The 141,868-nt window shown below is 37.4% G+C and overlaps 10 protein-coding genes across 25 annotated transcripts in view; 4 read left to right on the top strand and 6 right to left on the bottom strand.

Moving 5' to 3' along the window:
* Nucleotides 1-5,765, bottom strand: part of LOC136280577 (uncharacterized) — a 14,542-nt gene extending 8,777 nt beyond the window's left edge. Inside the window, exons 1-2 of the mRNA XM_066166069.1 lie at nt 5,685-5,765; nt 168-1,449 (exon numbers count right to left, since the gene is read on the bottom strand). Coding sequence (XP_066022166.1) covers nt 168-1,449; nt 5,685-5,765 — 1,363 coding nt within the window. The remainder of the gene's footprint in view (nt 1-167; nt 1,450-5,684) is intronic.
* A 12,666-nt stretch (nt 5,766-18,431) lies between these two features.
* LOC136281035 (uncharacterized) lies at nt 18,432-32,581 on the bottom strand. Of its 7 annotated transcripts, XM_066167237.1 has the most exons (13): nt 32,042-32,273; nt 27,922-29,149; nt 27,459-27,539; nt 26,141-26,587; nt 24,834-24,950; nt 23,931-24,323; nt 23,411-23,623; nt 22,706-22,808; nt 22,191-22,324; nt 21,587-21,698; nt 21,226-21,296; nt 20,221-20,290; nt 18,957-19,496 (listed from the first exon to the last, which is right to left on the bottom strand). In XM_066167237.1, exons 1-12 carry the CDS (start codon nt 32,045-32,047, stop codon nt 20,259-20,261), a joined length of 2,937 nt encoding a protein of 978 aa, XP_066023334.1. In that variant the 5' UTR covers nt 32,048-32,273; the 3' UTR covers nt 18,957-19,496; nt 20,221-20,258. The 7 variants fall into 7 exon arrangements, 6 of the variants coding, with proteins under 6 accessions (XP_066023331.1, XP_066023332.1, XP_066023325.1 ...); XM_066167234.1 differs by adding an exon at nt 32,419-32,581 and having other exon boundaries at nt 18,432-21,296; nt 32,042-32,105; XR_010717531.1 differs by having other exon boundaries at nt 18,435-19,496; nt 20,221-21,296.
* A 1,289-nt stretch (nt 32,582-33,870) lies between these two features.
* On the bottom strand, nt 33,871-44,577 carry LOC131798982 (SH3 domain-binding protein 2-like). Of its 6 annotated transcripts, none has more exons than XM_066159972.1 (13): nt 44,362-44,577; nt 44,208-44,261; nt 42,585-42,829; nt 41,989-42,088; nt 41,583-41,697; nt 40,695-40,756; nt 39,944-40,404; nt 39,261-39,357; nt 37,980-38,022; nt 36,367-36,422; nt 35,855-35,918; nt 35,386-35,442; nt 33,871-35,255 (listed from the first exon to the last, which is right to left on the bottom strand). In XM_066159972.1, the coding sequence occupies exons 3-13, from the start codon at nt 42,787-42,789 to the stop codon at nt 35,136-35,138; spliced, it is 1,380 nt and encodes a 459-aa protein (XP_066016069.1). In that variant the 5' UTR covers nt 42,790-42,829; nt 44,208-44,261; nt 44,362-44,577; the 3' UTR covers nt 33,871-35,135. The 6 variants fall into 6 exon arrangements, with proteins under 6 accessions (XP_066016069.1, XP_066016079.1, XP_066016084.1 ...); XM_066159982.1 differs by having other exon boundaries at nt 44,208-44,279; nt 44,383-44,577; XM_066159987.1 differs by having other exon boundaries at nt 44,383-44,577.
* Nucleotides 44,578-48,213: 3,636 nt separating this feature from the next.
* LOC131799018 (kinesin-like protein KIF15-B) lies at nt 48,214-79,718 on the top strand. Of its 3 annotated transcripts, none has more exons than XM_059116680.2 (22): nt 48,214-48,401; nt 50,458-50,591; nt 50,986-51,063; nt 51,288-51,375; nt 51,756-51,853; nt 52,520-52,622; nt 52,965-53,088; nt 53,298-53,356; nt 53,600-53,715; nt 53,919-53,992; nt 55,657-55,755; nt 56,634-56,748; nt 56,990-57,094; nt 60,844-60,895; nt 67,075-67,172; nt 67,639-67,884; nt 68,283-68,400; nt 70,078-70,239; nt 72,372-72,443; nt 73,364-73,525; nt 74,189-77,327; nt 77,899-79,718. In XM_059116680.2, exons 1-22 carry the CDS (start codon nt 48,380-48,382, stop codon nt 78,455-78,457), a joined length of 5,823 nt encoding a protein of 1,940 aa, XP_058972663.2. In that variant the 5' UTR covers nt 48,214-48,379; the 3' UTR covers nt 78,458-79,718. The 3 variants fall into 3 exon arrangements, with proteins under 3 accessions (XP_058972663.2, XP_058972665.2, XP_058972664.2); XM_059116682.2 differs by having other exon boundaries at nt 74,117-77,327; XM_059116681.2 differs by lacking the exons at nt 48,214-48,401; nt 50,458-50,591; nt 50,986-51,063; ... (9 more) ...; nt 56,990-57,094; nt 60,844-60,895 and adding an exon at nt 64,992-65,234 and having other exon boundaries at nt 74,117-77,327.
* A 799-nt stretch (nt 79,719-80,517) lies between these two features.
* On the bottom strand, nt 80,518-85,525 carry LOC131799082 (uncharacterized). Its single transcript, XM_059116754.2, has 7 exons — nt 85,380-85,525; nt 84,509-84,598; nt 83,650-83,782; nt 83,052-83,436; nt 82,231-82,439; nt 81,484-81,885; nt 80,518-80,795 (listed from the first exon to the last, which is right to left on the bottom strand). The coding sequence occupies exons 2-7, from the start codon at nt 84,554-84,556 to the stop codon at nt 80,518-80,520; spliced, it is 1,455 nt and encodes a 484-aa protein (XP_058972737.2). The 5' UTR covers nt 84,557-84,598; nt 85,380-85,525.
* A 2,361-nt stretch (nt 85,526-87,886) lies between these two features.
* On the bottom strand, nt 87,887-117,721 carry LOC131799053 (Fanconi anemia group I protein). Of its 2 annotated transcripts, none has more exons than XM_059116722.2 (49): nt 117,550-117,721; nt 116,570-116,740; nt 116,002-116,037; nt 115,544-115,629; nt 114,934-115,001; nt 114,086-114,152; nt 112,567-112,608; nt 112,239-112,292; nt 111,803-111,872; nt 111,637-111,722; nt 110,908-111,031; nt 110,321-110,410; nt 109,922-110,000; nt 109,369-109,426; nt 108,862-108,944; nt 108,266-108,345; nt 107,729-107,816; nt 107,344-107,402; nt 106,893-106,964; nt 106,705-106,775; nt 106,328-106,388; nt 105,834-105,969; nt 105,140-105,195; nt 104,219-104,287; nt 103,995-104,096; nt 103,801-103,879; nt 103,401-103,492; nt 103,112-103,195; nt 102,338-102,375; nt 102,014-102,099; nt 99,499-99,589; nt 99,067-99,166; nt 98,128-98,207; nt 97,413-97,476; nt 96,625-96,727; nt 96,197-96,279; nt 95,598-95,720; nt 94,614-94,665; nt 94,390-94,466; nt 93,718-93,768; nt 93,311-93,379; nt 92,889-92,988; nt 92,228-92,376; nt 91,816-91,860; nt 91,509-91,565; nt 90,336-90,494; nt 89,810-89,905; nt 89,163-89,300; nt 87,887-88,832 (listed from the first exon to the last, which is right to left on the bottom strand). In XM_059116722.2, exons 1-49 carry the CDS (start codon nt 117,631-117,633, stop codon nt 88,695-88,697), a joined length of 4,146 nt encoding a protein of 1,381 aa, XP_058972705.2. In that variant the 5' UTR covers nt 117,634-117,721; the 3' UTR covers nt 87,887-88,694. The 2 variants fall into 2 exon arrangements, with proteins under 2 accessions (XP_058972705.2, XP_066019823.1); XM_066163726.1 differs by having other exon boundaries at nt 92,324-92,376.
* A 125-nt stretch (nt 117,722-117,846) lies between these two features.
* Nucleotides 117,847-123,307, top strand: LOC131799037 (lysosomal thioesterase PPT2-A-like). Its single transcript, XM_059116704.2, has 8 exons — nt 117,847-118,154; nt 118,731-118,826; nt 119,440-119,494; nt 119,933-119,988; nt 120,212-120,301; nt 120,929-121,022; nt 121,269-121,323; nt 122,098-123,307. The coding sequence occupies exons 1-8, from the start codon at nt 117,854-117,856 to the stop codon at nt 122,239-122,241; spliced, it is 891 nt and encodes a 296-aa protein (XP_058972687.2). The 5' UTR covers nt 117,847-117,853; the 3' UTR covers nt 122,242-123,307.
* A 131-nt stretch (nt 123,308-123,438) lies between these two features.
* Nucleotides 123,439-126,847, bottom strand: LOC136279730 (uncharacterized protein C6orf163 homolog). The gene is made up of 4 exons (XM_066163737.1): nt 126,717-126,847; nt 125,396-125,583; nt 124,767-125,039; nt 123,439-124,410 (listed from the first exon to the last, which is right to left on the bottom strand). Exons 1-4 carry the CDS (start codon nt 126,817-126,819, stop codon nt 124,060-124,062), a joined length of 915 nt encoding a protein of 304 aa, XP_066019834.1. The 5' UTR covers nt 126,820-126,847; the 3' UTR covers nt 123,439-124,059.
* A 70-nt stretch (nt 126,848-126,917) lies between these two features.
* LOC131799051 (exosome complex component CSL4-like) lies at nt 126,918-130,247 on the top strand. Its single transcript, XM_059116719.2, has 4 exons — nt 126,918-127,138; nt 128,055-128,129; nt 129,014-129,266; nt 129,775-130,247. The coding sequence occupies exons 1-4, from the start codon at nt 126,983-126,985 to the stop codon at nt 129,870-129,872; spliced, it is 582 nt and encodes a 193-aa protein (XP_058972702.2). The 5' UTR covers nt 126,918-126,982; the 3' UTR covers nt 129,873-130,247.
* A 131-nt stretch (nt 130,248-130,378) lies between these two features.
* Nucleotides 130,379-139,227, top strand: LOC131798981 (cation channel sperm-associated auxiliary subunit beta-like). Of its 2 annotated transcripts, XM_066163729.1 has the most exons (6): nt 130,379-131,054; nt 131,127-131,432; nt 131,967-132,211; nt 132,681-132,998; nt 133,460-133,597; nt 134,408-139,227. In XM_066163729.1, exons 1-6 carry the CDS (start codon nt 130,787-130,789, stop codon nt 136,667-136,669), a joined length of 3,537 nt encoding a protein of 1,178 aa, XP_066019826.1. In that variant the 5' UTR covers nt 130,379-130,786; the 3' UTR covers nt 136,670-139,227. The 2 variants fall into 2 exon arrangements, with proteins under 2 accessions (XP_066019826.1, XP_058972626.2); XM_059116643.2 differs by having other exon boundaries at nt 130,379-131,432.
* Nucleotides 139,228-141,868: the final 2,641 nt, after the last annotated feature.

Here is a 141,868-nt window from a genome sequence, read left to right as displayed (position 1 = left end):
TTTTTAGGTAAAGGAGAAAGATGCTTTAAAGTTAACTAAAATATTAATAGCTATTTGGTGCCACTGTAATCTAGAAAAGCTTCGATGGTTTGGTCCTTTAGCTTGTGCAAAAAATCTGAGGAAAACAAAACTCACTTTAGCGACAGACGAAAGAAAAACTGAAAAACCAATTCGGAGGCTTATGACTATAGTGCGACGGAAAGCTTTTTGGTATACCATACCTTTATGGACGATGCTGATCATTCTGCCAATGAGAGATTCACACTGTTTTTTCCAACTGTACTCTTCCTGGTAGAAGTCTCGTAGTGTTTCACACTCTTTACGTCGACTGCTTCTGTCGTTGTTGCAGACACCCTCAATTGCGTTAGCCCACTGATCTTGATCGTCTGAATCAACCACAAAATGCCGGCCGAATGGTACTTTCATCAAAGCTTCTCCAAATCCTGATTTTCTACTTACAAGAGTAGGCAGACCAGCTGACAAGGCCTCAAGACCCGTTAGCCCAAAGCCTTCAGTTCTCGAGGGCATGACCACAAGGTCTGCTTCGCAAAATACCTTTTTCAAATCTTCCCGGCTATCCGAAAACGGTCGCACCCTAAGCTGATTGGGAGGGATATCAAAATCGAGGAAACGTTTTTGTGTCTCTTCGAGTTTGTCCTTCGCGGCACCAACAAATAACAGAATACAACGACTTAGCTTTGCCACAGCTCGAGCTGCTATGTCGAATCCTTTTAATTTAAAGTCCTCCGAATCTCCACGACCAAAACACAAGACTTTACAAACTTCTCGTTTGTCTAAATCTTGCTTTAATTCAGAGAATTCTGCTAGAATTCCAGGAGTAAATTCGAAGAAACATTGCTCTTTCTTACATGAGGCGAGATAAGAATGAAACGCTTTGCACAATTTGGGGCCAACCGGTACAACGAAGTCAGCTAGTTTGCAAAGTTCTACCTCTGTTTCATGCTTTTTCTGAGCATTTGAAATTGGATTAGCATACTCTTTATATATCCCTAGTTCCTCAGGGTCTGTATGGACAACCTGAATCCATTTACACTCGTGGGACTCCCTAATAATTTGTGCCTGATGGCCGAGTTTAACACCATGTCCAACCACTACGTCGATTTGCAAATCCTTCGGTGGAAAGTTGAGCCATTCCAGTTCATCTAAGCCGGGCCGCCTTGTTGCCTTTATAAGTTCTATTCTGTGAATATGAGCAGCTGTCTTGTCCTCGTCATTGCAGCTTGGAACAAAGTAACTGACCTTAACTCTTGGGTCCTTTGCGATGTTGATTGCCAATTCCCTGTTTAAGGTGGAGAGGCCTCCTTTGCTTGATCCCCATTCTGATGCCAGGAAAGTAACTCTAAGACTTCTTGGTAATGAGCATTGTCTGCTGTTATTGTTGTTGTCCTCTTCATTTAAAATATGTCCAGAGTTTGATAATTTTTCGTCCTTGAAATAGAATAAAAGCTGTCAAAAATATTTCACTTGACTTCCTTCATATCAGTGGCCTGGTTTCAAAGGATGTCTACTTTATAAGACCCAGGGGGCTAAGCAGTTGCTTAACAAACATTTCCTTTGTAAATACAAAATTACATTATATGTAAAATTGTTGTTGAATATTTTGACTCCTGCAATATAAAAACCCTGATCAATCATTTACCATGTTCTTTGTTTTATTATTATGAAGACCAAATAAAAATAAATGTCTCTCTAGCCTAGCAATCTGTAATTAATCTCTATACTACAAAAGCATTTTGCATTCTTGTCTCCCTGTTTTGAGTGACAATGTGTCATGCATGGTTGAAGAGGTAAGACTTTGAGCAGAAATCGGCGAAAATTTCTCTTCGCCGATATTAACTGAGGACTCCAGCAACGATTCTGCCTCAGGAAAAAGGGGCTTTTTAGTAATCCAGAACAAATCGCCTATCAAAAACCCCGTCGTTGAACTGTTGTTTAAAGTAGCAGATGAATTAACCAAATTAATTCTAATTTACAAAGAAACCACAGGGCGTACTAAGACAATTAAGAGCATGATAACGGTAAACAATGCAACACCACAAGAGACGATTGCAATCAAAATTTTCCCTAAACCAATGTTGCAGAGGCTCGAACAACTCTTACGCTTCGCTCGTGCTCTCCAAACTTCCTGCGTGCATCCATAACTCGACTTACGCACAAAAAAGAACAAGAGATTATAAATTCTTGGCGAGAACCAGTTCTTTAATTGACTTTATATAACTCTGCATGTCGAGAGGTCTTAGGAAAAACTAATCCTCGCACATGCGAACGAGAGAAATCGAAATCTAACATGACCGCCTTTCTGGTTGTTTTGTTACACAGGTCGGTTTCTAAAGCATTATCTAGGTTAGATCCAAATGACCCGCGCCCTGCAACAATTCCTTAAATTATGTATCAAGCAATGAGTTTTGGAATTAGTTATTCAGCTTCGGCCGTCAGCTTCGTCACACCTGAATTAACCACGAGTCAGTAGTCGGGTTCTGTTCAGGAACAGATGTACTAGCAACACGGAAAGGCAAACAAGGAGTTAATGAAGCCCGGTTGCAGATTGTGGTTAGGCTTCATTTCTACGCAAACGGTTCCGACTAAAAGATTCGACAATGACAGGTAATGATTAACAGCCTTAGCTTAAGTACAAGTCAGTGATACATAAATCCAAAAGATTTTTATATCTTACAAAGTGGCCAGTAAGAAGATATTTTGACATTTTCATCTAACAGAGTCTACTTAAAAGTGGTAAAACAACATCTACTGTCAACATCGAATATTCTTACCTCCATTGTTTGTTGTGTACCCTATGCGTGTTCCTTGATCTGAAATGTTTATGAATCTATAAATAGCCGACGTCATCAGAGTGGGGACTGGTAATGAATCAACCAAAGGAGGGGAATGGGGCCAGATGCAATGGGGGCCTCAGGAATTTAAGTTAATTTAAGTCTAAGGCTTTTCCTTCGCCCCTTTCTGTGTAACTATTGAAGGTGGCGTTGTGTCCACTCTTAGGAGATGATGACCTAACTACATTGACGCGTACGTTGTCTCTTTGATTTTCCCATAGACTGACATAGGAGAACAGTCCACGGCACAGCGAAACATGTGCAATAATTTTTGGTGGAGTACAATCCTGTCAAAACGGCAAGGATGAAGGATTGAAAATAATGGTGAGAGAAAAGATTCACACCGAATGTACGCGTTTCCTTGTAGGTAAGTTAATTATTACCTCACATCGATAACAATGCAAAATCTACGATAAAGAATTTTTGCACTCTCCCTCCCTCCCCCACCTCTGCTTTCAGAGCTCGAGGTTTCCATTAGGTCGAAACAAGTTTGTACCGGGTCCAAGAACAAACATTTTAGCAGAAAATACGTCTATGAATCAGGAAAAGTCTCTTTCTACTTTTTTGATTCCCTAACACTTTCCATGGGGACAGCTAGAAGGAAAGCGTAGCATTATACATTATTTGGCAAAGCAAAGTTCTTGTAGTATTTGATGGCATGGATACGTACTTTTGCACCACCCACGTTAATAGAATGAAATTAAGCCATCGCAAATATAATTTTTAAGATCTGATGCGCAAAAAACAAAGCAGAGATCATCAAATTCGTGGAAGTTGTAACAGGCGCGTAAGTGTTTGTAATAACAAACTGGGTGGGAGAAAAAACTAAATGTTGTAACAATGAATTGTTTGTTTTCTTTTTCGAAAATTCATAAAAATCTTTCCTTTTTTTTCCGATAGGAATCTTGGTCGCGATACAGCCCTCCTCGTTCATCTGATGCGTGGGTCTGAGGTTCCAGCTTGGCCGTAGCTTTTGATCTTGGCATTATAAGTTCATAGTATAATTATTCAATAGTCATTTGAGTGCCCTTCACTTTGTTTTTCCTCGCCGGCTCCTTACGAGCTTTTAACATTCTTCCTTAACTTCACTTTGAAATTATAACAGTCGAAATTAAAGCCTATGGTCTTTTACTCTCCCATTAACCACACCTCTTCAAAGAAAACTAAACAGAAACAACACCGCATGGTCATTTTGTCATATTTTTTACTCTTGCTTTTCCGTCATATCCTAATGTACGATTATGAATGAGAATGAATTCACTAGACATTCATAACAGTCCACAGCACAGGTAACAGAGGGACGTAGAGGAGATATCAAATGGAAAATACAGCTTTACTTCAATACTTCAAAAAAAATCTAAAATAGAGCTGATTGTTACAATATAGGAAAACTTAAAACATTTTTCTCTGATTACGCAAAGTAATTATATATTAGTTACGAATTCACTTTCAAAAGAGTCCAGAAGAATGGTCATAGAATACCTTGTGAAGACAAAAAAAAAATGATCAGAAAATAAGCGATGTGTGATTTTATTTACCCCGGTAAATGGTCCAAAAATTTGACGCGGTTAAATTTCAAGGAAAATTGTTCAAAAGTTAATCAACAGTTGGCATCAACCATCTGTATGCATCAATGCAAAACTCATGTGACTAATGTCACATGTCAGTGACTAATGTCACATGTCAGTGACTAATCTATCGACATCATACCATGCATCAGAAAGACAACTTCATATTAGGGCGGGGAGGGTGAATGGGGAGACGGTAGTGCTTTGAAATATTTCAAAGTTCTTTGGATTAAGAGAAGCTGAGTTTGGAGGACTTCAGATTATAATCAAAGCCCCAAATCAATAAGCATTCACTTATTATGCAGTATTTCGACAATCCTTCGATCTGGCTATGCTTGCGACTAACACGTATCTCGTGGCAGAATGAAACCTAGGCTTAATGCCGACAATTCGAGGGTATGTCACACAAAACAAAACAAAACAAAAGGGTATTGAACGTTACGCAAATCACAACTGATTTGTATATGTAATAGGACTACATGCTGTCCTATTTGGAAAGAATTGATGAAAAAAATTCTTAGGAAAGCCAAAATTGGACGAGGCCGTAGGCTTAAATAGGACAGCTTGTTAATTGTTAACTTAAAGTTCTCAGTGAAACTGTCCAAAATTAATCCTTAATTGGACAGTGTCGGTTATTAAAGGAACAGCTGCGCTGAAAATATTGGAATAACTGACCAGCTATATAATGAAGGGTGAGATTCCCTGACTTTTCCATTTTTTGACCATTTCCTGACCTGTGGCAACCATGTAAAGTAAAATAAAATCTGTACCAGAGCCAAGTGGCCCATCCAGCCGGAGCTTATCCGGGTTTCGGGTTTCCCTCACATGAAGCGACCAGAAACAAAACCAAGGTCAACCCCCAAAACGGAGCATGACAAACCATGACGTCGGGCTCTCGTTTGACATAAAATTAATTTTGTCATGTTTAACGGTTCTCTTCAAGTACGATGGAAATAACCATCACTGTCTTGGAAAGGTTTCCTTGCAGAGTAAGAATAGTGTAATGCTAAGAAATAGTTTATCAGACAAAAATGTTCGAATAATAAAAAGAAAGATTTAAAGCATCGTCAAAAACATTAAATGGCCGTTGGCAACTAAAATAGATGTAAATCGAGACCCCACAATGTACTTTTTTCTTGCAGTTTGCGACACGATAAATAACATTTTTGTCAAAAGGAAACAGATTGAAGATCAGCTCTATAATTGAGACGCCGGAAAAATTTATTTACGAACCTAAACTATGAGGCAAAGATGAATAACGTACCTCAATCAAACGTGTCATTTCAACTGCCCTGTTATATCTCTGCCCAAAATTTCGCCTCAATAACTCCTTGAAAACCCCCATCTTGAGTACAGGCGAAGAACAGTATCTGTTCACTAATTTCCAGGATAATTATTGATAAATATGGTCAATTAACAGCGAGCATTTCGAATTGGGTGCTAAAATCTTCAATATCCGTAATGGTCGTCATGTTGTGACGTCACATGGTTATCAGTTCGATAACCATCCCTCACTGCTGATAGACTATTTACTTTAAGACTCATGGCAAGCATATTTTAGCCATGTTTACGACTTTATTTCCTTACCCATCTGATGTCTGGGTGTTTTGTACCCTGGCAGGCTCTTGAAAAATGATCAGCATCCTTCTTTATCTACCTCTTTGTGCGCACAACGATAACCTTATGAATTTCACTCTCCCATCCACCACATGTCTTTAAAGATAACTGAACAAGAATTACAATGGATCAACACTTTTAACTATTAATGTTACCCGTTACGTCCAATTAAATAGCTATGAGCAAGATTACATTTTAGTGTGTACTATACATTCAACTCAGCCTAATTGTTTAGGTTGCAGAGGAGGATACAGGAGATATTGTACAGAAAATATTGTTTCCGGTCAGAGGGGTTTACTTCGTGACTGAACCCATTTTCCGAGGAAAATCGACAAATGATGCTACTTTCTGTGGGTCATACATATCGGCGATAACTAAGCATGACCTTAATAATGCATGGCTTGGATAAATATTTGATGTTTGTGAAGAAACTATTGCGAAATTTCCAACACACAATAATTATATTTGAAATATCTACTGTTAGAGCGGTTTATTGTCATAATAAAACCCCTTTCAGTGCATCAAGACCTTGAAAGTATTCAAAGCTTTTTAAACGCTTTCATAGTATTGTGTATTGTCTTATGGGCTTTGTCGCGAATTTGACCGTCAACAAACCATTAATTGATTACTTTTTTTCTTTCCGTGAAGAAGCGCGCTTGCTTGAAGAAGCGCGCTTGCTTGAAGAAGCGCGCTTGCTTGAAGAAGCGGCTGGGCAGCCTTGAAAGGTTCTAATATAGACTTTTATTCAGATTGTTGTGGGAATCACTGTGCAAATTGCCTATGTATACAATTAAACAAACTTTGTCTCCGTCCCAAAACATCTTTGAAAGCGTCTTTGAAATTCGCGCTCAGTTGACATCAATTGTTCTCTTGTTTTCATGAATGCCCTTATTATGCTAATGACGGGTTTTAAAACTGACGCGCGTGCCACTAGCAATTGACAACAATCATTTCGCTCTCGTCATTGGAAAAGAGTTATCTGAAAATAGTCATCGGAAAAGATCGGTTTAAAGTTGTTTAAAGTCTTAAAACGTTTTCGAAGTTCAAAGAAGACAAGCCGCAAGCAAACTTCCCCTACAAACGTGGCCCAAGGCATTTCGAGGTAGAGCAGTCTGTCCTCTCTTTGCCCCTTCTTGAGGCGTACGACCAACGCATTCGCCATTTGCACGAAATCGTCAGTGACCAGGCGACGGAATTGGCAGAAAGAAGGGCAGAAGTTTTTCAGCTTCGCCAGGAACTCCAGCTTCTAAGAAATGAGCTTGCCCAAAGTCGCCTAGCAGTGGACCCTGTAAAGAACGCTGTGAAGTTTAACGTTAGCCGAAAAAACTATTGGGACGTAGATAAGTCTTCGCGGTCTATGAAGAGGAAAAAAATCAGAGAGTAGCTCCGAAATGCCACAGAGAGTTTACCAGCGGAATTCAAACCGATTGAGGTACGTATCATTACGAATTTTTCTTTATCACTAAGTTTTTAGGGGTGGTGAATGGTCTTTGAAGGTCTCGAAAAATTTGGTCAAATTTTGCGGGTCTCGCAATGTATTTTTTTCGGCGGTTCTGAACGTCTCGCAGTCTCATATCTTTAAGCTTACATGATCATGCTGGGGACAAAATCGCAAATCAAAGGTTGAAAACAGTCTCGATCTAAGAGAAAAACGTTGCATTCACCATTCGTCACCCCTAGTTTCACATTGGTCAATCTTTTTATTAAGACCTCATGCGTCTAATGGCTCAACGAGAACGGATGATAAATCTTTTCATTAACAATGTTTATTCAGTGTCATAAGCAATCTGTGTGATAGCGCTGAAACATTATAAGCCAGTCGAAAAATTTACTTTTTATTTTTCTGAAATAAACTCTTCATTGAACATGCATAGTGAAGGCAGGTGCTAAGTACCTTTAGGGACTTACCAGGGCTTACTGCAAATAGATACCGACTTCTGGTTATTTTAAGGCAAAATTTATTTTAGCTGTAATCCAAGCCTTGAATTGCTCATTTTTTTTTTTTGCTCATCGCAAAAAAATTTTTGGACGTGACGTATGTAGTGTGCCCACGGTATGACTTTTAGAAGAAACAGCTGAAAACATGGCGGCATCTCGGTACACGTACTGACAACAAAACGGCGCTGTATATTTCTAACTGGATGGTTAAAAACTTCGGAAAAAACACTTGGATTCCTGCTCGCCACCACTTATTTCTTCTCGAGGACTTAAGATACTGCTTGTTTAAACTTAATAATTTCATTTATTTTGTGATTTTTGTGTTGATTGTAAGGGCCTATTTACACGGTACGACTTTGTCGCATGCGACAAGCTTACGACAGGCTTACGACACGAATTGTTTCGTGTAAATCAAACCCACAACTCGCTTACGACTCTTAAGTCATGTCGTAGGCCTGTCGTAAGCTTGTCGCATGCGGCAAAGTCGTGCCGTGTAAATAGGCCTTAACATAAACTTATTCCAGCGCGAAGACGTCTCCGTTTTCTTCCAACCCTGCAACCCAGGAACCAAAAAAAATTAGAGACGTCTGTACAAACAGGCTGTCACGATTCTGTGAACTCAAAAGGGTTGTTTATTGTGCGAACTCGACTGCCGCCACGTGTGTATTCGTTGTCTCCCTAGTCTTCTAAATATAAAGATGTTCATCGGCCCTGTGGCGTGACCGTGTAACGCAATATCACGACATCTTCCCCTTTTTACAAAGTTTATCTTCAAAAGTTAATTAATACTTAATGTTCGGTTTCGATCACTGTTCAAATCACATAAAATCGCTAAAACATTGTTCTTCATTGAAATCATAAAAAGATAGAAACAGACCCAACAACTATTTAGCGGCTCAATCATTCAATGTTCAGTTCATATGGTAATCCTGATGCCACAATGCCTGATCGACGAGTTTCAATCCTTTGTGGCTCAAGCTCAGTTCCCATCTCATGTTCAGGTGGCATTCTCTCTGTTTTGGTCTCGCCATGGAACTCCGGTGGAGGAGGTCCTGGCTCTGTCAGATTTGGCGCCGGTTTGAGGGTAGACTCGGGCGGAGTTAGTTCTACCAGACTCATAGGTGGTGCTGTTTCCGGGGTCAGGCGCAGTTGCCGACGGTTGCGTCGGTATCGCCTGCCGCAAACTTCAACTTCATAAGACCTGTTCCCCAAGGCTTTCATGCAGGTCCCCAGACTCCATTCCTCCCTTCCGGGAAGCCGCATCCTGATGGCCTGTCCACACTTTAGTGCCTCTAAAGGGCGAAACTTTTTGTTGTATTGTTGAGCTTGTCTTTTCTTGCGCTCAGCTAATTTGGTGACTGTTTCCTGGTGTGATGGCTGCCGCAGGAGCGTTTCATGGGTTGGTAAGAAAGTGCGTGTGCGGCGTCCCATCAGTCTCTGTACGGGTGATGTTCCTAGACCCTCTGTTGGGGTGTTGCGCCAATCAAGAAGGGCTAACAGCGGGTCTTGCCCATCCGCTTTCGCTTTCGTCATCAAGTTCTTGCAGGTCTTCACGGCATTCTCGGCGCGGCCATTTGACTGGGGGTAACGGGGGCTCGAAGTTCTATGTTCAAACTGCCATTCTCTCACTAATGCACTGAACACCGATGACGTAAACTGAGGTCCGTTGTCGGTAATAAGCACGTCTGGTATCCCATGGCGGGCGAATTGTACTTTACACGCAGCTATCACGCTAGCAGATGTGACCACCTTAACCTCCTGGACTTCAAAGAACCCACTCCAGTAGTCGACTAGGACAAAGAAATGTTGTTGCCCAAGGTCAAAAAAATCGGCACCTAGCATCGACCAGGGACGCGACGGGATCGGATACGGTTGCAATTCCTCGCGGCACTGATCTGGCTGGTACGACTGGCAGATTGAGCATTTGGAAACAAAGTCCTTTACTTCCGAATTCATGAGGGGCCAATAGAGGACCTCCCTAGCGCGACGTAAACACCCTTCGATTCCAATATGTGATCGGTGAATTTGCTTCAACATTTCTTTTCTCAGGGAAGGGGGTACCAGCAATCGCTCCCCCAGGAATACTAGTCCCTTGTCTTCTATAAGCTCACTTCGTTTGTCATAGTAAGGCGTCAGCTCAGGGGTACAGGACTTCCTTGACACTGGCCATTCACCCTTGATTGCTCCGATTAGCTTTTGCATCACTGGGTCCCTGGCAATCTCGTTTCTGAATTCAGCGAGCCTGTATGGTGCAATCGAGAGGTTTTCTGAATGATCTATCTCGGCAAGTGTACAGATCAGACTTGTATCGTGCTTGGAGGCTTCGGTGGTGTTGCGGTATGCTCGACTCAGTGCATCTGATACCCACATAAGTTCCCCTTTTTTATACTGCACATCCAGGGAGTAATTCTGAAGGGCCATCAGCATTCTCTGGAGTCTCTTTGGTGAGTTGTGTATTGGCTTGGTAAAAACTGCCCTTAGTGGTTCGTGGTCAGACTCGATGTGTACAACTTCGCGTCCCAGTATGTATTGATTGAACTTGTCGGTTGACCACACTATGGCGAGGAGCTCTTTCTCGATTTGAGCGTAACGCGTTTCGGTGTCGGTCAGAGCTCGCGAGGCAAAGGCAACGGGCTGACCCTTTTGCATCAGTACTGCACCTAGACCCGTTATGCTGGCATCGCATTGGATTGTCACTTCTTCAGTAACATCATAGTATTTCAGTACCGGGGCCTTGGCCAAGTATTCTTTGACTGTGGTAAATGCTTTCTCATGCTGTGCAAGCCAACACCACTCGACGTCCTTGTCCTCAAGCCTTCGCAAAGGTTCTGTCATGTCGGACAGGAGTGGCAAGAATTTGGCCAGATAATTGACCATCCCCAAAAACCTCTTCAGGCCTTTCACATCAGTCGGCGGTGGCATATCCAAAATAGCTTCAACTTTGGCTGGGTCTGCCTTTAGACCATCAGGAGTCAAGAGGTGGCCCATGAAACGCACTTCAGTTTGAGATCTTTTCAGCTTGAGTTTGTTGAGCTTGAGGTTCAACTCCCGGCATTTCTTGAAGAACGCACGTTCGTTCTTTTCAAGGCTCGAGTTGACCTCTGCGTCAGTTTCGCCAAATCCAGCGATGAGGAAGTCGTCAGCGATAACTTCAACTCCTTCTAAATTTTCTACGAATTCATGCATGCGTCGCTGCCAAACTTCAGGCGCACTTGAGATACCAAAAGGCATGCGGGCCCATCTATAACGCCCAAAAGGCGTATTGAACGTTGTCAGGAAACTAGAAGCATCGTCTAAGAGGATTTGGTGGAAACCATCCTTGGCGTCACAAAGAGTAAATTTCTTGGCACCTGTTAAGCGGGAGGCCACTTCATCGATAGTCGGCAACTGGTAATGCTCTCGCCGAATGGCACGATTTAAATCTCTCGGGTCAATACAGATGCGTACTTTGTTTGGCTTCACTATGGCCAACATGCTGGATACCCACTGCGTCGGTTCTGTTACTGGAATAATAACTTTACGATCAACAAGTTCGTCCAGCTTGTTTTTGATGCATGGACGCAAGGCTACTGGCACTCGCCTCGGTGCGTGGACAACTGGTTGCGCCTGTTCGTCTATGGCTATTTTGTATGTTCCCGGTAGGGCCCCTAATCCGTCGAATACGTCCTCATACTCTTCGAGCAAGGAGGCTTTGGGACACTTGACGTGTAATGCTAGGACGTCACAATTATTCAAACTCACAAAGCCAAGATTGAGGCTGGTGTTCAATGATAAAATCGGTTGATAGTCTCCGTCTAAGATGTTAAACTCCATTGACCTCCGCTGTCCACGGGACCACACAGGCAGGGTAGCTTTACCAGCAATTTTGCGGCGATCCCCTGTGTACGAGACTATTTCCTTTTGGCATGGTTTGAGGCGATGAAGGAGGGTGTCCCCAGTGATTTGCTTGTATAATTGGGCCGGGAGAATGTCGCACTGCGACCCAGTATCTATTTGAAACTGGACTTCTGTCTTGGGATCTGGCCCATAAATGTGGAGTTTGACCACTGCCAATTTTTCCTGGCCTTTGCTCTTACTAGTAGTAGCACCAATGTAGTAGGGGTCGTTTCCCATGTCGACGGCTTCGTGGACCGCCGAAACTCTACTTTTCACTCCTCGGGGATTAGCGCGACATTTATTCGCAAAATGATTCATACTCCCACAGTTAAAACATGTTCTTCCATACGCGGGACAATGACGTCCATGCACCATTCCGCAATTTCCACATTCTTTAGACGGTCTTCTAAATGCTTGTGACTTAAGTTGTCGTTCTTCTTCAGGTTTTTCTGCCGATCCCGCCTTCCGTAACGCATGAACTGCAGTGTCTCCTCCAGCCATTAGCTTTACTTGCTGTTGGGTCTGTTCTGACGACTTAATAATGTCAACTGCTTGTAGGAGAGATAAATCATTCAAACGGAGAAGTCTCTCGCGGACGCGATCATCCCGTATGCCTAGCACGAGGCGGTCACGCAAAATTTCATCTGGTGTGATTGTATCGTGTGCACAGTTTTTTGCGATCGTTCGAAGCTCCGTAAGATACGTCGAGATGTTTTCGCCTGGTTCCTGGTTTCGGTTGTTGAACCTATAGCGTTCATATATGACCTGTGTCCTAGGAATGCAGAATTCGTCGAACTTCTTCAGGACTTGTGAAATGTCGTCTGCGTTTTCGTCTTCGTTCCAAATAAAGGTATCGTGGGCTCTGACGCCATCCTCGCCTATAATGCTTAGTAATGTCGACACACGAACTATGCCCTCTTGTTTATATACACCAGTAGCGATTTCGTAGCGCTGCCACGCTGCTTTCCACGATTTCCATGCGGTGGCTAAATTGTCGTCAAAATTAAGCGCTTTCGGCGGGGGCAAATTTGACGGGGGAATAAAAACTTGAGTCGGCGCTGGTGGCACAACTATGGATGCTTCAGCTGCTTCTGTCATCTTTAGGGGTGAACAGATCCCACTTCTGACACCATGTCACGATTCTGTGAACTCAAAAGGGTTGTTTATTGTGCGAACTCGACTGCCGCCACGTGTGTATTCGTTGTCTCCCTAGTCTTCTAAATATAAAGATGTTCATCGGCCCTGTGGCGTGACCGTGTAACGCAATATCACGACACAGGCTTCGCATTTAGATGTTCTGTTCTATTTTCGCACAGATTAAATTTGACGTAAGCGACCGGGATCTGGTGATCCCACTTTCCGACGGCCAACATGACCACGAAGACGAGGGTTACTCTTACGAGGTTGTCCAAAGGATTTTGGCGGCGAAGGATGAGGGGCTTGTGAGCGATAAAGCCTACCATGAACTGAGGATGGCGCTCCCCGAAAGTGTCCGAAGTCACGTCCCGCCACTGTCAACAATATTGCAGGAAAGGAGGACACAAAATAAGGAAATCGAAGTAATTCCAATTCCAGAGGTAAATTATTTTGTTGGTAAACTTATATTACACTCGAGGCAGTTATAGCTCTTTAAAGTACGATGGAGGTGGCTCCCCACAGTAAGTTTAACAGGATGACAAGCGGAAGCCACATAATTTCTTATGCATAAGGGTTTGTGTTCCTGGCATTCACGCTGATTTATCAACAACAATCCAAGATTTTTTATTCTGATCATTTGTGTGTGTCAAAGGTGCTATGGCAACAAGCATTGACTTTCAGTGAGGGCAAAAAGCTTTGCTAAAGTAAAAACATTCAGTCAGCACATTTGCCAAAGAAAACAATTTTAAACCATATTTAACTAAGCCTATGTTTAATCTTTGGTGGGTATGAGATTAGTCTCTTATGATGTTGTAACAATTTTTCTGATTGTGTCAAATACTTATTAATTACTTTTTTGGGGTTTTGAATTAATGCTGGCCAAGCAAGGTGATGGTGCCCGTAGAAGTGTTTGCGATGTTCTGGAATATTTAATCACTATACCCGAAGTCAAAGAGGCCATCAAGAAAGATGGTTCTAAAATTAAGCTCCGATTTGCGGCGGATGGGAGGCGAACCAGCAAAAGAATCGGCACCGTGATGGCAGTTTTTAACATCTTGATGTGTTGATCGACTAAGAAATACTTTCGTGTTTACAAACTCAGATAAGTCGCAGGCAGAAGTACTTAATACGGGTGCATTTACTTCTCACTTACCATGCCTCGTGCCCTGCTTTCTCCATGATCGATGAACGGACCACGCTTTTGACACTGACACCACACAAGAAGTTACTGGTATCGGTGTCAAATTACCACGTTCCGGTGTTACATAATTTTAGGGCAAAAATGAAAAGGACATTTTCCAGGACACGCTAGCAGTTTAAGGCTCATTAGCAATCTCAACAAAACGCGAGGCTAGTTCAGACGAGCGAATGGATAAAAAGTTCCTTGAATAAAGGTTATTTTAGGTTATTTCAGTGATACACAGGGATGCACAGAATCAGCGCGATCTGAGAGTGAGGCGTAGGCGAACTTTCGATTCAAATTGAAGTGGCTTGAATACAGATCTTTCTTAGGCAAACAATAAATGCAAAAAAGGGCTAGATAAGGGAAATAAAAGAGTACCACACATTCGAGTTGGTCATTGCTTTCTTATATTTGGTGGCTCCTAAAGGAGCCGTTTGTTGAAGTGACTACCCAGCGGTAAGTCACTGTTTTCTACTTGGCGATTGATCTTGGTTTCGCCCAGGTTAGTCTCGTGCGCTCCTTGGGCTTTCGCTCGGCTTGCTTGTTCCGCTCACGGTAGAACGAGATCTTTAGAAGGGTTGAACCGAATACTACTTTCCGCACCACGTCTTTACAAGCGACGGGGGCTCCATTCCCGCCTTGACAGCACAAACACCCCGAATGATCAAAAAACACTTTCTTGCGCTCTACGAGAGCAATCTCGACGGGCTTGCCGGGCTGCAACCGACAAGTCGTGGAGGTTTTGAAAGTATTTAGTGACCATCCGGCAGGCATTATGGCGTCAAGCTCGTGAATGGGCACAGAAAACTTTGTCGCTTGCAAAAGATTTGGCGCGGAAGGAAGACCACCGAACAACTCTTTAAAGGTCTCGGCATCCATCGGCATGGTGACAGACGAACGTCTCACGATGCTGGTTGTTGGCGGTTTCTTCATGTTCAGCTTTTCTGCCACTAACACAGCTAAGGTCTGCAGCAAGCCCGGAGTTCCTTGGTGGCGTGTCCTAAACACTTGTTTAAGGCGCTCGTTTGTGTCGGCTTCATCCACCCAGCTGTCGTTATTCTTTCCATAGCCACGCCAGCGGACGAGGTACTGAACGCGACCGTGGGCGTCTGTACGCTTATCGAGCACTTTCGAGACTTCGTAAAACTTGCTCATGTTCTTAGCTATTCTCTCAGTAAGGGATAATCTAAATTGATTATGACTTGCGTTAACGTTTTTTTGTTTAAGAACTTGTGGCCAACCGGAGAATAAAGTCATTGAAACGGAAAAAGGTGCGAAAATCGCACCTATTGTTTTGCCTTCAACAGCGAGGTTTCTTTGCTTCAATAGACCAAAAAACAAAAACGCGAGCCTGACAATAGTCTAAGAAAACCAAAACCAACCCGCCTTTCTACACACTCTCAACGTCGAGCGGTGTCTTCATTGCAATATGTCTTAATTTTTTTTCTTATCTTATTTTAATTGGTTTTTTCTTTTAGCAGTGGAACAATAATCATTTAAACGTGGGAAGGTGCAAAAGACAAACTAGTCCTCTTACCAATCGACAACAGTTCTGTTTTCGTATATCGTTTTCGTCGATACAGGCGCAATTAGTTAAATAATTATTAAGCCATGCACGAAGTAAATTTAAACTTAAATTTAAGTCATTTTTTAAAGAAGCATAGCGTATAAAGCTATAAAACTGAGATGATGCCTACCAGCCGCCCATTTTTATCGCTTGCAGCTACTCATAGCCGCTTGCTCGCTAAACATCAGAAAACATCACAAAAAAATTTAACGGATAGTGCAACAAGTTATATTCTAAGTATCAATTTCATTTTGACGAGTAAAATAAAACTAAAGTACAATTAGGCTGAGTAAGGCCGAAACATGCGCGCGCGGTATGACAAAAGCCGAACGCAAAGAATAAATCGCTCCCCGCCTCCACCCCCAAGTGCTTCGCTCCGCTCGCTGTTTTTTTCTCGCGCGCGTTCTTTCGCGATAAAAAATGCAGGCTGCGAACAGTCTTATTTCTTATTTTCTCTTATTTCCTATTTCTCTCTTTTCATTATAACATCCACACGAGATTCACTGTGTGGTTAGTTGGAAACCTGGGGCTGAATCTAATTTGATTAGAAAATAGTCCACGCTATTCGGTCTATTCAGACCCGAGAGAATGGCGGAAATCGATCCAAGGAAAGATATTGGGACCAAATAGAAAAAACCTTTTCAATATTCAGGTGAAATTTGGTTATTCGTGAAAATATCCGTTGTTGTCCTCAGAAGCACAAGGCCAATCATCAGTGCAAGAATCAACTTGGCTTTTCTATATATTTCATCACTGGACAACCGATAGGCGTTCTAGGTTAATGACAGAACGCCATTTGGAGGATTCGGACCTTGCGGAGGATCGTTTGGTTTCGGAACCCTCAGACAATAGGCATGGTCCTGTCTCGAGGGCCTAAAAACTGAGAAAAAAATAATCACATAACGTTGGTACGTGCTAAATGCGCGAAAGACGGCAGTTCGTATGTTCAAGAAGAGGATCTTAGCCTCACCATAAAATGTTCTTGCTCGGCCATTGATCACCCTACGAACCACAGTAATTCCAGAAATCGGATGAGCTTGGTCTGCATGACTCGCAAGCCACTGAATCTCCAAATCGAGTTTATCGGACAAGTTCTCCGGCCGCATGTCTAACCGTTTTAATATGCGCACTGTTATTCAAAGACTTCACTTACAAGCGGCGTTTAATGACAACCAGCGTGAACCAGGAAGCGCAGGTCTAATTTAATTACAAAATGCACAAAGGCTGACTAAGATTGAATGAATGGTTTACTTGTATCCCTGTTTCTCTGTTGGAGCTTTCAGTTTTTTACTGGTTTATTAAGGTGCTACAAGGGAACGCCTTTTTTGATATAACCAGAATTTGTGACATTGAAGTCGATAGTGAGTTCCTCATTGACAACGCAATAATTTCGGTTGGTATTTTGTTCGCTTTTTCTTTTGGCTTGCTGTATGGAGCCTTCCAAACAGAAGTCCCAACAAAAAAATGTGCCAGAGTGTGCTGCCGGCCAACTACGCAACACCCGTCATTGACCAAGCGAAAATGAAACTCTATAAATTTAAACCGCTAATCGCCATAAACTGCTCAACCCTGACGCTACTGTTTATATTCCTATCTCATCTTCCATACTGCATCAGCCAATCTGCTGCTCAAGTCCTTTTACCTTGCCTTTCTCTCTGCGTTTGCTGTTTCTGCGCACTTCAAGCGGAAAAAGTCAAATCAGTCAAACGTAAAAAGGTGCGAAAATAACACCTTTTTGTTTTCTTGGCTTGCATACTCTTTTATACTCATCGCGCCAGTGGTTGAACATTGACAACGCGAGAAGAAATTTTCAGCAGAATACAATTTAGACTTCTGCGATCAGTCCTTAAGGCCTGCCTGCGTAAACGGGCCTTAAGGAAAACAAATATTGAGCGAACACAGCTTAACTGCGTCCTGTCCTGGCTTATAAGCTCTAGATCGCATTTTCAATCACTCCAAGCTATTCGCGGCCCCTTGCCGTGAAAACATGAACTGAAAACAAACTATTATGTCACAAGCGGCTGAATTCCAATTTATTTTATACTGACGGCTTATCTTACTTCTGAAGAAGTCAGAGGAAGTTACTTCAAGAGAAAATACATTGACGGTCCGCTCGTTTCATACACTGTATGACAATCGTTACCCTGGACAATTACTGACTAACCCCCTGTTAGTCTGTTCAAATTTTCCCAAGTAGACTACCGCTGGGGAAAAATGTCATCGCCGACAATTTGCCGAATGAATCCGAATCAAGCCGAGTAAAAGCTCGTGATACTAAATAGAAAAGTCCCTAAGGATGGATAACAAAAGGCCCATTGTATTAAAAAATCCCAACCATAACAATAGGCAAAGTTTGATATGAGCTAGAAAGAAGTCCCGGAAAAGGCCGGACATAGTACGATTTGGCAGATGGCGTGACAGCTTTAGCTCAGTTCTATGCTCTATACTCTCATAGAGCACGCTCTTTCAACCAATGACAGTAAGTGTTATATCCGAGCTTTATTATAATAACTTTTAGTAAAATATTTAAATTTAACGAAATTTCGCTTTTGAGAAAACTAAATACATCTTAAACTGACCAAGAATGAAGTTCTGAAACACTGAGTTAACAGAAACGATAATCCTTATGACGTTGAAAGTACAAAACATTTTTGTGGTACGAGTTCTTCTTGCTGTCTTCAAAAAGCGGCAATGAGCCAGAAATAAGAGGGAAAACGGGCGCAGGAATTTTGATGCAATTTTGTTACAATTAAGATTGTAAAAGTACCGGTTTATAAGTGAGTAAAAATTTTTATTTTCAAAGATAGTCTCTCGCGCTGGGGACAACCTATAACAAGTCATGTACTTCGCGTTATCGACCATTTTCGCCGGGAATGACGCACGTTTCTTCTTTCTCAAGCAAGGTTTATAGTTCATGATTTTTTGAGCTTTTGAGACCAATGATGATCATAAAAATAACCAAAAGGTGACAAGGACGATAGAAATAATGATGATAATCCATATCCATATCCCTAATGTTCGGCTCTCTTAGTGATTTTCCCATAAATGGTGTTGGTTTACCCTGAGGATGATAAATAAAATATATAGCGAGCTTGATTATAGAAAACCTTTTCAGGAAAAGGGTTATCGCTTATTTTCTCTTTTAAAAGATCAAAATAATGAAGTTTGCTCTGCGCGCCGGATCACTGTTCCTCGAAGTGTCATATTAATATCATTTCACTTGAAAAACAAAAGACACCAATTTGTCCCCTTGCATGGCATTTGTGCCATCACTACATTTAATTTGTTCTTTAAATTAGAGAATCATCTTACAAAATCAGTGGTTGCATCGATGCAAAATTTTTAAAAAATAGGTTATCGGGTTGCATTTCTTTCAAAGACATTCAAGAAAATTACATCTGTACAAATATCTCTGATTTTTTGGCTTGACTTTGCACTCTGCAGTCCTTCCTATTCTCATTCAATATAGACCGACGTTGGACTGCGTGGTCATCGTAAGTACAGAAATACAGTCCTCTCACATTTTTCCTGGTAGTTTCTAAATATCTTTTGAATCTGCCTTTTATTCTCTGAATTTTCAGCAAAGTGTTCAATTTTATATTTTGTTTTCTTTAACTCTCCGACCGTTTGAAATTCTAAGTTGAGTCCCTACCGGGACTCAAACAGGATGTCTTAATGTAATTGACTTCAGAACAAGGATCATGGTCGCGGTCAGAAATAGCTTCAAACTCAAACTCAGTTAGAACCCTTGCTTGGACCTAAAATAATAAAAAGCCAAAATTCAGAAACAAACATCACAAACCAAATAATGATACTAGCTGGTTCATAATTTACCAGCCCTATTAGGAAAGTGCTCACTTGAAACACAACTAAAACGTTCTATGCAATTTTGATAACCCTCAAACATTTTCCTATTTGGCAACTGCATTAACTCGAGCACTCAATTTTTTAAATAGTGTTAGTATCTTTTAGATTTCACTTCATCCCATCACCATGATACTCTATTAAAGAAAAGCTTCCCTCTAAATACATGATTACGTACATCTAATATCCTTCATCGTACGCTGATTCCCCAACCATGTTAGCTGCTAAGTAAGATTTTACAATGAATTTGGCCGACGGTTCCGAAAGCAACTTCGCCAACAGCAATTCCCCCCGTCACACTTTAATGCCCCCGCAGATCAGAAGTGCGACCAATAGTCAAATTCAATTTTGAATTAGAGTATTTACACGGACGTCATCGTCGGAAGTAATAGACCACCAATCAAAAGCACACCACTGAAAATATTCTGACTATTTGAAAACTCTCCTACGTATTTCGAATCATTTGCAATTAATCTCTGTGTTGAATATTTTTTCCTAGTTGTATAAGAGAGATTCCTCTATAGAAATCAACTCGTCCCTTTCCTTTTCCTTCTTGACTACGATTACACTTTATTAAAGTATTCACAGAAGAAGTGACTCTGAAAATAATAAACAGACCCTGCTGGGGTAAACTCTTTTCCTCGACCTGACACATCTCAACTTTCCTCCTCTTGTTTAAACACTCCAACTGTTATGAAAGGACCAAAATCATTTCGATTCAACAAGGTAGTATGGTTGATTGATTTGGGTTCCACTTTGTATAATTTTTATCTCTCCAAAATTGCAGCCCACACCTGCCATCGGACAGGTTGATATTTAGCAGTCATTATTATACTGAGGCCCGAGGCCGTACTCTTAGAAAATTTACCAAAATGGAACCATTTGGACCTCCTGTTATGTCAAGGAAATTGTCATTTAAAAAAACTGTCCGGTCCTACTTCTTTCAGAGGAAAAAAGAAACCAAGTTCTTCCTTCTTTCGATTATAATTCAAATGCGCAGATATTAGTTTGACCCTCATACTCTTGAGCACACAGTACTCTACATCAGTTTGAGTTGATATTAGTACGGCGAGGATAACACTTAAACAATCTGCAAACGAACCTCCAAACTCACTAACTATCTTATTACACAAATGTCTCGATTCATCTGTCTTTTTATCTCTCAATTGTTAGCTTAGACTTGAGTTTGTCATTTCATGATTAGGAGTTCGAACAACTGTTCTGTTTTCTCAAAATCCTACGGCTTTAAACGGATGTTTTTCTTGACCAGAGCTCCTCGATGTGAGCGCAGACAATGCTTCTCTTTATCTTCAAATCTTCATTTAACTTCATAATATTGATAAGGCGGTAGTTTCCTAGTTGTTAAAATGTAGCTCTAGCCAGGGTCTTAAGAATAAGTACTTCTAGTTTTTAAGTGTCTCTTCTTACACCTTAAGAAATCTTCTGTTTGCGGTTCCTTTAGAACGAACATCGAAGATGGTATGTTTATTTCTCGTGATCCCCATTATTGTACACGCTAGGTAAAAGAAGCGATTCTCTTAACTCTTCGCCTAAACATCAATTAAAATTTACCGTTGTGATTAGCTTTGAAATTTTTAAGAGAGAAGATTGAAAAAACTTCACCTTGCATCCTAGCTGCAAATTCATTATCTGGTACATCATTCCAAGTAGATATTGAAGAGTCAGGCTTCAAACTACGATTAAATAAAACAACAAACATACAGACAGACACGATTAATAAATGCAATTATTAATCATTCGATCAACGTGAAACTTTCTAGTCGCGGTTACTTTCTTGCAACTGCACGATGTATGGAAAGCCGCTACAATACGCATGCTGGTCTTATATAAAATGAGTCCTAATTTTCATGGACCTTTTGGATTAAGAACCATAACGTTCTTTCAACCATCTACAGAATACCTAATTTAACATATGTACTTGTAAGTAGAGGCTTGCGTTTCATAGTGATTTAGTTTATCATACCGATGAGCGGTGGACAATTTGGACTTTTTGTCTTCGTCTTTGCCATCTTTAGACCATAGTCGACTTTTATGAGTGTCGAAAATGTCAGAAGGAACTTTGGCTTCTTGTAGACCTTTTGAATAAATCATGCATCGTTAAGGTTAAAGTAATATAAAGAAGCTCACATTCTTTATTTTCCATTATATTAATCACGAGGCGCTAACAAGATATTGATTACATGATGCTAAAAAAGGGCTAACGTGTTACCCGAGTTGACTCCAAATAATATACGGGGTCCATTACATGCCTCTACTTTTATATTGAAATATAGTCGTTTGTCTCATGATGTAGTCGGTTCCTATATAGATCACGATGTTTCGACTGAGCGCCCTCTTGTCAGATAGAATGTTGGATTGATAATCTAGGTATTCAAAAAGTATTTTCATGCGCTAATTAACCATATCTTTGTTAGATTAACCTCTCCTGAGACAAGCAACGTAGCTAAAATCACAAAGAATGAAGAAATTTAAGATTTACTGCAGACGAGCAATCTATATCCATCCATTTGTTTATTTAATCTAATTGAAAGGAAAACAACAATCAGACACCTTAGGCATTCATATACCTTCTGTTATCGATAAGCTTGGGTAAAGAGGCAGGGCAGTAGTAACAGAGCACGCAACTGCTTGAGGTTGTGGTAATAGTCTTTCACTCCTCTTTATATGCCGTTGTATCTCGGTATATAGTCTACGTGAATAACTGCGGAGCGAAACCAAATAACAATGACTTCATCAAACCTCATCACAAGCTTTTATGAACAGAAAATTACTAACAAGAAATTGTCGAGTTATTGACGTCACTCACGTGCTTTTCCACCTTGTTAAACGGTATTTCTAGTATTTCCTTACATCTTACATCTTTCACTTGAATTACAGTTGTTTCGGAAGTGTCGTTCCAGTTTTAATAGTGGCCACAGAGTTTTGACCTTTTTTACAAGCGGGGTGGATCTCTAGTCTTGTCTCAAGCGACGTAATTTTGACCGGTTTTTTTTAATTTCAAATTCTATCTTGCAAAATATTTGAATCTGAGCAAGGATCTTGGATTCAAGCTCTGGACTGAAAGCTTAACCACGCTTCATACCTGTTTGTTTCGGGAGGAACGCAGCCACTTCCAATTTTAGTTTTTAGGTTCCTCTTGTGATAATTTAAGTACCCACTGCCTAAGGGGGTATATCTTTCACGCCCTAAGAAGATGAACCAAAAGAGAAAAATTTACCAAGTCTTCCGATGTAATCTCCTTTAGTATTGTTTTATATCATAATACAGATACATGAAAACATAGCGAGCCATTCTTGTGGAGGGTAAATATTCGGGAAATGGACAAAAAGGTTCAAAACATTAGAGGATAGAAGATCTGGAAGCGATATTTCTGCAATTATCTCTTGTTCTTCTATAGTATCATTTTTTTTCCTCGACTAATATAACAGCCTTGATTTGATCAGGCAGTTGGGATATCGCTTCTGTAGATGTTTGAATACCAACATCATCGGTGTTTGCTGTTTGAAAAACCCCTTCAGTAACCAGGATTTCAGTGTCATCACCATCTCCCATCAACGAGTTGCCGTTGTTTTCTGAGGAATTGCGTGAGTAATAAAGTAAACTTGTTTAACTTATCTCTAAAGCAAATTCCACTCAATGAAACGAGTAGTACAATTGAATGGGACATGGTATCGATATCTAAATTTTGTTAGTTAGTCCCATACCATTGTTATTTTTATGAAATAATGACGCTGATAATTGAGAATAATAATAAAAATAACGTTGTAAGTGGTTAAATCATTTGTACCTATAATTTTTCCTGCAATTATCTGTTGTTCTTTTGTAGTCTCATTTTTTCCTTCGACTGGTATAACTTTCTTGCCTTGATCAACCAGTTGGGAAATAGCTCCTATGGATGTTTGAATACCAAGATCATCGGTGTTTGCTGTTTGAATAGCCCTTTCAGTAACCAGGATTTCAGTGTCATCACCATCTCCCATAAGCGAGTTTCCGCTGTTTTCTGAAGAATTGCGTGAGAAATAAAGTAAACAATTACACACTAAGACATCTTAAGTGGATTAAGATAACCCAGGATTAGTGTGAAATCTAATTTCAGATCGGAAAGTTTTAATAGGAAATTCAGAATAACCAATTTGATGATTGGACGCTCTAAGAAGAATAGAAAAAAAATGTTCTAAAAGGGCTTTTGAACAAAGGAACAAAGGAACTCGGATTAAAATTTGATCATGGATTAGCGCTCATCGGTCTTCGTATATCTTGACCCAGGTCTACAAGTATTCCTTTAGCAAGTATTGTTACCAACTTACGAGAAATTTTCAAGAGATGCTCTTTACACGCCAAATAGTGTTCTTCCAGTATGCTTGTTTCTAAAGTGACAGACTCCACTTGAAATCTTTCTTTGATGTCATCAGTCAGAAGACATTTTTCGGCCATCCAATTTAGACGACCGGAACAATAGTCGGACCACAGACATTCAAGACTTTCCAGATCTCGGCATTCGACAGAAAATCGTAAACGGTTGTCACGCTCTTTTGTCGGTTCTGAATCTTGAGTTACTGTTACATGTCGAAGGTAGTTGGGTAGTTCCGTAAAAGAGCCTAGAGAAGTCTTTTTCTCAGGTAACATTTCAGACACCAGATGCAGGCTTCCGTTTTCTTGTTCTGGATGAAATTTATTTGGGCTTGCTGAACAACCGCTGTCTACGTTGTTATCAAAGAGCGATGTATATGAAAAGAAAATCAACGTTCCTATCTTACATATAAAGCCATGTGAGTAGAAAACAATTTTCTGAATTTGATTGTTACCCGATCTTTGATCTTTGTCTGAATGGAGGTGCATTCCTAACCATGTAGTAAAGGTTCATGCAAATCGTAGCCTTGGGAAAAATTATTCTTGCTAATATCAATATCCTTACGGCTTCTAGCTTTTTTTAATTACTGCACAATTAAACTAAAATACACAATTAATAATCATCACTCATAGTTTGTCGTACAATAAAGAAGAGCAGGTTTTTGTTAGAGTTAAACAAGCTCATTTTAGAACTATAAGTTCTATTCAAACATGAATCTACCATAAAATTGTCAAAACCTTTACATAAAATGAAAATTTTTAATGATTTCTAATAGATGCTATGCTATCATTTGAGATGAGCGCCCAAAGAAAAATTCTATAATTATATGTATATTTGAATTGTTGATGTTTTCACTTACAATTTAACGCAAAGTGCACTGTGGAGAGTTCACGTTGTTCTTCGTCCTGAGCGACTAAAGCTTGTCCATTCGCTCGGTCAGTTAGATTTTCTGCAACTGTTGAATCACGATTCAGATCTGGTCGATGGCGTCAAAGAAAATAACAACAGTAAGAATTAACATGAAACCGTAACATAACATGAAACTATAACATATTTCTCCTCCCTTAACAACGATATTTTTGGGAAATCTTACAATTATGGACACTCCCAAGGACATGGTAATGCTGATCCTTGATTTTTTTTATACTTTTTCTGCTTTTTTTTCGGTGAACGATTTGAGCTTCAAATTTGGGTCTGATAATTTTGAGGAAACTTTAATCGCGACTCGGGAACCTCAACCCCCGAATCTTGACCAGAAGGCAAGTTCATTTCGCAAAACTCAAACTGAGACATTTCCTACTTTAGCGGACCTCTCCTTTATTTAATTTTTTTGATAAACTCCACGGTTTCCTAACCCTTTCACTCCCACAAGTGATCAAGACAGAATTTCTCCTTACAATATCAATACAATATCAAGCAGGCAGGTGATGAGAATAGAGAAGAATATCAATTATGGAATTATTAGTTGATCCAATACCAAATTCTCTGAACTAACATCATAAGAATTGTATGGCAGATAGTAAGGAGAATTACTAATTAGATCTTGGGAGTGAAAGGGTTAAGGATTCTTCGTCAAATATACAAAAACAGCAACTTTGTTCTCGTTTAATAACCATTCCTAAGTTTTTAATTCATTTTCATTTTCTTCTGTTTTATTTCTGTCGCCTCGTTCGCCTACTTTTTGTTTTGTCGTTTTTATTCGTTTCAGACAGATAAATGTCGGTAGAACTTTGATAAAATTGTTGATTTTGAGTATCCATGCGTATACATGATAATATATTTTTTTTCTGGTAACAATGTACCGGAGTATTAGATGGTAAATAAGGGTGCACCCGTAAAGGATGAGCTTTGAAAAATTTTGGTGAGATTATTTTTTTCAGTTTAAAGTTGCACCAAGGCCATTTTACTCGATCCCTTACTTTCCATTGAACTAACTGCTTTGCTCGTAAGATTTCTCACGTTCCTATTGACAGGTTGGTTTGTTTTGCTGGCAAGATAGTAACAAACAAAAAATTTATATACAGATAACAATCCCATCCGCCATTCAGAAGCGCTGTGCCGTATTACACTGATTACCCTCTTTTTGACAGTCATTTTCCTAAGCCCTAAGTGCATTAAACCTTAAAACCTGTCTTCTTGGGGAGTTTTAACTATCAGATGAAGTACCTGTTAATGACAGTTTGCAAGCCAGGTAGTTCTCCATAGTAATGGTCGTTTCCAGTTCTATTGATTCCACTTCATATTTTTTCTTTATCTCATCCGTTAAAAGGCGTTCTTCCGCTACTTCATTCAGGTGACCGGAATTATAGTCATCCCACAGACGCTTAAGAATTTCCAATGTCCTACATTCGACTACAATTCGCAAGCTCCCCTCGCCTGCTTCTCTTATTATCGTGTCGTGTACTCCTTGTAGGTAGTAAGAGAGAGACTGATTGAATTTTTCAGAAGGGACTTTAGCTGCATGTATCTCGAGAAAGTGTTTTGTCATCTCACACATCAGGAGGTGTTTGGCTTCTTCTTGTTGCGCAGCATCTTTGCTCTCTGCCTCTTGAAATGTAGCGCAGCTAAGTCTTATGTGGATGGGCAATCTACCTGGAGCTAAATGTGCACTGACTTCCAAAAAGCCAGGCGAAAACACAATTAGAACGTTGCTACTTAAAAAAATATCACTTTCCTTTTAAATAAATTATGAAAAGCGGACTCGCCGGGAGGCTGTGGCACACTACATATTTTATAGAAAACAAATAACAGAAAACTATTAGTGAACAGAGAATGGCACCTCCGCATCAAATACTATTTCTCTGTTGCCAGATTCTACCCATAAAGAACTGAGGAAAGCAGACGAAAGAGAATAGAGACCTACTTATTACCTATCGAAAGTCTGGAATTCCTGCGACACAAAGACGTTTAAAGGCAACAAGAAAAGAAATGAAAGGTAACGGCAGAGAAAGAAATTGCGAGAATTTTACAACCAAACGGTTGTACCTTGATAATTTTGAACATATCCATTTTATTTATTACTTTGTACTTACCCTTTTGAAGAAACCATTGAGATCATTCGATAATCTCCGGTAATATGTGGCATAGGATAAATTAGAACCACTGGGCATTCCCGTGGAAAATCCTGAAATTTTACTCTTTATATTACATGGAATACAGGGCGTACCGATGGTATTGTATAACAAACGTGTATGTGAAATCGGACCAATAATTATTTGGTTGAAGAGGGATTTTGCTGGTATATCAGTGATATGAATTTGGAGTAAGATTTCAGTGCCACTCTTCGAACCAACATTTAATCAATTTCCCCAATTTCTCTCTTCGACACTTCAATGCTTCAATCTGATAAGTCAGAATTTAATACTAGATACCAGTCTCCAGAGTATGAGTTATTACAAGTATTTTATTACTATCATCATTATTGTTATTATAATTATTATGTATTTATAGTTTTCAAAAATGGGGCGCTTAAAGAGTATGGTACCTGAACAAAGGCCGTTACTGACTTCCGTCTGGTGAGGCAATGTGGACTTTTCTGATGCACACCCACAATCTTCGGGTTTGTCTATTTGAAGAATATGCGACATTTTAATTATTTTATTAGCTATGCAATGTTTTAGAGGTTTGGGGTTTAAGTGGCCGCTGACAAATAATTTGCTAAACGAGCCCATAAAGGTTTCATACATCTCTATGTGCCACAAGTCAATCTTTCACATTGCAGTGTGTTACTTTTTTGTTAGGGAAAATTAACCCTGATAATGGCTATCTCTACCCAAGAGTATAAATGGTCTTGGGAATTTTTATAGGGAAAGGGGAAAGATGCCTCAAAGTTAACTAAAATATTCCTGGCTGTTTTGGTTAAACTAATTGGGAGACTTATAACCACGGTGCGACGGAATGCCTTTTGGTAAAGCACTGGATCATCTCAGCTAAGCTTACATCCATACCGTTAAGAGTGATGCTGATCATTTTGTCAATGAGAGATTCACACTGTTTTTTCCAACTGTACTTTTTTTGGTAGGTGTCTCGTAGTGTTTCACACTCTTCAAGTCGACTGCTTCTGTCGTTGTTGCAGACGTCCCCAATTGCTTTGGCCCACTGATCTGGATCATCTGAATCAACCACAAAATGCCGGCCAAATGGTATTTTCAACAAAGCTTCTGCAAATCCTGATTTTCGACTCACAAGAATAGGCAGACCGGCTGACAAGGCTTCAAGACCCGTTAACCCAAAGCCTTCAGTTCTCGAGGGCATAACGACAAGGTCTGCTTCGCAAAATACCTTTTTCAAATCTTCCCGGCTATCCAAAAACGCTCGCACCCTTAGCTGGCTGTCAGGGATATCAAAAGCGAGGAAACGTGTTTGTGTCTCTTCGATTTTGTCCTTCGCAGCACCAACAAATAACAGAATACAATGACTCAGCTTAGCCACAGCTCGAGCTGCTATGTCGAAACCTTTTAATTTAAAGTCCTCCGAATCTCCACGACCTAAACACAATACTTTACAAACTTCTCGTTTTTCTGGACTTTGTTTCAATTCAGAGAATTCTGCTAGAATTCCAGGAGTAAATTGGAAGAAACATTGCTCTTTCTTACACGAGGCGAGATAAGAATGAAACGCTTTGTACAATTTGGGGCCAACTGGTACAACGAAGTCAGCTAGTTCGCAAAGTTCTACCTCTGTTTTATGCTTTTTCTGAGCATTCGAAATTGGATTGGGATATTCTTTATATATCCCTAGTTCTTCAGGGTCTGTATGGACAACCTGAATCCATTTACATTCGTGGGACTCCCTGATAATTTGTGCCTGATGGCCAAGTTTAACACCATGTCCAACCACTACGTCAATTTGCAAATCCTTTGGTGGAAAGTTAAGCCATTCCAGTTCATCTAAGCCGGGCCGCCTTGGTGCCTTTATAAGTTCTATTTTATGACCATGAGCTGCTGTCTTGTCCTCGTCATTGCAACTTGGAACAAAGTAACTGACCTTAATTCTTGGGTCCTTTGCGATGTTTATTGCCAATTCCCTGTTTAAGGTGGAGAGGCCTCCTTTGCTTGATCCCCATTCTGATGCCAGGAAAGTAACTCCAAGCCTTTTGGGTCCTGGGCACTGTCTGCTGTAATTGTTATTGTCCTCTCCATTTAGCATACGTGCGTAGTTTGATGATTTTCCCCCCTTGAAATATGATAAAAGCTGTTAAAAATATTTCACCGGACTTTTTTTATATCAGTGGCCCGATTTAAAAGGATGTCTAGTTATAAGACTCAGAGTGCAAAGTAATTGTTTAACAAACATCTTCTGCGTAAATGCATTACTACGAATCATACATTCCCCCTTGACACTTGCACCCTGAAGAACACGTGTTATTTTAGAGTTGGGCCCCTACACTTCTATAGCTGCTCACAAGTAATCATACACTTCAGAAAAAAATAATTTGCATTATATGCAAGATATATTTTTTAATATTTTTACCTCTGCAATCTGAAAACCCTTAATGATCATTCACCATGTTCTGTGTTTTATTGTTATGAAGACCAAATTAAAATAAATGTCCCTCTAGCCTGGTGATCTGTAATTAATCTCTGTACTGCAATCAGTAGGATTTTGTATTCTTATCTCCCTGTTTTAAATAGCAATGTGTCATGCGTGGTTGAAGAGGAAGGACTTCGAGCAGAAATCGGCGAAAATTCCTTTTCGCCATTATTAACTGTGGACTCGAGCGACGATTCTACGCTAGAAAGAAAGGAGGTTTTAGTTTCCAGAACAAATCACCTATAGAAACCCCGTCGTCGAACTGTTGACTCAAGAAGCAGATGAATTACCAAAAGTCAGTCTAGTTTACAAAGAAACCACGGGGTGTACTCATATAATTAGGACCATGATAACAGTGAACACTACCACAAGAGACGCTTGCAATCAAACTTTTCCGTAAACCAATGTTGCAGAGGCCGTCTGTGTTTTCCGAATCATACTTCTGAACCGATAAATACATTTTATAACATATCGCAAGCAAACAAGTGCTACCTAATATTCTTAAGGTGTTACCATGATAAAAATCCTTATGCACGCACGGCCGTGCATTCCTAACATGGCAGGTGCATTCAGCTGGAGGTTGTTTAGCCGCACTTTAAAATCTTTGACATTGTTTTTCTGTTCCATCCCGATTGAGATAGACCTTTGGGCGCTCAAAATCAAAAGTAAATATGCTAAACAATACTTATTTCTAAAAAGAATGAGGATGTAGTTCTTTCAAGCGACGGAATTAGCTTTTGAGTTCATTCCCACACGCTATCCGAATTATGGCTGGAAATGAACATAGTGATCTTTCCGACTTCAAGTGAGGCTTTGCGACGTAAGGGACAACTCTCCAGAACGATAAATATCATTTTTTTAAGTGTTAACATGTCCCAAAAGTGTTGTTTACTAAAATATTTTGGTTTAAATCGCACAATTTCAGAAATTCGCAATTTTCTGCTCGTAAATTGTAGTAAACTGTGGAGAATCAACCACGCGGGTCTTGTAAACGCAAGAAATTCGTACATTTTTCGCTTCACTTTTCCAACGGTGAATATTACTTTTAACTGTCGATGTGTCGTAAACGTATTGTTCAACAGTAGATTTTGAATCTAAAATTGAACAGTTTCAGAATTTTCATCAAAAACCTACGCAATGCTCTGGCCGTGAATTCTAGCATACTCAATATACTACGCGGTCTGGTACATTCAAGGAATTTGTTCGTTTTAAGCTTCTCATCAGCAAATTTACAAATTTACTAATGCTTTGGTCTCGAAATAGTTCTTAATCGTTTTTATTTAGTCTTTTAGTTATGGTTTTCGGGTAAATCTTGATTACCTGGTAAACCCAACGCAGTATTGATAAAACTCTTTCTTCAAGGACAAGTTGTGTCCGCTATGTTGTACAAGAATTACTTTCATGGACGAAATCTTTATGACTTTCAAAGATCAAAACCACTTTCTAAACTACATCTGCTTTATCTTTATCCACTTAGCAAACAAAGCTTTCCAAATTACAGTCAAAACAACAGACGTAGTTCACTTCGAATTTCTCGATCTATCCTAGTTTCTCAGATTGCATCCAAACAGGTTTTACCACACAGCTTTCATCTAAGACTCCCAGTGGAACGTGACGTAAAATACGTCACGCGTTACTAGGTAACAGTGCTCATACATATGCACGAACCCCACTCAAGTGGGGTTTGCAGAATTACACACTGTCCGTGTTGAAGTCGTCATGACAATAACAGTTATCAAGAAGCTGAAGTTGCTCTCGTCTACACCTCGAGCAACTCTTACGCTTTTCTCGTGCTCTCCAAACTTCCTGCGTGCATCCATAACTCGATTTACGCACATTAAGCAAGAACAAGAGATTATAAATTCTTGGGAAGCACCAATTCTTTAATTGATTTCTTAATGTCGCCTGACGTACGAGAGGTCTAATCCTCGAACATGCCAACTAGAAAAATCGTAATCTGATATAGCCGCCTTTCTGGTTGTTTTGTTACACAGGTCGGTTTCTGAAGTATTATCTAGGTCAGATCCAAATGACACGGGCCCTGCAACAATTCCTTAAACTAGGTATCAAGCCATGAGTTTTCGAATTAGTGATTCAGCTTCGGCCGTCACTTGGTCGCACTTGAATTAATCACGAGTTTTAGTCAGGTTCTGTTCAGGCACACGTTTAATAGCAACACGGAAAGGCAAACAAAGAGTTAACGAAGATCGGCTGCAGATTGCCCATTCGATCGAATGGGCACGCAAACGTTTTGACTGAGAATTCGACACTGAAGAGTAATGATTCACAAGAGGTTGAAAATATCATCTGCTATAAATATCATCTATTATTCCTAACTCCATTGTTTGCTGTGTGCCACTTTCGGTTCAGGCACAGCTTCGAAAGCAAAGCGGTAAGGCAAATAAGCAACATTCACTGAAAATTTCTCGATCGAATGGCTACGCAAACGATTTTGACTAAGAATTCGACACTGCAGAGTTATGATTCACAGGTGGTAGAAAATATATCATCTTCTGGAACATCGAATATTCCTACCTCCATTGTTTGCTGTGTACTCTTCCGCTTTCACAACTGCGTGTTCGGTTCAGGCACAGATCCACTAGCAACACGGAAAGGCAAACAAAAAGTTTACGAAGCCTGACTGTAGATTGTGGTAAAGCCTCGTTTAGCAACATTCACTGTTAATTTATCGATCGAATGGATACGCAAAAGGTTCCGACCAAAAAAATTCGACAGTGACAGGTAACAATTAACAGCCGAAACTTAAGCGCAAGTCAGTGATACATGCATCCAAAAGATTTCCATATGTCGACAAAAGGGCCAATCAGAAGAGATTTCGACACTTTTGTCGAACAGAGTCTGCTTAAATGCGGTAGAAAACGTCATCTACTATAAGCATCGAATATTCCTACCTCCATTGTTTGCTGTGTACTCTTCCGCTTTCATGACTCCACAAGATATGTATCAAAAACATTAGTCATTTATCCAAGCCGTTCCTAATGCCGATTTTCCGCAGAAAATGTCGTCAGTCACTAAATAAGCCTCCTTGATCTGAAATGCTTATGAATCTTTAATAGCCGACTTCATCCAAGATGGGGACTGGTAATAAATCCATCAAAGTTACACGAAAAGGAGTGGGGCCAGATATAAATGGGGACCAAAGGAAGAGGGGAAGTCAGGGGTTGCTACTTCAAGTCTAAGGCTTTTCCTTCGCCCTTGTATCAATACGTCACTTTTGTATGACTATTGAAGGTAGCATTGTGTCCTCTCCTAGGAGATGACATCTAATTCCACTGAAGTGTAAGTTGGCTCTTTGATTAGCCCATAGACTGACATAGCAGAACAGTCCACGGCACAGCGAATCATAGAAGAATATATTTCTGTTTTTATGACAAAACGGCAAAGATGGAATTGAAAATAACGGTGAGAGAAAAGATCCACATCGAATCTCAGCGTTTCCTCGTAGGAAAGTTAATTATTACCTTACATCGATAATGTCGCGAAATCTACGATTTTAGTTAAAGAAAATACGTCTATGAATCAAGGAAAACCTCTCTCTACTTTTTTTAATCCCTCAACATTTTCCAAGGGGATAACCAGAAGGAAAGCGCAGCATTATACATTATTTGACAAGGGAACTTTGTAGTTCTTGTCGTCTTTGTTGTTATGGATACGTACTTTTGAACCAACTACATCAATTGGTTGGAATTAAGTCATCGAAAATGTAATTTTTAAGATGATTCTTAAAAAAATAAAGCAGAGCTCATCAAATTCGTCCAGTAGTAACAGGCGCATATGGGTTTCAGCGAAGGCTTTTCTAAGAGACGTAGCGGTCCTAATAACAAATTGGGTGGGAGGAAAAAACTTAATATTGTAAATTGATGAATCGTTTGCTTACTTTTTCGAAAACTCATAATAATCTTCCCTTTTTCCGTAAGGAAACTTTGTCGCGATTCAGCCCTCCCTCGCTCATCTGATGAGTGGCTCTGAGGCTCCAGCTTAGTAGCTTTAGATCTTGGCATTATGAGTTCATAGCATAATTATTCTTTAGTCATTTGCGTGCCCTTCATTTTGTTTTTCCTCACCGTCTCTTTACGGGTGTTTAACATTCTCCCTTAACTTCACTTTGATATCATAACAGTCAAAAGTAAAGCTTACGGTCGTATACTCGCCCATAAACCACAGGTCTTTAGAGAAAACTAAACAAAAATAACACCGCATGGTCAGTTTTTGACACTTTTTGCTCTTAGTTTTTCCGTCATATCCGAATATGCGATTATGAATGAGTATGCATTTACCAGACATTCACATCAGCCCACAGTACCGGTAACAGAGGGACATGGGGGAGATACCAAATGGAAAATATAGCTTTATTTCAATGTTTCAAAAAAGACTTAAAGTAGGCTGATTCTCAAAATATACAATAACTTACAACACATTTCTCTGATTACAAAAATTAATTATATATTAGTTACGAATTCATATTCTGAAAACAGTTTTGGGAGAATGATCATCTAACACGTTATGAAGACAAGAAATAAATGATCAAAACTAGGCGATGTGAGATTTTTTTGACTCCGGTAAATGATCCAAAAAGTTGACGCAGTTAAACTTTAAGGAAAAAGTATTTCATGGTAAATCAACAGTTGGTATCAACCATCCGTATGCATCAATGCAAAATTCATTTAATCACTGTATACAGAAGTACAGTTTTCAGGTCAAAAAGAAATACAATAAAAATTACTTTCATTCTATCCACATAATGAGCAAGATGTTAACGAGAACATATTAAAATATGGCCATAAGGTCTTATTTCTAACACCATGCACTGCATATTGGTTCCAAATTGCCAATGGCGTTTTCTATGCAGAAAAAGTGGGACCGGCCCACACACTAGTATAAAATCTCTCGACATTTTCAAAAATTGTCAGCAGATCTTTCTTCCCCTTTGTGAGATTCTATGAATATCATAATCCTTCTTCTACATTTGTCTAACTTCAAAACATAAAGTTAAAATCATACACCTGCGATGAGTAGCATAAACCGTCCATGCAAAACAACAAACGATCATAAATTGTAAAAATTCTATACGTTCAATACCTCAACAGTAAGAAGATCTGGAATTAAAAAGAAAACTGGGCGTTTTCATTTCGTGAAGACATAAAATTTTTCCAAGCATCACCACAGGGAAAATACTTCTCTTCAATCCCTACTCTTCTTTGGGAGTATGAGGCCCTATCTTAATGTAGAGTATGTTGAGGACGTATTCTGCCTCAAAAATCAACAAAATTACAAAAGACGATTCAACAAGTTGCAAATTGCCCAAATATTTCATTTTAAAATGCAATGTAAAGGAATCGACAACATAATAAGGCTTTGAGGAATACATCCCACAGTTCGGGGTTATTGTTTCAAGCCTCGAATCGTTTAATACTGAATTTGCAATAATTTTTGTATAAAATTATAGTCCAACCTAGACAAAATATCACCCGTTTGATAACACCCAACAAGATTCATCAGCAACACCAACAATTATCGTGATGAATTTTACAGATGAAAGATTTGGCTGACTCTGATTAGTTACTCCATGATCCTTTTTTTGTATGTCAGCCTTTAGTCCCCTTCAAATCTATTTATAAGGCGCTGTAAGTTTCACGTCACATCTTGGTAAAGTGAAGTCATAAAAGTGTTTTATTAGCTTCTCAATTGTTTTGCATCGCACGCCATCAGGATCAAGGGCGTAGCCTTTCTGCAAAATAAATACCACACAAAGAGGTGAGGGGGTCACTGTGAATTGTACATCCAAACTGCCATACGATTAAGAATTTACAAGGAAAAAAACAAAAAAAAAATTATTAGACAAAGAATGAACCACATACTTCATCCTGAAACACCATGTAATGTCGTACTCGATCTCCAGTCCACACGGACAGAGCCTGCATGAAATTGAAGGAAAAATTAAGAAGTAAATAAAAAAAAGAACAAATTTTCCTCGCACTTGAAAATACTGCTCTGTGAAGTATGAAAAGTAATATGCTGAAAAGGCGATGAAAGATTACATCGTTGAGTTTTCGGTTTGAACAAGATTGGAGAGACTGAACTGTTTTATTGATGTATGGTTTTCCTAGACTGTACTTATATATTTAATTTCCCCATAAACTCAATCTGTAGCACATTCGACTACGCTCCAACTGCCTGCTCGTTTGTAACTGTTACTTATACAGTTGACAGTCATATTACCATATACGAAACATGAAAAGTCGAGGTCAACAATCTACGATTTTCAGACTCTTAAGTACACGAGTTTTGTTACTATGAATAAAAATCATTCTTTGAAGTTGGGTTTACCCGCTCTGACTGTGCGTTCTGACTTCTACGCAGTATGTAGACTCCGAGTTTATTTTCCAAGAGACTACAAGAAAATAAGTCAGAAATAAATACGTGTTAAAACACAAATACAGTAACACCATATAAAACCTTGAAATCCCTACCCTCCACTCCTGAACTGATACATAAACCTATTGCTTTTAAATTGTACTTCGCGATGAAGGAGTTCGCCTTATCGGGATTCCATTATTGTTTTGCCTAAGGCACATTTCATTGCATAACCAATAAAACTAATTCATATTGATCGGTTGCAGAAGAAAACAGACAATAAAAGTGGACAAAGAAATAACAGAGTCAAATTTTATTTAGAGACCTAAAAGCTTCTACTCATGGTAGGTAATATCAAAACCTTGCATACGCACGTAAATGTCGATAACATAAACAATAGATGGGTACTTATTAGTTTTAATTAAGAGTGTTTTCACTAGCTTCCTTGAGGAAACCTCTTTATTACGGCAAAGTAATATACTTACGCCCCAACTTGCATCTTGTCCACGTCGAGTTTTACAGCCGAGGAAGGAAGAACTATCTGCAACAATAAAGTGAAGAGAGTTGCATAACCCCTTAACCCCCATTAGTGACCAATACAAAATTTCTCCTTACAATATCAATGAAATATCAAACAGACGAGTGATGAGAATGAAGAAAAATATCAATCTGGAGATTGCTAGCTGATCCAATACAAAATTCTCCAAACTCAAAAAATGAGAACTGTATTGCAGACAGTAAGGAAACTTACTAACGAGATCTTGAAAGTAGAAGAGTTAAGAAAACCATCGTTATTTAAGAATTTGTTCATGCTTAGCGTGGGTATATCGAATTATGGATGCACGCGGGAAGTTTAGAGAGCACGAAAAATGCGTAAGAGTAGCTCTAAGCGCAGCCGAGAGCAACTCTAGCTTTTTGAGTGCTCTCCAAACTTCACAAGTGCATCCATAACTCGATATACGCAGAGCTAAAAAGCATGAGCAAATTTTTTTATAACAGAGCGAAAACAAGGATCTGAGCGAAGAAGCCTTTTATTGTGATAGAGTGCAAAATTCTCACAACGCACAAAAAAAAGAAAACAAACGTCCCTACTGGCTGGTCAAAAACACGCCACATTTTATACTTTGGTTTGAGCTAGAAAATTTGAGCCAGTTAACTGATAACTGTGAGAGAAAACTCAAAATTTACGGGGAAAATGGAGAAAATCAAAGCCAAATGAACTCACGTGTCACTAAAAAATGTTTTAAAAGTCAAAGACCCGAAGTTATCAAGACAAATTTGCGAAACGTGCAACTTGCGAGTTTTTTCGGATTTATTTCTGTTTCTTGTTGAATCAGGACCTAAATGGTCGATGCCGATAGAAAAATTAGGCAGATCTTCGCTGGTTTCTTCCATATTTCAAAGAGAAGAAAACCTGCACTGCAGCTTAACAGGCAGGAAACTCTGAAGCCAGGTAAAAAAAATACTCACGTCATCTTATTTACGCACGGGCGTGTGTAAATAAAGATTTTTTCATAGCGGCTCAATAGGACTTATAAAGGGCAAGCACGCGCGCTTTGCTATAAGTTTTACATAACCTTGTGTACAAGTGAAACTATAGTGAATCACAAAATCACATGTCGGTGATTAATCTATCGACATACCATGCATCAGAAAGACAACTTCATATTGGGGAGAGGGGTGGGTGGGGTGGCTGTAGTGCTTTGAAATATTTCAAAGTTCTTTGGATTGAGAGAAGCTAAGCCTGGAGGACTTCAGATAAAAAATAAAGCCTCGAGTTAATTAGCATTAGCCCTGGCCTCGTTAAGCTGTTAGGAAAAAAAAATACTACTTCATAGTACCTCTCCCACCCACAGTCTTGCGCACTGTGCAGAGGGGGAGGGGGGGCTGGGAAAGGCTACTTTACCTATTGGCTCCCGAGTTGATAGATTGTACAGTACTTTCAGCATTTTGAAGACGACAAAGTATTCAATTAAACACTTAAGATTTGTAATATTACTGACGTTCAACCAGTTTGTACAAAAAAGCAATTAAAATCCTGCCGTACGGTCATAACCAAGGTCTAAAAATCATACAAAATAAATGGTTTTATATTCACCTCATTATGATGCCGACGAATGCTTCGTCCATCTGGATATCCCCTAAAGCCAACAGAGTAAACAACGATAAGACTGAAAAACGGCATATTTAATGTTACAGGGTAATGTGGTAATATCAACTGGGTTGATACCGTAGAGTGCTTTGAAACTCTTTATGATGGCCAATTTACATTATCAACTCTGTTAATAATACTAAATTGCCTCGTTATACTCCCACACCGACGCAGCACCACAGTTTCTTTAGAAACTTACCCCCTTTACTCATAGTTGATGTTATTCTTCAGCAACTAGTGCCAAAATATTAACCAACTGTTCACAAGGTAAGCCCATTTTTTTCTGAATTACAATTGTAATTAACAATTTACGAACAAGAAAGAACCAAAAACTCACTAAATGAAACTGTAAATTGTGTAACTTTACTACAGGTTAAGAAAGGCAAAATTTTTCAAGTTTTTCTGTTGTCAAAAATTGATCTGAAATTGCACTGTATGAAGCATTTGGGGCCCTGAGTCAAAACTGAATCGTCATACTAGTCCATGCAAAAAGAGAAATTTGTTATTCATTAGAACTTCTTGACCAGTGAAAATGGGTACATGTATCTGTTTATCTTGATGAGTTTGTACAAAAAATATTGGACACTCATTCAAAAAAGCTGCCTTATTTTCAAACCAACTGAGCTGGACTGTCAGCTCTGACAAAAGTCACGGTATATATAAAACTTCTCAACTTAACAATCATAATAAGGTGTTGAAATTTTCATACATGTATATGTATCTGGAGGGTTTCTTTCCATTCAGAGGTGATATTTGCCCCAGAGTGGTATGAGTACAAGTACCCAAACATTTCAGTAAAAAAATTAGAGTGAAATAAAAATAGAGTAATGGGAATCTTTTCCTTCCTTCTCCAAAATTCCTCTCATTTTTGCTTTTTTCTTTTCTACATGCCTGTTAATTGACTGATGCAAAACCTGGAGCAATAAGGGTCCCCCTTGTCCTACTAAATATCAAGTTAACACTAAAATAGACTTTTGAGAGGTTCATGTACAAGCAAATGGATGCAAGTGACTGTTACTCAATGATTTAATGTGTCTTCATGGTGAGAGGTCCCAATAATACTAAACATGAGCCTCTTGCTAACAAAAAGAGCTATGTGAAGAAAACTGTGGCTTCTCAGCACAAAAAGCTCCATGATATAGTAAGCCTCTGTTATGATCAAACACACAAATTACACTCCATTGATAGAGAATGATATTAGGTGAAGATTCCTCTTACTGGACAGACCTTGACAGGGCAGGTTGCTTTTCATTGACATCTTCAGGATTTGTGTCTGGAACTATGTCCAAATAACCTTCCCCTTCTTCTTCTTCTTCTTCTTGGTCTAAAAAAATGAAATCATTTACCACAATATTAGTGACAGAGTTATCTAAAAAATTTGATTTTGATAATCTCCTAAAAAATGCAAAATTAATCTTAAGAACCTGACAACATTTTAACCCTTTAACTCCCAACCTCTCATTAGTTTTTCTCCCCACTGTCCCCTTGCAATTCTTATGATGTTAGTTGGGAGAATTTGGTATTGGATCAACTAATAATCCACTAATCAATATTTTTCTTTATTCTTGTTACTTATCTGCTTGGAATTGTATCATTTGATATTATAAGGAGAAATTCTGTCTTTGTCACTCAATGGAGTTAAAGGTTTAATCAAAAATACCAATGAAATAAGGTTAAAAAGTTCAGGACAGTTCCATTTGGTTGTAGTGACCCTCACCCATGGCATGATAAAAGCTAAGTCAGTAGTCATAACCATTCTAAATGAACAACCACCCTTGCATTGACAGCATGATTCGTACTTTCCCTGAGAAAGAAGATGTGGTTGCAACTGACTGAAAAGATTGAACAAATTGAGACAATAAAAGACACATAATGCATTACTGTGCATAAGTTCAGACAGTGTACAGTACCTCTACAGGGCAACGATGGGTACCTCATGATAGGTTCAGTGGTGTGCCGCGTCAGAGGAGGTGGCCGAGGAAGTGGTTTGGGCGGTGCTAATGGTTTTCCCTTTCTTGCTGGTAGAGCAGGAGGATCACTTAACTTGCGGGGAAAATCAGGACTTGTCCTTCCAGGAGATTGTCTGACTACCCCTAATGAAGCACCTCCTTGGCCTGGCACAGGAGTTGGGATGCCAGTGTAGCTGAACCCTCCTCGAAGTGGCTTAGGTGAAGGAAATGCAGGTCTCTGAGGAGGCAGGGGTTTTCTTTGCACTTGTGGAGAACCCATTTCAGGGGGTGGACAGTACATTGGTTCTAATGCTGGTTGTGGTTGAGGTTTTCCAAACATTGTTGCTAATTGTTCCAGGTCAAATTTAGGTTCTACTTCAGGGTAGCAGTACTCCAGCTCTGCATTATCATTTGGCTCTATGCTACGAGAACAAAATAAAAAGAAATACACTATAAGAGCTTCATTTGAACCCACTTATTAAAAGAACCATGTCTTAATTTGACAAAATCTATTCAGAAAATAATTTCTAATAGCATTTTAACAAAATAATACTGGACATCATTATCACTTGTGAACAATAAACCTGCACAATAAGTTTAAAATATATTTATACTTTGGCTGTCTTTTTTTAAAACTGAAAATAAAACTGTTTATAAATAAATACCAACAACAAACTACATTTATCAAATCAATTAAATTCAAGACACTCACATGCTTTGTCTTCCTGTCCCACAGTATTCTCTCATATCACTTACTATACTGTTCATCCATTCCTACCAAAAAGAATTGAACAGCTATAAAAACTTTTTTCTAGGCCAAACTTGGTCACACCTGTTATAAGAAACTGTTGTGAAGGTGGCAGACACCAGCTTTTGGTGAATGCATACAACGTACTTTAAGGATTATGGCTAATGGGAGGAGAACTTTCAGAATCAAATGTAAATTTTTTTTTATTTTTAAAACTTCATTTCTTGGCTAGGGACTCTAAGGTTTGGGGTGCAATTACCAAAATATGGGGGAGGACTAGCAGCCACTCCCTAGACTTTCCACTGCTCCAACTCTTGAACTCATTTTCCAAATTAAAACACAATTTAATTATGGGCATGGCAAAGACAGGATTCACCGCTAACAAAGTCTCCTTGGGTACATGTAGTTTGCATTACAAGTGTCTTGCTTTATTTTCCGATTAATATTTAGGGAGAGTGCTTTTCAAATTCAGTTGAATATCTGGATACACAAACATTAACATGGCACCGACCAAGAGTAACAGTAAGGTTTTAACCATTACACTCCATCAGTATGCATATTCTCCATACTGTTCTCTATACATTTCCTAAGAGGCTGACAAGGAGAATTTGTAGATCAGATGAAACCAAAGGATAAAAGACTCTCCACGCAACACTAGCAAGGTGTTGTCTAAGTAGAAAAAGGTGAGGATGTTTAACTGAATTGCTTGTTAACCCATTAATCCACTGGCGTGATTGACTCATAAATTCTCCTGACAGTATCACCCTTGATTAAGAAGTTAAGGTAATGAGAATAAAGGAAATGATCACCAACTAAACAAGTTCTTGATACTTACTTTTACTTGGTACTTACATTCATTTCTTGTTCAGAATATGCAGCAAAGTAGTAAGTCCTTTTTTCTGGTTGTAAATGAACTAATTTAAAAGTCCATTGAAATTTGGAAGTTTTCTCTGGTGCTGGGGACAATCTAAAATGAAATGTGGATAAAAATTTCAAACTAAAGCCACCACATTTATGAATAAACAAAATTGATTTTTAAAAATCCAAAATTATTCTGGAGCTTGACTTATTTTCTTACAGTAGGTAACAAACATATACTTCCAAGACTTTCTGTGCATGAGGTTGTCAAGGTCACAGGGTGTTTGAAAAGTTTACACCACTATTGCAAAATTTCCTGCTCGCATTCTATTACCTTAGTGGGAAGTGCACATTAATATTGAGCTCTTGACTGAAAAGTTTGTTTTTCATTAAAACATACCTGTATCCACTGAGAGAAAATTTGCCAGCTGTAGTTTTAGCATCTGGAGTATTGTAATAATACATGCAGCCTTTGTGCAAGATGATATATCTGTCACGCCCTATTAAAAAACACAAAAACAACAAATTACTTTCAAGCTACAAGTGGGCTAGCTGCCTTTCAAACTGTACATGGGATGCAATATAGAACTTAACCTCCACTTCATGATCCTTGCATACATTACCTGATCCGACAACAAAGGGACTGCAATACTTTACATTATGTGCAGTGGCAAAGAGAAGCACACCGATAAGTGTGATAGTATCCAATAGAAAGGTAGAATTGTGTGAGAGAACAAACAATACACAATGATACAATGCTATAACCATAGGTAAAAATTACCATTGTTTTACTGTACACTTTAATTTTGGCAATTTTGTTCAAGGAAAAAAGAGAAGGAGGGTTACTCATTAGGAACCATAGCTTTCAAGAAACCTGAAGCTCTAGACAACATGCCATATAGAGAGAGAAGGGCTTCATACAGACAGATGCACAGTAAGAAGTCACCAAAATTAATTTTGTACAAATTACACATGACACAAGATGATAAGACTCACAGGATTTTACACTTCCTCCCTCTTTTCTTATCCACCCACATTTGCTACAGCTGTCTTTGAGTAGTTCTTGAGCAGGTATGGATTGGAAAGGTTCAGGTCCTTGTTGATGTGCGTCTAAAGACGACCATTTCCTTCCATCTTCAGCAAGGGATGTACTGGTGTTAGCAGGAAGTGTTGTACTCATGCGGCTTGGAGAAGTGGCCATTACTCTATTTCAATATTATACTCTCATCTTGTATGAGTATCTATGGAAAAAAAGTTAATAAAGATTGATCTAAACTGGAAATTGAACAAGAAAAAAAATATCTGCACCCTTGACCCATTAAAAAATTCCCAAGAATAGTTAAGGTCCACAATTCACCTGGCCACCCTGTTCAATTGATAACACAGGCCGTGATTCTCCTCCCTGCAACTTAGAAACTTCTTTGCAAATGGAATAATTTTCAACTGAGCGTTAAAATCAAGCCACCCTGTTTTTCATAACTTTATTTTCTAATTTGCTCAGAACACTTGCACTACTCTCTGAACTTAAACCCAATTCAAAAGTTAAACTATTATGATCTGTTGATTCATGTTTTCCAGCACTTCAGAGAGTTTACCTCTTTTAACTTGAAGTTCTGATTTGCTTATCATGAATTTTTTCTTCTCTCACACATGCAATTTTGATTACTTTCAACTGGTTTTAGTGTTATTTAAACACTCTATTGAAAAGTACTCTAAAGAGATAATCTAGAATTATTTCAAGATAACATTTTTTAAGTCAAGAGTTCATCATCTGATTCATCACCTATTAAACAATGATCTGTTTATCTCCGACAAAAATTGTGATTACACACTTTCAGCATCATCAATTAACTTTGTTTGGATTATAATTAGTACATCTCTGTAGTGATTTGTGCAGCTTATGTTTTTGTTCATTCACTTGATCAACTGGCCTGGACCTGCCTTTCCATCCACCCAAGAAACCCTTTCTAATGTCCTGACCCAGTTCCTCTGCGGGTCATTACATCGTCCTATTCAGTGAGCACGATGAGAACAGCTGAAATTTTACTTATAGTCGTCAATCTTCCAAGCTTTGTTGCTGCCAAAGCCTACGGCTGGGAATACAGTATAATTCATCCTTCCCGCAATCATGCATGAGCACTCTGTGTACGTCAACCGCAAAACCCCGGCTCAAGTTGACAGTTACACATGAAGGCTTGATACATACATTTGATATGAACTCAGTTTAAATTGTTACTGTTTGGTTTGGATATGGACAGACATTTACAATAAAATACATCGATTGCGATAAAAGCTGGAGTTTTCTTTGTCGATACAACAAATTTTGAAGTTACAATAAACACAGCACCATTCATTGGGCGTCAAAGACGCGTTTTAGCATTAACCTTACATGATGTCACAAATGTAAATAGAGAAGCCTGTAAATTCTTGCGTAAGATGGTTACAATCGGTGCTTTCCCATATACAAGCTGTGGTACAAAACCGACGAATGCTGCTCGAATGTTCAAAAGACTGACAAACAATATCACTCAAACGGGCCATTTCCCTCACATGACATCACAACAAAACCGATTTCGTGTGCAAAAATCGCCAGCAAATTAAGATTGAAAAGTCACGCACCTAGCGAGAGGTTATATGCATCAATTTGATTTTACTGAGCCTCTGATTGTGTACCTGTAAATAAAGAAACGCCTAAAACAATATAGAATCAAAGTATTGCGCTTTCTAATTCAGATATTATTCCGGAAAGAAACCAAAGTGAGGTCTCACCTACCGAAAAGAAAAGCTTGGTTACCTTTCGGAATCCTTCGGTGTAACGCCTCTAATCGGACAATAGAGTTTTTTTAACGGCTACAAAGTTCACAAAAGGCTTCCTCTGTGCATCTTTAAACTCTCTTAATGATTTTCGTGATAACAAACTATCCCTAGATTGTGTATTTCCGCATTCAATGTCAGGGCGCGAGCTCTTCGTTGTATCTTGATCGGACTTAAGTCATTTCCTCTAGTTCCAGGAAAGACGAGTGACCTACATTACAAACAGATGAAGAAGGGAGGGGATGGACAGAAGTGTTTTTAATATAAGGAGGACTGCCGTTATATACAAGTCTTGATATTCTCACATTCCCAAAGTTCAGTCCAGATATACTGATCTATTGGGAAGATAATGATATTTAGATCCTTTTTCTTTTCGTTAAAATCAGTAGGTGCAAGCGTGCATTCATTTATTAGGAAACTGTTACGTAAGATGGCTGCAATAGGTGCTTTCCCATATACAAGCTGCGGTACAAAACCGACGAATGCTGCTCGAGTATTCAAAAGAATGACAAACAATATCACTCATCCGGGCCATTTTTCTCACATGACATTACAACAAGCCGATTCCATGTTCAAAAATAGACACATTCCCATTCGTTCTTTCTTATGATCCAATGGAGGCCACACACAAAGAAGATGACACCTTTGACAATTTTTGTTCTTACCATATTTGACGTCATCTGTGATCTCTTACCGAACAGAAGCATGGCAACATGGAAATTATATGTCCAATATTGTGGTCTGATTGGCTTCGCTAGCTACTCGCAATCAATTTACAGTCGATAGACAGAAGAGCAATTGGCCTCAGCCTGCGGTATAATGAAGTAAACGAAGACAAACATGCACTTGACTTGTTGTTAAGTAGATATAAACTAAAAAATGAAATTAAATGTGTTTCATTTTTATTTTAATCGCGTGATAATTGTCGAGGGCTTTGTCCTAATTGAACTGTCACGCGATTCACGCGATAGAAATCTTGGGCTCATAATCTAATCGGTGAATAGTACCCAGGCCCTTCCAGACGTACGTGGCTCGGAGATTATTTTCTGAACGTAACTCTATTTATAATGAAAGTTATAATATCTTAAACAGCGGAAAAATAGACTTGAAATAATACCAGAGGTGAACATCGTATCTAGTTATCGCTTTATTTGCATGTAGCTATAGATGCTTATTTTGTCATCGTCCCACGCTCACGAAAATAGCCTTTTATCCATTGCAAAGCCCACATCTTCTCACTTACCCCAATTAGCTCATATAGTTTAAGTGTATGGACCCTTGAATAAAGTTTATTATGACTTAAAAAAGGCTCAATCTCAAACTAAATTTAAAATATACCAAAAAAAATAGAGTACGATATTTTTCGTCTCGTCACAAGCGTGGGACAAAGAAAAAATTCTGAGTCCCCACGAGGCATCAAACCTTAGACCTTCGGATGCCTCTTGAGGACTAAAAATATTTTCTCTGTCCCACGCTCGTGACGAGACGAAAAACACCTTTTTTTTCTTTACCGAGCTCAAAACTCACCATTTCTCTTATTCTTTTAACAAGAAACAATCATTACTAATATAAACAGAAGATAACTTTATCATCTCTTTTATCAAATTCCCAGTTTCATTAGTGCGAGTTATGAAGTTAAAGTCATGATAGATTTAATATTGAGCCATGCGATGTGTTGCCGTGCATCTATTCAGATAAGACGTCAAAGGGTAGTAAGACTATTGACCAGTACCACTCTCAATCGCGCCTCGATCAAGTCACTTCTTTGCTCTTACCAATATATTTGACATCGCCTATGATCTATTACTGAACAGACGCATTTTTACAGTGAATTCTATGTGATGGTCTAGTGAGCGCACAGGCAATATTAACCCATATGACCTATTCTGCCTTGTTCCCGTATAAGGATATTAGCGTAATTTTTAAGGTTGCATATGTTGTCCCCTATTCAGTGAACTTCTGATTTGGAAGAAGTTAGATAATGGCCTCGTTGTACTCTCATTTTCGTTTTAAAGGACTTCATTGGACGTTGATTTCGTCTCGTTACGGCATGTTAAAAGCAAAAAAACAACAATATAATAACCAATAACAATATCCAACCGCATTTACCTCAAGTGTAGCCAAAAAAAACGCCTACCATGAGGGATTCTACTTCAGTACTGACGTCACTGAGTGACGTTACTAGCATGTCGCTTCGCCTTGGGAACTAGTCCAGCCTGGAACTAGTCATTATATGTTTATCGAGGCGGAATGAATGAGTGGCCAGTAATCGGATCCTTGCGCAAAGATTTCTGAGATCGCAGCATTGCAAACATTGCAAACAAAATACATAGCGAAAGGTTATTTCGACGTCCAAAAAATAAATTTTGGAGAGAGATCAGCGCTTTTTCGCCGAGGTTTTATCACAAATGGCTAAAGATAATGTTGATTCGAGAGAAGTGTAAGTTTTTGCTTGTATTTCCACGAAATCTGTTACAAAATACACCGATGAACGTCTCTCCCTGCGTAAGGTTTAATGTTAAATCGTCATCGCGTAATGGTCTCAACATTTACAAAATTAGCCATAAATCGCTAGGAAATAACTCATTTAAGTCTTTTCAGTTGTATTTATGTAGATACAGATTATTTTTATTCTTGTCAACGAATTAAATAAACAAATTACGACGTCTGAAATTATACCTACTCTAAGGAGAGAAGTCGTTGTCAGCGGAGATGGAAATTGTTTGTATCGAACTGTTGCTCTTTGGAAAGATGAAATAAGCGAGGGAAAACACGAGGAAATCCCTAGGTCAAGTGATAGTTTGTTTGAAAATGATCCAAAGGTTTTTGAGCGGCCACTTTTCTCCTTGAACTCCTTGGAGGATCTGGTCAGTAAAATCAAGATCAGGAGAACCCCGGCTGAAACTGTGGATCTATATTCAGTTGTGCATTTGTTCCTTATCATCGCAGAAGGATGGGCTCAGTTTTGAGTAGAATATCAACGCTGGTTCGTTCTCAGCGATCACAACAGAGAGGCAATGTAGGTGTTTAATCACTTAAATGTATCTGACGGTAATATTTATACTCAAGCTCACCATTTCTCGTCATTTCAATCTCCTAGTACCTCGAGGTAGCTGTTGTAGCGCTCTTTAGTATTACCAAGCCAAGAAAAAAGCTAGGGGTGGACTTAACACACGTCAAAAAAGCTGAAAAGGCTTTATTGATTTATTTCTTGGCGTTTCATAGCTAATATCTCAGAATTTCGAGACTATCAAGCGATGTCAGTTTCACAATACACCTCGCGCGTGGAGAAATGTGTAGATTTTACAACATATTTCGAGGTTCTTCGAAAAAAAACTTACGCTTTCCTTATATCAACATTACCTAAATCCATTTCTGATAAAACAGCGGCGAAAGAACGATTATCTCTCTGTAAATCGTTTTTGTGGACGTCGAAACAACCTTTCGCCATACATTTCTTTCTACTGAGTCGCAAGGTTTTCCCCGTGGCGATCCCACATTTCTTTGCGCAAACACAGGGATTCGATTACTGGCAACTCATTCAAAGCTAATTTGCCCGCTGAGATTAATATCAAATAAAATGGGCCAGTTGGGGCTCCCATTGCAGCCAGTTGTCAACTGATTGAAATTCAAAACCTGTCTGCACACTCCTCTTTAGCACTGAATGTCGAGTAGTATAGGTGACATGAGGTCCTCGATAACCTGCGTTTATTGGCCAATGGGATTTAATACGGTATTTAATTTCCTCCGCCGAAGCAAAGATCACATATAATCCCGCTGATCCTAGTGTCACCATTCACTCTTCCTCGGGATTTTTTTGTATCCCTCTTATGTTTCTGAGTTCACATGACTGTCGTACAGTAGGAACATCTTCAAGAAGCTGGAAGGGAATTTACTGCAGACTGTTGTGTTCGTGGCAGAAATAGATAATGATACGTAACGAGAGAATAGGTGGAATTAACTAAAAGCCCTTTAAGATGAGACGGCAGTATTCTCAAGGTGGGTTGGCTTATTTAAAAGCTTCAACGTTTTTTTTGGGACCTTTTCGGTAAAACGTTTGTTTCTTTATTTGGGATAATTACTGTTTGTAAGCCGTATTATATATAATATTACTGATTAAGCGACAAAAGTCAGAGTAAACAACAACGATCTACAAGAGGCTGGAAATTGTTTGTTTAGGTTTAAACCCTTTTAAAATACAAACATTTTATAGCATATTAAGTTTAACATCACCAAGTCTAACATTCCTCTCCCAGTTTGAAATCTGGTATTCAATTATAATGGAGATGGCACTTTCGTGAGTCCTTGACACATTGTATAAAGCAATTGTAGGCAATCTTTTCTTGAATTCTTTTCATTTTCTGTAACGGAAGCCCAACATTTGAAGTGAATAGGAACAATTTTAAAATACTTTGAAAATTTATCCTGACAAGAGGATTGCCTTTAGTACTAATAAAAAACATATTGGCGCTTCGGACATGCAAGGAGTTCTGTTAATAAGAATTTTCCCAAAAATGCCTCAAAACATGAAATATTGTTTTTCATGTTGAAGGCATCATTGTATTACGAACATACATCACCATTGGAGACGGTTAAGGAATAATGGCGGCTTTTTTATAACGACAGAGGCCAGTTTTAGTAGCCGTGATAAGCAGATGTAAGATTTCAGGCGATTTTTGTTTATACAGTGAGTGATAAAGAGGTTTATCAGATAGACATTGTCCTCCTATCTGTTATCTAATCCTTATAAATACCAAAAATTCACTGAAATGAGTTTTATGCTGCTGTAAAAGATACAAGTCCCTTAGTCATTTCCTCCCTTTCAGCCGGACTTCCTTATAAGGTCAAGTTTACTGCTCCTAAAAAATCAATCTTGAATTTGTAATGATCAGGTTTAAAATCCCTCGATATAATTTCCTTTCTTTTGGAAGATTTAGTATCAGGTGGAAGCTTCATGCAAGAAATGAAATGAATAAACAAACAAACACCAAACGAACAGATAATCAAGCAAAACAGAAAATGAAGTTTTTTCGACATGTCCCCATATTACCTTCTTGACAGCGGACAGCGTTGATCAAAAACAATTTATATAAGAGTTAATGAGATAATTAGTTTGAAATTCTCGAAGTTTCCATCTTTCGTCTCCTAAACTGTACCTGTCAGCGTGCGAGACATTCCTATCATTTTCATGTCCTTGGCCTTAGTCATGTTCGATGAATGTGTTACGTAATCGGAGATTTCTTGATGAGTTAAGAGGCGACTGAGAAATGATAACTGCAAAAAGGAAAAAAATTAAAGGCAAAAAAGGTGAATGCAGGAGGGCTCAAAGAAACCAAACCTTAAATATCGAAATTATGTCTGAACGGCTCAAATATGATTAGTATGTAATTTACCATCAAGAGTTCCGAGCAAAGTTATTAACTTTCCAAACTTAGCAAACGGTTTTTTTTTTCTCACCATGAATTTCCTCCTTAAGAGATCTTAAGTTACCGTTTTTAGTGATGAATGAGTTATATAATTCTTGTAAACATGTCTTATGCTTAAAAGGCTAGACAGCAAAGGTCATTTAAGATGCGGGTAGCCTTGTTTTCAAAAGAATTTTACCTCTCTGCAAGGTGAAATGATTATTCAACCCGATAGCAAAGATAACGGCCAGTTTTAAGCCTCAGCTTATCTTTTGAATTACAATTCCCCTTTGAGTACCCTATTTTTATGCTCAACCTAAACGGAAACCATCATGAGAGCAACTTAACCTTAGTAACAATGACTTCATCAATCCTTTACACCTTAACATCAGTATGTATATTCTCCACACTGTTCTCTTTACATTTTCCTACGTTACTGACAAAGATAATTTGCTTATCAATCAAGAGCTTTTTAATCAGCGATCATTTCCTTGATTCTCGTGATCTCGGTGCATGATTCAGGGATACTTTAAGGAGAAATTGCATACCTGTCACTCTTAGACTCTCATTGGCAGTAGTGTTTAAAGAATATGCTTGAACAATGAGTAGAAGGTATGTCATAGCAATGAATGGTTAAATTTTTGATCAAGGTTCAGACGTATCTGAAGAAGAAACAACAGGCAGGGTTCAAGTTTATGTCAGGATTCGTCCTTTAGTTGAAAGTGACGTCAGAAGCTTGGATGGAAAGGGAGCAGTTACCGCGGAGTATGAGGACCTGACTCAGGTGTCAATTTAAACGATACCTAATGTATGAAACTAATCAAGTGAAACTGTGAATATGATAGAAGGCTACTGACGAGTACCGAATGGCACTCAGAGCTTGGCCGTTGTGATATATACTGTCCTTCATTTCTCACCCATGTATTAAAAAATATATATTTTTAATAAATGATTCCGATTCGCTCTAAACGTTCTCTAACCCAAATAAGAAATAGAGTTACGAATGATTAAGTGGCAGCTTGTAACATAGAATATTGACTTAGAGCCACCGAATTCACAACAGTACCTGATTAATCCAGAAGAAAAAGAGTATCTATGAAAGACTTCAAATTTGTGTCCTCGTTTTTTTTTCTGTATCGATGTGATTTTTGTTAAATCTAGTTTCTTTTATCAAAAAGATTCATGTGGTGGATGGTAAGAGAGAGAGAATTTTTCAATTTGACCAAGTCTTACCACCAGATGCTGGAAATGATGAGGTATGTTTAAAATGGATTAATTCCAAATCTATTTAAGCCTGGCCTGAAATAACATATTTCATTCACAAAATCACGCCCTTTACTGTTTTCAAACAACTATTGGAATCTTGAAAAATTGTTTATTTGTTCTTTGATGCACAACACACCATCACGCATGACTAATTGACAACTACAAGTTTAGGTTATATATGTGTGTCTAAATACTTGCTCTGTTGTTCTCTTAGGTGTATCAGGTTGTCGGTAAGCCTCTGGTGGAAGCCTCCATGACCGGCCTAAATGGAATTTTGATGGCGTACGGACAAACTGGAGCAGGTATTTACGGAAAATTCTTCCATCCCAGAGCTTTCAATTCCCAAGGGTCTTTAATCTTCTAGTTACAAGGAGACAGAAGCGTGACTGTACAAACGAAGCCCATTGTCTGAGCTGCAGTTTTAGAAAATTGTGAACATTGCAAAAAATACTCGGTTTGAGAACTAATGGACTTTAATCCTTCATGAAAATTGGAGAGACGATGAGCCAACAATGAGCCAACCCTCTGGCCTCGCCGTTTCTGTGTGACCACCAATAAGAAAGTTTTTAGGAGCTTCCATAAAGAACAGGGTGAAATCGCGATGAAGCCGTTTATACAATTGATTCGTTTTTCATCAAGAAAGATTGATGGCCTTTTGCAATGTAAAATTTCACACTTACAGGTAAAACTCACACTCTGATGGCTTCAGACGGATTAACTACCAATGTTGTATCTCATATGTTCGCTCTGATTGGTAAAGACGTTGCACATTCCTACGCGGTAAGCCTAAAACGTCACAAAACAGAATGATTTTGTGGTTGTTGTTGTCTATGAAAATTTGTTAACATTCCTATAAGAAAACGTTTACATGAACCGCTTTCCAAGATCCATCTTCTTCAATAAAACTGAGGAGATGAACAGTCCGTCATGCAATTGTTGACTTATTTGACTAATCGATCGATCGATCGATCGATTGATTGATTGATTGATTGATTCACTGGATTACTGGTTCATTGATTGATTAATCTATTGATTCATTCAATCATCAATATAAGTGTCTAATCATTACAAAAGCTGTAATCCAATTTAATACATTACAATAGAGTATGCGTGCTTCTGTAAAGACCTATGAACAGCAATATTCAAAATGCCCTCCTAGTCTTTGCAAAACATTCAGAGTTTTAACACTTGACCCCGCATGACTGAAGTGCACCTTTCCATGAAAAAATACTCTGCAAATGGGGGGAACTTTCTCAAATTTCAACATCATGCCTCTTTGAAAACCTGCAAACTAATCAATAAAAATAACAAGAACGTAGCACAAAACCAAATAATATGCTACGGCAGTGTCGAATCTCAGTACAAGTCAAACAGCTACACTCCTACCATTTCCCAGGGCTGCAGTCACTGCTTTCTTCAATTATTTTTCTTGTTTTTGTTTTGTAGGTGACATGTTCCTATTTGCAAATATATCAAGAACGAATTTATGATTTGCTAGGCTCCGAAAAATCTGGAACTGAAGTTTACTTGAGAGAACATCCCAAAAAAGGTGTAGAGAGCATCATTAAGTATAAGCTTTAAGTATTTCACACAATTAAGTCTACTTTGAGAGGGTAGGGGGAGATGTGCTGTGATAACAGAAAAATGTTGTCGGTATGAACCCAAAAACAAATAAAAATCTTGCGATACTTATCACGGAAACTTTTCAAGTCCATCTAAGATGCCAAGAAAAACGAAATCGAGGGAACACGAGAGAGCTTGCTAAACTAGACTTGATGTTACGAGACTCTCATCCACTGGGGTACAAAGCTGAGTCCGTCATACTCTGCGCATAATAGGCTCCAGCCTTAGACTGGATATCTAATCATTCCGATTCTTCTGTCTGTCGTAGGAGTTTACGTAGATAACTTATCTGAATACTTCGTCAAAAGTCCAGAGGAGATTTGTAAACTGTTGAAGTCTGGCAAAAAGAAACTGGCCATTGCCGAGACCAAAATGAACAGACAGTCCAGCAGGTCGGTTTAAAGCTTAAATCTTTTTGTTACATTTTATGATAGACTCAGTGACTGATTGACCGACCCACGGATCGAGGTACTGACAGGCTGACTAATAAAAAGAAAGATTAAGTGTCCGTCAAGTGCATCCGTTTGTCATCACAGCGCATGATAGGCGTGGTGAGGTTTCTTGCTAATTTGTTCACAGCCACTTTCTCTTTTTATTGCAGATCTCATGCAGTTTGTCTACTTAAAATCGAGAGGCTCAGTGTTCCACGTCGTTATGGAGGTGATAATCGTTTGGGAATTAACGTAATGCATGACCTTAATTCCTCTCTTATTCGTTCAATCGTCGGTTTAATTTTCCATTTTTCGTTCCTTCCCTTTTTGGTTTAATTGATTCTGTCATCATTGCTTCGGAACTCTGACAGTGTCTGATAAAAAAAAATATGTATTTCCTTTAGAAGTTTTTCCAATTATTAACTCGCAAGCTTGCAGCGTGAACATCACTCTTGTCTACTCTTTATTGCAGGGATAACAGACTCCTTCAGCAGTTATGAGTCGTATTACATATCGGGAACTTCAGACACTGACTATTCAAGTGAAGGCGGCTCAGTTGAGGGCTTAGGGTCTTCTGATCACTTCGATGTGAGCGAATTTTCCTTTTTTTTTTTTGTTCTGCTCTGAAACGGTTTTTAATGGCAACTATTTCAGTTGTTTTATCTTTTGTAAAAAAAAAAAGTCTACGTTCCTTTACATCTCAGAGAATTTCAGACTTACGTAAATAGCTCTAGATGAAAATGCCATAATGATTCACTCTAATGTAGGTTTGGTTTTTTCCTTTTACATAGGAGGACGAAGAAATGCTGTCCAGAATTTCATCTCAAACGAATGGTTTGGCCGCCGTCAGAGGAAAACTTTACGTGTAGGTATTCCACTAGTGTTCGTCAAGTTCTTCTCGCTCTTTCTTACTCTTTTTCACCCACATCTGCTTCGATTTTATATTCTTCCTGTTCCCTTGACTTTGGCTATTTGGTTTGCTTTAATTAATCGAGGTGAGTACTGTTGGCACCGAGTTTTTCCGGCGTCTAAGTTTTTGTGCCTACCTTACGTTACGCCTAAATCGTATTGCAGCAATTTCATGGACGAGTGCAAAGCAGAGATCACGCTTTACGGAAATGTTTTAATCTTTATGGCGCATTATCGCAATATTTCAGAGTGAGCTGTCGCCATGTTAACGACCGATTTCAGTTTTGGTCGGCGTCTTAGGAAGCCACATATAGGGCAATATATAGGCATCACGCGCGGCCGCATAAAGTCGCTTGCGGAGTTTTTTTTTTAACATTATTACTGACACAGAATTGAAAAGTGTACGTTTCCGAGCAAAAAGTTTTTTTTATCTCCGATGATGCATAGAACCTGCAGGAGAATATGGTATAAAGCAACCATCGAAAAATTTATCTCCTTTTTACAAGAAGGAAAAATTAAATTTTTTGTTTAAGAAAACATATGCTTGATATTGAGGAATGAGGCAAAAGCGGGGTAAAAGGCTTGCCCTATATCCCGTTTGGTGGAAAAACGGTGTTCGTTGGCCACAAAACTATTTTTTTCTCAGCGTGGAATTCAAATGGAGTCTAATTCATAAATTATCTTGAAAAAAAAAAGTCGTTATGAGCTCCTTTAAATCAGATTTGAGATGCTCTGAAAAAAATGAAAAAAAATGTCAGATGAAATGAAAAAGTTTCACAGGCAACCTGCGCTTTACGGTCAGCTAGTTGAGTCAAATTTCCTTAATTTTCTTTGGGCTGCTAACTTTCCGTTTCAAGTACTATCCCCTGAAAGATGAGGTTTAGGTAAACAATGGCAGACAAGGACACGAGAGGTCAGTAAATATGACCGGTTTATACGGCTTTCAACTTTATCCTTTTATCTTCTTTCCATTTGGCGCCAATTCTTTTTTATCTCTGACGTATGGAAGCTTGAGCTATAGATAAAGCATCTGATATTTTTTCAACTGTTTTAATTATTCTAGGCCCACCCAGATCTTGTTGAGCCAGTATCCTCGCTTTGATATTTAGCTTTGACGCTGCAATTCCGGTTCAATAAAAATCCCGGTAATGTGAAAGCGTAGAAGCGTATAAAGAGCGTGTAAAGACCGTGCAAGTGTTTAAACTCAAGTAGATAATATAATGATTAGGCTCGCCACCGTTTCACAAACAAAAATCTTCGTGCGAAAAAAGGTTACAAGAGCTTGAAAAGACAGAGCATATGTTGAAAGGAGTTACGGTTTGTACATCCTGAAAACTTAAGTCCAAGGTTTTTTAAGTTTCACGCTGGCCACAATCCGAGTCAATCTACTCCATCCTCAACAATCCTCCGCTATTTCAGGTATACTCCTACTTATGTGATGTTTATCTTTCACAGTAAACTATTCTTTCAAGTCTTTATGCAGTATTGAAACATTTCTTGCTTTCTGAAATTGCCTAAGATATCGTGGCGGAGCCCTTTTTACTGTAAGCACCATGTGGGGTTATCTTCGTTTCGTTCTGTTCGACCGGAGATTTTATTTCACAATATTTCCAATCGCAGCTGTGATCTAGCAGGCAGCGAGAGGGTGAAGAAGACTAAGGCTGAAGGTGAACGACTCCAAGAAGCACAGAGTATCAATTCCTCTCTGCTGGAGCTGGGGTAAGTTACTTAGACGCTGATACGCGGCATTAATAATTCGCCAATTTTTAAGCCAATATGATGTGTTTGTGATTTGTTTGGTTAACTTAAAAAAAAGAAAAAACTCTTGCTTGCTAAATTTAAACCTGCACTAAACTTGATTTATTCTTCTATCAGGAATCTACGTAAAAAACAAAGGGTAAAATTATGGTAGATATTTAAGTACACAGTTGCTATACTGTATCTTCTCATGCCCAATATTTCTAAACTCACGTCAGTGATCACTTCTCGTATTTCTCTGAACATTAACTTAGAGGTTGTGACGAGGACGAAATAATCATTTAAGTCCGTATTTCAGTTATACTTTACATTGGCAAAGTTTCACTTTTCGGTCATGTAATCTTATTTTGATATTTCTCACTGATCGCGTTGGTAAATTGTCCTATGGTGTGTGGTGTGGGTCCCGAAAGAAAAATTAAAATTATTCAATGATGCAAAGTGGAACATCCGCTAGAAGTTCTTGTATTGAATGAATCGGATCCCACTAAGGGTTCTCCCGGGAGCTTTGTCTCTTCACTTTAAACCCAAACAGTCCTTATCTAATTCTCACACGTAATAACAAACACGATTGAATATTTTGTTTCTAGGCTATGGGAGGAGCACTTCCAGTGTTCACCTGAAAGCATAGACGAAATGAATGACTGATTCTAGTGATAATGTTAAGCCTAAAGAAAATTTGAGCCTTTGACTGAAATAGCGAATTTGATCTTATCCTACACATCGCAAGATATTGCTTTCATTCTCGACCAACTCAAGTGATCTAGAATAATTAATGACAGGATGTGAAATCCAGAATTACAATATAATGTTTTTTCAAGGTGAAGTATCAATCGTTTCAGGAATGTGATTCAAGCATTAGCTGAAGGTACCAAGCGTCATATTCCATACAGGAACTCAACACTGACAAGGCTGCTTCAGGATGGCTTAGATGGAAACTCCAAAACCAGTTTAATTGTAAGTACATCCTTCCCAGGCTCACCAGACTGGTTTGCTCAGTTTTTAACCAGCTATAGCAGACATAAGTCCATATATCGTCGCGTTTGTTACACATTTCATCACAAGCTGACAACAAAATTTTGTTTTTCTGATTGAATATGCCAAGTGAGAGCACCGTTAATGTTTCCATTTCTTGTCTTCCTTCTGAAATGATAGCATTATATCAAAAGCCTAAATCCGTTCCTTTTTTACTTCATAGGTGTGTGTTTCACCTTCCTTTCGTGATGTAAACGAGACACTGTGTAGTCTAAAGTTTGGCCTTCGAGCAATGAAAGTTCAAAACGTTGCGCAAGTCAACGTCGAGGTGAGTTGTATGTACAGGCTGAAATTTTGTATAAACAATCAAAATACAGATGAGAGTTCTCTTAAAATGTTTTATCCTCTCCTCATTCCTCGAATTCTATGGAGTGGCGACTTAAGACTTACAGGCTACCTCTACGAATCGGTATCCCGAAGAATGAAACAAAAAAAAAGGAAAAGCCACTCGGAGAAGGGGAAATCCTTTCAAAAAATCCTCCAAAAATAATCCGAACTGGTATTAGTTGGAATACCTGATTACCCGGATATTGTTGTTCAAGTGTCGTTGGACACATCACTGGCGTATCCCAGACCCAAGCACGCTGTGAAAGTTGGCCAATGCCAAAAGAAAGTGGATTTTTCATTATTTATTCTGAAAGAAGCAAATATATATAGACGGTTAATTCTTGGTGGCCTATAAATTGAAGTCCTCAATTGAGAAATGGAACCAATACGCTATGGGGAAACGCCCAAAACGATTGAAGCTTAGGAAAGATGAAGGATTGAAATGGGCAAGGGTACTGCATAGAAAACGTGTTGAATGTGAAAGAGTTTCCAACGCAAGTAGAGGTCTAGGTTTTTAGTTATGAATTATACTTTTCTGCAAAGGAGCCAAGAAAAAAGGAGGAGAAACTAAATTAGCGAAACGAAAGAATTATTGAGAAAACTTCAGGAACAGTAAAGAATCCATTACGCTTATGACGCTAAACTTTGCTCTTAGCCGAGAACAATATTCAATGTTTATTCAGAAAACAAAGTTGGCTATGATCATTAGCGTTCAGTTATGCTCTCACTTAAGACCAGTTTGCGTTAGTCCCACAAATACTTTTCTCCGTACTTTTTATAGATCTATCAGCACAGCTTTCACATATTATACAAGTATTTGATAATTTTTCACCACTAAGAGAAGTTTGTTTGTCATAAAAATCCGACAAATTAATCGCTTATCATTTTAGTTTATCTTTTATGTCAAATTTGAAAGTGTCGTCAAACCATCCGACTATCATATAATCATGACATTGACGTTTCTTACAAATATTTGAACGAGAAAAGGTTTGATCGTACGCTAAGTCGCCATACAGATAGAGTAGTAGCCTTTTTTCCGCCATAATCTGTATAAGCACTTGTACTTGGATTTCCATGATCTAGATCGCAGACTCGCTAAGATGATTCAAGAAAATAGTATAGTAATATCAACAGCTCTGACCGCAGTCAGGAGCCGGGCTCCTGTCACACCCACATACAACATAAGCTACTCTATGGCACCCAAAAAATCCGGTACTTTATTCTTTTTTCTTCCATTCTTGTGGTGGCTTAAAGCCGCATGCTTAAGCAGATTTTAAAAACGGCGATGAGAAGTGTGGTGTGGATTGTAATTTTTGACTGCAAGGAAGGCAGTTGATAAACAGTTATGTAAAATACACGGTTTTGGTCGATTGATTTTTATCCGTAGGAAATCGTTTTGCTAACTTAGTAAACTTAAGAACTTCGCTATGATTCAAAAGATCGAAATCGCATAAAGTTAAGCTTCAGTTAATACGTTGTGCGACAGAAACCCCACACGTATTGATCAATGATGGGCAAAGCTAGTACAATCCTTTCCAATTTTGTTTTCAGAGATTTAACCTTTGATTGCAAAGGAATGCCAGAGGCTATCTATGTGGTTTTCTATGTCGATAATTATTTTTATCATTCGAAACACATGTCTCCTTACTTGTTTTGTTTTGGTTTTTTATTTTCTATTTCAGTGGTTTTTTTTTCAAATCTTTGTAATAACTTAATGAAAATCAATATTTATCAATGAGTTTAGTATTTTCCATATTCGCATGTTACATAGGAACGTCCAAATGTTTGGAATAACGACCCTGGCTAGCCTACAACTCCTAGTTGTCTACACTGAGCGTGGGAAACTAAATAATCATATTTAGGCTTTACGTTATGCAATCATCTCCATTAATTTTAGAGGTCTCAACCAACACCAAAAATTTTCCGCTTTCTAACTCAACTTTGAATTTGAATTGACTCAAGACGAACGTAGACCATAGACTAATATAATGAAGTTTTATTACTCTTCTGCTTAACTTCTATTTTCTCGTCTTCAAGCATCTGCAACCTCAAACATGATGCAACGTCACCTCATTTCATTTCGTTTCACCGATTTTATTTTTTCTTTTCTTCGTGTATTTATCGTTTTATTTCATTCTTACTAAATTCATTTTTTATTTATTTCATCTTATTTACTTTCTTCTTTCTTAAATTCATACCATAATCACTATAGAAATCAATAATGACACTGATAATAATCATGATATCAATAATAATAATAATAATAATAATAGTAATAGTAATAATAATAATAATAATAACAATTGATTTTACATAGATCGGAAAATTGCACCTCAGCAGACCTACTCTTTAAAAATAATGAACCACCACTATTTTCTCTTGGAGCCACTAGATAAAGTCTAAGTATGAAATGTGCCAAAACCTTTCCAAACTTATCATCATTCAGATTACATTTCATTTAAAATCAGACGATTTATTCAAGAATCCATACAATGGTCTGTGACAGTGGATACTTCACGATTTTCAGTTGCGTATTAATTCTATTGATACCTATCATGCGTGTCTCTTCTTTTGTCATTTTTCGTTCTTAGTCTGCTGTATTAAACTCTAATTTACCAAATTAACATTTTAAATTTGAGCCTCTTTGGTACAATTCGAAGTTGACTAAGCACTACATCAAATATATTTTCGAGTAGAAATTCTAACATCATCATATCAGGATTCTTCACGTTGAAAAGATTTTAGAAATTAAATTGCAGTTAATCAAGTCCAAGAATTGAGTGAGGAGTTTAGTGTAAAATATTTTTGCCCATCACTAACAGGTTAGTCTGATTGACTTCCACTCTGTCGCATGTAACTCTGCCATCTGATTGATATCCGTCAATGTCACGACCTTAAATTGACTTAATTAGGGTATTTCGGTGTGAATCGTGAGTCGGCTATATCAAAGCTATTAATAAAAACACTTGACAATGTATTGTTTATGAAATTAAAAGTTAACCAGGAGTGGAAAGAGAAGAGACTTGAAAATGTAATAACAAAACTCAGCTCACTTCTAAGGGGCACAAGCTGTTGTTTAAGTAACAGACATCTTGGTTTGCAAGACAAGAGAAAATATGTTTGACATTTACCAAATTATGCGATCTCTCCCGTTGTTAGCAGCTATATTGTTTGATCGTCACCTGGAAAAAATTTATTCATTTGCTGATTGAGCGCGCGTTGCCCGTCTTTCAGCCGGTGTGTTTTGGAATTCTCGCGCTTTCAGCACGATTGAAAGTCAGCTGGAATGTGTTTTCATCAACTCAAATCGCTCATTCTATGACCCTAAGCGGAAGGAGGAAAAATGACGGAGATTTTGCCCAGGCTAGAAAGATCCTTACCAGGTTCTTGCTGAGATCTGCGTTGAGTAAGATATTCTTCTGTATATTTTAGCCATACCCCTGAGCTATTTCGTCTGTAGTCATTAGTCAACATTCTCTGTTTATCAAACAAGGCAAATGAAGAGTCGAATTGCAAATATTCTTGACAGCTAGACATGTAAAACAAGTGGCTTGTATTATTCGTAAGAACATATGGTATTGTTTTGTAGCCTCACTTCAAGTTCTCACTCCCTACCACAAAACCCTATTCACAGTCGCTTTATATTATATTGTGTAACTGATGCAAAAATGATTTTGGTTGCCGTTACAGATTGATTACGAAAAAATGGCCAAGCAACTCAGCGAGACATTAGAAAGCAGAGGTGAGTGAAATACCCGCAATGACACTAGACTCGGTCGCTCTGATTGCCGAGTTTGAGATTCTAAAATCCTAAATCCAACGCTCAAGGTATTTGAACGATTGAATACTTCGAGAATTCTTTCCTTTTGCCGTGAAAACACGACTGAAAAAAGCTACAAGAGCTTTTACTGTGCTTCATGTGCTACTCAAGTTGAAGTTTAATGCGGTTTTGGCGCGAGTTAGCGGCAAAGAAGGGAGGTGAGCTCAGGTCGCTCGCTGGCTCTCGTGCCATTTAAATCACAGACATCTCCTATTACAACACACTGAGCAGCAAGACAGAAACAAAACAGAAAGAAGAACATAATGAAAATGGATCTCATTGTTGTTTTATGCAAACAACTATTTATAAGCCACACCGTGGGCTTTTGTGTACGATGCTGTTTAGAACAAACACAATAGTTTGCCGAATACGCTCAACTTACGCCGATTTGATTTTAGTAATTGCGTGATTTTATGGCGAACAGCATGCAAGTTCTTTCAAAATGAGGGCCGCGATACTTCACTCTTCATCCACGTTTCTAGTCATCCCAATTTCATAAAAGGTATAATTTAACAACCCAGTTTATCAAGTGTAAAAATAGCATTCTTTTGTGGTTGTCCGGGGCAAACAATGTTCGGTACAAATTTAAATACTGTTTTTGAACGCTCTATTGCCTTTGAAACATTGGAAGTCTGTTTTGTTCCCTTTCATTGTTGCCAATTAAGGCCTTGCTTTGTTATGCAAAGCGATATGCTCTAGAAAGTGTTTTCCAATATCATATGGACTGATTTTGACTATAATTAGCAGCGCACCATTTCTTGGTTAATTAATGTTCAATTCTTGGTTCCTTTTTACGTAATACCTAATTAAAGAGCGGTCCCTGTCAGGGCTTAAGCTACGGACAAGTATAACGTTTTTCAACGACAATTTGTTTCAAATTTATCATTTGTCTTACTCACTGACATCTTGTTTATCGTTGTTAGTTTTTTAAAACTTTTATATGATGGAAAGTGAACATGTTCTGAGTACCGAAGATCAATGTTATGACCGGCGCCGATAACTTTCCGAAGTATGTGTCGCGTTAATTGCAACGGAGAGAACTCACTCAAATTTCATTTGATTAATTATTTTTTTATCATTATAATTGTTCCTCAAAAGATGGAAACAGCTATTTGGTAAATGAAGCGTAGATAGTGGAGATTAAAACGGCTGGCGAATGATAACGAACCTGAACTGAAATGTGAGCTCAAATTTTTTAAGACGCTGGTGTCGTTCATTTACCGATCAGTTTACAAACATCCAGCTAGTATTAAGGTTTGAAGCAAGTACGATGTAATATATATTTTTCCTTTTTTGCCAGCCCTCTCGCAAACTGGAAATTTAATTTTGTTAACGTAAATTGGTAGAAATTTTACCGGCCGTAGAATAAAAAGTCTCGGCTACTTTATATTTTTTTGCTTGGCTATTTTGAATTATAAAATTATTTTTTCAACTTTTCATTTTGTCCAAAGTCAAATGTCAAATCAATCAAATGTCCGAGACGAAAATTTTCAGTTAAGGATGGGGAACTGGATAATAAAATCGGTTTTGCTGTTATTATGAGTACAGTAGTGTACGAGAAAATTGATCAACAAACGACTTTCACTTTGATTGCTATTGACATATTGAGTGCAGTTAATTTTCGTCGCTTGACAATGACCTGAGGTCAACCTGTGATGCAAAAAAGGTTCGTTTGTTATAGCGTGACAAGGAAGTAGTACATGACAGTGAAGATAATTCGTGACTTGTTTCGAATGCTCATCGACTCAATCGCGTTTTACGCAATAAGTGGCAAAATATGAGGGATTAACGCTGCCAATTGGGTGCTTTTGATCTTCCAGTTTCATACGTTACTCGCCTGTATTGTAAAATCATATGAAAGAGACATATTTAATCTCAGCACCACATTACATCTGTGCACAGAAACTTGCACTGTCTCTTAATTCAACTTAAAACCACTTTCATCCTCAATGCATTTTGTTTTTTTCAAGTGATCTATGTTACTAGAAACATATAAAACAGTATTGCTTATTCTCACATGATAGGTGGCTTGAAAGTTTCCAGACCAAATGTCAGGAGCTTTTCATAATGGGCTTCTGCAAATGTTCTGCATGCCTCGATTTAACTAGATTTTATCTATTGTTAATGTCATGTACAATAACGGATATCTTAAATTCTTTTTGTGATGTTGGGTCGAACATTATTGGCCACTGACTTGCATTTATCTCTAGAAAGTTCAGCATTCTCAAAAGTCACCATTCACAGATCTTACTCGAAATGCTTCGAGATTCATAGACGAATTTTATAAATCAGAGTGTAACAAATGCTGCACGCCTTTATGGAAATGTCTGAAATTCTTAGTCGGCTTAGGGTGCAGGCGTAGATTAAAGGATCATAACACAAAAGCATTCATTCCACGAGGAGAGTTATTCAGTGACATGACGACTGATGTACTGACGTTAAAACTCCCTAATTTATCTTGTTTTTTTGGGGGTCGGATAAGACGAGTTGATAGTCCTTCCCAATTCTCTACAATAGTCCTTGTTCATTTCATACAGAAAGCATTGATTGGCTAAGTTTTTACCCTATGATATTCATACCCTTCTGATAGAGGAAATTGTCAGAATGGTAAAAGGATAGAAGAAATAAAGAAGAAATATGTATCAATTAAATTAACTCTTTTCATTTATGTCCTGTCTAAGCCAGTGTAATCAATTACATGTATTAGACGTCTAGTTAAATATCAGAAAAACTTATACGGACTACAAGTTCCCCAGAACTAGCTATGGATACACGAAATGAACGAAAATCTCCTCCTATGAAATATTATTACTACCTTTATCCATGGTTCTGCAATTTTTTTTCCAATTTCTGTTCCCGAAAGGAACACTTTTTTCAAGGAGCCGAATAAAACAAAAATCTAAATATAGGACCAAGCTCTCGTTCCCCAAATTTCTCACATTGAAAAATCCCTTCGACGCACTTTGAAGTTTTTAATTCCTTCTTAAGTTTATCCGGAAACGATTCTGCTTTGTTTTAGTGTTACAAGACAATGTAAGGTACAGATAACGATTAAATAAGAGCGGATGGGCGTTGAAAATTTGATGAAAAGGGTTGCCTCCTTCGGTTGAGAGATACATTCCTCTCTGCCACGACTTAATCACACCACAAAGGATAATAGCAAGGATTTCTTTAATAAAGAGGAAATGCTTGTTTGATGGTAGTGAAGATGTTAAATTATTTTCTGAAATCTAAATCGTAAAAGAGTAGAGATGTATAGAATGCGCTTTGTGGAGGAATTCCGTAACTAATTTTTGTGATAACTCTCTAAGGAACTTCAATGAAAACTTTTGTCTGTTTGTCACCTTAAAAGAAATAACTATGTGGTGGTCGACAATAAAGCCTAACTTTCTCTAGCCCGTCACCACAAGAGTTGGCGAGTCAGTTGTGGGAAAGAAAGTCTTGAGCGTTAAGCATAACATTGCGTGCTGTGTTTTGAATGAACAAGCAGTTGTCATGATGGCGTGGCTGCTTGCAAATCACAGCTTCCTAAATCCACTTGAAATTCATGACAACAAAGGAAACAAAAAACACTCGCCATTACTGAACTCAAACAGACCTCACCTCGTGCTGTGTTTTACGTGCGAAGCTCGCTCGCGAAGTTTCATGTCCGAAAGCTGCAGTGGTGCATAGAGGACACAATTTGGAAATGTGGTGCCTTTGAACGTGCTCGGTAAGCTAGTAAATCCACTTATCCCTTTATAATCTTATGACTCACCAAAACGCTGATCCAATTGGGAAATGCTGTCCTAGGCCGTCTGGCTTAATTCTTTATTGGAATTAAGATTCTTGGCCATTTGGGTTCGTGATTTAACAATTACATCCCATGCTTATTTGTTCGCTTCGAGGACAAGTTAATACTGGATCAGATCAAAGCAGGAATTCCTGCTTGGATTTCTTGATCTTTTGTTAATAAGCTCGAGTCGGATTTATTAACCTGCGAATTGCTCGACAGCAGACTATTACCGGCTTCTGATAAGCCCAGGTGATGTGCGCGTCGTCTCGAGTTTAAGTGATTTATTTGCATTTGCAAAGGATAGTACTACTCCTGCTTTATAGTATTGGAACTCAGAGAGAAGCACTGGCATGGATCTTTCCCCTCGTAAAACGTTTCTTTCCGCACCGTTTCGCCTGTTAAGATCCGAAAATGTTGGTAGGAAAAGCTCTAAAGCGAGTATGAGCGAGGCCTTGAAGAGGGCGACGCTTACGCACGCGGCAAAAGGTATGACATGCTACAAATTAATGACCTGTAACTTAAAAAGCGTCTAAGTGAATATTCTCCTCTCTTCTCTGCAAATCGATGGTAGCATTCTGTAATGTATGGCCTACAAAGCCGCCATGAGTCGCCCAAAGCTAAATACCAAGTAGATTTTTGCTTTTGAATAAGAGAGGGTCACGTTCATGATGTGTAAATCACTAATGAACGCGTTACACCCTATATGTTTTTGAAATGTGCTACAGTGTTAGAAAAAAAAAGTTGTACTTTTTGCCTTTTTAGATCGTGTGCTCCACGATTTCATCCAACACGGCCACTATACTTCTTGTAGTAAAATCCTTTCACAACACTAATTGTGTTATTTGACCCCGAGTACTTAGCGGTTTATTCGTAAATTGAAACAGCACGGAGCCAATTGTTGACAAATCACGCTATAATTATAAGATCACGCTGCGACTGAAGAATACCAGTAGCGGGCTTAAAAAAGAGTCGGTGGTTACGGATATGACATGTATTGACCAAAACATACCGAACAGCGGTTCATATCCGAATGCCAGAGCAAATTAAAATCATAAGCTTTAAGACCGAAAGTTTCACATGGAGAAAGGAAGGAGAACTGTTTTCGTTCGACATACTATAAATTATTGTAACAAGCTGAGTTCTACACGCATTTTCATGGGTTAGCTCTTATGATCTACTGGAGGACAGACGCATGGACGGCATCAGCATCTTACACCAAATTTTGCTTCTTTATTCAAGAAAATAAATAGACTGCACTAAATCAAACAGGTTCACTATGGGCGTTCTCTAAAGAAATTGCAAATACTTGCGAGATTTGTTTGTCGTATACTCAGACATTAGTCTTGGTTACTCATTATTCACGGTCCGTGTTTCTAAGGGCGTCTCTCCAGCTGGTTATGCATCTTTACCTTTTGTTAAGCTTACCTGTTTTAAAGAAGGCCTATAACATTCTCAAATCAAGGGCCTCCTTTTTCAGCGATAAACTCATTTGCCAGTTTGTTTGGTTTGTTAAAATTTTTTCATTTATATTGTTATCATAACCACCAAGTTGAGGGTGGAAAATAGGAAAGTGTAGTAACCACGGAAACGGTATGATTTATTGATGCCATTCAAAGAAGCATTACCGAGCATTCCCGTCTCAGCAAGTAGTACGTAGACGCGTGGGTGGAAAGAAGAATGGATTTTTCCCTATCTACCTTAATCTAATAAAGTTAACTTTATCATTTTGATCTGAGGGTCGTGTTAACTCGCAAATACTTTACGCCTCATTAGAACCTAAACCGGAGCATGTATTAGTCTGCTGTGGTACTGAGAACTTTTTCATTCGTTCATTCATCCTCTTTCGCCTCCATAAGTCGAACTCGTCGTCTATTCCTTTATTTAGTTATTTATCAAGGTAGAGGCAGATGCGCTGCAGAGTTCGGTTCTCGACGAAAACTGTCACAAGGACCTGTATTTCTTTTCCCTGTTTAGGCCACTAAGCCACCCTTTCCGCCACAAATGAATTAAACTTTAATTTCAAGTTTCAAGAGTTCTTAGAAGGCTTGTGTTGGCGATTAATGCTTAAGAAACTTTGCTGTCATTAGGAATTGTCTGGATCAGAAACACATTACAAACTAACGGCCCAGAATGGATTTTATTTCCTTTTTCACTTGTTTGTTTGTTTGTTTAAATTGGCACGTGCAAAATTTACCTATTACTGTGCAAGTGTGTTTTTCGCGGTATTGATATTTTTGGCTGATGCTTTCCTTTTCGATCAATCCGTGCACATAAAAAAGAACCACTTTATATAAAATACGTAAAACACCAAATAATATTTTTGCAGAGCGGGAGTGGCGACACCTGAAGGCCGAATATGAAAGTTACATCATGGCGCTAGAGGCCGAGAGGGATACGCGACAAAGACGAGGCTCTAAGCAACAGGTAAACAAATTGTCTTTATATTTATTGAAAAGCAAGGGTCTCTGACGTGATTTGGAATAAAAAAGATACTGAGGTGCAGGTAATGCAAGATAAACATAGCAGTAGAGAGAAAGTAATCACAATAGAGTTCTAATTGATTTATCCGAGATGAGACCGCAATTTTAAAATTTTCCTCGCTCCCAAAATGTGGATTCGAAGCTCAGTTAATAGCATATAGCGACCAAACCAGCTGAGGGGCCTGGGTTCCAAAACCGTCGAGGCCTGATTATGTTTCAGGCTTCTTTTCTGCGTTGCATAAATTGCACCTCATCTGCGAGTATATTTCCCTGTTCGATCCAAGATGGGATGTCGAAGTGAACCAGGACCAGGAATCCAAGGTTTAGCGATATTGGTTTGAAGGCTGCGGTTATCAAAGTTTGTTAACTATAGTCTTTAATTCTTTTGGATCTCTCTGGACTGATTTCAGTTGACCTCGGAATGCCATGATCTTACCGAGAAGGCTCTTTTGCCAACAATCGTGGAGGAGGAAGCTCTAAAAAACCAGACGAAAGCAGTATTGCTTGCAGAATTGGTTTCTCTGGAGTTATTCTATGGTTTGGAAGATTTGGTTCGAGATGGTTCAACAGGGAAGGCTCAGGGCGTCGCAAGCAGCAAACTGCACAGTCTTACAGACAAAGATTTACTGCTACACAGTGCTGAAACACTATTAGAGGTATAGTCTAACTATGTTGTTGTAAGTAGCATGCAATCCTGTCGTACAAACCAGCTTAAAGTTATAAGTATGATATTTGTTGCTGAGACGATCATAGGGTCAACTCTAAAAGTCACCTGTTTCCAGTAGTCACGTATCTTTAAAGCGTCCGCTGACCTGATAAGTATTCATTCATAGGAGACTGAGCCGTTCTACATTCACAATGTGCAGTGAAGAGGCAAGCTAAAAGCATTTTCCAAAATTTGAAGCTTAAGTAAGGTTCCACAGTTGTTTTCTCTATCTGAGAAAGTTTCTGGTGTGTGTGAAATATCCCGTGCCCATGAGGTGAAATCTGAAGAAACTGTCTTGTCTAGTCACAACAACAGCTTACGTTGCTGATTTCTGATATTTTTTACCAGCTTACCGAATACTTCTTCTCAAAGAGCGCCCTTGCTATCGACGAAAATGGCAAGAACTCAAAAGGTGCTACATCTGAAACTGAGAAAACGGTTTTGCCAAGCTTATCTTTGGAGTTAGGTAGGTCACTCTACGCTGTTTGACAAATACCGTTGTATCAGGTGAACATAAACTGCTCGTAGTCTTCTGCCTTGTTTATGATATGTATTGCATAATATACTGGTATTCCATAATGCCTTCAAAAGTGGCACCAACGGACCACGTTATTATGTTTATGAAACAAACGTAACTTGTTTTACTGAAACAATTCTCTGACTCTTAGAATCTTCAAAGAAGATTTTTTTTATACTCTATGTCTGCGTTGTCGATGACATCATCGGTGGGAGATTTGTTTACTTAACCAGGCATTCAGAATACATTACTAAGCTGGGCTATCACAAAAACTTCTGTGAGTTATGGTTGGCGCAGGAAAAGGAGATCAGAGAAGCTTAAATTACTTCGCGAAAACAACACCAGAGGGCGATAAAATGTATGTATGCGTAAATCAATAATTAAGGGTATCCGGCTTGGGCAGAAGTGCTATTTACATTTCAGCTTAGCGCTGTTGAGTTTGATCTCATGTTAGCAGAGGCTTTGACGTTCATAGAACAAATTAAGTGTAAAGCTAACAAGCTTAATCTGTATGTTATTGCATGAACAAGAGTTTCTGATTAATCTTGCCAAAAGCAATTTAAAATCCATTTAAGATCGTGATACATTATTGGAGGATTTCAATGCTCAGATTAGATGAGCAAGACCAAATTAAAACTGTTACCGCCCTTTGTAGATTCTCTGGAATATTCCCTCGGTTTCCTGTAAGCAAACTGAACAACCGCTATTCCTTATTTGGAAATAAATGTTTTGGCGGCAACTGACCTCAAAGTAATATCCACATGATTTCGTCATCGGTTCAGTAAATCGCTAAGAGCAGTTTAGGGTCAAAAGGCGAAGTTTTGTTTTGTTTGTAAGCGTTTGACTTAAACTTGTACCGGCGACTTAGAGCCGATGCCCCTAAAGCAGAATTAGATATTTAAAGTATACTTATACTTTAAGTATGCTTCTATAGAAAAATAATAGCATTTTGACTCTTAACGAGAGTTTTATCAATAACATTTCTCTGAACTTACATCAATCCATTTTATATGCTGTGTGTCTGCAGAGCAAGGTTTTTGCTATCGGGTCTAAATGACGATTGTCGGCATACACGTCAACCCTTTGTGTAAGCCTCACAAAATGTTTAGAAAATTGGGCGACAGATATCGGCCACGAACACGGACCCCTGGCGTGAAAGCAAATAAACTCTTCAACCACTAAGGAGTTTATTTCGTATTTTTCTTTGTATAAGTTTCATGCACGAACGATAACTGAAATGCGTGGGGCGAACAAAGCAAGCCGCAACAAGAAGAATTTGTAAACTACCCTCATCTTGTTCAAACAAAGATGAGTGATTTATTCTGCCTTGCGTTTATAAATTTTGCGGTCGTCTTTCGTGACTTATTTGCACAGCTAATCTCGAATACAAAAGCTTTAACCCCGAGGATAAAGTGAAATAGGCGTCGCAATAGTCGAACCAGTATATTTACTGTGAAGTCTTCTACCAACAGTTCAACATTCAACATTCCTTCTAAGCTGTGTAAGCTAAGCAGTGCTTGGTATAAAGTAAAAATACTTCGCGAAGGTAAAGGATATATCATTAAATTATGTAACATCTGGTAGATGATGCAGGAATAATTGTCTCATCACATGTTCTTGTTTCAGACTACGGATCGCGACACAGCACACCGAACGGCGATTCCTCGTATGAGCGAAAATTGCTTCGTGTTAGAGAGTCGCTGAGTAAGTTGAAACGGAAAACTGACTCTGCTGCCCTAGGATTCCTTTCGCATCTATTGGATACCAAACTGGACGAAAAAGAGAAAGGTAAGCCAAGTAGTTTGCCTCATTGCGATCTCCTGCTATTGTGTAGAGTTTTTTTCTGTGCTCTTGTGCTTGACATTCGATGAAAAGGTTGAGTTCTTGCCCCAGAAAACGCTGTGCGGTATTTTTTGTGTAACAAAACGATGAAATACACCTTCCCGGGTACAGCTGAGGCATGCTACTCGCTATAAGGTTCTATCTAGTATAGCTCAAGAAAGATTAATCGCTGCACGCGTGGTCTCAATTAACACAATTTTGAACTCATAAACAGGTTTATTTGCATTTACCTTGTAACTCGGAAATACAACTGGGCTTTGAAACATTTAGAAAAATACATGGCATATGTATCCAACAAGTTCTGGAAAAAAAATTACTCAAAAATCAAACCACAAAAAACAAATGGTAAAGTTTCTACGTTTCCGTTCAGAGTTTAATGTTAAAATAATCTGAAACAGCTTACTGATTAAAGCCACAATTCAGATTTCATCTGGGGTTAGTTAGTGCCGCGACAACTGTAAAGTATTGTCCAAAGGTTTAGCTCTTCGTGAGTCTATGCAAATAATGCCTCGGTCAGAGAAAACCATTGACTTTCGTCCGTTGCCAGTTCAGCAAGCTATGTCCAGCCTCTGTCCCTAATTTCTCACTATACGCTCTCCTCCAAATTTTCTTGGGGACGGCCCTTCTTTCGTCGGCCGTTGGGAGTCCATCAGAGGGAGACTCTGTGCATGGCTAATCGGGCATTCGGATCACATGACCGATCCAAGGATTTAGCGTGGTTAAATTGGATAAGAAATTTGAACAGCGCTCTAACGTCTACAAATCTTCATTAACTCATCTATTCGTTCATTTATTTATTTTTTTTCGTTTTTGACTTGTGAATTTTTGTTTTTTATTGATTAATTTTATTGATGTTTACATTTTCTTCCATTTTACCTATAATGTACTTATCACCTATGATTTTTCTCTTGTTAAAAAACTAGTCTGCGTTTTCAAGTGTTTCTTCGGTACCTACTTCTACTTTATTTTCTCACGTTTTTATTTACTTCTCCTTATTTCCTTAGAATTCTAAGTTCAAAATGCAGTTTTCCAAAGTTTAGATATGAACGGATCATAACCATTACTCCAAAATTAAAATTCAATTTTTTTATTATTATTTTTTGGCTTTGGGATCGAAGCAAGGTATTTCATGATCCAAAGTGATACGAAAATATTTTCCGCGACTGATTTGAATGACCGGAAATGCCTTGTATAACATTGAAAATACATTTTATTGTTTGATGACTCGAATTTGCTTTAAAATTTTTTTTCTTTAATTGGGTCTTTCATTAAGTCATAAGATAACCGCATTCTTAGTTTCTCATAAAGATAACCCCATGTGAAAAACTCTTTGTTCTCTTTCAATCCTGAGAGCATTAGAGAAGGGCATCCTCACTTTCAAAAAATTTCTATCTATATATATTATTATATTGGTATAGAGCAGTTTGGGAACGATACGTTTTCACATTTAATTAAGCTCTAAAACTTTTTTTGGGACCCAACACAGGACAAGGTTTTGTTATTTTTCAAATTACAGTACACTGTGCGTATCAACTGAACCTTATCGTGTTGCATTATTTTCATCACAGACGTTTAATTAGCCAGCATGTAGACAACCTTGATGAATACTATCAACCAATTTCAAATCTTAATGAGTGAATGGAAAAAACTGATAACATTTTTATTATGTTTTTTGACAAATAAACTGCGCATTTTTGTACATGAGTAGAGTACAATTATACCAAGTCGGCAAATACAATTCTAGAGAGTATAGATTTTATGTCATCATGTGCGGTCGTTTCTAATTCTTTTAGTTGAGAACCCAAAACCCTCCACGAAAAGGTAGAATGATGTTACTTAAGAATTTTAATATCGGTTAAAAGGTTAAATTTTGAACGTGAGTTATTTCTTGTTATCTCTTCATGTAAATATCATTTCAACTTACTCTTAGACTTATCATTCAAGTCGCTGACAGACTTGTTTTTGTGAATTTGTTGCCTCAAAGCTACTTCTAGACTAGAAGAACACCTCATAAATTGTTGTGAACTTTGAAAGTCAGTAAGTGACTTAGGGACATTTTTCTTTACTTTTTTTCTCAGGTTTACAGGAATACAAAAGGCGACTGTTTGAACTTCTGAAACACCTTCTAAAATCTCAAGATTCTGCCACAGGTATGATTTGAGTACTCTCTATAAATATATAAACATTTTTATAAGTGTACGCACTTACATCTTGCAATTTGGCGTCAACGAAAGTCTACGAAGATTTTCGTTTTAGATTAGGTTATACTATTTAACTGGTGTACCTTGAGATTTTAAGCAACATGTAATCACTGAAGAAATTGGGCGACAAAAGGAACGAGGCATTGTTTTATTTCTCGGAACATCGCCTATATGACTCAGAAAGAGGATAATTTAGTCGTCGGTGTATCAAAAATAACCGCTATTTTCTGGATTTTAATTTCTTAAATGTGTTCATTGAGATGAGCTTAGTTGCGTGAAAATCACGTATTTCCAAGAGAGAAGGTTGCACTGGGATCATACTCTTTTTGGAATGGCATTCGGCTATCTTTATACATATGAATAAGTTTCTAAAGAAACTGTGGTGCTGCGTCGGTGGGAGAGTATAGCAGGTAATTTAGTGTTAACAACTGGGTTGAAAACGTAAATGAGCCACCGTAAAGGGTAAAAAAGCTGACGTTTCGAGCGTTAGCCCTTCGTCAGGGCGATGGATCGCTCGAAACGTCAGCTTTTTAACCCTTTACGGTGGCTAATTTACGTTTTCAACCCAGTTGTTAACACTAAATTACCTACTATCTTTATACATACCTCTGCACGAGTCCTTCCACTCTCCCCCCATTCCCTCTCGAATTCAGTGTTGGCTGTTACTAAAAGAACTGGGGCGAGTGCCAATATTTCCGCTTTGAGAGTATAGCAGGGCATTTCAAGGAAATTTTATGAGGGTTGTCAGATTTGCCTATTAAAGTCAGTATGGAAAAGAGTGCCTAAATTAAAAATTCTGGGCATGGACTCGGGTTTTAAAATTTACTTCATCACATTTTCATTTTTACATATTTTTTTTTCTTCTGAAGACGGCGATGGAACTCCCGTCGATCCATTGAAGCTCGAACAATCCTTGTGTCATGTGCTTATGGACAAAGCCATTCTGAACTGTCTCTTGCTGTTGGACAAAGCTGATATGGAGTCCCGCATTAGAATTTTATCACAGCAACAAACGCAGTTTGATTTTTCAGGTATTGTCATGTCTAAGAAAAATATCACCCTTTTCATTAGCTGGAGCTTGAGATAGGTTCGTTTAGAGAAGTACGATCCGAAAACCATATGATTTTTGTCTCTGCCTTTAAAAAGGATATTTGAATTTCTAAAACTGACCAGGTTTCATACAAAGTGCTAAAAGGTCGACCATGGAAGTTGCTATTTTGAGCCTTGTTTGGGAGCCTAGCCAATCCCCATCGACGTGACAGTTTTACTATTTCCCTTCTTTTTCGATCGTTTGGTGAACTATTTATAAAAATATGAGCTAAAAGAAGAAATTTTCCCAGTCAAACAAGGATTTTTTTATCATTGGTGACAATCAGAGCTGAATCTGCGCGTAAATCGCGCTTTGTGATACGCGACATTCGGTAAGAGCAGAGCCAGCATGGAGGCATCCATGACAATATTTTTGGCACAATTGAGGAAAATTTTCATTTATAAAGTTGCCTCTTTGGATCTAAAAACACGGCAAATAGAAAAGTTTAAAATGTATAGTTTAAGGGCAGAGACAAAATCAATGATTTCTTAGGCACACTTCTCCTTTGACGTAGCTGTATTTCATCCTTAAGGAATCAGCGGTATGACAGCCGAATGTTCAAGTCAGTCTAGCGATGACTTTGTTCCCTCTCCACCCCTGTCAGGAACACAAAGCGGAGAAGGACGACTGACATCTGTCGACGAAGGAGTGGTACTTGAAAGTTTGAGTGACAGCGCTAACAGCCGCGAGAAATTATCGGTGCATTTGGAAAACACAATGGAGGAACTCGAAGCCGAAAATGGGCGTTTGTACGAAAAAAACGAAGAACTACGAAAAAGGTATGAACAGGCTGAAGGCGAAAAGAGTAAATTGACTTTGAAGATTTTGGAATACGAGGAAAAGCTTCAAAGAAGTGAAAAGAAACTAAAACATTTGACGCCATCGGAAGCCAATGCTGAAAAGGACTTAAGGAATAAGATTGAAGAGAAAGATTTTGAAACAAACGAATTATTGATTCGCGTTGATGAGCTAGAGGATCAACTTCAGTTTAGAGAACAAAGGATAGAATTTCTACGAGGGAAAGAGTCGAAGCTTCGGGGACAGCTTTCTGAGGAGAGAAAACGCTCTGACAATGCAGAGGAACGAAGTGCAAAACTGCAACTCAAAATACGACAACTTGAGGATAAATGTGAACAGTGCGAGCTCAAACTAGCTTCGTTCACGGGATCAGATCTACTTGAGATTAACAGAATAACAAAGCAATTAGAAAACTCGATTGCAGAGAACAAAACGCTCAGTCTGAGAGTTTTCCAACTGGAAGCCAGATTAAATGAATCCGGTGGCGTCTTAAGTCCACGAAGTAGTGACGAGAATGAGAATGACGATGATCAGAGGAAAATCCTTGAGAAGAAAATAATTGAATTGGAGGTTAAAGTGAAAGAACAGCAGGTTAAAATTCTGAGTGTGAAGGAATATGAGCGAAGGCTTCGTGCTGAACTATGTAAGGAAATGACGAAGAAGCTTACAAAGGCTCAAACGCGTAGTCGTGAACTTGGCGAAAAAATCTTTGAACTAGAGACAAAGCTTAGACAAGCAGAACAGCAGTACTCGACTGTTAAAGACATGGATATGAATGTTCGAAGTGCCATGCGCGGTGACATTAAAATTTTAACGGAAAAGTTGGTAGATGCTGAAGCTCGCAATAAGGACGCGGAGGAACGCCTCCGCCTCTCACAGCGTGAAGTGCTTATAACGAAGCAAAGCGAGCTGGATTTGCGTGAAAAAACTCAAATGTTGGAAGTAGAAAACAGCAAATTTCAAGAAAAATTTCTTTCTCGGAAAGACGAAAAAACGGCTCGGAGTTCAACCGGAAGAACTGCAGATAGACTAGAAAAGTTACGAAAAGAGAATTCAAATCTTTCATTAGAACTAAAATCTTTCAGAGAAAACACATTAAAATTGGAAAGGGACCTACTTGAAAGGGACCAGGAAATTTTGAATTTGCGAAATGAATCTGTGGATCTTTCAAGCGAGGTATGCAAGTTAAGAACTGAACTTGACGACAGTGAGAGAGATAAAGCTCAACAGGAAAGAAGTCTCTGCAGATACGCGGAATCAGTGGAAAAGTTACTTACAAAAGTGTCTGTACTTCAACAGGAAGTGGAGAGACTTCGGGCCAGCGAAACGGCATCAACAAACGAAAACGAGCACCCTGCGGAAGTAGACTCTAAAAGCGATACCACAGCGTCAACCCTAGTAATTGGTGAAGAGCAACCCGAGACTTTTTTCCAACCCCTAAAAGCTAAAGTAGAACGCAATGAGATTTCTGAAACAACACAGGTGGGCGTAGAAAATCTTCAAAGAGAGAAAACCGAGCGGCAAACCATAATCGATGACCTTCAACATGAAAACTCGAAGATGGCCAAAGAGAATGAAAGGCTCATCCAAGAAATAAAAACTCTTGAGGCCAACTTGTCAATTGTCGAGAAAACGTTTCGAATTTGTCGTTCAGATAACGAATGCCTGCTGCATGAAATGAATCTGAAATCAGCTGAAGCGACTACCTTAAGGACTTACGCCGCATTTTGCAGCGAAAAAGCCAAGGAAATGCGATCGGAGATAGCCACTCATAAACAAAACGAAACCGCCTTAGAGAAGAGATTAACAGACTTGGAGAGAGAATCAGCTTTCATGCGCGATGAGGTAGGCCATGGAATATTAGATTTTACAGAGCTCAAGGAAAAGAAAGATTCCCTGGAGAAAAGGATCCTCGAGGCAAGTCGCACAGTGGAACACCTTAAACAGGAAGTTGTTGGCCTCATAAATGGTATGTTGACCTTGCAGAGAGATTTAAACATTCCTATTGATAAGATTATCGGTTACCTTGGATTGGATGAGGAAACTGTTCAGCGCTATAGACTGAGGCCAACATCTACTGATTCGAATGACACTCAAACGGAAGAATCGAGTAGCGAAATTGGAAGTGATGTCAGCGAACAATTTACATTGAAGTCTCTTTTTACTTTTCGCCTTCTTCCGGATAAGGAGGGCTTTCTAAATCCCTCGGATGTAAGCATAATGAGGGAGAACAAGACTGAAATCTTACGCGTACACGAGGATTTGAAAGCCAAAGTTCACGCGGTAAGGGACTCGCTAGGCAGAAAGTACGAGGGAACGAACTCTACCACTGATGGAAAACTTGATATCGAGCGCAGTAATGAAGTAAAAAGTCGACTACTTAGTGATTCTATATCAGAAAATCCCAACAATAATACTACGCTTCCGCGACTTAGCCGGGCAGAACGTGTTAAGTTGTCCAGTTTACTCTCTCGATTGAAGGAGGAACTAGTGCGCGAAAGAAATTCAAATAATGAAGGTCGAGTTGGTGCTGATGATGACGACATTTGTCTTCTGTATGACAATTTGGAGAGCAAGCTCTCTCGGCTATCATGTGAGCTTGCTTCAAGGGAAGATGAGATAACTCAACTTTTGACTGAAAAGTCAGACCTTCAAAATGAGCTGGAAGATTGCGAAAAGGGCCTCTCTGTCTGTCACCATTGTGCTTTGAAAGTGCCAACTGAACTAGACGACAAAAGAAAGCAGCTGAAAGGCAAACTCCTATCCCAGATGCAGGATACTTCTCGCCTAGAGGGAGAGATATTCGAGTTCATAGAATACAGACAGAAACTAGAAAAAGAACTGGACAACATCAAAGGGAAGATAACTGATGTGGAAGACGAGCTAGACATAAGAAAGATATTAATTGAGAGATGTATCAGCTTCAGACCATCAGTGGACGAAATGTAAGTATTTTCGATATTTCTGTGTCTTCCCTCCATACTTGAGAAGCGCGCGATGCAGCAGCTTTTCTCTGATACAGAAAAAACTGAGTTTGTGTCTTGCGATTGAACGTCCGTAACTGTTACCGAACGGCACAATATCCTTGAATATTCTGAGTTTTCCTTTGCAACTATAAATTTCGTAAGCTTCCGAGATACATGGACTCACAGTTGCTACGCGGTACTGTTATAAAATACATCATTATTATTTTCATTAGGTATACTTTGGAGTTCACTTCCTCAACTTATTTGCTATCTATAGGTGGAGTTTTGTCTTTTGTCTTCATTCGAGTCTAAGTGTGCTTAATAGAACCCTGCCTCTGGAGCTCTGGGCGGCAGAGCAGTCCACTCTCTATAACTCGAATCCTCAATATTTCTAACAGCGCACTATCGCAAACCAAAATCCATTTGCGTCTTAGATTTACCAGTCGTTTCCTCGCACCTCCTATAACTCGAACCCTCTCCAATTGCCCTTGAAGTTTTCATTTTTGGAAGTCTACTGGTTGGTGTTGCAAAGTTTTTCTTTTATATTTAGGGACGTTACAAACAGCGACTCGTCCAAGGAAGAAATAGAAGATCTTACACTAAGTCCATCTGGAAAGAAGAGAAAGTCCCAAAAACACGTGACTTTTGAAAACGTAGACGGTGAATCAGAAGAAAATTCTTGCGGTAAAAGAAGGCGAGAGAAGCCTCATTTGTTGTTCGATCAGGATAACGAAGAGTCAAATGACAGAAATGCAGAATGGCGGACAGCTGACTTGGATTCCAACGACTTGGACCTTTGTGAATTATTAGCCTCCATCCCGAGGGACATCCCGAAGAAACAACCTACTGAGGAGGAACTGGAGATCACTGAAATCGCAAATAGGCTTTCAGGCTATGATAACATGTCGTTCGACGAGAAATTCCAGTTCGTTTCATCTCAAAGAAAGAAGAGTGATGCAGACTCTACTGTTTCTACTAATGCCGACGATTCTTCCTTCAACAAAGTTGGTTCTGTCGGCACAGATACCGTCGATAAGGTGGGTGTTGACTATAGTGATGATGAACACGTCACCTGTCAAGTGTGTGGACTGTTTAAGAAACGCAGCTAAACGAAAACAGTCAACAAATTGCTTCACATACAAAGAGCTGCATCATACTTTTTAAGCGTATGTACTGTTTGCGCATGGACCAGTTTAGAACATGGTGAACGTTACTGCTGAAAAAAGAGCGCTATTTAATGAAACAAAAGTATTACTATAATAATTATCTTTCATTTAAACGGACTCTATTCGTATTATTATGCAATAGCAACCATGTTGTTTTTTTTTGGCGGGAAATGGGCGAAGTCCCCAAGTACACCGAGATTCAAATCAAGTTCTGGAGGTAACCCCTAGAAAACTGTTGATATGAACATTAACGTTAAATAGGCCATTTCCGAATTACCTCTGGCCTCTTCTACAAAGCGAGTCCTGCTGCCCATTCCTAAATATGATTAAAAGCTTTCATTTACATGCAAGTTAGATTCATTTTCAAAGGAACGGGTGAGCACCAGGCCTCGTTTTGAAAAGGAGGCCAAAGTTAATTCGGAAAAGGCCTAGTAATGAGTGGTCTTTAAAACTTGTCCTTCAATAATATGCGAACTGTGTCGGAGACTCAAAATCAAACTCGAGCGCCGATTTTGTTTATACTAACTTCAGTCTCTATCCTAACAGACCTCATGTTCAGAAACAAACTAAATGCATCAAAATCTTCCAATCACAATACAGCCCTTTTTCACACATGTTAGACAATGTGCTGGTCTCTCAGGAGGTTTGGCAATTTATTAACGGCAGAGGCAACTAAATGTTCTTTTTTCATAGTTCGCATGTTATTTAAGAGTGCTGTAAATTTCCCAGTGTCTTGGCCTTTTTTTGGCGCACGTCCCGATAACAACCTCCTCCTGCCTTCTTTCAGAAGTCAGTATCAAAATTAGCGGCCAAGGCTTACAGAAGTTTATTTGAAACGTGCGTTATAATACAACGAAGTATGTTACTCATAGCCAGGTGCGTTCTTATTATTAAGGACGATTATCACCGATATAAAATTCCCAACAAATAAATGTAATTTTTTCATAATTTATCAAACAAACATATTTAAAGAAAAGAAATATTTTAATATTAGGCCAGCATATGATACAATGTTAGGTTGTAAATTTACTGAAGAAGACTTTTGCAGTTTTTATTCTAACCAAACATTTTAAGTTTAAATAGTTAAAGAAAGAAGATTATATATCGTTGCGAATTATAAGTTATATAAGTTGAGAAAGTGCTGACTTGGTGAAGCAGCTTATACCAGACAACTCAATCTAAGCAACCCGAAATACAATTTAACGTGGAGTTTCCTAAATCGTTTCATTGGTTTCTTAACTCTAAAAGTAAGGTAACACAAACCTTGTCCAAGGAGACGCGATGGCCCAGTGGTAGCCCCGCGGAAGTCCGCATCGAAATGTCCTAGTAAGCCATTTCCGAATTACTTTTTTCCTCTTTTTCAAAATAGGCCTGGTGCTCAACCATTCGTATGAAAATGAGTTTAATTTGTAAATGAATGAAAACTTAAAATCATATGAAAGGATGAGCACCAGGACTCGCTTTGAAAATGAGGTCAATGGTAATTCGGAAATGGCTTATTAGGGTCACGCATTTTGTTGCTGAGAAAATTAACGTCGTATCCAGGAGGATTAACAGCCTCCAGAAAAAACTATGGGGGAAGGGGAGAGGTTTAGGTGAAAGATTGCTTTGGAATAGAATCCCATCCAATGGGTGAGGGTACTACTTCTTATCGTTTGCTGCTATATACCCTGGAATACTCTGGCAGCCTGAGCCACTCAGCCTATTTGAAAGACGAGTATATCGTAGCCGGCCGTGGATTATTTCTAGGATACAATTGTGAAAGAAAAAGACTTCTTCGGTTAATGGTGGAGCTCTCGTATAATTCTGATTTCTCATTGCTGCAGATCATCCTGAACGTAAAGGAATTGAACAAACGATAAAAACACGAGTCAAAATACATAAGCCTACAACTGGTAAACTGCAATGAGCAATTCATCAGCCAGGAAGCAGCGACAGTTTATTTGTGATAACTGTATCTAGAACAGAAAACGTCTGTCGAAACAACACGATATGAAGAGATCTTACGACACTCTTTCGCAGTACTGAAAGCCTCTACTGTAGATCAGACTCGCGGGATTTTTGTGCTGATTTGCGTCGTTAAGCTCGCAGATATTTTGCTTACTTGATGACGAGTCGTTTTGTTTATAGTTGTATGATGCACATGTTGAGCCATAAATCAAGCAGTCCATTGCACAATCCAGCTCACTCAGCACCCATCGTATGGACAAGCGGTGTCCTACGAGCTGGCGGTTGTATCTTCTCTCTCGACAACGAAATTCGGCGTTTTTGAATAAGCCACCTAAGGAAATAAAATAAAATTAGGGGATGAAAAGTTTGGTCCATAAAGAGAAATTAACACCCTTAACACCCTAACATCAGTATGCATCTCCATACTGTTCTCTACACAAATCGTAAGGTGCTGACAAGGAGAATTTGTTAAACAATTAAGAACTTTTTAATAGTTGATGATCATTTCCTTTATTCTTGTGACCTCAATGTTTGATTTAGGGGTGATCTTGTAAGGAGAATTTAAATGCTTGTCACTTGTAGGGGTAAAAGGGTTAAGGGCAAAAGTTACCCACGACTGGATTTGGTTTCCTTTCTTCCGCTCTGGAATACATCCCAAGCCGATAATAATCTTCATCGGTTTACTTCTGATACAACAGCAACAGCAACAGCACATTCGTGTGGCTAATATCCGCAAAGCTGATTTTTCAATATAGGAACTTAGATGCCATGGAGCCGCGAAAATCAGGAAGCAAGTTACTATTACCTCCTTTTCAGAGCTTTTGCGCCTTATTTGCGGACAACTCCTATGAAGTCAATCACGCAGGTTGTGAATCTGAAGACATAACTCGCCCAAAAAATAAAACACATCCAACAAAATGCAAGGTAACCACAGCCAACCATTGATTGGTAACAAAAGAAGGCAAGAAAATTAATGATATTAGGGCAGTTTTTTTGTAGTTTTGTTTCATAGGACCCACCTCTATATCTCTTACAGATAAAGCGACATTTCTTGCTGCAGTTGGACAGATGCCACAAACCATCCGAGCCTCGGTATGCGCACAAATCAGTGACATTTTCCAGGTCGTAGCTGAGTTTTGAGAAGTTCCAAAAGTTGCCATCTACCCAAGACGGTGTTAAGCCTACACGACCAGTCTGCAGTCCAATGTACATACAACTTGGTACATTTCCAGTCTGCAGCAGCACATCCTCCAAGAAATTGTCTTCCTCTAAGCTCCCAATGCTGACTAGATTTCCTCCTTTTTTAACACAACTTTCCCTCGCCTCGTACCACGTCTTTTCAGAGTTAGGTGGGATGTAGTAGCAAAATTGTAAGTTAGCAATCCAACGGCCGTAGCACCCTCTGTTCGAGAGAAATAATCCTAAAAGAAAATTTCAAGACCTCTCTCAAGTATCCGTGACACATCAAATTTTCAACAGAATTTGCAACGTAGGTTTTCATTTATTTCAAGACAATCTTTGATTTAATAAAAATAATCAACAACAATACCAAAATATCATCACATTGATAAGTTACATATTTATTGGACTCGGTTGTGATTCGTTTCTACACTCATGTGGCATAAATTCTTATTTATTAAAAAAGCTTTGACCCAACTTAGCACTGATCTGTTGTATCTTGCAATAAAGTTTCGGAGTTAAATACCAGTTATTTTAAAGAACCAAACTTTGAAACATTTTGCTTGACTCAAGTAAAAGTCTCTTACCTTGTACACCTCGCGATGAATTGAGAACTGTTTCATTATTAACAGCATAATGCCATAAAACCAACCTGGCGAGCAACAAGGACGGATATGATTGGGTACTTGAGTTGCGGAAAGTTGGCACGTTACCGGCTTTCATTGACCAATCACACGTGCAATTTGAGTGAGAACAGGAGACATGAGAAATTGTGAGCTTGGTTACATTGTTCAATCTATTAAAAAGAGACAGAGAACCAGTTTAAGCTTTTTTTTTCCCAGTCATTGAAAAAGATAAACCATTTCCTGCCCAGCAATCCAGTTGACAGTCGTCTATTGCGGCAGCATAGCACTCTTTGCCTAATAAGATTGCGCGATCGACCTTAATCCGTGTGCTCACGTTTCTCCGGAGTTAGAATACCGACTTCTATGCCCTTAAATCAATATACCCCTTCCTCAGGGAAACGTTTCAAAATTTTGCACTCGCATTCGAGAGGGTTTTGATCGAATGGGGCATATTTTCCGTCAAGATCAGAGGAGGAAACCCTTAATGGTGTTTGTAATTTGATACTCCCCGATTAATATTAAACCAAACGAAAATTTGCATCTCCCTCTTTTTATCTGGTCAAACAAATCACCCAGGTTTGCAAATGCTCAGCCACAAAAATAATTTTCCTAGTAATGATCATTATCGCCTTTTAAGCGAAATGTTATGTGCATGAAATAGTATGCAAAAGTTTTAGACTCCAGTAGCGACCACCTTATGTCAAGCCCCGAGGCCTAATACCCTCCTGGTTAATGCTTGACAGACGAAAAATTTCAAGCCAAAAGCAATGAGACTCGCGTACCTTGTGCCATTGATAAAAAGATGTGCTTCACCAGAAGCGTTCCAGGTCAGTGCCAGATGGTGCCACATTCCGTGACGAACACTTGCATTTACGCTTTGCAAACTCCAAGTGATGTTTAATTCCATGCTTTTAATTGTTGCATTTATCTCATTTTCAGGTGTTCGGGCGAGGCTGAGCCCGCAATCACCACTTCCAAATTCGATTAAACCGTGCGAAGTCGAAGACTCTTGGAAAGCTACCCAAAATGCAACGCTAAAACCAGTTTGGTTGCAATATTTCACGTCCACATAACAGGAGTTGTATCTAGCACCAAAGTCAATCCATGTATCTGGACCATATAGATCTAGGCCGATTTGAGGTGAAGACCATGTGATCTCGGCATTACCTGTATTAATCAGAAAACAATGAAGCGATCAGAACTTAACTGACTTCGTGAAGAGAATTTTCATACTAATCATTACTGTCGTATCAGAACAATATTTTTGAAATTGAATCGACTCTTCTGACATTTGTTGGCAAATCTCAAGACTAGCTCATTTTCGCTTCGATTGAAAGAAGTATCAAAGATTCAGTGAGGCAGTAATAAGTTGTTCGTTACCTCTGATATACCCATTCCACCATCCGTTAAAGTACCTGTGATCATACACTTGGTTGTATTTTATTTCGTTTAGTGGCCAGTAGTGATCAGATCCCGAGTACCATACCTGTGTGGCTGTAAACAAACCTACCACCTTTCAAAAAATAAGAAAAATACAAAAATTCTAAATAGGTCGAAATAGAAGCAGATTAAAACCAATATTCGAAAACAAAATACTAATGAGTGAATCTTTGGTTAAACACAATTTTTATCAGATTCCCATGATGTGTTTGCTTCCAAATGAACTGTAAAATCATGATCGATTGATGCGGAGAGAAACTGACATTAATGAATATCCCCTTTTTTATTTGCTTTGTTTAACAGAGACGGCACTGCACAAATCCTATTCGTAGGAATACTTTGCATACAAAGATTCAACGAAGCTACAGATTAATGATGATCTGTGTGGTTAAGTAAAAAGGATGAAAAATATAATCTCTTACACGAAATGATTAAATTTTTATCGAGTTTCTACAGATTATCTACTATAGTTAAAAATAAAATTGATATACTTCGTTTTGCGTTAAGGAAAGGGTAACTCCCCTTTTTAAAAATAATTCGCAAAAGGAACCCTCTAAAACGAAAAAAGTAATAAATATAAAACTTAAGAAAAAGAACTGGAAGTAAATCATTAATTTTTTAGCATACGATATTCAGATAAAGGTTCACAGTTCACCTGTTTTTTGGTAATTACATTTTAATCATTGTTGTGTTTAGAGATATGCAAAAACAAGTGATGTTTGGATGAGACGGAACTTTGTAGAAGAGAAGAAATCAAAATAACTTAAGGGATTTACATTTTTTCACGCTGTTTACTGACCTGTATAATTATAATTTTCCATAATAACAAAACCGTCATTTTGTTCATTCACATGCGCTGTAGTTATTTCCTCAAAAGTTCCTTTGGATTCTGAACGAAATTTGAAAACGTTTAGTCGCATCTTCGTTCCTATTTAATTAATTTATGAAAAACCTGGAGAGCTGAAAGAAAAAGCAATCAAGTGTGTTTTCGGTTAAAGCGCACAATCCTCTTATCGTTTTACGTTCATTAACTTCAACTATGTTTTCTCTTGTGGTCAAAGGCCAAACCTGTGGTAATTTTTCACAGAATGCCATAAATAGCCAGAAGCAAATGCCAAACAGAAATTAGTATGTGCCACTAGGTGAAATGAGTTTGATTCAGTATTTTGAATCCTTGATGAAACAAATTGAGATACTGTTTCTTAGAAAATATTAGAAAATAATCGTTAAAGACATATTAAAAATGATTTTCTCAACCAATTTTTTTTTTTCATTTCACCTGAAAAAAAAACCACAGGTTAGATTTTGAATTAAGTTGATCTCTTTTCTTCCTTAAGATAGGAAGCTGTTTGTAATTTTTTTATTTATCTTCACTAATAAGGTTGATATTCTAAGTCATACAATTTCCAAGAAGTTGCACAGTATGTTTTTAAGTCTGTAACTTCCATGCGCTATTTTCATATTTCCCAAAATATAAACTGTTCATATTTTCTTGCGCTTTCCGAAATCGAAATCTCCCTTTAAAATAATAGAAAGCACACAAAACACTTATCACGCCTTATAAAATTTACCTTATGCAGTTTAACAAAGTAATCAGCTATTCATCAACGACTGACATTACATTTCACGATAAAGTTACATTGATGGCAAATATTGAAAGCTAGACGTACCTTCCGATTTAGCCTGTCACTTTTACAGTTCGTCAAATAAAACATACACCGGTGTGAAACATTTTCGATGTTCTTTTACAGCTCTAGATCTGCATCATTATAGAAATTTTCTGGTTTGGAGTTCAGGAAAAGCCAAACATAAGTAAAACAGCCGACGTTACACAACTGTGATTAATTTTACGGGGCCTTCGAATGGAAATTTGGAGGAAAAGCAAACAAAAACAATCATAGTAGGGACGGCCGAGCAATGACATTTCAAAGGATGTACAATTTTGGATTCCCTGCAGGATATACCTTTCTTTTTTAATTGTTTGTGGGTTAATTGACGACTGAGGGCCTCCCAAACAGGAAACATCATATCATAGCCAATCAACTGAAAGAAAAGTTTTGACTTAAAACGTTTTTTTTTAATGGAGCAAACTGGATAGAACTACAATTTTTTGTCTTCTGAATATTTTTCACTAAGCCTTTTTTTTTTAATATTCATTTCAAGGTAAATGATCTTCTCCGTGTAGCTGGGATCATTTTAACAGATGTTCGAAACGGGCGGAACGATACACGTTAATTCCTCGCTGCGTCATGCATCATTGGATGAAGAGCAGAACGAAAACGTTAAATTTTACAATTAGAGTTATAATGCAGTTAGATTTAACTCCTGAAAATCTGAGTTTACTATTAAAAAAATCCGTCCAAGTACCATTTATACTTTTCAAAGGTACAACTCTCTACCAAAGCGGTTGAGCTAAATACCAAAAAATAACAGATGAAAATCGAGACCACTTACATTGAGCCAACAAGAAGTTCATACAATATACACTTGTACCTTTTAATTCAAAATTTTCAAATTTCCTATTTAGTCAGCTATTACTACAGCCAAGAAAATGCAAATTAAAATTCGAAAAAAATTGGATTTATTTTTTCATGGCTGGGGGTGTAATATCATGCATGTTACGGCTAAGTGATACGCACAAACATCTGTCAATATGAAAAATTTCACACCATCATTCCTCCGATTACATGAATAGCATCGAGGATAAATTTTGCCAAGGCATTATTTTAGATCACGTACTTTTTTGGTTGTAAAGTTACATTCCTTCTGACGAATTTTATCCTCGGTCGCCATTTTAGAGAGCATGTTTTATCCCTTGGCACAAACATTTCATGCCTTGTTAAAATTTGCATCTTCATTTATATTATAGGTATTCAGAATACTATCTATAAAGTTTTTCAAACTTTGAGATTCAGAAAATATTAATAGAGTGTCCATAAGAAAATGGCCCACCGTTTTGGCTTAAACTTTGTACAAAGGCAAGGTACCATGAGTTACGAGTGAAAATTGGAGCATGCTGAGGATAAAGAAACCGCTGAACAACTTGATGCTCAAAATGGCAATTGAGCCAAACGTCGGTCTTACTTTTTTCTCAAAGTTCATTACTCGTGACATTCTGTAAAAATACAGTCGGGAAGAAGTATTACAGTATGGAGGAACCAGTGATACTTAAACAGTTCATCTCTGAGATGATTTTTTTCAATTCGCTTTGTACTAACCAACGAAAGAAACATCACACATTTACTAAATAAATATCTTTTATTGAATTGCACGAAAGTTCTCTGTATTTCACTGTTTGACCACATTATTTCTTGTTTCCGGTCGCCCCAGCTCCCACGCACATATAAACTTTCAAAATGGCCGTCGGTCAATTAAAATTCAAAACTTGTCTTGGTTCTAACTTGTTTGCAATGTTCGATAGTAACTAATTTAGACATGACTCAATCTGGGGGCGAACTCGACTTGGTGGGGTCGAACTCGAAAAGTGTTGGGGCGAACACGGTATAAGGTAGGGGCGAACTCGATAGGGGGCGAAAGCGGCGGATACCCTTTTATTTACATGTTCCACACAGGCCCAGACAAAGAAGCCGAGGAAGAAACTGAAAAAGAGCGAGAGAATGTCCACAAACATGAGCACCCACGGGCAGAACATACTAAACCCCAAGATGAAGGACAGCTGAAGACAAAACAAAAAAGGTCTGCCAAGCCAGGACAGCCTGAAAATGAGCCTACTGGAAATGAGCCAAAGACTGAAATCATAAAGTCACAAGATGTTACAGGAAATTACGAATTCGAGCAGCCACAGAGAGATTCTGCAGGGGACGAGGACAATTCTACTGTTGAAGTTAAGGCGTAGGTTACTGAAATCAATCATCAGTCTTTTAACTTTTAAGTAGCTCTAGGTGACCACGTTGGGTAATATTTTAACTTCCTATACGGGCGCAAACTTACTTGTGCCCTCATTTCATCCACATTCCCTTCCTTTATATGCTTCCGTCTACCAGAATTGGAATGCAACATCTCGTCAAATCAAAATATTCAAGGAAAACTGAAGAACCCCTTGATCAACCCTGACTCTTGAAAATACAATACATTCAACCACCACAGCTTTTGTGAAAGAGTTATCGGCAAATTCTGTTGAAGAACGTTATTTTTTAAACCGTTGTTAGATCAAGTTCAATGTTTTTTTATTTTTTTTTTATCTTGAGTAAAGTGGATTAAAAGTCCTGTTTCAACTATCCCTCCTAACTTCTTTGGGACAAATTAGAAACAAAACACAATGGACATGGATGTAGAGGTCAAACACGCAAATATAAAATATGCAACGCCTATTGTGATTTTCATTTTCTTTCAATCTTTTCAAAAAGGTAGTTAACAGTTTGGCTTATTATTTGTAACGTCTCTTCAGTAATTGTTGCAAGGAACAAAATAAACTGTGGACTAAGAGTTTGAATGGTACAACCCTTTTTTTCCTCATATGGGGATCAAACCCCTTGATATATATGAAAATTAAAATAAAAATGTACAGGCTTCCACAGCAGCTTGCAGTTACAGCTGTGGCCTTAGTTCATCAGATGGGTAGACCTATCAGATGGGACAAGGGACTCTGTCAATTCAGTCTCGGAAATTTTGGCTGCAACAGACTACACAGGTGGCCGACTTGGTTTACTCGAGTCAACAGTGAATCTTTTCAAACTACGTAAGTTCTCCAGCAATAATAAGCAAACCCCCAAAGAGGAATGGCCCATGTGTAAGTTATTCATTGGGTTGTACATTTCCAAATGTTGTTTCATAAGAAATAATAAGGATTACTGATAGCGCCCAAGCTGTTTCAAAAGGGACGGATGCTGCGTTGGAAAGAGAAACAATTTTCTACCAAAATAATTGCAGAAAATACAGTATAATTGTGTCCAAACACTTATTTAGATTTAGGCAGCGTAAGATCACCTATTTGTCACTTATCCAGTTGCATGTAAGAGTGGTGTTTAATTATGTTTGTTCTCTTGAGACAATGGCTTGTTTGATGATTTCTGTTTTAAACTTAGTTTGCCCGTTTTCTTATTTGTTTCCATCACTTTCTTCTTTTTCGCTTGAGGTTCTTTATTTTCTTCTTCAGATTTATCCTGTAGTAAAGACGAATAGTGACAAGCTATAACTTAACGGTCAGGTAACACCACCAAAAGTGAAACTATTATAAAATTGTTGGATAAAATACGCCCATATCTTAAGGCATTTTAAAAGTTTTTAAAGTATTAAATAAAAGCTGATAGACATGCGGCAATATTTTTGTAGGAACTTCAGTAATTTTCGATTTTTATACCTACATGTATTTAGTAGAGTTCACTAAATGCTTCCAGTAGATGAAGCCACCAAAGAAATATACACTAAACGCATGGCGAAAAATACAATTTATAATTTACAATGACATGACAAAGTGCACTTAAACCATTAACCTCTTCTTGATCCTCTTCCTCGCCCTCGTCATCTTCACCTTCACTGCTTGAATCTTCTTTCAGAGCAGCATCTAATGTTGCACCATTTATTCTAAAGTCTCGTGCCAAACTGCGTTTAAAGTGTTCCATCAGATTGATCTACGAGAGTTTAAAAACAAGGTTAAGAAACCTAATAACTCATTCATGACGATTTAACAACGGAATTTTCCAATGACAAAGCTCGTTTGCACCATTTACTACTTGGAATCATGGACGAAAGTGCAGAAAAGGGCCGCATCTTTGTAACATCTTAAAGAATTTAATCCTATGCAGGAATTCGTTTAGGTTATAAGAACAAGACATCCAAAGTTTTGATACAGGTCTGAAAATTGTAAAGAGACACCACCCTTGAGCTCACAGATGGAGATCCTGATCGAGAAACCAGTAATTGAACCCTTAACCCCTAAGAGTGATTAGCATCTAAATTCTCCTCACAATATCAACATCACATCATGCAGTAAGGTCATGAGAATAAAGAAAATTATCAGCAGCTAAAGCTGTTGATTGTTACACAAATTCTCCTTGTCAGCACCTTGGGGAATGTCTGAGGAACAGTATGGAGAATATCTTCACTGATGTTAGGGTGTAAAGGGCTAATCCTTTCTCACCTTGGACTTTTTTGAGAGCTGTATTAGGTAACGCTCATACTGTTCCATTGCATATATTAAGTTCGGCACAGACTTCATCTCTTTCATAACTTTTGCCTAAAAAATGTATTTTGGGAAATACCTCATAAGTAGTGTAGTCTCAAAATACAAAATAAGTTTTAAGGGAATATCAGGGCGATCCAGTTGTGTCTACCCCAAGGCTGATGTGCGCCCACCTAAGTCTTTAAAACTACTTCCGAAAACTTTATAATGCAAATTTGGTGGAAGATTTTGACTCCAAGAAAGCATTTCGTAGTTGTCGTTCCGTTGGTAGAGGAAACTTTTAAGCTCTCCATTTTGCCCGTTAAAATCTAGCGTGCTTCATTTTGGAAATTTACCGTGAAGACATGGTTGAAACTAGCGACCTGTACAACGGGTACTGGACAAAACATTACCAGGGGTATGATATAGTGGATTAAAATTTATCTGTTTAGCTTATTCGACTGAAACAAACCCGAAGCCCGGTGCTAAAAATGTTTTTACTCACCTTCCCTGGCATATTCAGTCCTTTGGGTGCCTTTTTCTTCTCTTTGCTTTTATTTTTTGTAATGGTGCTCTTCTCCAAAAGAGTTTGACTTTGTGTGGCTTGGATATACGTCAGAAGAGCATACACCTGCTGCGACAAGTGGGTGCCTGTCATTTTGACCTGTGGACAGATATCACTTTGTCTCAAGGAACTTTCGAAAGTACCACTTTTTCTTTAAGAAATTGAGGCCTTTTAAAAGAATGTTTATGAATTTTAGCATGTTTGTAGCGGTTATACGGAAAACCTGTTAGGGATAACTGAGAACTTGAGAAAAAAATTATTATTAAGATTAATGGAAACTCCTTTTTTAGAGGAGAAATATACCTTAGAAGATGTAATTTTCATCACATAAAAATATACTTCAAGATAACTAAAAAAGAGTAACCTATCGTTCGGAAAATTGTCATAAAGTATGCAAAATTTACTCGTGGACTCCATCATTTCGAAAAGAAGTCAGTAACCCGGCTGCGTATGCAAAAACACAAGGCGCAATTTCGCTGCTGCTTTGGTTATTTCCCGAAAAAATGATGACCTAACTCAAGAGTGGTTTCTAGTGAAACACCAAAATTTTCAAAAAGATCGCGACGCGATGAAATGAAAGAAGAATAAGACACATGTAAGCAGCTAATTTGCTAAGCAGTTTAAAAGGGCGGCGTCTTCGGTCGAATTTTACTCACATACTAGTACGAAGACAATTTTCGATGGGTAAGGTTACTCTTAAGAATCACAGAGGGCGATCAATACCATAACTTTCTTTATTCTTTGTTATGGCTGGAATAAAAAAAATGCATGTTTCTGAAACATAGTTCTTCTTTAAGTGAGATCACTTTAGCCTTTTAATACCGGTATCCATATCTATAATATACTCTGTCATCGTCTTTTTCAAAACAATTCTTCATACTAGTGAATTTCAAACGACGCAATACACTAATATTGTACAAAAAGTACAATATGTATAAGTACAAAAAACATTGCTTTTGCCATATAATGAAGATTGAACGTAAGTAAGAGAACATTAACGCAACAGAGAGGCTGCTCAATTTATGAACACTTTGTCTTCCCGCTTCATTCTGTTATGATGTTTACATGGACAAATATTCATTATCGTAAACCAACAACAATCTTCTTACTCACCAACTTTTCAAACTTTGCAGGCAAGTAACCGAGTCTTTGATTATAAAGCGACAAATACTATTTCATGGGAAAAGCAAAAATGATAAAAGTGAGAAAAGACAGTGCGTTCATGTACATTGCGGATTACAAAAAGAGTAAAAAATTACGGTGTGGCAACCCTGGGCCTCCTGAGCTTAGCATACTGGATTCCAGGTAGAGCCACTTGTGTTCCAGGCTTGGCCAAATTCTTTTCTTTGATACTTACGTAAGCTAAATTATGTTTCATTTGACGTAATGTACGAAAGATATTGATAAGCTTCAGACTTACATGTTTCGTAAGAGAACCAAGAGTGACATACATTTTGGTCAGCACCTATGATAACGGATATAAAGTAACACCGAGTATTAAAGCTTCCATCCTCAAGCCATAAAAGGTACATGCAGACTACATACATTTTAGCCATTTCAAACAACCTGCAATGTGGTATATTCTATGTACTAACTGTATTCTCATCAGCCCTTACAATGCTGTCTTGGATAACAAAGTTATACAGTTAAATTACATATATCAATTATAAACTTTACAACCAAATAATGTCTTTTTAACAGCGAGCAAGCTTCTGTCAAGTACATAGGACAAGGGACATGTAACATAGGACATAGTTCGTCGGAAAAAGCAAATGGTAGATGCAAGTAGCCACTAAAAAAAAACTGAGGCTTTACTGTATGCCATAAATAACCTTCAGTGTTGCTTCAGTACATGGACCTTCTGGAAGAGCAGACTGTGACAGTTCGTGGAGAGCAGACACAACAGTACAAAGACGTTGGCACAATACCTGCTCCAACATACCACGAGGGCAACTGTCGGGAGAATCTGGAACCTTTTCTTCTGTAAAATAGGGTTTAAATGAAAAACTTTATTAATCTTAACTATCTCAAACCCATTTCCATATATAACTGAGAGAATTTGAAAAACACGTGAGGTGTAATTTTCCAAATGGTGCACAAACCACCGAGAGCGAGAATTTAAAAGTAAACATAGCACCATACCAGACTTAAATGTCACTGTAGCGTGTACCACTGTATACAGCTCACCGAATATAGTTCTAAAGATTTCGATAAACTAGTTCAGGTCAAGCCAGTCATCATCTTTTCATTCCGTACACACTACGTAACAATTGGCACAAAGTAGGTGAAACCACCTCTGTTGGCCAAACACTTCCTTACTTCCTTCCAACTTAAAGTAACATTCAGGTAATTGTCTGCAAGGAAATCCCAAAAGGATTGTTCTAAAATCTCTATTAGGTTTACATGGTGCACCCTGAGCTACAAGCCATCAGAAGCACCACTTATACACATTTTTTTCCAGTCGAAAATGCTCAGTTTCAGCGTAATGCTCACCCGTCAGTCCTGCTGCTGATGCTGTCATGTCACCTTTGACCTTTACAAGTGCCCAGTCCATTTCGTCTACAATTTTTTCTATTTGATTTACCAAAAGGAGCTGTAATAGATAAAGTAAGTGTTGTAAAGAAACATGTACAGAGTGTTCAAATAGTAAGTTTTCTAACATTTCTGAAAACTTATTGCATGCTTTATTTTCTTTGCATATTTCTTTATTGTATGCTTGAATCAGAATGATCGCCCTCATTAGGCCATCTCCTCTCTTACTTTCTTTAACTCGTGTTTGGATCAGTGGTTACAAGATTATGAAGAAACTACGAAATTAAATTGAAAGCTTGAGAAAAGGGTGGGAAAAGCATCAATCAACAAGAAAAAAAACTAACATCTATATATTTATACATTTACAATGATAACTGACTTACAGCAACGGTAGGTGCAGCAGTTCTTGGGTTAATAATCGCGTAGTGAGTTCTGTTTTCAACTTCAATTTCCTAACAAAAAAAGGTGCGATAAAACAACTTACGAATAATTTTAAGTTCCAACACCGCATAAACGTCCAAAGATATAATCTGTCTTAGCGGCACGACTGGACAAAATATATAATTATAAGAGGAAGGCCCCTAATTAAGAGGATAGGTACCTGTATTAATATTCTTACATGTTTTAGTTTCTTCTTACTCGCAATATTTATCAACAATTAATTGAAACACAGTTTTCAAGACTACTGAAAGCTGTTTCGTTCACAAACCAAAATAATGCGAACAAGATTAGCAAAACGTTTAGATTTATCAGTATTACTTTCGCACTGTAACGAATACAAACGTCGTACTTCATCTACATCTCCAAGCTGGCTATGGACATCTTGGGCAACATCACGCACCTACAGCAACCAAGAAACAATTATCTTATGTGAGGAAAAACTAAATTCTGCCCACTAGCAGTGTTCTCCTAAATCTGAAAACTAACATGATCTACGCTTACGCTTTGCCCTTAACAGAGGAAGGTTGTTACCTGTTTCTACAATGACTTAAAGCATCAATACATAGATATGTAGTACTCTTTTCGAAGATCCAGAATGCATGGAACTGTGCCATTTAACTTGGGGTGGCGTGAAATTAATATATGCATTATTTGGTCGGGGAAGAGGTGGAGGTGGGGATCGTAAACTAGTAATTATTGGGCTTGACTCTGGATTGAAAGGTTCTGGGTAAACCCTGGCCAGGTCATTGTGTTGTGTTCTTTTGTAAAACTCTCAACTCTTACTTAGCCTCTCGTCGCCCAGGAGTATATAGTTGACTTCCCATAGCTCAAAATTTCAAGTAAAAATGTAGAAAGAAAAGAGATACAGCGAGTCTGAGGAGTTTGGAGCAAATAACTGTTTAAGAAAATTTGTTGTCATACATAAAAGCTCTCACCCTATCAACATCAACAGGGTTGGTATGGAATTGATTGGGTTGAATACGCTTACAAAGTTGATCATAAATCTGGCTGATGCCCTTACCAGTCCTGCACTTGCTTTCGATTGGAATGTTATGGAGTGTAACAGGGACACCAAAGACTTAGTGAGAGAGGGATCATCTGGAAGGAGAAAAAATTAGAGAAGAATTAGAAACTTCCCGAATGCCCATAATATATAGACCTATGAGGTGCAAATGACTTCTCAATTAAGACATACTTTAACTTTCTTGTAAATGATAAATTTGAAATGTTCTTCAATTCTCTTACCAACATTATTATCCGCACAAATCATTTGAACCCAGGCATGCAACTGATGAAACTGTATCAAGGAAAAAACTTCAGTTCATTGACAAATTTTAGGGGAAATTATTATAGAGGTACTCTGCTCTTGTGATAAAATCAATGAATTAGTAATAATAATGAAAAGGTCTGTAACTAATTTCCCTATAACATTTAATGGGTAGCAAGGCGATGAATTTACAGTCCCTCCAAAGTTACGAGCCTCTACAGGTTCGTAAGGTGCCCCCTTAGAGTAAAGTTATCTCTTTTATTACTTAACTGCAGAGCGGCAAAATGCCACAAGACATGTAACTATTGTCTGTAAAGCTATACTCACAACTACAAAGTGGAGCCCAATAATGCAAAAAGAAAGCATGAACTCAGGATGTATTCTTAATAAAATTGAATGGCTCATGAAAGTAGCAGAATACAGAAAAGAGATTTGGTATTTGGTATTTGGTAAATAATTGTCAACAGGGTTGGGTTGTTCAAAACACAGTTAACCTGACCCAGAGTTAGTGTAGATTTTTAATTTAGTTTTACAGCTCTGAAATGGGATTTTTCTTGGTTTTTGTTGTTGTTGTTGTCGTTTCCATTAGTTTTGAGTTGTATTGAAATAAAACCCCAAAAATCCCTTGGCTTTTATACACCCTCCTCAAATTAAGCCAAGGTTAACTTTTAGTAATACATGTAGATTAACATTAACCCCTTTTGAACAACCCTTTAACTACCAAGATCTGATTGTTAATTCTCCCCTCTAGCTGCTACACATTTCCTTGTAAATAAGTCACGAGAATTTAGTGTTAGATCATGACTATACTAACTTTTACCTGATAAGCTTGAGTATTCTCATTAGACGTTGGCTGGATGTGTAGATGTCATAGGAGAAGTTACATGTTAATCACTTATGAGGATTAAAGGGTTAACTGAACATAATAGACACAGGTGCATATCTAGAAGAAAAAAAAGTACCTGTGGTCCATCTGGCTCCAAATGATGTGCTAACATTGCAATCACATTCACTAGTGACTGACTATCCTTAAGACTAATTTCTTTGTCCTCATCAGGAGAGGAAATGATGCTGACAATCAAACGCTAGAAAAAAAAGACTTGAAAATCTCACACTATTGTACTCCAAATATACCTTTCTGCAAACTTGCTCAAAAGGAGTAGAGTTTAGTTTACAGAAAAAATTACTTTGTAATTGATTTTATGAAACCAATGGAGTTAAATTTCTCAAATATTTATTCACAAGACAGCAACAATTTGAGTATGATAAATACAACATTCAATATTGCAAATGCACACAACTACATGTACATCATGCATACAGCATGAAAATCTGTGCAAAAATTAACCTTCATCTGTATCACACAATATGGTTGCTTACGGGTATTTTGACACAGTCTGTAATAATTCACCATCAGTCACTGGAAGGATGGTAAACATTGATGAAATATACAAATTCAAAAGACAGGGCAAAAATGGTGCACTGGGAAGACAAAATACTGACAAATATTTGACTCTCCCATGTCACAGACAAAAAAACATTAAAATAAGATGATACAAACCTGAAATTTCTTTATCTGTACATAAATTGCTTCTTGATCTGTTGTATCATCTAATGCACTACCACTGCCATCCTGAGTTGAATCTAAGCAGAAAAAAAGATACATGTAACAGAAAAATTTGTCTGAAGTATGAATAAAGCACTAACCATATGGAACCATACTATCTCTGTTTTTATCCATTGATCTGGCACAAGGTAGAACATTTATTGATTGGAATCACATTAAACAAAGAAAGTGCTCTGATCAAGAAAGATCAGAATAACAATGAGTGGAAAGTCAACTAAGCACAAAGGAAAATATTTTAACCTTTTTCAAGTGGCATATTCGCACACAATTATTTTCTTGAATCAATTGATGTGAATTCACCTACAACCATGTAATACAGGTGCACTTTGAGGAACAATAGTATCTATAGCTTACGGGCTCACCTATTGCATTCATGAAATGAGGCAACTTTTGGGAAAACCTGCAGCACATGATATTAACCACTGAGCAGAAGCCCTCTATACACAAACTATTGATTTTTTTACCCTGTTTAATTTAAGAAGGTGAAAGAAGTTAGTTTGTACAATGTCATAAAAAATTTACTGAGTAGTTCATGTTTTGAAACCATTTAATGACTACAGTGAGGAGGGTCCTAATGAGGAGAAAGAAGCACAAATCCCATTTGTCGGCCTAAATGTTGTCCAACTCCAATTTCTCGGCCAATTTTTCCAAGACTTCAGGACCCAACTCCATTGTTGTTTTTGGTAATTCCCAGTTCAAGTGACCAAATGGAAAAAAATGGAAATTCAACTCATTGAGGCCCCTCTAAGAAGAATGAAAAACAAAAACAGAAGCTGATACAGGGCTTGTTCATTAATTCACTAAACAGTTGAAAATCTAAAACAATTCAGCCAAGAATATAGTGAGATAAAGTAGTCAGCTATGCATATCACACTTACAGTACTCATGTAAAACATAGCAAAGTCTCTCTCTCAGACAATTATTATTTGACATTTGTTGTGCAGCTACCAGATTTACATTATTTACTTGCATTGTGTTACACGGCTTGTTGTCTACTTGCTTCAAAGGCCTTTGTCTTATCACCAATGAAATTAAAATTGCCATCTTATTCATTCACAAGGGACAACACTAAGCATACCAGCAACTTTAAAATTTAAAGTCTCCTTTCTTTTGTATGTAACCACAAACTCTACTATTCATGATATAGTACCTTCTCCTTCTTATCTGGCTCTTCCTGTAAGCAGCTGTCCCCATTAAGGTGCTTCCAGAAAACTCTAGAAAACAATACATAATCAACTACTTCATTCTACTTTTACACATAAATTACACATAATTCCTGCATTTGTGCCAGATGTTTTCCCTCCTCCCATCTTATGACTGATGTTTGTGACTACCTTAGTAAATTGTATGATAACAAAGAGTAAAATATGTCCTAATCAGAACTGTTTGTGTATGAAAGTGCTTTTAAATATAGGAACTTTGATCAGCTTTGCAAGTGTTGCAGGAGAAAATGCATTGTGAGATAACATAACTTTCTGTTGACTGGCTTTTCCTTTCCAGGCCTACTAAGAGTTCTCATTAAACTAAAATACCACCACTTTAGTACTACTATAAACTGGTGTGATTTATTAATTCCAGCATTTTTTTGAATGATAAATCTCTTCATTAAGGTTTTCATATTGTTACTCTGAAGTATTTTAAATAGAATTCATTATTGAAAAAGTTAATCATTTGTGCAAAAAGAAAAAAAAAGCTGAGAACTAATCAAATTCTTTTTCTGTACTTTTTCTAAGGAACAGGGTGATAATGTCAGTCTGTCAAGAATTATAGTGTTTAAAAATACCAAATCCATTTTTACCCAACTCGATTTTATTGGTGCTACAATATTTTTAACTTGTTTATGCATGAACAAAAGCATTAAACACCTTCCAATGGTACAGCAGTGTTTGTAAATGGTGTCCTTGTTAGAGCCACCAGGTCCTGAGCAAAATCCACCATCACTGATCTGAGAAAGCATTAAGCCAAAGAAGAATATAATTTTCATAGGGGAAATAACACATTTTACTTTCCAACTGCCAAAGTAGAGTACAAATAATAAGCAAATAGAGTACAAATAACCTGCAATATTGTACAGTTGGTTTTTTTGTATTGTAAATAAACCTGTTTAACTAGTCACCCGTACATGCTATGCTTCTGTCTGGTTTGCTTTTCCCATGCACCATCAATGCATGTAAAATAAAGCAATTTGATAATAAGTAACTTATCAGATGTTGAAGAGTGTAGTACCTTTGAGTATTTTATTTCTGTCTGTATTTTGAATTGTCCAACAGGCTTGTCAAAATACCCCAGTACAACTCTTAAAAATACCTTGCAATACTACACACCAAAATGTCCAATAAGATATAAAATGGCCTCTCTGGTTGCAAATCATGCTTGCAACCTACTACTCTGAGGAGTTCTAGTCTATATTTAAAGCAGATTAGTCCATTTCAAAGGTGGTAGTCATGAGATATACATCTTGACACCACACTGAGAATCTTCCTTACAATGTAATATGTTAATTATTGCATTTTTAAAACTCAAGGTTAACCACACAGCTCAACACCACTGCACAAGATACACTTGGTTTAGGATATCATTCTTTCCTTTATCTGTAAGTATAAACTTGAAGCAATTCCCTTAAGGTATGCAATGATACTGACTGGTGTTACATGGTATCAAATAATTAAGTATTTATCCATTTACCTCTTGTACAAACAAATTATTTTGAAAGCAGAATAAGAATTTGCCTCTCCAATCAGGTACACTGCCAATTCATATATACAACACGGATACATTCTAGCCATTCAGTTGGCTTATTATACCTCTTTGAGTTTTTGAATAGCTGTATTAACAGCATACTTCACCAGTTCTTTCAAGCCTCTTAGCGTAGCTAGACTTTGTTGATGACTTGGAGCTCTGTCACTGAAATATTACAAATATTATATTAGCAGACACCTCTACAATTAAGACAAGTATGACTAATACAGGTAGTGATAAATTTAAACAAACCACAAAGAAAAACAAATGATTAGCTTTAGAAGTAATTATTTCCTTTCATACTCTTTCAATGTGAACTTCCATCTTCATTTAGCAACCATGACCAAACTAATTTAACTTGCTGCATTTTGATAATGATTTCTCTAAATGAGTAATAATTGTGTGTGCAACTATGCCACTATGTGCATGACTACAATGTAGCTTATCACTTCATTACAAAGACACTGTTTGAAAACAAGATGTGAAAAATGCATTACCTGAAAAATGCTCTCAACAAAGATGCAGAACATTCCAGTGAAAGCATACTTTTAACTCCCTGTTTAACAGCTGCAGAGCGGCCTTTCTTTCCTTGAATTCACACCAGAACACAGATTATCTCAAAACACAAGTTAGGTGAAATGTTTGGGGCAGGGGAAAGGGCTCAAGAAACAAAAAACTGGCAGATGGCGCTTTGTTTCCTGATGTCTATTTACACCTCGTTTACACCCCGTCATTTCCACATGCACATATATATATGTTATTTGCCGGCTGGGAGGTCCGTATGGTGAAAAACTGTGACCGAGGTCTTGAAAATACTGCCCGAGGCCGTAGGCCGAGGACAGCATTTTCAAGACCGAGGTCACAGTTTTTCACCATACGGACCGACCCTTAGCCGGTAAATAACATATTTATTGTTTTTAAACTTGACGAGATTCTTTCCGAAAGAACCCGAATGATTTATGGACGTAAATACGGCAAGATCTTCCATAAACTGAACAATTTTTGAGTGGGTAAATGGTAGTTAAAATAGAGGTGATGCAAATTTAAGATAGATGCCTCAGCGAAACATTTTCATTTCCGTATTGATAAAGGTGATTTAAAAGGCTTCCAAACAAACTTTGAAACATTATTTTTACAAGTATCTGTCACAATCTGACACCTGTCAATTAGAGAGCGCGCAAGAAAAAAAAAGCGTAGGAACATTTGAAAACCAACAGAACTAGTTTGGCATGGACTGTCACGACAATGTTTTCTTAAAAATCAGTTAATGATCTAACGGAAAGTATTATTCACTCTCATCGACCAATTATTCATGTACGAAGATTTACCTCTGTTCATTATGTAAACGGAGAGGAAAGTAATTGTGAGTAAATTCAATTTTTTTTATTTTGAAGTTGTGAGAGTTTGCTCGTTTGTTTGCTGTAATGGCGTGTTTAACTCTGATCTTTCCTTCACAAAAACTAAATTTGAACGGCACACTCCAACGAGACACAAGGGAATGTAATGCGGCCTTTTCTCAAAAAATTCCTTCAATTTCTGTTGTGCAGAATTAATTGCAGACGGTTTTTAGGCCGCTTGTCAACCAACGTAATGACACTATTGTTTATACAAATTCATTCTGAAACCAATATTTTTCTGTCAACCAAAGTGATTTGATAGAGAGAAAAGGGAGGATTCATAAGTTATTTATCGGCTTGAGGTAGTGACCGACGTGTTTGCTTAAAAATACTGCCCAGCCGGAAAACGAGGTATTTTTGAAAAATGACAACGAAAGTTGGGATGTACTCGGCGACTCACGAAAGTGTTACCGTGGCCCGTGGGCAGAGATAGGAAAATACTGACCGGGTAAAGAACCAATCAGATTGCAAGATTCGTTACCGTGCCCTCTAAAAAAACAATAAATATATTTATTTTAGTGCAATTAATTTTAGTCGTTCACAAAAAGTACCCAGAAAGTTGAAACGTGAGGTATTTGGTTACAGTTAAACTGAACGATGGAACTTTCATTCATTTAATATCTGAATTTTCTCGAGCAATTTGTTCATAGTAAAAAAAAAGCGAGCGAAGTTTTAATTTAAGTTCTACAACAAATATACGCTCCTGGTGAGTCTTTCCAATTCCGTTCAATTTGGATATTTGTACCTTAAATTGCACAACAGAAATTGAAGGAATTGAGAAAAGGCTGCATTAAATTCCCTTGTGTCTCGTTGGAGTGTGCCGTTCGAATTTAGTTTTTGTGAAGGAAAGATCAGAGTTAAACACGCCATTACAGCAAACAAACGAGCAAACTCTCACAACTTCAAAATAAAAAATTGAATTTACTCACAATTACTTTCCTCGCCGTTTACTTAATGAACAGAGGTAAATCTTCGTACATGAATGAATGGTCGATGAGAGTAAATAATACTTTCCGTTAGATCATTAACTGATTTTTAAGAAAACATTGTCGTGACAGGCCTTGCCAAACTAGTTCTGTTGGTTTTCAAATGTTCCTACGCTTTTTTTTTCTTACGCGCTCTCTAATTGACAGGTGTCAGATTGTGACAGATACTTGTAAAAATAATGTTTCAAAGTTTGTTTGGAAGTCTTTTAAATCACCTTTATCGTTACGGAAATGAAAATGTTTCGCTGAGGTATGTCTCTTAAATTTGCATCACCTCTATTTTAACTACCATTTACTCACTCAAAAATTGTTCAGTTTATGGAAGATCTTGCCGTATTTACGGCCATAAGTCATTCGGGTTCTCTCGGAAAGAATTTCGTCCAGTTTAAAAACAATAAATATGTTATTTACCGGCTAAGGGTCGGTCCGTATGGTGAAAAACTGTAACCTCGGTCTTGAAAATGCTGCCCTCGGCCTACGGCCTCGGGCAGTATTTTCAAGACCTCGGTCACAGTTTTTCACCATACGGACCTCCCAGCCGGCAAATAACATATATATATCCCATACATGTGAGCACAAAAAAGGAGAAAATAAACTTTTTCTTGGTTCTGGTGTAAAAAAAAACTTACCAGCAGAGTTTGATTTTTCCTTTAGTATCTCTGAAAGCTGGTGGTAATTTCCAAATAATTGTAGAATCTCATCCACTGATTCCCCACTAGATAAGATAAACAAAAGGAACTTTTAAGCTGATCTGTAGGTAACTGAACGTGTTTGAGACAGAGCAGCAAGGGAAACAGAAATTGAGACCTTCGGGCAAAAAAAAAAAACATTATCAGAGTCTTCATACCATGTCACAGAATTCTCACAAGTATATATCATTGGAACATTTATCTGCTTCTTTTCTTAATATGCCAAGAGCTATGTGAAATTCAAAATTTACTTAATGAACTTACCTTAGCTCTCCTTCTGAGAAACTGTACTCTAGCAAAATCTAGACAAAAAGAATCTAAAGTATTATTAAAAGATATAATTCCATACTTTTATACATTCCTAATAGGGGAAGGAGACAGATATTTTTGGGTTTAACACAATTATAATATTAAACATGTACAGTACCATTGTTTTGATACACTTGTAATAATTTTGCTTTCTTTCACCCCACATTATTCCAACTTTTAATAAAAGGTATATCAATTTTGCAACCTTGGTATATAGAACATTTCTATGTTTGTCTGATTGTTGGTTGGTTGTTTCCCATGTTCAGTAATTTGTTCTGTAAGTGACCAACTCATATGACCGCACTATTTCTGTCAATGAGCACATTTTGATTTGATTTGGAAGAATTTGTGTAAATCTTCCAGTCAACATATAAGTAAATCACTTGTTTCTTTCTCGATTTGTTCATCATAAAGGATGAATTACACTAGATTCCAAGCCAAGAACCATCACTCTACTTATTTACTAAAGAAAGATCATTTGGATGTGAAGAATCAGCCCTTTAAACATCAAACCCCTTTCTTCCCATGACCGACTCCCACAAAAAATCTCATAAACAAAGAAAATAGAAAGTTAATTAAATGACAATAGTGATCGTATTTAACACAACAAAACTACACTTTAACACAACAAAACTACACTTATTCACAAGGATAAAATCTCACCTAACTGGGAAAATTCAACTATCACCAGACAGTGTTGACATGATAATAAGAATGCAATACACATACCTCATAAACTCCAAGAACTAGAAGAGCGAGAATGTTATTCTTGATACCAACACTTGAGACAAGAGAAAAGTCTGCAGACTTATCCTGTAAAAGGTACAAGAAATACCAGTCAATGAAATAAAATTTAGAATTTTAATAAATATATATATATATTTTTTTCCCAACACATTTCATGTTTTAATTCTTGTATTCTTTTCTCGGCATGTAGATAGCATAGAAAGATTATTACAACAAAATGTAGGGACTTCAGATAACTGAAATATTCCTTTTCTAATAATCATTACTTTACCAGTTCAAAGTCTTCCATCTCTGATTTGTTCATCCTGCGAACAAGAGACTGGAATAAATCCTCTAGTTCATTTAGGATGTGTTCCATTGATTCTGAAATACCAAACAAAGCTTCTTTAAATCTCATTTGCAAGTGCAACAGGCAGCTTTATTCATTTAGAAACCTCTAAGATCTGCAAGAGTAATTTGAATATTACTGTTTTGCAAACAAATTTCAGGAAACGTGATCTTTTGACAAAAAATGTTCTAGTCCACTGGCAGCCGAGAGAAAAGTAAACATGCAGAAATTGCCTTTGCAATTCTAGTTAAAGCAACCAATCACAACACATTCATGCACCTTCAACCACATGTAACTCCTTTATAGTTTTAGAGAAGCAGCTTTATTAATAACACTTACATACCCTTCTCATCATTTTCATCCTCATTGTGACTTTCAATACATTTTCCCATTGAGTGCAGTAAGTAACACAGTAGGTGAGCCTAAAATTTAGCAACAGATCTTGTTACATAACTTAAACAAAAATTCAGAACCAAACAAGTCAGAGAGATGAATAGGAAACAATTAAAAATGACAGAAACATCAGGAGTTACTAACCAGTGGCTCTGTAAGGTAAATCTGATCCCCTGCAGCAGATAAACAAGGCTCTAATTTTACTGGAGGATTAACTGTTTCATCAGACTCCAAATATTTTTGGAACTGTGACAATGAGCAAGTAATATTTGAGTTAACTACATAGGAGTGCAAACATTTCACTCAAACACTGCCCACTAGAATCTTTACCATATAGAAATAGTATTATGCAACAATTTGCATATTACCTGGTTGCTTAACATATCTAGAATTGGTTGTTGTAACTGAGGGTTCCTACATAACACATGGAAGAGCCCCTAAAAACAGCAAGAGGATGAATGAACAAATAAAGTATAATTATAAAAGTTTTAAGATAGTATGCACACTCTCCTTGGTGGTAGGTGTTAGATGAGGGAATTTTGAGAAATAGTTACAAAAGCAATAGAACACGTTTTTCTGTGTTTACATAGCCTCATCGAAGCACTTGCAGCTTGAAAGTATTCTTGAAAAATGTGCAAACCCACGTCTGCACTTTCTCAGGTTTACATAACTTTCTCAAATTCTCCCAACCCCTCACTTATTTATGTGCAGCTACATATAAACACCAAAAAAGTCTTCTAATGCTTAAGTGGACCTGGTGGCTGCAGGCAATGGCTTAATAGTAAACAACCTGAATTTCCTGCAACTTTTATTTAAGCTGCAATTCTCTAAGTGCTGGTATGTGGTATCTACGGAGTCATTGTAATGAGACAGCCTCCAAGTAAATGAAATTTACATACCACATGTAAGTATTTCAATTAACATCTGGTTGACAATTACATTTATGACTTGAAACTCCACAAGCATGCAAGACTGTCTTACATGTAATAACATCAAAATCAATTCATTTATAGCAATTGAAAATATGTGCAAATATTGAATTTTTAACATTTTTATTTCAAAACTTCAAGTCTTTTTGGCTGTCTGTACTACTTTTTCTTGAGACATTTCATTTTTTACATGAACTCACAGAATCTTTAATTTTTGAACTGTGAGTAAAAACAATTCTCCATCACATGATTTTAAAATATGGCATTTGGTTATGATTGACAAACAAATTAAGAATGACTGAGTAATAAATACGATCTCCAAATTGTTACAGTCTGCTATGAAGCACTAGTTATCCACACCTCATAAAGCTGCACTCTTACATCAGCTTGCTGAGTGAGACATCTTCGTAGGTTCCCTACATACAAAACACATGCACATGCATAGCTTTCAGCAGATACAAAGGTTATCTACAATTCCAACCTCATCTACAAGGAAGACTCTACATGACACAGCCGCTAGGTGATTGCCCAATTGGAGACCTGCATTTGGTGGTCATTTAGGAAGCTGTAACATAGTTAACACTTAGTGTTGGTGGGCAATTGGAGGGCTCAGAGCAAGAACGATCCCTTGATTTTTCGGCCATTTTTGAAAGTGTTCAGAAGTAGTTGCATTTTGGCATGTGGACACTTTCAAAAATGGCCGAAAAATCAAGGGATCGTTCTTGCTCTGAGCCCTCCAATTATTAATTAAAAACATGGAAAAACATCTGCATAAATGTTATGACATCTTTTTCACTGAAACTGCTTTTTTTTTCCCTAGCAACCAAAATTTTATTTTGGGCAACCATTTGATCATTTTAGGTTGTCAAATAGTGACATGGAAAAGTTTAGCTTGTAGCCCCATCACCATATAAGTATATCATTTAAAGGGCCATAAAGCAGAAAGAGGGAAGTTTGAGATTCATCCATACTACCATACATAGACAACATGGAATCTCAGTTAAGTTGCTGTTCATTTAGGGAAACTAAAGGATTGTTCTTTTCTGAAATTTACCTAATATCTCCAAACAAAGTGCTTCATTTCCCATGTTACCACCCCGAACATGAACATCTACTTGAATTTGACTGGAATGTGATGGCTGACTTGGCTGACTTGCAGGCTGACTTGACGTGATACCTCCCCCTAAAATCTGAAATAAAGTGCAAACAAACCAAAAGATTGAAAAAAAAAAACTTTTAAAACAAGTCCACAATATCTCATGAAAGATGGAGAAAGACCTTGAAGCAAAACCATTCAAGGAGGCGAATTTTCTACCAGTTTCCTTCTTTGAATTACTCAGTCAATTTTCCTTAAATATACCCTCATATGTACCCTTATATGAGATTTACAACCATTACAGTATTAATTGCTTTGCTTCACTTTCAGAGGAAAATTGTGAAAAAATTATTACACCTGATGAATGTAGTGGAACAAAAGGATCAGAAAAAATTGCTGGGCATTTCTTTTTTCATGACACTGACATGTAAGGCCTACAATATAAATTGTACCTTAAAATTTTTAAGGATCAAGAGAAATCCTGCTACAGCAATCTTACGTGCATCCTCCTGTCTTCAGAAGAAATAAACAATACTGTTACTGGCAGAGTCAACTTGCAACTGAATGGTTGTACATGGTTAGAGCAGCATTTTTCCATTCAAAGAAAAAAAACTTTGGTTAAACACAATACTGGAATACATCAATCAACAAAGCAATATTCAGGGTGTCCATGTAGAAGCCATTATCAGTTACTGACAGAAAATTAAGGTTATTATTATTTACAGTGGAGTTCTTCACTACCTACATGCATCATTTGCATTGCAAATACATTTCTAGAGATAACTTTATAAATCTGAATACATAATCATTCCACAACATTCATGATTACCTTGAGAACATTGCTTTTCGTAGCACAACCATGAGAGAGTCCCTCAAAGTCAAACTGATCTTCAAAAGGGGCTATTCAAAATAGCAGAAAAACAAATTATGATTAATTGTCCAAAAACTATAAACAATAAATATAATTTAAGCCACAAAACAGCAAAAAAGAAGCAATAAAACACAACCTAACAGCACCTGGATAGCTTTCAAAAAACCTTCTGCTGACTTTGGAGGTAAGAATGACAAATAGTCTAAAGCCTCCTTGACCTGCCCAAGGAAGAAATGAACATTTAATGGTTGTTATAATACTGTTGTGGTTTTATTTCACTTTTAGCGCAAAGTTAAGCTTTACAAGACAGAGTATCATCATGAATGACAAAACATTTGACACACATGAAAAAAAATCTGAACCAAAAATTAGACTGATGAGCAATAACAATACACAGCCTGTATATTTCCTTTAATCTTACTAATTGATTTTACTTTTTCTTTGCGATCAACCCCTTCTTCGTGTAAGCTAGAAAAAAAATGTTTAATAAAACTATGCCAAAACTGAAAAGTGCCCTGTAAAAAAACTTGACAGATGGTTTAGACCTACTTTAGTACATTTTTCTTTTAGCCCTCTCACGAAAAATTAATGACTTACCCTTGGTAGTAATTCTAGTAGCACATGTGGTGCTGAAGACACTGTGCTGGCCAACAGTTCTACAAAATAAACATCAATTGGAATCACATCAAATCTGAGCATAACATCACCAATATTTCAGAACTTCAAAGTTCTAAAATTATAACTTGATTTAATAAGGTATGCAGGGGAAATAACTGAGTTGCCACCGAAAGGGATATTTTTTATTCATTTGTTTTCCAAAGCAAATTGTATATTATGCAATTTAAAAAGTTGACCATGCAGTAGTTGCTTTCTGTTGTTGATTGTTAAACAGAGTTGACTTTTCTACAACAAATGTTCATCGAATCTCACTGAACTTGAGCTTAAGTTGTATCCATACCATGTTTGTTTAGTTCTAACATACCAATGTAATGATGAACAGGTGTCGTTGCCCTGGTAATCACTCTGTTAAGGATCTGCTGAAGTATTTCAGAACGAACCATCTCATGGGCCTAAAAAAAAGAAATCCAATGCTATAAGATGTAATTCCTCAAAACTATTTAATTCCAATGATTGGTTATTTCTCTCTGTGCTGCTATACTTTTAATGTTAATTATCAAAAAGTGAAAATAATATATATGTTATAGCAAGATAAGAAATTTTTTCTGGTCCTGAATTAGAAAGCTGATTTAAATACTTTAAAGTTAATTTGTTAAAACATATTGATAATTTTCTTAATACTGTCCACATTAAAGCATTAAAAGTATCATGTATATCTGGTTTGCTTCTGGCCAGTTAAGATTTTTTATCACTGAATGCTTCACTGATCATTTCGATGTTTAGCCTGGCTCTTTAAGAGCTCCTTGGAGAGTGATAAAATGAGATATTGTTAAGGAATCACTGTAAGTTCCCAAACCACATTTGATGTTAACCCTAGCTGACAAAAAGTCCTTACAACTACCTTAAAAGTATCAAGCAGAACTGAAGATCCAAGCTTGCAGGAGTGTTGGGTTGGAGAGAGGATTGGTGATGATGTAGAGTCTGAAAGAGAGAGAAGGTCTTTACTCAAATACAACCTTTATCTCAGCAGCCAGATAAATACACCAATATGTGTCAATGTAATGACCACTAAAATGGAAATCTCAAGCAATTGGATATCTTGAGTTTACATTGTTAGCGAATCTGCATCATTTTTTGGACACTTTGCATTTGCAGTAAACATGTGAATAGCTTGGATACAAACAACACCCATAAATCTACATCTACCAAAATCCTCTCATTTCAAAAAGGGTCTGTGTTAGAGAAATTAAAATCATTATGTGAGTTCTTAGTGGCTAAGACAATAAGAGCTGCTCAGGAGAGGTGTCCATCAGAAAGAGGCATCAGCAAAGATTCTCCAGTGAAAAGTGACAAAATTTTCCCCACTGATTTTTTTACAGGTAGAATAAAAGATCTGTTAAAATGTGTCTTGCTCTCATGAGTCACAAAGGTAAAGCCCAGCCAATAATAAACACTCTTTCACTGCACAAATTTTAAAACAGAATATAAAAACCCTACCGAATGTCTTCGGACCAAATGCATCCATTAGCATGAATCCCAACTGCACCAATCCCTGAGTGACATGATCCCATCCAAACAAACTGTAGCACATAAAATTTACATATTTAGAGACTGGATTGCCAAAAAGTTATTTATTGTATGGCAATAAAGGTTACATACCACAAAATGTAGAACAAGTTCTCAAAACCAGTCAAAGACTCATTTTCTTGTTTTGATGTCTGACATTGTATCAATTTGGTGACTCTGAAGTTTCCAAATGAATACAGTTGGAAAAGTGTCGTGTTTTCTTGTCTAAAATTTATAGGAAGTATGTAAACCTGCTAAAAGCCCTTTATCTTTTTGTGTTGGTTTGCAGTGGTCAATCGCAAGTAGGTAGCATTGGCCCATCTTACCCACACTGATAGCCAAACACAGAGTACAGGATTTGCTTCATATTAATGATCTTCAGAACTAGCCATTTAATATTTAATTTTTGGACATTTTAAGTCACAATTAATTTTGTACCTGTTCTGAACTGTCTCTAGAATTTGATCCTGAACTGAAGAACATGCTGGGATATTTTCTTGGAAGAAGAAAAAATCACATGTCAGAAAGAGTTGCATTAATTTATTTGATAGGCTGAGATGGGTTAACAAATTTAACAGACTAACATGTAACGAAAATGAACATTTATAGCAAACCAATAAAAGTCCTGTTTTGTCTGAGGCAAAAAGGTAGAGCTAAAAATTAATTCTCATCTTTGGAATTCTTAGACAGCTAACTTGGTACCGTATCCAGCCAGATAAAAATTTTTCCTGGCTGATGAGAACTCAGCAAAATGTTAATAAAATTGATTGAAAAGTTGTAATGAATAGAGAGGACAAACTGCTGCAGTTCAATGAACAAGTTTTAAACCTCAAAACAGTGTTATCTTGTGTGCTATTACAGTTTTCTACAGGGGAACGAGCTAGTAACAAGATAAAATTCATTCAAAAATGTAGTTCTGTGAGTTTGTTTAAGTTAAAAAAAAAAATTGATCAAAATTTTTCCCTTTCTTACCACAGCTAAATCAGATTACCTCTAGCCCATTTGGATTGCTTTCTTCTGTCTTCATCTTTGAAACTTCTAAGCACTGCAGCCTTCAGGAAGTCAAATATCTGAAAGTTGGATTAAAAAGTGGTTTATCAAGTTACAACTGCTTCAACTACCAAAGTTAATTCTGGAGTGAATCCCTTTGGAGGATTTGGACCCCAGCCAAAGTTGAATTCACAGCAACATTTCCTTCAAAATTAGACATGGAGAAATCACCACAGTGCTATGCCATACCATATACTAGGCCAAGAGGGTAAGTTCCAAAAGAAAGTGTGCTGCTGCATCAGTTGGGGAATATAACAAGATAATTTGGAATTATCAACTTAAAATTTCAGCTTTTAAACCCTCTGTGGTAGCCAATTTACATTCCGCAAACAAGACTTACCGTTTCTTCAAATCTATGGATCTGTGCAATGGAAAGAGCTAATGCAACATTAAAAGGTGTCAAAATCATCCCTGAAGAGCTTTGATGAACCTGCAGAATAGATCATGTCATGAGCACTTCAGTATATATTTTTCATGCATTAGTTTACTCTAAAATTACATGCAAGATTTTATAACAAATGTTCATTGTCACTAAATCAATGATTATGTGTAAATTTTTCTGGGATTAAATTGTAGATAGCATCTGGATAATTTCTTGACAATTAAGTCTAATTTCCATCAAAAGTCAGAAATCATTGTCCACAGGAATGTTCCAAATGCAAAGTTTAATGACAACTCTTTGGTATCTGTAAGTTAATAACCAATGGATGGTTCTGTGAAGGTGAACACATACTAAAGATTCTTCATGACAGCAAGGACAGAAAAAGAGATAAACAAAAAATTTGAGTCTGATCTGAGTCCATTAAAATCCTAATGACAACTAGCACTATTTAAAATATCTCAGAAAAAAAGGAAAACAAAAACATTAAAGAAGAATAGAGGTAAACCTTTATGAAACCCATTTGCTCAAGAAGAACTGCTGAATACCTTTAAATATTTGATAAACTCCTTTCCCAAGTCTTGATCCTGTTTCACAGCAAATGTAATATGAAGGATAACAGTTCCTTCCATATGCCTCAGCTGATCCTTAGATAATGTCTGAACCTCTGAACTACAAGTTCAAACACAGAGCATATTAAGCTTTCGACACCTAAGAGAGACTAGCATAATCTTTCTCCTTTCAGTAACACCTCTGAATCAAACATGGAGGTTACCAGAATAAAGGAGATGTTCACTAACCTAGGAAGCTTTGATTGTTAAACAAATGCTCCTGGCGAGTGCTTTTTGATCTTCCAGTTTGGGTTTTCTTATACCCAATATCATATGACCAGTTTACCATATTTGGATTACATACCAAGTTGAAGTTTGCAGATTATAAAACAGCCAGAGAACAGTATGGAGAATATGCATACTGATGTTAGGGTGTAAAGGGTTAATGGAGATCAAGGAAAATACAGCCCATTAGTTAAGAATTGGTGATTGTTTTAATTGTAAAAGGTGAAGGTTAGGATTAGCCTTAGACTCCCGCCCAGGTTGGTTTTAGACACCCACGTAAAGAGAGGGGAGCTTCATTCAACCTACAGTTTGGAGATAGCATCCCCATGAGGTTGATTATAATTATCTTCTATTTCATAAAACATATGGTTGAAAAGCTTCATCTTTACACCAAAAATCTCCTCAATTGTACCAAAAAAAAAATACAAAAAGACAGCATACCTATCCTCTTTGTCCTCCTTGCGACATGTTTCATCTAAGTTGTTAAAAAATGATGTTACTCCTTCCAAAAGAAGTTTTTTGTGACCCTACAAAATACACATGAAATTGCATCAATAACTAGACCTTTTAACAGAAAAATGTTTTGATGTAAACAAGACTGAAATACCTTTGTAGAAAGTAGCAATAACTGATACACCAATGGAGGTAGTTCTTGAAGGTCAAGGTCTTTCATGGCTCTAGAAATTAAAGAATAAAAATAGTATTGATCATACAATGTAAAAAATCAAAGATGCTTGCAATGTGGCAATAGTGCTGAGAGGTTACATGTTTTTTTCAGTTTTTTTTTCAAAAACTTTCATAAAACTGAAATTATAATAAATCAGCAAATAATCCCCCTCCTTTTGAGTCTTATTGTGCCCTTACTATAAAACCCAATATTTTTAGAATACATTTGAAGAGCTCATGTTTTATTCACTAATAAATAAATTTCCTTAGTGTTCATCTTTATTAGTTTTATAAAAAAAAAGGATAATAACAGCAACATGCAGCAACATGGCTGTACTGGGCTAAGAAAATGAGTATGAATAGGCTTTAGTTCTCACCTCACTATCTTCTCCATTACAAAATGTAGTTCATCTGATGTCATTGGCACATCCCTGTAAACACATGAACTCTTTATCTAACGTTTGATGTCTAATAATTATGTTAAATTAATTATTGCCTTTTTTCTATTTAAACGGTGATGACACCCTCATCTACAGTTTTCTAAATTTATCACATTTGGAGTATCAATCACTGTGTATTAGGTATATAAATTACTGAGAGCTGAACAATTTTAACATTAATAGATGAACTTAATTTAAATGCAAAAACAAAATATTGAAGTTTGGTATAGAAATAGCCACAAGAAAGTAAAAAATCTCAATTAACCTGAAAACAGCAGCCAGATGAATAGCACATTGTGGGTCCCATCTGAAACAAGAGACAAAAAAACATGAAAATTAAGAAAAAAGCCAATCATTCAAGTGAATGGATGTGATTGTAGTCAAAGGGTATATTTTGGATCCAGTCATTACTCTGACTTCCTATGGAAAAGCCCAAGTTTAAATTACCTTGTGGTCATTGTCTATCTTTCTAACAGGCATTTTATGCTATTTCTGCACTGCAAAGGCCAGTGGGTTGTATTTTGACTTGGTTCAGTATTTTGACTCAGTGATTTATATGTCAATGATCTCTGACAGCAGCTCCTATATGCAAGAAGTTTACTTGTTGATTGGGGAAGTCAATGAGCTCTGAAAACATCTCCCAAATGCAAGAAGTTTGTTGGTTGATGGGGGACTCACTGAGCTCTAATAAGAGCTCCTGATTGCAGTAAGTTGAATGGTCAATGAGCTCTCGTAGGAGCTCAAGATTGCAAGAGATTTGTTGGCAAATTATGAATTCAACGAGCTCTGCTAAGAGCTCCCAACTGCAACCAATTTGATGGTCAATCAGGGAATGAGAGCTCCCTACTGCAAGAAGATCTTTGGTAGATTAGGGATTCAGTGACCTCTGATATTTGGTTGGGTAGTACCAAAGATATTGCTAAGATCTTTCCTAGACTTACATGTTGTTTCCCCCAAAAGCACCTCCACCCCCTTTAAAATCAGTTTGCACCAAGTCACTGATCCCAGTCTGCAACTATGACTGACATAGCAATGATCTCTAAGTATCAGCCTATCCTTATCTGATGTCATATCTTAGGAGTAATGGGGAAGCAAAGAAATCCTTTTAGAGCCTTTTTTGTAGAACTATTCATTGACTAGACACTGCATTTATTTATTTTTTTAATTCAAAATTCTTAATCTATTTTAATGTTTGTTTTTATAATGAATTTCAATCATTGTTACTACTTCTCCCTTTATTTGTTTAAGTAATTTTTATTTCATTCTTTTAACATCTGGTTTTTTTTTTTGCTACTTGTTACTTTGTGTTGTAACATCCCTCTTACAGTTACTTATGAATATTTGCATTGTAACACAACTTTTGTTTACAGAGTTTTCTTCTCTTGATCTTTTGCCTCAAAATGATACACCTAAGAGTGCATTATCTATGACTGCTGGTCTTTTTTTTTTTTTACTGAGTGATAATAAAGATATGCAGCGGACAATTTCACAAATTGCTTTAATAAGCAACTGAGGCCACAGAAACAGGAGAGACCTCCAAAAATTTATATCTAAAGCACTTAAACATTGTATGGGGCATATCATCCCAGGAAATAAAAATCACACCTTTTGTGATAAAAGGTAGTCAAGTAAAGTTGAATATTACCACAAGATAATTTGCACCTGAAACAAAGAGTAGTTTACAAGCATGTTTCGTTTATACATGTTTTATAGTGTATCTTGTTATGAGTATGATGCATCTCTGCTATACAGGTAGTTTCATTTAAGCCTCAGTCATACTTTACCTGCTAGAACACAATGTGTTCAGAAGATGTCTTTTATATTCCTGACCTGCCATTTCACCACCACAATCTATTATCAAAAATAAAATTTAATTTATTGCAAAATGGATTTTTGGTCAACCAAACCTTGGAAATGACCAAGGAATTAAAACAAGCAAAATGCACCAATTGCTGTTCATCTGTTACTATAATAATTATGATTCTTGGAGGTGGTAACATAACTGGGTCCTTCGGTTAATGGTTCAACCTGGAGGCAACATGTGAAAGTGTAGTATGAACATCCAGGTGAGTGTAGCCCTGAAAAGGACTGTCATTGGTAGTAGCTGATGTTTTGACCACCTGAGCTCTCACTCTGATGATGAGAGGAAGGGTCCTGATCACAGTCATTATCACTCGGGTGATGACTTCTGCCTAATTTGTCAAAATGTCAGTCGCTAATACTGACAACAGTCCTTAACAGGACCACACTCACCCAGAAGATCAGACTACACCATCACAAATGGGTCCATAAAGACATGGAGGAGAGAGCTCATACCCAGGAATACATGTTGTGTCCTCTTTTCTTACAGGTAGCATAGGTACCATGAAAAAGTGTTAATATTATATCATGCACATATGGTGACACGCCAGCAGGTGAGAATTTATACAAAACTACAAATTAAATAAAAATAGTGATACAACACTATAGCCTGACCACAGCTTCAATTTAAAAGCTAATGTACAACTTAGAGGATACTACTCTTCTAAAATTACATCTCCACAATTGAAAGTAATTTTTCTGGACAGTGATGTGTGATAAGTAATTTCATTTGAAGTCAGGAGTATATGCTTCACAATAATCATAAGTGTACCTCCTGGCATTGGAATGACATCCTTAGCTGCAACGGCAGACAGCACCTTTGGAAATAGCTCCAAAGTTCTATACAAGATAAGAACAAAGGTGTTAATAATAATCCCTATATGTGGCTAAATAACATGAAGAGGAAACACACAAGAAGTCTAGCAAACTTATCAAATGTCATAAAAGCCAGAAGTCAGTCATCTAAAATATTGCATAATAATAATTTACATAACTGCAAGGCTCTTGGGAATAAAACCCTATAGCCTCCTAAGTCTCATCCCTATAACCTTGTGGTGAGGTTTGTTGTTTAATGAAGTGGTATGCTCAGAGAAATGTATATCTAAATTAATAACCTTGGGTTGTATAGAGCGAAAATTGAAATAAGCTATTTGAATTGGGCTGTTACAGTAATACAAAATGAATGCACAAAACATCCATCAAAATGCAAATGAATGCGTCATGTTTTGCTGCTTTGTTTTGTTTTGTTGTTATGCTGTTTTTTTGGTTTGTTTGGTTTTTTTTTGGTTATACTTGTTGCCTCCCATTGACTATTAGTAGACAAAAATAAGCCACTTGTAAGTGCATGGAGACCTGTGCAACTAAAAAAATTTCTTACTTACTTTCCATTACTGAAGGAACCAGTCTTAATAGCATTTATGAATAAATCAGCAAGTTCAGCAAGAATTTTTCCAGGAAAGGCATCCAGCTAGAAGGCAAATAAAAGAAAAGTATATTCTCAAGCCAGGTTACTCATTCAGCCCAAGCTCATCCTGGGCTCAGCTGTATTAAGCTATAAGGCTTCACATTGAAAGCTGAAATATCACATTCAAAGAAATATATTTCAAACCATATAATGCCCTTTTTGACATAAACATGAATCTTATAACCCTGGTTATTTTTTCATTTATAGCAAAACAATATTGTGAATGCTGAAATTGACAATTGTAGCAGTATAACAAAGGCACACCCCTGAATGTAAATATAAAGGTGTTTTTCAAAACTATACTTATTCTGACAGTCATTATTGCATGAACAACTATTGAATGAATAACCTCTGTTGAAATTCTACTCTCCTTACCTCCATTAGTAAAAATCCAACAATTTCAGTGGCCATCTGACATTGATAGGTTTATACAAAGAAAACATAAGTTAGAAAGGGCATGGATATTAAGTATAATTTTCTAAATTGCAGCACAGTCCATATGGTAACTTTTTATCCAATTCAAAAACAATGATAAGAACTGACAGGAAAGATTGTCCTGGCTATTGAATAATTAAAACTTGAGAATTATGTGTTTCACTTCCTCACTAACTCAAATAAACTACAAGCTGGTACATAGAAGTTTCCATACATGTAAAATAATAAATCTATAATTTATAAAATTGTGTATGTATCTCAGACACCAATAGCAGTTACTTGGATAGATCACATTTTGAACTCTACATATCTGCTACTGTGAAATTGGATGTACTATACTGATCTACATGAAAGTTAAAAGACAATCTTAAAACAAGTAAACAAGTAGTGCTTCATTAGAATTGCAAGCAGGTGACAATTGCATCCTAAGTCACCATAAATACAAAGGAATTAAACAAAAAAGGAGGCACAGGTTATTGATTCCATACAGAATAATATCACACAATACCTTGTTACTAAGGTCACCTTCACTGAGTATTTGAATGGCATGCTTGAACACAAATGTACGTCTTTCCAAACCAATTTTAGTGTCACATGGTGAACCTTTGAATACAGCTTGAAGATAAGGAACTGGTTCACCCCTTCCCTCCAACACTCTGGCTTCTAATAAGTCTACAACCTGTGGAATCAACACAAATACCTATACAAATTGCACTCCACTAAATTCAATACTATTATATATACTGTTGCTATGGATTCATGGTCTTGTCTGACATGTGCAGACATCATTCAGCTCCATCACGGGTGAGTCGTTCCAGGGCAGCTGTCAGTAGCTTGCACATCTTGTCCTGCCTAATGCAACACTGTAAAATATAACTAAAACTACATGAATACTCTTAAGAATGCAAAGTGTCAACAATTAAAGCTGATGAGCCCTAAAAGCTTGAATAAGAGTGCAATGCTAAAAACCATTGGAAATATTTCCGCATAACCCCATACTACTGACAGGGCTGAATAAGGTCTGCCCATGTCACCAATGCGACAATGAATTCACAGAAACAGTAATTCAACTGAGTAGATTGAAATTCAAGCTGAAATGTTGAAGTATGTGGTTGCTACTGAAAATAAGACAATCTATTGTTTTCGAAACTGATTTCGTTATTCAAGAGCTGTATGCAAATTGAAGCACGGGGCTGCGTAGAAATCTTGCCAAACCATAAACAAGCAAGTACCCCAGTTGGTAAAATTTCCGCACAGCCCCATACTACATTATGCCTTCAGTTCTTGGATAGAGAAAACAATGACAAAAACAGTACACCGCCATTGAGAAAACAGATTTGTTTTACAATAGTATGGGGCTGTGAGGAAATTTTACCACACTTTCCCATCCTAACTAAATATCAATTTAGATATCATAAACTTGATAACGTAAAATCACGTTTTACCCCGTTGACATCTCGAGCGAATCGAATGGAACAGAAAGCTCACCTTTTGATGTTTCAGCGTCGATAGCGCCTGAACCAAGGGAGTTAAATTATTTCCCTCGCAAAGACAAATAATTTTTTCATCCATTATCCAGAGACTCACGGCAGAGCTGTTTTAAAACATAAATATAGCCAATGTACTATAATCACTTTTCTTCACTTCGAAGCCGCGCCGCACCGCGCCACCATTTTTACAAAATTTGGCGCCAAAACTTTCTTTTTTTAATGCATTTTCTGATTGGTTTATTTTTTACTGTTCTCTCCCACCAATCAATAACGTTTAATTGACAACAATTATTGATGACAAAATGGCGGACTTTCCCTCGCGCGAACTATGTTTTGCTCTTTTGCTTACTTTTTCGGCGAGGAGTTTTTGCTTCAAACCGGTGATCATCGTCCATGGAATACTTGATCACGCTTCAGACATGAAAGATCTTGCTTCGTTTATAACGCAGGCCCATCCCGGCACCAACATCACGTTGATAAAATTGTTTGAGGAATTAGACAGCTTCAAACCCATGTGGATGCAGGTCTCGGCAATTTCTGAAAAAGTACGAGAAGTGATGCAGGAGGCTAAAGAAGGAGTTCATATTATCGGCTTCTCTCAAGGTAATGGCTTATTCTTAAACTATTCATTTGAATCCATATCAACTCAAGTGGTGACCCTATTCAAAGATCGCACTTTATCAAGTGCAATGCTAGTTATCAAATGAATCTTCTTACAATTGTTTAGAACACTCCTTATCCGTTTAAAAGACATGTTAGGGAATCAAACGGCACTAACGTACTCAAAGGATACGCGCATAGGATACTAATTAATTCATTCAACGTGCAAAACATTTTGATCGCTTAGCATGGACTTTCATCGTAACGGAAGTTTTACACAAATGTTAAGTGATCACGCGTTGTTGATCATTTTTTTCCTGAGCAACTTTTGATTTCCATTGAAAGTATTTTTTTAATTGTAGTTTTAATAGCATAATTTTGAGGTAATTTGGATTTATTGTCGCTGTCATGATTTCGACCATGTTTATTTCCCCGTGACAATCATACGATGAATGGGCAGAAACGTCTTTTTAGGGTGGAGGTTGAGTATAAGGGCTTGAAGAAAGATTGTTTAAGAGAACAGTTCTGTAAAAGCTGTATATTTTGAAAATATTTGGCACTTATTTGTTATAACAACAGGTGGACTGACTGTGCGTGCAATCTTGGAGACCATGGATGACCATAACGCTGAGAGTTTTATTTCCCTGTCCGGTCCCCAGATGGGACAATATGGAGGTAACAGCTAGGAAAGCATTTTGTTAGGACCTGCAAAAAAGAACAGAAACAGGAGAAAAATAATCAAATAATTATGATGTTACTTGATGTACAGCCCCCATCTTAAGATCAAAGGTTTCAGACATGAGTCAGACCCAAACTGTGGAATTTCATCCCTACTTGGCAAAATGCTAAGTTACCTGAGCCTCTTGACCCTTTTTGCATCCTATCATCAGTATGCATAATCTCCATACTGTTCTCTATACATTTCCTAAGGTGCTGAGAAGGAGAATTTGTTTAACAATTGTGAGTTTCTTTCAATGATGATCATTTCCTTGAGGGATATTGTGAGGAGAAATTAAGGTAGATGCTAGTCACTCGAAGGGGTGAACGAGTGAAAGACAGCTGGTCTTTATAAGCCTTTCTTGTAGTAATAAGAGTGACAATGGAGTTCATTTGCATACAGGTTTTACTATTCATGGCTTATTTTTTACTTTGTTTGCACAAATGTATATAAAATTTAGCTTGCCTTGTTAGATTTGGATTTAAAGATGGATGTGCCTGGCGCACAGACAATAAAGAAAAGTTGCTTCCCTAATGCCTTGTACTGATTTATTTACATCATTTTATGCAGACACTGACTATCTGAAGCCTTACATTCCAAAACTTGCTAGAAAGGATCTTTACATGTAAGTCTACATAACAATTATTCCATTATTATTAGTTGGATATGAGATGATAGATGGCGAACAAAGTCCACAAGGTCCAAGTTGTATATAATCATCCCATATCAAACAAGCCCAAGTGGAATAATTCTTTTGTGAAAAATGCCCCAAAATATAGAGAAATCTTCCCAACTTTATTTTGCAAGAACAAACAGAAAGTTAAAATTTACAAAAACACTTTCACTTTAACTCATCTTGAGTTCATGCCTGCTTATGATATAATGGCATATATTCCAGAATGGCTAAGCCAATGAAAACTCTTGAATTGCATTGCAATGATCCAGTTTTTAATAAAAAGTAATATGTTTTATAGTATCAATTTGTACTTGCATGTTACAAAGTTCTACACAAAAAAAAAAGATGGTTGATAAAGTTGGTTTTTGCTTTCCATATTTCTTTCAGACTCTTTTACACCAAATATTTTCAAGATAGAATTTCTTTAGCAAACTACTGGAATGGTAAGAAAATTTGCCTTTAGCAAAATTTCAAATTGAAGAAAAACCCTTATGAATACATTTTATTTATTACCACTACATCCAGGAGCATTTTGAGGGCAGTCACAGCAGAACAGACCCATGAAAGAGAACAACAGAATCTTCTCATGGTTTTCCTATATGCAAGCTATGTTTGTTTATCTAACATGTGCATGACCTAAAATGTTAGTTTTTTTTTTCTAACTAGATCCATACCATGAAGACAAGAACTATGAGTATAATGTATTTTTGCCAGTAGTAAACAACCTCAATTCATCAAAGTTTTTCAATGCATCAGGTATGGCCAAAAATTGGTTTGTGTTATTTATTATGATTTGGGTCCTAGTCAGTTTCATACTTTACAAAACACTGCAAACATTTTGCAAATAAATAATGATGATTTGAAATATATAGTAACCACTTCATTTTGCATCTCCTTTTCATCTAAGGCTTGACATAATCCTTCTTTTTCAGTTTAGGACAACCATCGACCATTCCTTTCTATGCCTCTTATATCCTAACATCAATATGTATATTCTCTATACTGTTATCTATACATTTCCTTAGATGTTGTCAAGGAGAATTTTTTAACAATCAAGAGCTCCTTGAGTTTGTGATCATTTCCTTTATTCTCATGACCTTAATGTTAGGTTTTGGGATGACACTGAGAATTAAATGTCTGGCACTCTTGGGGTTACAGGGTTAATGTTCCTCATTTATTGATTAGTCACTGTACTCAGCTGAAAAAGAGCAACTATTAGCCACTTGAATTGCTTTCTCTTGGCCCATTCCCAAAGGGAGCAACAGCTTATTTGCCTTATTTGGCTAAAAACAAAAAGGTAACATCTCTATTAAACCCTTTTTTAGCCAATTTTCTCAACAGGGGACAAGATATCTTAGATAGTGTTGCTAAATTCTGTTACAGTTGGTGCACAATTCAAAGAGAATTTCCTTCGAATCAAGAACTTGATTTTGGTTGGAGGTCCAGATGATGGTGTCATTACACCATGGCAGTCAAGGTAATAACTTAAAACAACTACTTTTTCAAAGAGTCTTACAAACTCTGGATATATAATGCAGCGTATTACTTAAAATCAAATATGCTTTTTAATAAAAAATTTATCAGGTCATTTTTAACTTGATCCACAATAATGGCAAAAGATATTGCTACACTTAATTTTAGTTGTTATCAGTTGCATTGGAAATGTTTTAGCATGCAGCAGATACATATATCCTGAATTTTTCTACTTTCTTTATCACTATAGCCAGTTTGGTTTTTATGACACAAGTCTAACAGTTGTGGATATGAAAAATCAACAGGTCAGTATTTAATATTCAGGGAATTATGCAAGTTTTGGGGCCATATATGACTATGCCCCTAAACCTGAAAAATGCCATTACAATTAAACCCTTCCTAAATAGCTTTGCAGGTCTGTACCTGATTTTTCTGCTATATGAACAGCTTTTTAGTCTGCACATGATAGAAATTACTGATTATTAAGAATTATGATTACATTGATATTATGTTAAAGGAAAAAAATCATAATTTAAATCCATGCATAACTCTCCGCATCTGAATTTATAATGAATGGACTAGTCCACTGCGGAGTATAGGTGGGGGCCAAGAGCCCCCTTTTTATTAAATTGGAGATGCATCCAACCAGCATTACATAGATGCTGGTCTCAAACAAGATGTGTGGCATTTGGAAGTAATGTATGTATTGTATTACAGTGTACATGCTTCTTAATATTAAACTTATAATAAAGTTCCTATTTTAAGTTGTATTAATAGAAATCACCTTACATCCTTATGATTTCCTAGTTAATTCATTCATTCTCACCTACACAAAAGTTTGAAAGAACATAAACCAATCACAGTTCTGGGCTTTTTGATTTGTGAGTTTCACTCTCTTCCAAACTTTTGAAGGTTATTCTTTGGGCACAACAACAGCACAGGGAAGAGTTTAAATATCAATAACCAGTGAAATGAAGAAATTTGAATCAATGAATTAAGTTAACTAATTCTTTATCAGCAAACTATAATAACCAGATTCAGAAGATCATGTAAAGAATTAACTTAAAATTCTTCTCTAGGTTTACCTTGAAGACACCTTTGGCTTACGCACGCTAGATGAGAGAGGGTCAGTTCATCAATACACCTTTCCTGGGGTAAATCACACACATTGGCATGGAACAGAGAAAGTCTTTGTGGAAGCTATTGAACCATGGTTAACTTGATGTTAAAGCCTTACCAAATTAGGTTCAACATAGAGCAATTTTACATTTGGATTAATGATTACTACTGGTAGCATTAGGCTCTGCAATGGAAATGCGATAGAAATGCTTTGGATTCTTTTCAGTCAGAGTCCAAAAATTTACTTTTAAAAGTTGACATGAGGAATTGTTAGGACTTGAATCCTAAAGCTGCTCTCATTGATTTACGAGTAGTTTGCTAGAATACATTTTTAAATACTCTTAGGCATCATAGTCAAAAAATAGAGACTGAAGTGAATAATGGCAGCAGGGCAGGTTTTGCTCAACAGAGTTCTTCCTGAAAAAGGAACAGAAATATGAGACTGAAGTTCATGCAGTTACATTTTAGACTTTTAAAAGATGTTTCATATTCACTTTCACAAATAACTTAAGAATTATAAGAAATAATTGGAGAAATATTTCAAAATTGCAATTCTATTTTTTAAAAAATTCAGTACATAGGAAAAAATGCAATGACCAATCAGCTATTTTGGATCTTGTGCATTAGTTTTATGAAGTGGATATGCACAATAATTTGATTTATTTCTATGAATTATTTGGTTCTTGTAAGTGAAGATGTTTTACTGGCTTGTACTTTTTTAGATAAACAAAGATGTTGAGCAATCTTTCAAAAGTTTTAAATTTTTAAGTTAATTTAGCAAAATTAAATTTTAGACGTTGAAGTTAGACTTTGTGGCCAATTGAGTATATCTAGTTATGTTGTGTTTCCATGAGGCATAGTTGCTATTTAATTTTTTTTGGCTCTTATTGAATTGCTGATACACCATGGCAAAGTCATATTTCAAGATACATGGCCTTTGAGGCACAGTTGCAGTTATGTGCTAAAACGGAAAATCTTTGTGTTCAATTTGCCATTAATTATGCAATTATAAAAGATTGACAATTTCCAATATTTGATTTTGTTTGATAAGTCAACTCCAACAACAGGAGTGTATTCTATTCTTTTTAATCAGTACATGAAGCATGCTACATTGATTTCATAGCCTGAATTTTTTAATTTTTAGGATTTCACTTTTGGAAATAAATAAACAGGATTGCTCACTTCATATAGTGACAATTTGCATTCATAGCTGTCATTTCATTTGCCTCAACATTTTATTCTAAATTAAATTAACATTAGTCACCCAAGGAAGCTGTGGCTTTTACTACATAAAAATGTGCCCAACACCCTTTTAGGGTTATTCATATCCCAGGCCTCAACTCCAACACCCTTCGTGTGACTTTTGATTTGTGTCAGTTTTTGTTTATTTGTTTTTCTCTGGGGGGGCTGTTGCTCACTTTCAGCCATTCATTTTACTTATATGTAGGTGTGACCCTTACTCTCGGGTATTTACCTTATCCTGCATGCTCATGTCTATTATGTTCCACAAATGGTACAGCAACCCCATTTACTTCATGACAGACAGCCATACACTGGCGTTAAGAGAATTTGTCAGAAAGGCATACCAATATTTTTAATTAAATTCACCACAATCATTTTGGAAATTATTGAAAGCATAAGATATCATTTCTAAATACTAAATAATTTTACACAACAATTACAACAGAAATTGCTTTCAACAACTAAACAATACTTTTTTTCTGAAATACATTTACAGTCACAGTAATTGACAATAAATGTATCAAATAATTTAACTAACAGTATACATTCTTGACACAAAAATAATATAATACAAAGTTGAGAGATACACAACTTACAACTCAAATGATGTAGGCAAATACTTAAACAATTTATATATTTACACAAAATAGTATGAAGCATAACTCATTTTGATATCAAAATCAAGTTTCTTCAGAAATGTCTTTCAATGGGTCCAAAATTAAGAATTCTGCCTGTCCTTTATTGAAACCTTTTGTTGTGTCTATAAAGTTTTGAAAAGCAGTTGTTGTGTTCTTCAACTTTTCTTCCACTTTTCCTTTCATCTCTTTTATTCTTTCTGTTTCTTTTTCTGCTGCCAGTTTCAGCTGTATTTGTTCATCAATACGATCTTCTAACTTTTTTATTTCTTTCTCATGGATCTCCTTTTGTAGCAAAAGTTTGCTCTCCTCTTCCTTCTTACACTTTTCCTCCATTTCCTTCACTGCTTGTTTCTCCTCTTGTTTTAATCTCTCTTTAAGATTCTTCAAAGCTTGCTAAGGTGGAAAGCCAAAGAAAAGAAAATTACTGCATTGCTCTTCAGCTCATTTTGCAAAAAAGGGGGGGGGGGAGGAAAAACAACACTTAAAAGATGGAGAGGAGAATTGAATAACATCTTTGAATTCACAATCTAAAATACCAAGTTTACTAGGGAACTTGGAAAAATGCTGGGGGAAGAGGGGTGGAGGGAGAAAAGGAGGGAGGGGGGAACTGGGTAACCTTCAAAGGACCACTGTTGCAAATTTGTACCGGTAGTAGCATCCAATCCAGGAGGGATGGAAAATTCTTTGTCACTGAATGAAAGCCACATTATCTTAATACCCTTCAGATAAACAAGTGACAGTAACTCTACCTGTTTCTCTTTCTCTGCAGCCAGAATCAACTGTTTTCTTTTGTCCTCTTCTACTTGAGCCACCTTCTTTGCCTCATCAGTTGCCATAGCACGTTCTTCCTCTCTAGTCTTCTGTATAGCTTCAGCCTTTTCCAACAAAAACTCATCTCTAGCCTTTTTTAGTGCCTCTTCCAGTCTCTTTTGACCTTCATCTTTTTCCTGCTGAACTTGCTGAGCAGCCAGTTTTTTCATTAGAGCTTCAACTCTTTTTGACTCAGCTTTAACTGCCTTTTCCTATCGACAAAAAAAAAGTTGGTTGAATAGTAAACCATCATTAAATGCAAGTGAGTAAATACTTCATTCCACCCTTGGAGCTCATACAATGTAGTACCCTCATAGTAAATAACAGTCATTTATCTGAGTATTTGCCTTCCTGACCATCCATCCCTGCTCCTCTTCCTATCCACCATTCCTGCTTCTCCCTGCGCATCATATCTGCTCCCTCCTGCCAATAATTCTTGCTCCCCCTTCATGTTATCCCTTTTTATCCCCTACCCCCTTGCACCATTCTGCTTCCCCTCATCCTATCCCAGCTTCTCCATACAATCACACCTATTAATTAAATGCACCTCTTTGAAATTAACACCCACCTGAGCTTTCTTCGCTGCTGCCAAAGCTTTGTCCAGTTCCACTTCAGCAGCTTCTTTGGCTGACTTCAGAGCTCTTGCTTTCTCTTCTGAAGCTAAGCGCCATGCTCTTTGCTCTACTTCTGTCACATTCTGCTGCCTTTCTTTCTCGCACTCCTCAATGGTTTTTTGATAGAGTTCATTTCCAAGTACTACAATTAAACATAATTTATTTTATTAAAACTCATCCAATAAGCTTTAAGAATTGTTTCCAGAAACCTCCATCTCATGAAAACATCTCATTTTCTACAAACCATTTATGTAAACAATGTCAAACATTTTGATGGAGCATTCTTACAATTGTGGTGATGTGTATAATGAAACATGGTACAATGGTCTCTACAGAAAGTACTTGCTCATGAAACACCTAGTCAAATAGACAGCTACCACACAAAACCCATATATAAACTCTGCAGGACTGTCTTCAAATAAAAAATTCAGAAAAATTATAGTTGGAGAAAAACTGAACTAGGGGGAGTGAATATCTCATGTTTCCAAAATCTCCCTCCTCTCCGTTACACACCTTTGACCCATCTCCCATCCATCCTTTAGAAAATTGATGATAAACATATGTTTTCATTTTTGCAGTTTTCTCCTGCCAGGCCTTTATTTTCCCTATTCTCCTATGCCTCCACCCCCTGTCCTATCCATTCATTCATTCATTCAGGCCCTCCCTCAAAAACCATAAGGTCCACTCCAGCAGTGGCCTTACACACTGGCCTAACAGCTATTATGCTGAATTCCAGGTCAATAAATGCCGGACCAAGACCTAGCCAGGTCATTGTGCTGTGTTCTTGGGCAGACAATCAATGCTCACAGTACTTCTCTCCACCCAGGTATATGAATGAGTAGCTACAAATTGTGAGGGAAGCCTAATAACATGCTGGGTGAAGAGGTAACCTGTACTGGGCTAGCATCCCATCCAAGGGAAAATGCAAAAGTCCTAGACACTTTATTCCACAGAAAATGAAATAAGCTGCGAGTGGATGAGCCATTTGGCTATGGTGCCGACTTTATCTTTTTGCCAGTCAACAAAATTTTGCCCCCCGAAAAGGTAAGCCGCCAAATCATAGTTTTGAGGAGTAAAAACTCCCCTAATGCACGATCCACATTTCTTTAACTTAATAATTATACGAAGGACCCTGAGAACAGTTAACATTCGGCAAACTCCCTCTACCGTATCTTATCTACAATTTCAGCTGGTTCCGTTTACTTTGCAACAAATATTAAAATGCTGGCCCGATTCGTCTATTATATCAGCAGTTTTTCCAAAAAATAAACTTACCCAAGATATCCCTGTGAGTGGTATTTTGTATGACAGAAACTTTGGTTTCTTCGTGAGGCTTGGATAACACGGAGCGGTCATGAGTAGCCACATACGCCGCCATCTTGAGTCACGAAGTCAGATACTCTTTAGTTGTCCTGGTAACCGTCGTGAAGACTAGAAAGCAACTACAATCTAAACGGGCAGCGGTGTCATCAGAAACTCAAAATGGCGGACGAAACTCGTGTTTAGTTTTTCTCTAACTCGAGAAAGTGCATGAAGTAAGTATGGTGTCGGTTCATGAAAATATTGTGGTGATACCTGGGGAAAGATTAGGAAGTATTGAACAATATTCACCAGGAAATGGAACTTATATTCGCCATGGATATGTGTATGCTAGTCTTGCTGGTTACAAACAGTCGCAAAACCAGGAGAATGGAGAGGTTTGTGAGATTTTTTGATGCAATGTAAGCTTTGGATAACTGACTTTGATATTTTAGAAATGTAGCAAAAGCATACCGTGTAGACCCCTTTCATAATGACGGCATTTCTTTGAATGAAAATTGTATTGTCTTTGGACAAGTTGTCGATACCAGAAAGGCTAATTTATGTTGTGGTTTAATTTTATCCTTGGTTCAAATTTTATTTTCTTTTGTTTTTGGGTATTGTAATGTACGATAATGAGTTTGAAACAAAGGAAAATAAAATTTGAACGAAGGACAAAATTGAACCACAACATATGCATGATTATGAAAGAGTAGAAACAAGGTCCAACTTTTGTAGAAGGGGTCAGTATTTAGATTTTTTTTTCATGTACTCTGCAGGAACAACTAATAGAAAGTTTTTAAGTTATCAAAACTCAGGTAATGTACTAAGAGGTTTCCATTTGTAAAGCAACTAGATAAGAAAGCATACATGGCACCAGACACAGAACATTGATTGACTGACTGACTGACACTTTAATAGTCTGATCAATTGATTTATTGATTAACCCTCTACCCCGTAATATCAATATTCATATTCTCCATACTCTTTTCTATACATTTCCTTTGTTACTGACAAGAAGAATTCAGTTAACGATCAAAGCTTCCAAGGTTGGCAATCATTTTCTTTATTCTCATGATCTTAACGAATGATTCAGTAGTGTTAGTGTAGAGAAATTAAATGATAGTTACTCTTAGGGTTTTAAAATAAAAGGTTAGAAATTTGATCGACTGACTGACTAATCAAGAAACTGACTCATAACTGATCAGCTGATTTGCTATTTTGATAGACAGGTTGACTGACAGACAGTGCTGACAGACTTACTGATTTCATGTTTCCCAAATCAATCTAACATGCTTTGTAATATGGATCTAGAAACCTACCATACATATCATCAGAGAGGAGGAAAAGTATGTAGTGCCAGAAGTTGGTTCAGTTGTTACATGCAAGGTGGGAAAATTTCTGCATCATAAATTTTATTGACGACTATCAAAATTTTTGGCTCAGATATGGAAATTTTTACAGAGAGTCTTTTACTTGGATCATTTTACAACAGTTTAACTGGAGAGATGCAATTTCAGTTAAAAATGAACATAAAGTCAAAACTAAATGTATTTCAAACTTGATGGATTTATATTTTACTCTGTTTAAGAGGTGATTATTTTATAGAGCAAAATGGAATTCAGATAAAACTAGTTTTAATCATTTTTAATCGAACTGGTTTTAAACTGAACAATGTAAATTTGTGTGATAGCGTGAATGGTTAAAATGTTAAACACACTTACAATCTTATTAGAAAAGTTTATTTTCTTATGTGAGTGACCTTAATGAGTTGCATGGTAAAACTACATAATATTTCAGATGGGAAGAAGATTAAAGTTTGACTCAAGTATCCTTTGTATTCTTCATTTTGGCAGTTTACCAAGAAAAAAAGGTTCAAATTTTATCAATTAATTGTCTCATCAAAAGGTTATGGTTATGACCTTATCACAAGCAATTGTTAGAAATAACATAACCGAAAATTTCTTTTTCGTGGAGCATGTATCTGATTAATTTACCTTTTATACCCTAATGTTGGTATGCATATTCTCCATTCTGTTCTCTAGACATTTACCAAGGTGCTGATGAGGAGAATTTGTTGAACAATCAAGAGCTTATTTAGCTATTGCTCATTTCCTGTATTCTTCCTTTTATTCCTCTTTATTCTTGTTTGATTCAGAATGATATTATGAGGAGAAACTAGGTGCTAGTTACTTGAAGGGGTCAGAGGGTTAAGAAATAACTTGGAAGCAGGAGAACCTTTCAAATAAGGCTGTTAAATTTTTACCCTTTAGGTGATGAGCACAAACCCAAGGTTTTGCAAAGTAGCAATTCTTGGTGTAGAAACAACTTCTTTAAAAGAACCTTTCAAAGGAACAATCAGAAAAGAAGATGTCCGGGCAACTGAGAAGGATAAAGTTGAAATGTATAAGTCCTTCCGCCCTGGTGATATAGTACTGGCCAGAGTACTGACTCTTCATACACAAACGTATCTCCTTTCAACAGCTGAGAATGAACTTGGAGTCATTTTTGCCAAGAGTGAGGGTGGTAGGATAGACTTAATTTTTACATTCATGAAATTGTCAATTTGATAGCAGGAAGCCACTTTCTGAATTAATCTACTTTGATTGTTTCAAGTTCCATTCAAAATTTTAATTGTGTCATTGTTGAAAAATTGTTTTTGGTCTTAATCCTTTCCCCCAACCTATTTGGTGGGTAGGTGATTTTGCCAGTTTGAGATATTGATTTTTTTCAGCATTATTAGAGTAAATAATTATATGTAATGCATTACCCTTTGAAGAAGTTAGAAGTAACAGTAACATTTCTTTGAAACAACAATGTACAAAGATTTCCTTTAGGTGCTCTCTTCATGTGCCTTTGTTTTTGTACCAGATATCAAACTATAAAATTATTGTGCTATATGAACAAAGTTCTATACAGAAAGTACTGGCTCAGGATGTTAACAAAGTTTTCAAGTTTATTAGTAATAAGCAGATGTCAGGTTGGTCTTAATATCATAAGATTTTTATGCAAATTGAATTATTTGATTGTGTAGGTGCTGCAATGGTGCCAATCAGTTGGTGTGAGATGCAATGCCCCAAAACAAGAGCAAAGGAACACCGAAAGGTTGCCAAGGTTCAGCAAGCATCTTGATAAATAATTGAATAAACATTCAGCATCTTCCTCATCTATTGGATGGATCCTTAGGAACTGATTTTTCCATTTTTGTAGAGGGAGATAACATGGAAAATTTGTTTTCAAAAGCAAAAAACTGTTTTAAGGCTAAAAAAAAGGTCAGCAGGAAAAAGTAGCCTGGAAAACTTTCGATAGATAACAACAGAAAAAAATTGTTTAATTTTAAAAAATCCTAATTCTCCCTCCAAATAAAAGATAGTCAGTCCCCTATGCAACCACCTGGATTCACATGGGGACACATCTGAGAAGAACAGGAATTAACTCCTTAGTAATATAGTTGTGTACTACAGGCAAGCTATGCCTACAAGATATTAAAATGCTATAAAAATGTGATATTAGTGCTTTACAGAGTTATATCACTAATCAATGCAACAAATTTAAGGACCACTATTTTTTTAGTACTGTCAAATTAAGTGACAATCCCTTCTCCACCCATTCCTATTTTAGCATTTTGAATAAAAACACTAGCAGAACTTCAGCTGCAGTTAGTGTTATATAACTGTGCTTTTCTTCACCAGGGGCGTACGAATGTCACATTCCACTTCTTTCCATAATAATCGATATATATCCTTTAAACATTTCAGGGTGGTTCTAAAGCTAATTTTAACTAGGGTCTCCGTTTTCAGCAATCAATGGGCCTCGAGATTTTTGATAGGTGGTAAGTGTTTCTCCACTGATGAAAAAAATCAACGTTTATGTAAACTGTGTGACTAATAAGCTGTTGTAAGTCACGAAGGAAGAACCGCTAAAGTTTGAAAAGAAGCTTTTTGGCGCCAAATGGGTCACTGCGTCGCCGACCTACAGCCTTGATTTGGCGGGAAAATGTGAAGCGATGAATGAAGCGGTAAACTGCGTGGCACTTCGTAGGCAAAATGTCCGTCAATTCGAGTTTCTTTCTTTTAACACTTCATTTTGTGATAATATCGCTCCAGAAACTGCACAGCAATGCGTTTATCGACTTTGGTGAAAGGGGAATTGTGGAAGCCGTCGTATTTGCAGAATTCACATCTCAATTTAGAGAGCCGTATAATCTGCTTTATTTCAAGTCTGCATTTCTTGTGGTTCACTGTCAGTTGAGAAATCGCAGCAGCGATACTCAAAACTCGCGTAATGTGTTAGTCAATCAGTATTCCTCTCAAGGTATGACTCCAATTGTCACTATCATCACTTTAAGCTGGTCAAAATCTTACTTCTTCGACCAACTTGTCCAAGGCGAAGACTCTTACTGGACGATGAATATTTCAAAGCAAGAACTATCGGAGCATTACCATGAAGAAAGCCACGGGAGAATTCCGTGGCAGTTCAAAATAGAACTTGGGCAAGACCTCAATTTGTTTGAATCCTGGGGAACTCTTGTATTACCAGATTTTGACCCAATTCTTTCCGTCCAATTCGGAGACTATATGTCAGACCTGAACGCAATTCCAGCTGTGGAAGATGTCATTGTATGGCAGCATCCATGTACTCCGGGAGTCGCTGTTTTGGTTCCTGTGTTTGAGGTGAAAGAGTCTTTCACAGGTAATTGGAAGGGAAAATTAAATGTGACCTTTATTTTTGCTTTGAATACTCCAAAAAAAGTCTGAAACTAAGCTAAAATATGATTAAAAAGACACTGAAATGAGGAAAGAATTTTTATGTGAATGTCATAATGCAAAGTTAGAAACCCATGTTCCTGCTACTAAACGTTGACCGCCAACGTTTGAATTTCCCCTCTGTACTACTAATTTTCTGTAATGAGGAGTATAAATGTACTTCATACGAAAAGAAATTATATTCACATTTAAAGCACGAACAGCTGAAAAGCAGATGGCGAAAGTTCAACTTTTGTCTTTCGCATGGAAAACACGGTTCAGCGAAAAACTTCCACGTGGTCTTGAATAGCGAGAAAATTATATTTTCACTCTTTTAACTGTGCGTCTATATGTAGTGTATTCAGCTAAATCGAACGAAAAGTGGCAATCAAAATCAGCAATTAAATAATGGAATTCTACTTTACCCAATGAAAGTTTGACTAGATCTATAAATTACAGAGATCTTTCACTGTCTCTACAGGATGCTACATGGCTGTAACCCATGGAAGTTTCACATCAAACACCACACATTGGTATGATCTCCTTCACCGCTCATCTGGCAAACCAGATAACTACTCTATCTGCAAAGAAAGTTCGTTTACCAGTTGTGAAAAACTGTCAATTTTGGACTTAGCTGTGTTTAACAACCACATTTTGCTTGTAACCTCAAAAGGTGTGTTAAGGTCGGAATCGATCGATGAAGCCTCAGGACTTAACATAAGAAAGGTACGGTTGCCTTATCAAAGGCTCGTATTGACAGTATTAGAGGGTAGCTTAAGTCATAGAATGATTAGTGCTTTTTATATCAATTTTTATTCAACACTTTCAAATTTTTTGTTAAAGTGATTTAAAAATAAAAGTTGCTAAGGGGTGGGAATAACTTTCATGATACTACAAGGTAGGAAAAATTAATGATTTGGAAACGCGTTTCCAGCGAACGACGTACTTAACATTTGATTTCGCTTTTTTTCTGATCCTTAAGTAGGTCTAACGGAATAAAAAGTATCTATGTAATGAAGGGTAGATCAGGGGCTCTTTTCTGCCGCTTGACGTTACGCTATACGTCATGTTTAGACTACTATTTCTTTTCAAGATTTTGAGAGGGATGGTCTCAACTTTAATCTTTTGTAATAATCAACTATTACCAATAATTGAGTCAACTGTAAACTTTATGATACTTTCCTTAACTCTAAAGCTCAAGTTTCAAAGAGTACCCAATATACATCCGATAATCGAGCAAGCGTTCAAAGATGGGACAGTGGAACGTGACAGAATCAAGTTGCATCATACAGTTCACTGTGATAGACACGAGATATTGATCAAAGAGCACGCGGTACATTTGGTTTATACGCCGGCTAGCGGGGAATATTCTATTCTTCTAACAAGCAAACCTCCCTTTAATATATGGTCTCCTATAAAGCTTCCTGACCAAATGAAGTCTTTCACTGTGCTTGGTGTCGCTTGGGACATTCAAAGAACTACAGTGGTTTTGCTAGTGAAGGACCCTTTTAAGGTAAAGGCTTTGAGGGTCTGCAGGAGGGATATTCTGAAATTCTAAATTATAGCTTGCAATATCTGTAAATGTATTTGAATGTTTTTCAACAACAATTTATTGTTGTTGCTGGTTTTTTTTAAAATAATAAGTAGTGTAAGGAATGATATATTCAAAAACGTTATTTTTAACACGAAGTAATACCTGGTAAAAAGCACAAGCCCATTGAACATTTCGATTTAATTTAAAAAAAGTCACAAAGTCTGAAACGTCATTTAAAAAACCAGCTTTTAACTGTAAATCACAGGTCAAGATGACGGAAATGTGCAAAGAGGAATAATACTTGCTAATTTAAATTAGCTAACGGTCATATGATATGTTCTTATTTCACAGCCTCAACAATCCCTGTTATTACGAACTTTGTGATCGACAGGGTTCGATTGATTTTTCCAATGTGTATATCGTTTTCAATGTGTTCACAGGTACAATGTTTGGTCGCAGTACTTCATCTACAGACATTCCGACTTATGCAGCCCATTTTTCGATTCCCAAATCATGTCAAATTTAAAAGGATTAATATGCATGTTCACACTCATGTTATTTTCGTCTATGGATCCCAGGTAAGACATCAAAGTTTAAAAAAACACGAATCGGCCGTGGGAAGTAAAGAGGCATCTACTAATCTATAAAAATTCGTAATTTTTTGCGAGAGAGTACTCAGTATTTTCTTGGTAAATGTTATAGCTGCCATCATTGGCTTTTACGGCAGCGGAAGGCTGAGGAGAGAAAGACATGTGTACTTTTCCCCGCCCCTTCCCCCACCGTCCACTCCAAACCCAAATCAAACATGACAGGTCGAATAAACGATCGCGAGCTTGCAACGTTAACTCGCCCTAATAAGACACCTGCACTGCAGGCTAGGCAGCCTGAGCCTTTGTTTTAAATTGGAAGTATAAGATGATAGGTCGCTGCTGTAGCAGATGGAGAAAAAAATTAATCTAATAACTTTTGTCATTCTTATGTTCATCTTTCGGTAACAGGGTTATGTTATAGCTTTAATGATGGGCCTATATGTAGAGGGGTTATAGAAGAAAGGTCTAAGTTGGAATGATCTTGCTATCATACCAACAAAAAGCTTATTTCTTACCCTTTCCCTTAAATTTAAACTTATCAAGGCCAATATTAAGCTCATGTAATGTAACATAATATTGCAATTTTTTGTATAATTGTTATGCAAATAAGAATAAGAATTTTAAAAAAATGTAATATAGGGTCATTCAAATTTAACTGATTTAATGACCCATTTATGGGCCAAGGTAAATGAGAAGCTTAGAAAGCTCTCTTGCGACTCGTTTCATTGTACCTCTGTTGTGTGATCAGAAATTTATTTCATAAAAAACGATTTATGAACTTAGTTTGGGATCCTTTAGGTGTGGTTATCTCTAGACGGAGGAAACTCGTTTAATAAGATGCTGGATACACAGCTCCGAGGTGATTCTGTATCGTCAATTTTTACCAATGCCCTGGGAGATGCATTTGCATTGGTTACAAGTCTTGGTGCTGTGTACAGTGGCTGGTCAGGTATTCCGCGAGTCAGTCGCATTGAGCCACCTGCATCCTTTACCGAGTGCTCCCTTAAGCTGCCTTATTTTCAGCATGATAAGTTGGTCAACATAATTTGCGTGCAGAACGTATCAAGTGAGCTGAAATTCAGTACTTACAGTATTGATCTAGCTTCACAAATCAAAGCAGACATGATTTTCCTTCACAGGCCTCTTCTTGTTCATTTTGTATCTGAAAGAAAAGTGGAATTTTTAGCCTTTTGCGGAGATGCCTTTTTCTCAGATCAGATTGGTTGTTCTGACTCGTTTCAGCAATCTGATGTTGGACGCGTAGTGCGAACAAAAAATGGGGGCTCAGCATTGATAACTGAGGTGTACGACAGCAAACTCACGAGCGAGTTTAGTGCGCTTGCCACTGCTCTTGTTATTAAACCATTCGGTCTTGTTGACAGATCAGACTCTCCAGCACTCCATTACACTCTTCAATTAAACATTACAGGTTCACATGCTGAATTGCACCTGCAGAACTCAGGAAACGATTCGGGCTGGCAAGGGGCAGACATCGGTAAGACGGTTCTTCTGTTCAATGGGATAAGTCTGATTCTGACGGCGTGCAAAAGTCTTTCATCCGCTACTGGAAGGTTACCAATGTCATGGGATGATACTGGAATTTACACTGAATTTTTTGAAGAAGGAATGTGGTACCTCATGGATTTTCGTCCTTTTAATGGCTTTCGTCCGCTAAGCACTCCAGTTCTTCAAGTGCGCCAAACGGGTCTTAATCATGCCATAGCAGAGCTGTTAAATAATGATCAGTTCTCATTTTCAAGTGATTTTGTCGGGCATGTCTTAAAATATGACCACAAGTGGGGCTTGATTACCTCTGTCAGTGATGCCTCAGTCGATATCAAGAGCCCGGGTGACTTGGAGCCGGGTAACTATACCAATAACTGGGGTGTTTACAAAGCACAAGTCAGTAATAATTCGTACATCCCTTATATTCCAAAGCCTCAATTTCATGGTTGGTGGTTGGCAGAAGACGAGTGTCGACATTTCCTTTTCGAAGAGCCGCCCAGTAAGATAGAACTCTACCATTTGGACTCTGGCGAAAGTCTTAACTTTACCCTCCGCGTAATATTCAAAGGAGAAGTATATAAAAATCCCACGAAACCTTTAGTGAGGCTGTTTATTGGAAAACCTTCCCTGTTTTATGTGAAGTCATCTTATCGATACCAAAACATGAATCACACTCTCCAAGTCACTTTGACAAAAAGACCTTTAATCGTTGGAATATCGTCAGTCTCTGTTAGATTAGAACAAACTGTTTCTCTGATATGCAAGGAGGCATCTTATACCGTACACGGGGGCTGTCCACCGGATAAAAAGCTACGTTTCTTGTATCCTACATCATTTTCTCTTGATGCATTTTTAGATTCGGAAATAACTGATTCCAAAGGCATAGTGAGGAACATAAAAGTACCTTTCAACTACAGAACTCCTTCTTCACGAGGCAAAGCAATACCAATGTCGGAAAATACTTACAACGTGGACCCACAAAAACCACTTTACAAAACCACGTATGCTATCACTAGAAACACACTTCGATATAAACAATGTAGAGGAAAAAAAATTCGCTCTGATTGTGGATGTTCGAGGCAAATGAGAGGGTCTTCTCTTGTTGAGCATTCGGACTGCATCGATACTGTCTACCGCGTTATGTTCAGTGAAAAATTAATTCTACGCTTTGTGGTGTTAGAAGAGCATAAGGAAGAAGAACCTCTACGTTTCCCATTTTATCTTGAAGAACTGAATCAAAGGAAAGATTTCATAGTACTTTCCCCGAGTGATCTCACTTTTGTTGGAATATCACCGCCAGTGTTAGAACAGAGTCTTAACAGTTCGATACAGTTTGAAGGCTCGGGCTTGTATCATTTTCGTGCTCGAGTTGTACAAGAGAATTACACTTTCGGTATCTTGACAGATGAATTTGTGGTTTTTGTCGTCGATACTCCTTTGCCTTTTCCTGTGAATGACGTTGTAAGAGCCTGCACGGGAATGGGATTTGCAAGTTTGTTATTTATTGTTTATATGAAACACTTTCATGGGAAGAAGAAGATGAAGAATGATTAGTATCAGAGTTCCCTGCTCCTGAGCTTGAGCTGTCAGAGCAAATGGTATAAATAGAAGACTAGTAGAACGCTCTTTGTTTTTGAGAAAGCATGATTCCTAATGATGAGACCGGTTATTCATTTGTGCGTCCTTTCTCGAGATTTTCCAGTGCAAACTTTTCCAGAGACCCAAGCACGGGTGGACGTAATTTTATATACCGTTACTGAGAAGGAAACGTTACAAAAAGACAGGGTATGACGATAACTGTCCCCTCATCGCACCCAACAAGCTGCCGGGGTCTGTAAAACGATGATTTGGTTGCGCTAATGTGGCTTACTCTCAACATTGAAAAGGTTCCCAATAAGGCTGACTTAAAAATCATTATCCGCCATTAATTCCACAATTATCACTGTTTTTCTTTGCAAAGAGTCTCTGAAAAAGAAACTAACTTTCCTGAAAGATCAGCACTTCCTCTGTAAATCAAATTTTATTTTAGGTTTCAAGTGTAACACTGATTCTTTCTGATTGAACATTTCAATTGCAATTGAAATGATCTCCGATTATCGCAGAGCATGTGCAATTCTTGCATTGGCATCAATTAACACCATTTTTTCTCTCTCTCTCTCTCTCCCTCTCTTTCTCTCTCTCTTTTCACTCTCAACTATGATGCCTTACTCAGTATATCCACCGTCAAAATCTTGGAAGCACAAGAAGGATTTACTTCCATAAAAATCAGTAAAACGGGCCCAGTCTTAGCATTTGTGTTTTTCACTACTGAATATACACAGGCGTTCTTATTATTGTCTCTGTAAGGTACAAGTAATCATACTCGGTTTGATTTAACAAGCTAACCTGACTTAACCTTGCCGCTTAATAACGTTAAGAAGTCTGAACAGACCTCCCAAACAATTAATTTCAGTTGTAAAGTGCTGAAATATGTAATATGCCCAAAAACATGGAAAATTCCTTAGGTTACTTATTTGAAACGCACTTGCAGATACTGGAAGTTTTCTGATGATATTTTTACCACCAAAGCAAGTGGATGTTTACTTTTATCGTTCAAGGTTTCTTAATTCACACATTTGTTTATTTCCCAAAGGATCCAATATTTGCATGCAATTAAAATACTTTGACTTGTCGCACTAGTTGAAATTGTAAACTGCCAATTTATTGCTCTTAAAGCATCACTCGATTTATTGTTTTACCTGGCAGAAGCTCAGATCAGAAAAGCTTGCCTGTTAAAAACCTGGTGAACACGCTTTATTAGGAAGATAATTTCTCACTTATTTTTTAAAATAACGCAGTCAATCGACTATACATCGTAAGATAACTCTCACTGATGTAAGATCTTTTTAAAACTGAGTAATGACCGCATCCAAGCAAGGTGACAGCTATAATAACCATAAATAAGTGAGAAAAATTCTTTAACCCTTTCAAAGTAAATGTGTTTGTAATCTGTTCATCTGAATGATTAATGAAAGTACAAGAACATGTACGATAATAAGAAAGTGAAGTAATCTTAGGATAATAAGCTTTGTACATTTTATGTAAAAAAACACCTTTATTCTCTTTGTGTACCGAAGCTAATTGTCTTGTGTACAAAATTCAATAGCTGAGGTATGTTAGCGGCTGCTAAACAAATAATTCCTTAGCCAATAATCATCTGAACGCAAACGTTTTGACTGACTACGTCTGATTTGTTATGATTACCTCCTGCAAGAGTGACAGTAATATAACAAGTGACTATTCATTCGGTATTTTAAGTGTCAGGGTAGCTAAAGTCTGCGGCTAACTCAGTATGGAACAAAAAACGTTTGGCCGTGTGTCTGCAAAACAATCGCTGTTGACAAAAAGGGTGGATTTGTCATTCGGTATTACTAAGAAGGAAAGCGAGAAGAAATCCATATTATTAAGAGGTGGTGAGAGTGATACGAGGCAAGTTTGGAACGAGACTATAGGAAGACTTCGCAGAACCAGCGCCCCGGCAGAGTTGCCACCAATAAAAGATGCACTACCAAAGTTGACTGTGAAAGCAAGGGCACGCACACTTTCATTACGAGGAGGAGAAAAGAGCAGTGAAATGCATGCAAAGCAGTGGAACACAAGTTACACAAAAAACAACAAAATCTGCGAAAACCAATCTAATGTTCGTGCTCTTGTCAGTGCTAAAATAGATGACACACAAAAAAGACCTTTATCTGCCCTGACAAGCAGCAACAATTCTGTTACAACATGCTGTTTGGGAATAAAGGATGATAATAGTATCTTAGATTCCAGAAAACTTGTTGGCCGCAAATGTTTGACCCAAGAAGCGTTGATATGCCATGAACTAGGACTCGCAGAGATGGATGAGGACTCCGCTGATAAGAAAAAGGACATGATTGTTCGTTGGTTGAACTCAGAAGCATTGAGTAGTAGTAATTGGGAAGGACTGGAAAAGCTTCGTTCTTTCCCTCAGCTTTGATAGACAAACATCAGATCAGAAATTTAAGAGTGTGACGTTGGTGGAATTATTAAGTGTTGATGCGTTTTTCAGGGTTGCCCAATGTTTTTTAATTACCTAGTGTTAAACTATTGAAATTCACATATTATAACCCTGTCGAGTTTGTTTGTTTATGATGTAACAATAAAGAATTTGAAAAGGCTTCGATTACGTAACATTTCTTTTGAAACTTAAAGTCCGTCTTGGAGAACTCACATATAGTAGCCTTAAAACTGTTTACCTTCTTAATAACCAAAAGATGCTTTACGGAGAGCTTTTTCTTGTGATCTCTGCTCTAAGTGCGAAGTAGTGGAATTTGCCGTTATGAGCTCAATTCAGCAATAGAAGAAGCATTGACCTTTGAACTTATGTAATGAGGACCATAAATTAAATGGGGAGGTTGAATGTGCATAGTATCTTTCTTAGCGAGGTTCTTTCCGGCGCCTTATCTAGATTTGACCGAATTGAGGCATCCCCCCTCCCCGTAACCGATTGTCAAGCTGACCAACAAAACTCCTTGGTATCATCAATGTGATATCAGAGGACATCATCCGAGTGATATTCCTCAATTTCAAACCTTATGCTCACAACGATAAGTGTTCGCTTCAAATTCAATTTAAGAGAAAACGTTCAAAAGGAAGGGACTTGACATGTGTTTGTGCATGAAATCGTACCAGAAAACACTGAAAAGTGAACATCCCATAAGTTTCAAAAACTATTTGAAGGATAAAAAACTCAACGGCCTCCATTTGGCGCGAAAATATGCTTGTTTGTTTACACTTTAAGGACGTGTTTACTCAATTAGGGAGTTGGACGCACGTTCGCCACCAATATTCAAGCAAACTACTACTTGAAACCTGTCATGTTCATTATCTGGTTGGCGCTTCTCATGGTCGTGAAAATAGAATTATTCTTTGATGTGATTTTTCAGTTTCAGTTTTCGCAGCCGCTAGCTTGGAAAGTGAGGCAAGTGCTATTTCTAATCGAAGTTTCTCTACTAACCAAACCTCTATTACTTTCGAAAAATAAAACTAATAACAACTTTTTTTCAAAGGACGTTCAACTGTGGGTTCTTTTGTCTTCCGGAGTTGAGTAGTGACATGGACTTTGAAAAATTCACGCACTTAACTCTCTGAAAGTTCCAATTTACTAATTTTCGAATAAAGTTTAACGTTAGTTGCGGTTACACTCGCCCTCTGCCCGAGGTAACCCTGTGGGTAATTGCCTTGGGTTGGGATCGGTTTGGTTTCCGGTCAAGTTTAATCTTCCGGTTACATTGCAAATAATTACCCGAGCTCAACTTTTGACCTGGCGATGTTTGGCGGGAAATTTAATTCATCCTGGAGATCGCAAACCGCGAAACGTATGGTTTGCTTGCGGTCGTTGTTCTGCTTCTTATACGGCAATACCCGGTTGATTTAGCGATCCAAAACTTCGTGTTAAGAAGAATGCGGAGAAGGCGTCTGCGATTACGATTTTCACAATCTCTTCAGATGCTGTATGCTCTTTCATTATGCCGACAAATTTAATTTGACCTATCACTCGTCGATAAAACGAATAATCCCTGGTGTTATAACATTCTGTAGGTGTCACGTATCTCATTTCTTTCGTTGTTATCATTATTTATTTATTACAATTTAATGGAAATCAACAAAATAAAATAATTACCTACCTATAACAAAGGAAATGCCATAAGGATGGTCTGTAAAAGAGTCCAAGACCCCATCCTCAGACAGACCACCTCACGAAATATATAGTTTAAAAATATAATTTATACAATTAATTAAAATCTGATATAAAAATTCTAAAATATATGCATATGAGTTTTTGGTAATTCGACCAGTTTAGTTGGTATTCATTAAGAAGTTCCTCAAGCCACGCTTAAAACTTGAAATGCTAGACAACGATCTAATTGAAAATGGGAGTGAATTCGACATCATCATCAATAAGAGTTAAAAAGACTAAACTTAAAAGTGTTTGCACGGGCATAAGTCTTCTTTAAAGTAAGTCCATCTTTCTCTCTCAAAGGGTGCCTAGCAGTATCAGAGTAAAGTTGTAAAGCTGAAGAGATGTCAGTGTCAACATAGCCATTCAAAACTTTATAAAAAAATAACGCATTGAAAAGAAATCGTCTATGGTCCAAGGACAGAAATTAAGCCTAGAGTTGCGAGTATCATTGTCATCTTCACTTTCTAAAATAGACTTCGTAGCTCGACGTTGCACTCAATTTATTTTGTTCCTTAATTTTGCCACTGAAATTTTTTAAAATAAAGCGTGGATATCGATAGTCAACGCTGAAAAATATCTATTCCGCACAAAAAACATAAAATCCCCCCAAAAAATTAATTTCCCATTTTATTTTCCCATTCCTCATTCTCCATTCTCCATTCCCCATTCCCGCTTTCAGTAACATCCTTATGAATATTATTATTACTAACAAGGACACGAATTATAAAAATTCGAGAGAGTGATTTTTATTTAAATAATATGTCGGCTGGAATGGTGTAGTTTTAATGTTTTTATTTTATTTTATTTTATTTTATTTCATTATATAGAGACATTACGGGTCTAGTTATTTTATTTGTTGATAGGTCACTCGCTCTTTTTTATTTATACGCAGCATTTTATCCTTTAATTTTTTTTAAGGTCAAAATTTTAAGGAATTAAAACAAAGATGTCATCTTTCAGTTTTTTTTAATTATATTGTGTCAAAAATGTCTTTTATTTAGAGGTAGGAT

Source organism: Pocillopora verrucosa, chromosome 1 (genome assembly GCF_036669915.1).
Source record: "Pocillopora verrucosa isolate sample1 chromosome 1, ASM3666991v2, whole genome shotgun sequence".
Taxonomy (NCBI): domain Eukaryota; kingdom Metazoa; phylum Cnidaria; class Anthozoa; order Scleractinia; family Pocilloporidae; genus Pocillopora; species Pocillopora verrucosa.
This window is presented reverse-complemented; position numbering and strand designations above follow the sequence as displayed.

What these genes read in the sequence shown, in the direction of transcription:
- LOC131798981 (XM_059116643.2), top strand. Translation starts at nt 130,787, where the DNA reads ATGTCCGTCAATTCGAGTTTCTTTCTTTTAACACTTCATTTTGTGATA. An exon ending in TAGTGAAGGACCCTTTTAAG is followed by an intron (nt 132,999 to 133,459) that starts GTAAAGGCTTTG and finishes ATGTGTTCACAG; the next exon opens with GTACAATGTTTGGTCGCAGT. An exon ending in TTTTCGTCTATGGATCCCAG is followed by an intron (nt 133,598 to 134,407) that starts GTAAGACATCAA and finishes GGGATCCTTTAG; the next exon opens with GTGTGGTTATCTCTAGACGG.
- LOC131799082 (XM_059116754.2), bottom strand. Translation starts at nt 84,556, where the DNA reads ATGAACAAAATGACGGTTTTGTTATTATGGAAAATTATAATTATACAG. An exon ending in GTGGAATGGGTATATCAGAG is followed by an intron (nt 83,437 to 83,649) that starts GTAACGAACAAC and finishes TGATTAATACAG; the next exon opens with GTAATGCCGAGATCACATGG. An exon ending in TATCTGTAAGAGATATAGAG is followed by an intron (nt 80,796 to 81,483) that starts GTGGGTCCTATG and finishes TTATTTCCTTAG; the next exon opens with GTGGCTTATTCAAAAACGCC.
- LOC136281035 (XM_066167234.1), bottom strand. An exon ending in GATCAGCATCACTCTTAACG is followed by an intron (nt 27,540 to 27,921) that starts GTATGGATGTAA and finishes TTCTTCAAATAG; the next exon opens with ACAAACCCGAAGATTGTGGG. An exon ending in GCATCTCTTGAAAATTTCTC is followed by an intron (nt 23,624 to 23,930) that starts GTAAGTTGGTAA and finishes GCAATTCTTCAG; the next exon opens with AAAACAGCGGAAACTCGCTT.
- LOC131799018 (XM_059116682.2), top strand. Translation starts at nt 48,380, where the DNA reads ATGAGACGGCAGTATTCTCAAG. An exon ending in CAGATGCTGGAAATGATGAG is followed by an intron (nt 51,064 to 51,287) that starts GTATGTTTAAAA and finishes TTGTTCTCTTAG; the next exon opens with GTGTATCAGGTTGTCGGTAA. An exon ending in CGAGACATTAGAAAGCAGAG is followed by an intron (nt 60,896 to 67,074) that starts GTGAGTGAAATA and finishes ATATTTTTGCAG; the next exon opens with AGCGGGAGTGGCGACACCTG.
- LOC131798982 (XM_066159975.1), bottom strand. Translation starts at nt 42,789, where the DNA reads ATGGCCACTTCTCCAAGCCGCATGAGTACAACACTTCCTGCTAACACC. An exon ending in GGGACAGGAAGACAAAGCAT is followed by an intron (nt 40,405 to 40,694) that starts GTGAGTGTCTTG and finishes TTGTTCTCGTAG; the next exon opens with CATAGAGCCAAATGATAATG. An exon ending in GACAAGATGCAAGTTGGGGC is followed by an intron (nt 35,919 to 36,366) that starts GTAAGTATATTA and finishes ATTTTCTTGTAG; the next exon opens with TCTCTTGGAAAATAAACTCG.
- LOC131799037 (XM_059116704.2), top strand. Translation starts at nt 117,854, where the DNA reads ATGGCGGACTTTCCCTCGCGCGAACTATGTTTTGCTCTTTTGCTTACT. An exon ending in TTTAGCAAACTACTGGAATG is followed by an intron (nt 119,989 to 120,211) that starts GTAAGAAAATTT and finishes TTTTCTAACTAG; the next exon opens with ATCCATACCATGAAGACAAG. An exon ending in ATTACACCATGGCAGTCAAG is followed by an intron (nt 121,023 to 121,268) that starts GTAATAACTTAA and finishes TTATCACTATAG; the next exon opens with CCAGTTTGGTTTTTATGACA.
- LOC131799053 (XM_059116722.2), bottom strand. Translation starts at nt 117,633, where the DNA reads ATGGATGAAAAAATTATTTGTCTTTGCGAGGGAAATAATTTAACTCCC. An exon ending in AGCCAGATAAGAAGGAGAAG is followed by an intron (nt 96,728 to 97,412) that starts GTACTATATCAT and finishes TAAATTAAACAG; the next exon opens with GGTAAAAAAATCAATAGTTT. An exon ending in GACTGAATATGCCAGGGAAG is followed by an intron (nt 89,906 to 90,335) that starts GTGAGTAAAAAC and finishes TACATTTTTTAG; the next exon opens with GCAAAAGTTATGAAAGAGAT.
- LOC136279730 (XM_066163737.1), bottom strand. Translation starts at nt 126,819, where the DNA reads ATGGCGGCGTATGTGGCTACTCATGACCGCTCCGTGTTATCCAAGCCT. An exon ending in CACTCACAGGGATATCTTGG is followed by an intron (nt 125,584 to 126,716) that starts GTAAGTTTATTT and finishes GTTTAATTGTAG; the next exon opens with TACTTGGAAATGAACTCTAT. An exon ending in CAGCAGCGAAGAAAGCTCAG is followed by an intron (nt 125,040 to 125,395) that starts GTGGGTGTTAAT and finishes TTTTGTCGATAG; the next exon opens with GAAAAGGCAGTTAAAGCTGA.
- LOC131799051 (XM_059116719.2), top strand. Translation starts at nt 126,983, where the DNA reads ATGGTGTCGGTTCATGAAAATATTGTGGTGATACCTGGGGAAAGATTA. An exon ending in AAAACCAGGAGAATGGAGAG is followed by an intron (nt 127,139 to 128,054) that starts GTTTGTGAGATT and finishes ATATGGATCTAG; the next exon opens with AAACCTACCATACATATCAT. An exon ending in GTTCAGTTGTTACATGCAAG is followed by an intron (nt 128,130 to 129,013) that starts GTGGGAAAATTT and finishes TTTACCCTTTAG; the next exon opens with GTGATGAGCACAAACCCAAG.